The 121,896-nt window shown below is 41.4% G+C and overlaps 2 protein-coding genes and 1 pseudogene across 8 annotated transcripts in view; all 3 read right to left on the bottom strand.

Moving 5' to 3' along the window:
* Positions 1 to 3,799: 3,799 nt before the first annotated feature.
* RMDN2 (regulator of microtubule dynamics 2) lies at positions 3,800 to 83,105 on the bottom strand. 7 transcript variants are annotated; one of them, XM_086700386.1, is made up of 11 exons: positions 83,001 to 83,105; positions 73,593 to 74,060; positions 49,071 to 49,245; positions 47,835 to 47,937; positions 44,085 to 44,145; positions 38,292 to 38,367; positions 36,780 to 36,857; positions 24,794 to 24,892; positions 16,137 to 16,190; positions 15,968 to 16,048; positions 3,800 to 4,172 (listed from the first exon to the last, which is right to left on the bottom strand). In XM_086700386.1, exons 2-11 carry the CDS (start codon positions 74,042 to 74,044, stop codon positions 4,119 to 4,121), a joined length of 1,233 nt encoding a protein of 410 aa, XP_086556512.1. In that variant the 5' UTR covers positions 74,045 to 74,060; positions 83,001 to 83,105; the 3' UTR covers positions 3,800 to 4,118. The 7 variants fall into 7 exon arrangements, 6 of the variants coding, with proteins under 6 accessions (XP_086556512.1, XP_086556514.1, XP_086556513.1 ...); XM_086700388.1 differs by lacking the exon at positions 83,001 to 83,105 and adding an exon at positions 80,930 to 81,191; XM_086700387.1 differs by lacking the exon at positions 83,001 to 83,105 and adding an exon at positions 80,093 to 80,805.
* On the bottom strand, positions 33,752 to 36,770 carry LOC112864365 (PR domain zinc finger protein 14 pseudogene; annotated as a pseudogene).
* A 37,800-nt stretch (positions 83,106 to 120,905) lies between the features above and the next one.
* LOC147582337 (uncharacterized) overlaps positions 120,906 to 121,896 on the bottom strand; it is an 8,920-nt gene continuing 7,929 nt past the window's right edge. Inside the window, exon 3 of the mRNA XM_086700381.1 lies at positions 120,906 to 121,896. This exon is cut by the window's right edge and continues 3,883 nt beyond it. The gene's annotated coding sequence lies outside the window, so the exon portion shown is untranslated.

Below are 121,896 nucleotides of genomic sequence, written 5' to 3'. Positions count from 1 at the left end.
GAGAGGGGCTGCAGAAAGGTGGGAAGAAACTTTTGGGGTGATGGAAATGTCTGCTATCTTGCGATGGTTTCAGGGATACATATGTCAAAAGACATCAAACTATACACTTTAAATATGCAATTCTGGTATGTCAGTTGTACCTCAATAAAGCTATTTTTAAAACTTATGATTTGGCTTCAGGCACCTAGAGCAAGATACTGGTTTGAGAGCTGCAAAAGTCATGGAACAATCAAGATATTAACTATGCTTGGTTCTAAAACGTGACATTGTCTTTAACTGTGAAATAACACATTCTTGTTAAACACCCCAAAATAGGTCATAAAGTCTATACTGAGGCTCTCAGGACACACACCGATCACTTGATCGGTAACAAGTCATTTCAAATGGGTTTCACCACCTCCTTTGTTTCTCTTTCCTTAACTTGGGAAAGGAGAAGGTGGGGATATGAAAACAGATTTAATATAAGGCAAGATATACAACAGGTTGTTGGAAAGTTATTAGAAACCAGAAAATGGGCATCAGTATCCAAAAAATAAATACAAGGAAAGATTTTTCTTCACCTTTACCATTTTTTTTTTTGTATACCCTTTCTTCCTTTCCTGTCCTTTTTCCCTTTCTTTCCTTCCACCTCCTGCCTCTTACCCCCACATCCCACCCCACCTTTGCTGGCAGGGTTGCCCAGAAGTTCAGACTATAGCACGAACTGGAACAGACTGTCCAAGTTCAAACCTCATGCTGTACTCCTGTACTCAGTATGGTATTTAAGATCTCATGCTTTAGCCCCTCCCCCCCCCCCCCCCCCCCCCCGTCTGTAAATAGGGTAATACCAAAAGTTCCTTCTCTCTGGACTGCTGAGGATTAAATGATTTGATATAGGTAAAGCACTTAAAACAGGCAGAACTTGGGGCGCCTGGGTGGGGCAGTCGGTTGAGCGTCCGACTTCAGCCAGGTCACGATCTCGCGGTCCGTGAGTTCGAGCCCCGCGTCAGGCTCTGGGCTGATGGCTCGGAGCCTGGAGCCTGTTTCCGATTCTGTGTCTCCCTCTCTCTCTGCCCCTCCCCCGTTCATGCTCTGTCTCTCTCTGTCCCAAAAAAAAAAAAAAAAAAAAAAAAACGTTGAAGAAAAAAATAAAACAGGCAGAACCACGGTTAACAGCATGCAAGTGTTACCGTTCTCATGGCCCCTAATCTACGACAGACATGTTGGACTCCAATCAGTTAAATGTAAAAAGCCCTGGGCTCGGAGAAGACGGCAGAGGGCATGAGATTCCAGGAGCTGGAACCCAGTCCTGGCTTGGCCAGTCCCCAGCTCCCTGCCCCCATCTGTGCTACTGATGCATCAGAGCTTAAACTGTTTACTGGGGAAATGAGGACGGTCTCCATGGTCCCGTCCAGGTGTTAGCACTGCTTTTTATCATTCAAAGTTACATAAATATTATCAAATGAAAAGCTTTTTGACAACTGTTAGGCACAAGGGAGATTTTCATGTTACAACGTAGGTCATTCATTATTTAGTAAGAAAGACAAGTAACCTTGCCAATTATATGGACGGAACAACTGATAAAACTTCAGCAGAACACCAAGTGACTTCTTCAATGTTTCATGAGAAATTTTAACACGCAGTTTATCGTCTTCTGAAATGGGACCCATGTGAAGTTCTGGATGGGAACTCCCGCTTCTCAAAGCTATGCATGAATCTCTTGGAAGTTTAAGAGTTTGTGTACTTTGCCTGTGGTGGACGGGGCACCACTGGCTTGGCCTTAGTGACCCCCATGCCCCCAGGAGAAATCATTTCAGAAGTGCCCTGGAGCTATTCTGTCTTCTCCCAGGGTGGCAGCAGGAGTGGTGAGTGAAGTAACCATAGAAAGGAAAGCTAGTCAGTTCACATGGCTTCCTTCACGGGAAATTCACCGGACTAAGTGTAACAATAAGTGAAACAACCTACCTATGATGCTGCCATCCAAGACAAGCTCTTGGCTTTTAAAAGGGGGCAGATTTCATGTGGAGACCGTCTTCAGTGGTGAGCCAGACAGCAGGGTTGTAATGTTACTTTGAAGGGGATACAGTATAGCCATGATGAGGAGGGAAATTTCCTCTGTTAACATCCTCCTGCAGTAGTGGTCAAGTGTGTGAGCAATTCCTCACACTTTAAAGATTCAAGTAACTCTTAGGAGTGTTATACTCCCATCGGGTCAGGTCCTTATCCAGAAACGGAATCACTCAATCTGTCCACTGAAGACATACTGACTACAGGGACCAAACAGGAATTTTATTAAAACAAATGGAGATTGATTAGCCCTTATGATGAGTCCCCAGTCCCACGGAGAGGATTTTTGATGTTCCTTCTAATTCCTTGCAGAAGTCTTTGCACTGATCTCTGCTCCCACAACGTGGTTCATTCTGTCATTTGCTGCTAGTGACATTCACCCGTCTCAACTGGCACATTGTTGTAGCTGTTTCGAGAAAGCCGGAGGTATCGGTAGCCTTATGGACACTGTGTAATCTGTTGGGGTACGTGCCAGACTCCTGTCCCTTCTAGCTAGTAGTTTCAGAGATTGGGCAAGAGCAGTTGAACTGATTCAGGTATCTCGATGGGTCATTGTAAAAGACCAGAAGCAGGAACTGGCTTAGTTTGATTAAACGGCATCTAGGTTAGGGCTTGAAATTTTGAGTGTATAAATGTATGTGTGTGCCCATATATTTGGGATAGCAAACGGGAAACTCAGATTTTGACCTGATGTCCAAGATGAGGCTGGTTAAAGCGTAGTGAGGAATCTTTATAGATCACTGCTAAGTACCATGGGAAAAAAAATCCTTTTAGTTTATTAAAACTTGGGAAATATAAGAAATAAAACACAACTCCACAGAAATATGAACTACCAGTTTAGTGTATTTCCAATAGATGCTTTTCTGTGCACATTTTCATATAGTTGAGATCAGATGTATACACTATTTTGCCTCTTACTTGCACTTAAGATGCTCTATGCATTCACTATTTTTGTAATTTTTTCAATGTCAAAATAATATCCTACTGTAGTTATATTCCAATATGGTTAACCACTTCCTTATTGTTGGCCATAGTGTTCTACTGTAATAAATAATGCTGTCATAAACATTTGTGCATAAATCATTATACCTTTTCTCCTTAGGACTATTTCCCGGAAATGACATTACAAGATTCAAGAATCAATACATTTTGAAGGCTCAGGACATTTTTAAGGGTATTTTGACACAAACATTTGGTAAAGTGTTTGTGTCAAAATACCCTTCTACCGGCTGTGTATGGGAATGTTCCAACTCGTGCCATCATTATCAGCATTGAATATTTTTAAAGTATTTTTCACGTTTTATTTATTTATTTTGAGAGAGAGAGAGAGAGAGAGACAGAGAGAGCCAGAGCACAAGCTGGGAAGGGGCAGACAGAGGGAGAGAGAGAATCCCAAGCAGGCTCTGCACTGTCAGCACAGAGCCCGATGCAGGGCTTGAACCCACAAACCGTTGAGATCATGACCTGAGGCGAAATCAAGAGTCAGATGCTTAACTGACTGAGCCACCCAGGCACCCCGGATATTTCTTGAAAGAAAAAAAATCCTTGCTAATTTAATATTAAAACATTACCTTACTGTAATTCCATTCACATTTCTGATTACTGGTTACAATATATTTACTCTTTTGTTTTTCCTCTTCTGTCAACAATGTGTTCATGACCTCTGCCTATTTTTTTCCGTTTTTCATTCGCATTAATGAAATTTTGTTTTGCCAAGTCTCCACTGAAGCATTAATCAGACACTCACTAGAGGTCATTTTATTGAATTGATTTAAATATTTTATTTAAAGAAATATTCTGAAGACTATAGTTTATTGGTAGGAAAAATAGAAATCATACGTGTTTAAAGATCATTTTGTACTGACATTATGCGAAATCGACTTCTCCAAGTAACATTATTAGTTTCGCAGTGATACTAGTGGAATGCATGCTGCAGAAACATGGTTTTACCTTCAAATCTGAGCACATTACCCTTACATCAGAAAAGAAAAAGGGATAATAAAAAACGCCACTTGGATTAGTTCAAAGTTTAGTAGACCACATCTGATTTGCTGAAGAGTGAGTTCTTTTATTTACCTCTTCAAGGAAGTGCTTATTTTTTTCACTTCTTTCTGTGCATCTTTATCCTATAAAGAAAATACAAATACACAATGAAATTTCACACATTTATCCTGCTACTCTAGCTACTTTGAAACACTCTTTGGTTGAGCGAGGGGATACTTTGTGAGGGACCATTACAAGGAAACTACAGATTTCTGAGATCCAGGCAGGATTCAGATCTCCGAGACCATGTGTAATGCAGAGAGCTATTCCCAGGCTGTTCCCCCACCGGGTCTGGAGGGGTGGGATACCGGAAGAAGAGATCCTTCGGTGTAAGCTGACATATTGGCCCTCACCACTGTGTTAATGGTAACATTGATTTTTTTTTTTTCTTCAGCTGTATGATGTGGAAGAAGTCCTAGCCTCAGCAGCAGGATTGGAAGAAACTGGAGATTCCACTGCAAGATCCAGGCTAGCTATACATTTCATCACTGATGTCATCAAGTAGTTTATATTAAAGGTGAAAAACCATATAATATGTTTTCTACATGGTCTAATATATTCCACTTGTTATTTCTTTAAAACAAGAGTGGAGGTTAGAAACAGTGGCAATAAATTTAGATGGCAGGGTACTCCTATGCACTTTTGCATTTAACATTTATTGAGTACCTATAATTAGAAAGAATTTAAGGGGTGTAACAAATTAAAACAAATAGATGAGAACAAATGAACAACATAATATTTGGAAGTGGCTGTTAGATTAAACAAACAAACAAACAAACCTGGAAGTTCTTCAATAGTTTTAATCATAACGTAGTGTCTGGTCGATCAGATGTCTACCTACTAGCAAATCAGTATTTTTTCAAGGTTGTGAGAAACTATGATTAATGAATTTAGGGGATTAATGCATTATTTAAAATAACATATAAAAAATACGTTTATCTTGGTAATTCATGTTTATCTTGGTAACCCTGGGGATAGTTCAGTGCCTGGCACCGATAAGTCCCTCAGTAGGATACCTATTAGCAGTAACATTTCCCATTCATCGATGTTTACGGATCAATTTCTTGCAGAATAATGACATAAGCGAGAGAATCGTTTCAACTAGATGCCTAAAGAATGAACGTGCACAAACCAGAAGGAAAGATTTAAAATTAAGATCACAGCTTGGCAATGTGTCCTCGCGCACCCCCACCCCCCCACCCCAATTCAACGGGCAGTGAACGCGCTCGCCGCACACCCACAGCCACACCCGCCCACACAACACCCCTCCCGTTGTTACCTTGTTCCCGGGGCTTCCATCCAAGCATTTTATTTATTTATTTGTTATGTGCAGGTTTTTTAGCTCAAAATGCCAGCTAACGCCGCGCCCCCCAAACACGCTTTCCTCTGTTATTGCCCCAAATGTCTGCCCTTCCCACCATCAACCCTCATTGGGTACTCCCCCCAATACCGCCCTCCTTGAGCCAACCTCCCACTTTTCCTCTTTTTCTCACACATGTCTACAGAGCTCCCTGGCACTCCTGTTAGGGGACTTGTTTTGAAGTCATTTTTGTATAACCAGCAATGCATTTGCTGAGAATATATTTTGGGGGTAGAGGATAATTGTCCTCTGCCATTTCTTATAGCTGTTAATCTCCTGGTCACTCTCCTTTTACATTTGTTTTTTAAGACTTTGGCACCTGGGTCACTCTCCATGCCAAGGTCTGCCATCACTGTTGGAGACATCCTAGTCCCCATGGACCGTGGATCCCACCTTCCTGGAGTTAGCCTCCTCACCTCCGATGCCCTCCCCCATCACCCCGGTGAGCGGACCCTGGGCTGTGTCATGACCTACAACTGCCCTACCTCTGAAATAGGTGTCCTGCCCTCTGAACACAACTGCCCGTCTTTTCGTGTCATTTATCCAATTACTCTCAATAACAATAATTTTTCAACTTCCACAGATTAAGAGATTTTTTTTTCCTTCTTGTTCTCCGCCAGCTTTCTCCTGCTTTGCCTTATTTTTTTGTTTGTTTGTTTTGCCTTGACTTGTTTTCTACCCACTTTAGACTCTATATCCAGCGACCTTTGAACTAAAAGACAAAAGCCCTTTCCCCCTCTGTGGCACCTGCCCTGGGTCTCTACAAACCCCCAACTCCACAAATCCGTCAACTTTTCTATTGTGTTGGCAACAAAGAAAGAGAACCCTGATGCGCTCTGGATGCCTTTCTGACCTCCTCAGGGCCTCCCTTATTCTCCCAATTATCTCCTCACTCCTTGGTCGTTCTTGAATCCTTCCTTCTTTGCGGACCTTCTCGTCATTTAAATATGCTCCCCTAGGGGTGCCTGGGTGGCGCAGTCGGTTAAGCGTCCGACTTCAGCCAGGTCACGATCTCGCGGTCCGTGAGTTCGAGCCCCGCGTCAGGCTCTGGGCTGATGGCTCAGAGCCTGGAGCCGGTTTCCGATTCTGTGTCTCCCTCTCTCTCTGCCCCTCCCCCGTTCATGCTCTGTCTCTCTCTGTCCCAAAAATAAATAAAAAACGTTGAAAAAAAAATTAAAAAAAAAAAAAATAAATATGCTCCCCTATTTCCCATCTAAAAAACCACAACAATTTCTCACCTCTGGCACCACTTCTCCTCTCCTCCCCATCAAACTGTTGGAAGTGCATCTACCAGCACCTACCAGCGTTGTCTCAGTGCTCTGCACGGTCTCTGCGGCTATCGTTCCACTGACAACAGTCTGGGTTAAGATCACCAGTGACACAGACATCATCGAACTCGGCTCATTCCAGTCCTGACTTCTCCAGGGTTTCTGACAGAGGTGACCACTTCCACCATCCTTTGGCTTCTGAGGCCCTGTCTCGTGGGGTCACTTCTGCTGGTCTCCCTTGTAGCTTCCTTTTCCTCCTCCCCTTCCATTACGCTGCTGTTTCTCAAAGCTGATCCTCTGCCTGCTGCCTTTCAAACACTACATAACTTCACTGGGTGACCTCTGCTACCTTGTGGCTTCAGACATCATTTATGTGGCAAATATAAAATCAGTTTATGGATTTGAAAATCTCACAAACTCGGGGCGCCTGGGTGGCGCAGTCGGTTAAGTGTCCGACTTCAGCCAGGTCACGATCTCGCGGTCAGTGAGTTCGAGCCCCGCGTCGGGCTCTGGGCTGATGGCTCAGAGCCTGGAGCCTGTTTCCGATTCTGTGTCTCCCTCTCTCTCTGCCCCTCCCCCGTTCATGCTCTGTCTCTCTCTGTCCCAAAAATGAATAAACGTTGGAAAAAAAAAAATTTTAATAAAAAAAGAAAATCTCACAAACTCAAAATGTCTATAACTGAGCTCTCCGTCTCTACCAAATCTGGCTCTCCAATGCTCCCCGGGTCCTTAAAGGGTACCTCCATCTACCCTGGTCCGTTTCTAAAGCCAGGAACCCCGATCTCATTCTTGAGTCCTCCAACTTCTAGATACTCAATTTCTAAGTCTTGTAGAGAACACCAGCCACGAATCCGTTAAGTCTGTGTATCTCCATTCACTGCTCACTGCCATCATCTTAGTCGGCATCACCGGCTCAGGTCTGGGCTACTTGCGGGAGTTACTCAAACGCTGCTCCTTCCTCTGGTTTTGCTTCCCTCCAAGCCACGTCAGTCCCCACGGGGTAGCCAGCGTGCCCGCCCCCAAATCTCATTTGTCACTTGTTGCTTAAGACCCTGTAATGGTTTTTCCCTGCCTTTAAGAAAAAGACACAAGGCTCTCATCTCTTCTTTCCCTCTCGTGCCCAACATTTCAGCCATATTGTTATTTGACTCGACGCTTTTAGGCCTATTTTTCCGTTCCAAGCCTTTGTCTGTTTTTAGTGTTTCATAAAATAGGGCATGTCTGCTACCTGCGTCAGTATCACCTGAGATAATGTGAATTACTTACAAGGCGTGTGTTTAATTGTCCAGGTCTCCATTCGCCCTTGCCATGTAGATAACATATTTCAACACTAATATCATCATTAGAACACATTATTTTGTGTTCTACATTTTTTTTCAGTTACATTAAAAGTTGTTTTCTGACTGAACAAAGTTTTTGGAAATATGTTGAGCGCTGCAAAAAGAATAGAAGCTGATAGCTTTCGACAGTGATGTAATAAAGGAAAAATGGCCCCAATACTCAGCATAACGTTTCATTATTTTTTTTTTTTAATTTTTTTTTTCAACGTTTATTTATTTTTGGGACAGAGAGAGACAGAGCATGAACGGGGGAGGGGCAGAGAGAGAGGGAGACACAGAATCGGAAACAGGCTCCAGGCTCTGAGCCATCAGCCCAGAGCCCGACGCGGGGCTCGAACTCACGGACCGCGAGATCGTGACCTGGCTGAAGTCGGAAGCTCAACCGACTGCGCCACCCAGGCGCCCCTCATTATTTTTTTAAAGACAAATACCAATGCGTTAGATTTTTTACCAACAACTTTTATTAATCTACTGAGGAGAGGTTATCTTATTGCCCATTACAGCTTACAAATTCTGCATTCAACATTTCCAAGAATGCATCACGGTACTTCTTTCTACTACGTTTATTTTCAGTGATATGTCATTTGCCAAAAGTCTAAATTATAGACTGAATTGTGTTCGAAAGGGTTCTTGATAGTTTCATTTTCCAGTATGAGTTTTCTTATATAAATTGTAGATAAAGGCATTTCTACTTTGACTTGAAGCCTGGGAGACTTCCCAGTGTGAGCATTTTAAGGCTGACTAAGGTATATGTGATCATGGAAGTCTTTCCTTCCATCATGATACTGAGAGTGTCCTATACAGTGACAATCCTCACATGTCCTGTAACGTTGCTCTATGAGGAAAGGGGTTCTCATGTTCATTTCATTGAATTGCTTCTCTAACATGAATCATCTAGTATTTCCCAAATGGCTTCCTCCTCCTGGTAAAGACTTGCTCCCTTCCTGCTTGGTTTGCTCAGTGTTCTGTGCATTTGAAGCCTTGAGCTTTGGCTGAAGGTGACAGAGTTTCTCCCCTGTGGGAACTCTTGTGTCTATAAAGGTTAAAGCTGAGGCTGAAGGTTCTTCTCCATTCATTACATTTATAGGGTTTCGCTCCGGCGTGTATTCTCATGATGGCTAAGGTTAGAACATCAGCTAAGGGCTTTACCACATAGACGACATTCGTGTAGTTTCTCTGCCGTGTGAATTCACTCAGGCTGTTTCAAGGATGAGTCGTTACTGGAGGCATTTCTGCTCTGATTATAGGCAAAGGGTTTTCCTCCTGTGTGAATTCTCTGCTGTGAACAGAAGTTAGCTCTCGGGCTGAAGCGTGTGCCACGTTCGTTACATTGGTAGGGTTTCTTTCCAGTTAACACATGCTGGATCAGTTGAGCTGTGGGTATTTCCCCATTCTCAAAGAGCTCCTCTCCAGTGTGAAATCTCAGCTACTAACGGGGACAGGAGAGGATGTGAAAGGCCTGCCTGCATCCACTCGTCTATTCATTTTTCTACATACGAATTCTATGCTGATCCTTCAACGATGGTCTCCAAATAAAGTCTCTGCCACATTGGTTACACTCACATGGTGTGATACTCTCCTCCGTGTAAGCGTTTTTCTTTATAGCATGTCAACTGCACAGGCATCTGATCAATTCTGGGGGCTTCACTATGTTTCAAGCACTCGATATATTGTCCACATTTGCTCAAATGTCATCTTCTAAGGACTCAGGTTATGGTTTTGAATTCAGGGTATTCCTTCCTTCTCCAGATTCACACTATCCAAACCTTTCTGCTGAAGCAGCACACTTTCTCTCCATTGAAAACACTGCAGTTTCAAATTCCGGGGATACAAGGCTGCTCACATGCATGAATCTAGGCCCTGGAGCCCAAGGGCTGACACTCTCAATACCAAGTGCAGTGTGATGAGCTTAGGGCTCCCTGGGACATAAGACGTGTCACAAGTAACTATCATGCCAGGAAGAGGTTACAAGTACCACAAGAAAGAGGCATATGAGGGAAAATATATCAATACTCTCCGCCAAAGGCTTTGGATAAGTAAGAGAGAGACTTACTTATATTAAATGGTTACACTCCTGGCATGTGCGTGATGATTATCAAACATCAACCTGACTAGACTGAGTGCTGGGTAAGAATGACTGATCCCAGACTGATGCTGTGTCACCAGTTATTTTAAGAATATTATTAAAGGAGGTCTAAGAGCGACGCCTGGGTAGCTCAGTTGGTTAAGCATCCAACTCCTGATTTGGGCTCAGGTCATGATCTCACAGTTGTGAGATTGAGCCCCATGCAGGGCTCTGCAAGAACATGGAGCTTGCGTGGGATTCTTTCTCTCTCTCTCAAAATAAATAAAATAAACATCAAAAAAAAAGAGGTCTAAGAAACTTCTTTAAGGTGTTTTTAAGATCAACCTAAGAAATATAAGCAAGGCCATTATATATCAAGAAAGCTTAACAAGTAATATATTTTGGACTGCCAATAAAAGGTTAGAACCCAAAGAGTGGAAATAGGGGGTTGTAAACAGAGTAATAGTCCCTGCCTGCAACTCATGAAAATGTCTCTTCAGAGAGTAGGAAAAGTGTGTCCCTTCTTTAGTGGCCTTATTCATTTCCTTTTTCAACGTTTATTTATTTTTGGGACAGAGAGAGACAGAGCATGAACGGGGGAGGGGCAGAGAGAGAGGGAGACACAGAATCGGAAACAGGCTCCAGGCTCTGAGCCATCAGCCCAGAGCCCGACGCGGGGCTCGAACTCACGGACCGCGAGATCGTGACCTGGCTGAAGTCGGACGCTTAACCGACTGCGCCACCCAGGCGCCCCTTCATTTCCTTTTTAAAAAATATTTATCTTTTTATGTTTTATTTTTTATATTTGAGAGAGAGACAGAGAGACAGAGAGCAAGTAGGGGAGGGGCAGAGAGACAGAGGCAGAATCTAAAGCAGGCTCCAGGCTCTGAGCTGTCAGCACAGAGCCTGACGCAGGGCTCAAACTCATGAACCGTGAGATCATTACCTGAGCCGAAGTTGGATGCTTAACCGACTGAATCACCCAAGAGCTCCCCAAAAATATTTATTTTTGAGAGAGAGAGAGAGAGCTCAAGCAGGGGAGGGACAGAGAGAGAGGGAGACAGGATCCAAAGCGGGCTCCACGCTGATAGCAGAGAGCCCGATGTGGGGCTTGAACCCATGAACTGTGAGATCATGACCTAAGCCAAAGTTGGACCCTTAACCAACTGAGCCATCCAGGCACCCCTAATTTCTTTTATTTTTTATTTAAAAAAATTTTTTTTTTAAACATTTATTTATTTTTGAGACAGGGAGAGACAGCATGAACAGGGGAGGGTCAGAGAGAGAGGGAGACACAGAATCTGAAACAGGCTCCAGGCTCTGAGCTGTCAGCACAGAGCCTGACGCGGGGCTCGAACTCACGGACCGCGAGATCATGACCTGAGCCGAAGTCGGATGCTTAACCGACTGAGCCACCCAGGCGCCCCCCTAATTTCTTTTAAAATGCACCAGGAAGCATGAATTCTCCAGGCCCAGAAAATAAGTTCAAACCAGAAATAAACAGGCAAATAAGAATTTCTAACAAATGAGACCATGGGCAATATTGCTGGGTTTCAGTAACTGACCCTACTCATACTCTGAGCTGTAGCATTCCCTTAGCTGGAAGGCAGGCTGAACATCTGTGGACTAATTATAGCTTATAAACTTATCTGAGAAACCAATCTCTTAATTAAAAAAAAAATCAAATATGAGGGACGCCTGGGTGGCTCAGTCGGTGGAGCCTCTGACTTCGGCTCAGGTCATGATCTGTGGTCCGTGGGTTCGATCCCCATGTCGGGCTCTGTGCTGACAGCTCAGAGCCTGGAGCCTGCTTCGGATTCTGTGTCTCCCTCTCCCTCTGCCCCTCTCCCGCTCATGCTCTGTCTTTGTCTCTCAACAATAAATGTTAAAAAAAAATCAAATATGAGGTCTTAATTAAGACAGAAAATTAAAAGCATGATTAGGATTTTATTACTAAGAGTGGTTACTAATGAGAGGGATGATTCTCCATTTATATAACAGGATGGAAATAACAGCCCAGGATTTTAAACAACAGGTTAACTTTAAAGCCAACTACACAACTTGTTAGCCAGGAAGACGTGTTCTTTACATTGAACACTCCCGGAGTCCTTCTCTTCCTGACACTGTTCCCGGTATAGTTTATTTCCTATCCTACAAGAGTTTGTCTTAGAAGAGCAATTAATGTCACTTCAAAATGTGACAACGATTTCAAAACAGTTTTTTTCTTTACCAAATTAGCACATCCCTCGCCGTAAAACAAAAGATTACATAATGCTTCCTGCACCGAACTTTGGCAGCCTGCTCCAGGTCAGTAACTTGGATACTTTGTCCAGGCAAACAACTCCCAGGCTGCCAGAGTGGTCATGATTTCCTTCATCAAGCATTCTCACACTGCCTTCGACACAGGAATCCTTTTTCAGTTTAAAAGTGGAACGTTTCTGGGGCTCCTGGGTGGCTCAGTCGGTTGAGCGTCTGACTCCCATTTTCGGCTCAGGTCATGATCTCACGTTTTGTGGGTTCGAGCCCCACGTGGGGCTCTAAGCTGACAGCATAGAGCCTGCTTGGGTTTCTCTCTCTCCCTCTCTCTGTCTGCCCCTCCCCCATTTGTGCTGTCTCTGCCTCTCTCAAAATAAGTAAATAAACTTAAAAAAAACTTTTAAAGTGGAACGTTTCTCAGGACCCGAGATGACCTTCCTAGAGTCAAGAAAAGGCCATGTGAATAATAAAATACTGTAGTTTCAAGTTCTGGGGATGTAAAGTTGCTCACATGCAGGAATCTGGGCCCTAGAGCCCAAGGGCTGACACTCCCAATATCAAGTGCAGTGTGGTGAGCTCAGAGCTCCCTGGAAGGGGCAGAAGACATCACAAACGACTCCAATGTCAGGAAGAGGTTACAAGTGCCACGAGAAAGAAGCAGGTATGTCAGGCAGGTTCACATGACAGAGGGAAAACTGATGGCTGGGTTGCCTTCACTGTTATTAGTGGCTCTGCTGGACATTTTGGAAATGAACAGACTTGTCAGCAAAATCACTAATGGGGTGGGTATATTTCAATCTGGAAAAACTTACAGAGATAGGGGGACTACAGATAACTCTCCTCAGTCTATTTTCTAATTGAAAAAAAATTGATATTCCTGACATTACATTTACTACTCGAAACAAAACAAAACAACAAAACAAAACAAAACCTCCTAGAAAATATAAATGGAAACATCATTGGAAAAATAAGTAACGTAGGAAATACTTATTAATGCTATTTTGCTTATTACCTAAATATTTCCACAGTGCCCAGCTTTTTATTTTTATGCTATGAGTCTTCTGATTTTTCCTATCAGTACTTATGGGTGCTTATTACATGCCAGGCATGGTAATTGGCACTGGGAATAGAGGGGTGAATGAAACACACTTAGCTGTGACTTTCCTGGAAGAATCACACAAACAATTATACAACCACAAACCGTGCTAGATGATGTGAAGGAAAAGTACGAGGTACTTTCTTGCCTGGGAGTGGCAAGGAAGTCTTTCCTAAAGAAATGACATTTATGGTGAGGCCTGAAGGGTGAGTAGGAATAAAGCAGGGGAAGGGAGTGGAGGGCTTGGGTGGGAGTGTTTCAGGAAGAGGCAAGAACAGGTCCCGAGGGTGTGAAGCAAGGAAAGGCATAGTGCAGAGGTGGGGGGAGTGGGCAACAGAGATCAGAGCCTTGAAGGACATGCTAAACATTTAGGACTTTATCCCCAAAGCAAAGGGTTTCAAGTAAGAAGTGACATATTGAGGTTTACTCAATCTGTTCCTTTGCTGCTACTGAGAGCCAAGAATGGCCTGGTGGAAGGAAGAAAGCCAAAGACCAGTGGGAGGCTCGCACGTCGTAGTTCCGGTGAACTCGGGTGGTTTCCTGCTTGGAGCGGTAGCAGTCAAGTGAGAGGGCAGTTGGCTAGCTCAAGGCATGCTTTAGAAGAGGAAGACTGAGACTTGGTGAGTGGGTGGGTGCCTGTGTCGGGAGCTGAGGGAGATGATTCCCAACTGATGGACGGATGTGCCATTTACTAGAGAGGAAGTTGGAAAAGACGAGATCCAAAGGCCCAATGATGAGTTGAGTTTGAGATGTCTGCGAAACATCTCGGTACAGATGTCAAGTAGGAAGTTGGATACTCAGATCTTAGGGCTCAGAAGGGAGGTCTAGAGATACGAATTTGAGGACTCCTGGCAGGTAGATAGCATCCAAAGCCGTGGACCATAGGTTTGTGGGGCAGGAAGGAGGAGAGAGGAGAGGAAAGGAGAGGAGGCGAGGAGACGGGAGACTTAGGGACCAAGGACCAAACCCTGGGGGGGGGGGGGTCATCGATATTTAGCCCTTGTGTGACAGCTCTGGATATCGTGCACAACTATTTGCACGTGAAACCAGGTATTATGCCTCACTATCATACTGTATGCTAATCTCAAATTCTAAAAAGAACGCACAGACCCTCAGTTTTAAATGACTGCGTATAACCTGAAACATCATTCAGGAGAGGTGGAAAAGATGGTAGGGTCCCCACCACCTCTATGGAGCAAGCAACCAGAGGGACAAAAATCTGTTTTCTGCCCAAACAATTGCACAAAGTGTCTTCCGGAGAAGTGCCGCTCCTGAGGCTAGGCTGTTGTGCGCCTCGACCAAGTGAGGGATCGGAATGAGAAGGCCAATCAACCCCGCAGGAAAGCCCAAACGTAAGCCGTCCGAGACCTTGCGCGGGTGGTTGCCAGCAAGGCCCAGTGAGGCCTGAGCAGCCCTGTTTAAAGACGGAGGCATCCCTGAACCCTGAAGTTCCCGGCAGGTCTTATTACGCTCCCCCCTTTCTTCCTTGTTTCCCAGGACTGCGCTGAACACCCCTGCCCCTCCCCCTCCAGGCAAACAAATCTCCGCTTTTCCACCTCTGTGCCTTTGTTCACCACCTGCGAGGCACTTCACTCTCACCTCCACCTTACGTACACTCTCAAAGTCCACCTCTGATGCTACCGGATCTCTTCCAGGTGGAAATAATTTCTCCCTTTCCACTATTTCCATCACCAGTTATTTGCACCTCTCTGAGCGCTTCAGGCTTTCCACCCTGGGCTACAGTTACTTGGGTATATGGCTTATATTCTCCCCCAGGCTGTGAGCTGCTAGAGAGCTGTGGGCGTGTCTATATTTGAGGTTCACAACAACCATCGGAGCTGGTTTTGCTTCCGCAGAGAAGACAAGGGATGCTCCTTTCTGAGGCATTTCTTTCCGCTGTGATTCAGAGGACGGTAATGTGCGGCGGTACGAGAAGGGAGCAGGAAAACACTGATCTATTTCCTTGTATTCCTACAATACCAATATACGGCTCACAGCAACACAGACTGGGCCATTAACTCTGAAATTCCTAAAACAGAGCACATCCAGAATCCTGAATTAGTGAATAAAAGGGCAAGAAGCAACGGGATAGTTTCTTCTTCGTTAGCGGTAGGCATTCAAAGACCAAGAAAATGTCAAAGCATCATTTTTAAGCTTCTTCACGGTAGAGGATAACCACACCCTACTGTGAGCAGGAGACTGAAGACGGCAGACCCCTGGACGGTCTTCTTGCGGTCTAATGCTTAACAAGCATCAGTATATTTTAACTGCTAGCCCATGATTTGTGTGTCCCTTAAAGAGACAGGGAGTCTGCTGGTGAAGGGTTACCCACAGCAATCCTAAAAACTTCACAGCACATGTTCAATCCCAGTGAAATCCCAAATGTTTTAGTATGGAAGAAAAATCCAGACGCATCTAAGCCAGCTGTTCCTATCTGGAGCTAGAAAAGTACTGGTGAAAATAACAGCCTTCGCTGTCCCTGTTGGGACTTACCTCTTTGGTAACACAAGGGAGCAATACTGCCAAATTACAAAACTTCACAGCGTCATCTGTTTGTTCAAGATCGATGTAACACTAGAAATGAAAAGTCGACAATGTGAAAGGGAATCCCATTTTTATGTAATGCATTCAAAGTGATCTTAAAACAAGTGGTCTTCCTTACCTTGGCCAAGAACAAGTAATTGGACTTAGAAAAACCAGGGTGTAGTTCTTCAACCTGATTTTAAGAGAGAACAGAAAAAAGAATAAATGGGGCAATATTATAACAACCAGCAAAGAATCAGATATTAACCAAGTTGTCTGAAAAATTTAGATTGGTTGTATTACATCTGACTCGTTTGATCAATTCAAGTATGGTGGAAATACAGCTTTTGAGATTATCCATTAAAATGAGATTATTATTGGGGCGCCTGGGTGACTCAGTCGGTTAAGCGTCCGACTTCGACTCGGGGCATGATCTCACAGTTCGTGGGTTTGAGCCCCACGTCGGGCTCTGTGCTGACAGCTCGGAGCCTGGAGCCTGCTTCGGATTCTGTGTCTCCCTCTTTCTCTGCCCCTCCCACACTCATGTTCTGTCTCTCTCTGTCTCAGAAATAAACATTAAAAAAATGAGATTATTATTATTATGCTCATAGAGCTTATGAAACAATGAGATCCTTTAAGATTTCAGGATTCCTTTGTATAACCTATCCTTTCTCCTTTTTTCTTTTCGAGGACAGAAACAATTGGCGATACATGCTCCCAAGACAAGTCCTATACAATTTAGTCTATTTAGGAGACAATTAGAGGATGATAGGTATCCCATGACAAACATCCTCCACCACGTTAGTATTTGATTTCTTATGATTTCAACACATCCCACGGGCTGAATAATATCTAAAGTCCATTGCGTCAAGTATTTTTGAAGAAAAGACAGACCCGGGAAACAACTAGTCCAAGTAGCAGACCTACTTACAAATTTTAATAAGTGGGTATTATGAAGGCACTTTACTAAACTCTTATGCACATCTACTAAACTTTTTTTTAATGTTTATTTGTTTTTGAGAGGGAGAGAGAGAGAGAGACAGAGAGAGACAGAGAGTGTGAGCTAGGAAGGAGCAAGAGAGAGAGGGAGACACAGAATCCAAAGCAGGCTCCAGGCTCTGAGCTGTCAGCACAAGAGACCAGTGCGGGGGTTCGAACTCACAAACCACAAGATCATGACCTGAGCTGAAGTCGGATGCTTAACTGACTGAGCCACCCAGGCACCCCACACATCTACTAAACATTTATGCATCAGTTCCCTTTCTTTATCTCTGGTGAATAAGAATTCTTGCAGGCGCCTGGCATTGTTACTAGAGAGCACTTCTTAGAACCTAAGTCAATCTTCGGTCAGCTGCTGCTGTATTAAGGGCCAATGCAAATAAGCTCTCAATCTGACCTTGGAACCCAACCCAGAGAGACGTAGAACCCAAGCGAAGAAGGTTACTTTTTTTTTTTTTATGTTTATTATTTATTTTGAGAGAGAGAGAGAGAGCAGGGGGAGGGACAGAGAGAGAGAGAGGGAGAGAGAGAATCCCAAGCAGACTCCGTGCTGTCAGTGCAAAGCCCAATGTAAGGCTTGAACCCATGAACTGTGAGCTCACAACCTGAGCCGAAACCAAGAGTTGGATGCTTAACTTCCTCCAGAAGCCCCAAGAAGGTTACTTTAAAAAATTTACAAAGATATGCACGTTTTACAAGATACAAGTGATACGAACATTTCCAAAACTAAAAAGTGAGTGCTTCTTTGTTCTGACTTTATTTTCAATTTCAATCTCATCTCCCAGGGGTAACCACTATCAACAGTTTGACATGAATCTTACCAGACCCTTTATCAAGCATACACAAGTAAAAAAAAAAAAACAAAAATTCACTTTGGAAAAAAATGAATATGGGACCATTTCTGTATATTGGTCCAAAACTTTTTTTCCCACAACATATCACAGACACATTTCTGTGTTGCATACACAGATCTACCTCGTTCCTAAGAGGTGTATTTCATATTACGCATATGCCTTAATTAAATTAAGCATTCTTTATTACATATTTAGACATTTTTTTACTGTTACCAGTAATGATCAGTGAAATACTTTCTCCTGTATACTTGTGTACAAGTGTGATTATGTCTGTAGAAGAGACACCTGGAAGTTGAATTGCTGAGTCAAAGGATACATGTATTTTTTTTAAAATTTTTTTTTAACGTTTATTTATTTTTAAGACAGAGAAAGACAGAGCAGAGCATGAATGGGGGAGGGTCAGAGAGAGGGAGACACAGAATCCGAAACAGGCTCCAGGCTCTGAGCTGTCAGCACAGAGCCCGACGCGGGGCTCGAACTCACGGACTGCGAGATCATGACCTGAGCCGAAGTCGGCCGCTTAACCGACTGAGCCACCTAGGCGCCCCAGATACATGCATTTTAAAGATGGATACTATTGGGTGGATCTAAGACTTAGGGGGCTGAGGAGTTCACATCTTTGGTAAAGGGCATATACTCTACAAAACCCAAAAGGGAAGGATCCTAGGATAAAGTGTCTTGGGCTGGAGAGTCAAACTGGGTGTTTATTCTTTAGGACCGAGTAGATGAACAGTGTGTAGATCTGGCCAAGAACTTGCTAGTGAAACAGCAAGGCTGCCAACAGATGGGAGGACACTGTCAAGTTCAATCCTAGCCACAGCCTGGAAAAGCCTAGAGAGCCACCCATGGTATTGATGAGTGCTGGTTCTGCTGGTTCTCTCTTGTCCGATCATTTCCATCTCTACTCTTCAAGTCTACTAAGTGCATTTTTTAAGTCTCTCTAAAAGGAAGACTTTGATTAAACTTTGTTCTGTTGCACCTTCTTCTACGTCCAGTAGTTGCCCAGCTCTGTCCAAAACCTGTTCATAAAACTTGCTTCAACATATGAGAATAAGCAGCTTATTTCTTTTTTTTAGTTAATTATTTTTTTAAATTTACATAAAAGTTAGGCTATAGCGCAACAATGATTTCAGGAGTAGATTCCTTAATGCCCCTTACCCATTTAGCCCATTTCCCCCTCCCACAACCCTCTGCTTGTTATCTATATTTAAGAGTCTCTTATGTTTTGTCCCCTCCCTGTTTTTATATTATTTTTGTTTCCCTTCCCTTATGGTCATCTGTTCTGTGTCTTAAAGTCCTCATATGAGTGAAGTCATATGATATTTGTCTTTCTCTGACTGACTAATTTTGCTTAGCATAATACTCTCTAGTTCCATCCACATAGTTGCAAATGGAAAGATCATTCTTTTTGATTGCTGAGTAATACTCCATTGTATATATATATATACCACATCTTCTTTATCCATTCATCCGTCAATGGACATTTGGGCTCTTTCCATACTTTGGCTATTGTTGATAGTGCTGCTACATATATAGGGGTGCATGTGCCCCTTCGAAACAGCACACCTGTATCCCTTGGATAGACACCTAGTAGTGCAATTGGTGGATCATAGAGTAATTCTATTTTTAATTTTTTGAGGAACCTCCATATTGTTTTCCCGAGTGGGTGTACCAGTTTGCATTCCTACCAGCAGTGCAAAAGAGATCCTCTTTCTCCACATCTGTTGTTGCCCGAGTTGTTCATGTTAGCCATTCTGACAGATGTGAGGTGGTATCTCATTATGGTTTTGATTTGTATTTCCAGGATGATGAGTGATGTTGAACATTTTTTTTTATGTGTCTGTCTGCCATCTGGATGTCTTCTTTGGAGAAGCGTCTATTCATGTCTTTTGCCCATTTCTTCACTGGATTTTTTTTTTGGGGGGGGCGGTGTTGAGTTTGATAAGTTCTTTATAGATTTTGTATACTAACCCTTTATCTACTATGTCATTTGCAAATACCTTCTTCCATTCCATTGGTTGCCTTTTAGTTTTGCTGATTGTTTCCTTCGCCATGCAGAAGCTTTTTATTTTGATGAGGTCCCAATAGTTCAATTTTGCTTTTGTTTCCCTTGCCTCTGGAGATGTGCTGAGTAAGAAATTGCTGCTGCCGAGGTCAAAGAGGTTTTTGCCTGCTCTCTCCTCTAGGATTTTGATGGCTTCCTCTCTTACATTTAGGTCTTTCATCTGTTTTGAGTTTATTTTTGTATATGGTGTAAGAAAGTGGTCCAGGTTCAATCTTCTGCATGTCGCTGTCCAGTTTTCCCAACAGGATTTGTTGAAGAGACTGTCCTTATTCCATTGGATAGTCTTTCCTACTTTGTCAAAGAGTAGTTGGCCATATGTTTGTGGGTCCATTTCTGGGTTTTCTATTCTGTTCCATTGATATCAGTGTCTGTTTTTGTGCCAGTACCATACTGTCTTGATGATTACAGCTTCGTAATAAAGCTTGAAGTCCGGGGGTGTGATGCCTCCAGCTTCGGTTTTCTTTTTCAAGATTGCTTTGGCTATTTGGGGTCTTTTGTGGTTCCATACAAATTTTAGGATTGTTTGTTCTAGCTCTGTGAAGAATGCTGGTGTTATTTTGATAGGGACTGCTTATTACTTTAATATTGGCATTTTAATCCTGCATATATACCTTAGCACTTATGTTTAATTAGCCATCCTGATTATAAATCAGAACATCTCTTTCTTTTTGTGCTCATGGTTAAAAAAAAAAGAAGCCGCCAAAGGTACATAGGCTACTAACAACACCAACTTCCTAAAATGGAGCAGATTCTAACTTTTTACCAAAGGGCTTGCCTAAATAACAAGGAAGGTAGTTATTTAGGTAAGTACCTAATGCTCAGTAGAATGTTCTAGTTAAGAAGCAGTTCCTAGCTAGGCTCTTAGAACACCCTATAATAATACCTGGCAGAGAATATTGTAGCTGTTTACTTGGTCTTGGCTGTACAAGTTCCCTGGAGACAGGAGATGCATTGGTCATTTCTGCATTCCCTACGTTGGCCATGCTGGTACTAGGTATGTGCTTAATACACATTACTGAATAAGCTAGCATTGTTTTAAAAACATCTCATAAACTCAAGCCATAGCCCTCCACCATATCAGGGCATAGAAGAAGGCTCTGCAGGTGGTAAAACCACTCAGGGAGATCCAGAGGTCTTATGTTGCAAAGAGTGAGTGAGATCAGGGCCGCCCGTCTATCCCCCAACACTGCCACACCTGTTATCTACTACACACACCCAGGCACTGATTTCAGGCTGTCAACCACGCCATGGGCTGCACAGGAATAGCTCTGAGAGCTTTAAAAACACTGATCAGGTTTTAAAAACACTTTGTTGTGACCCAATAATTCCATTCCTAGGTACTTACCAAAGAAAATTAAAAACATGTCTACACAAAAGCTTGCATATGAATGTTCATTGAAGCTTTATTAATAATAGCCCCAAATTGGACACAACGCAAATGTCCACCAATGGGCAAATGCATAAGCAGACTGTGGTATATCCACGAAATGGAATATTACAAGGCAGTAAAAAGGAACTATGGATACACCGATGAAATGAATGAATCTCAAAACATTATGCTGAGCAAAGGAAGCCAGATACTCAAAGTAAAAGCTCAATGATTCCATTTATATAAACTTTTAGAATAGGTCAAAAAAACAGAAAAGCAGATCAGTGGTTGCCTGGGGCAGGGGCTGAGGGAAATTGACAGCAGAGGGGCAAAGAGAACTCTTGAAAGTGATGGAAATGTTCTAAATCTTAAAATGGTGGTGGTTACCTGAGTGTATTAATTTGCCAAGCTTCAATGAACTGCACACTTAAAATGGGTGCATTTTATTGAATATAAACTATATCTTAATATATTCAAAGATTCTGAAATAATTAGTCTGGGTCATGGTCTGGGCTGGCATTTTTTTTTTCAAAGTTCACCCACTTATTATTTGAGAGAGAGAAAGAGAGAGAGCGAGCAAGTTGGGGAGGGGCAGAGAGAGAGGGAGAGAGAGAATCCCAAACAGGCTCTGTGCTGACAGTGTGGACTCCATGCAAGGCTCAGTCTCAGCTCTCCAGATGATTCTAATGTACAGCCAAGGTTGAGAACCACTGCCCGAGGGAATTATGCCAGAATTTTGGATGAGGTGGGAAGCATGCTATAGTTTGAAAGAATTCCCACAGAGGATTCACAGATGACTCCTGATCTAAAATCACCTCCCTGGATTGCTGTGATGCTGTGGGAGGATCAAATTTCACCAGTTATAAGAGCAAAATAATAGCAGTGAATGTTTATTTGTAGTTAGAGTAGTTAATGTGCGAGGTCCTGGGCCAAGAAAATTACAAGCATTATTTGATGAATTGTACCACAAATCATATAAAGTAGGTATTCATCTGCTTCACAGATGAAGAATTTAAGATTAGGAGAAATAAAGAAACACGGCCAGGTCACAGGGACAGGGAGAGGCCCAGATCTCAAACTGATTCTAAAGCTAATGCTCTACATCTCTCCAGAACTGAGATGGATGGTCTAGGGACACATTCCTGGCCCCTATGAATCCTCTTTGGAGAGACAGAGCTGGGGACAGGAGTCCTACAGTCTAGGGTCCAAAAACACGACTTCCTACCGGGACTAGGGGTTGCAGACTCTCCTAGGGCATGGGATCCAAGTTCCTTCTCCTCCCCATACCTCCCAGATTTCTCACTTCCTCCCCAGCCTTTGCCCTTAGCACTCTGGGCTCCTCAGTACCCCCAGATGTTGCAGTCAATGTAGAAGGGAGCTTTCCTGATGCCTTCTGACTCTCTGAACAAACACCACCAAATGCATTTTCAGACAGAATCTAAGTCAAGACTGAATGGGGAGGTCCCCAAGATGGTTTGTCAAGGTGTTTGCATTTTAATAACATTAACATTTTCTGAGCTGATATGGAGCACTTCCTAGGAGCTAGGAAATCGCTAAGTAATCTACTTGTATTAACTTATTTAACGTTCACAACAACACTCTGAGTCAGGTACTATTCTCTCCATGTTATTGATGAACTTGAGAGAAAGGTTAAGAAACTCGTCTAATGTTAATCAGCCGGTAAGTGGCAGAACTGAGATTTAACCAGGTGGTCTATAGAGTTCTAGAGGTTGCAATCCTTACCTCTACATCGCTGGGCCTCTGATCACTTTTGATTTTATCTGTGTAATATTTCAGGTATATTAGCACCTTAAGAATTTGGGGGCAGTGTCCTAAAGATCTGATCCCCCATTTATAACTGCTACTATGGAGAAATGAGTTTCAAGCCCCAACGACATTTTTCCTAATTAGCTTAGCACCTTCTATGAACCATTTAGCTTAAATATACCCATGATCTATATTCTTTTTTTTAAATGTTTATTTATTTATTTTGAGAGACAGAGAGAGAGAGAGAGAAAAAGAGTGAGAGAGAGAGAGAGTGTGTGTGTGTGTGTGTGTGTGTGTGTGTGTGTGAATGGGGGAGGGGCAGAGAGCAAGAAAGAGAGAGAGAATCTCCAACAGACTCCACACACAGCATGAAGTCCAACTTGGGGCTTGATCCTACAACTGTGAGATCATGACCTGAGCAGAAATCAAGAGTTGGTCACATGACCGACTAAGGCACCCAGGTGCCCCTACTATGATCTGTATTCTTATAAATTTAAAATGAAATAACAAATTACCAGTGGTGGATAAAAGGTGAAGAAATAAGGATGATACAGTTTTAAACTACATTCATGTCTTTGGTCTGCCATTGTGTGACACTAGAAAAAATTAAGTTCCTGAGGTCTTGATTTCCTTTTTTTAAGTTTTAATTTAATCTAATTTTAATTTAATTTAGAGAGAGACAGCACAGGTAAGGGAGAGGGGCAGAGAGAGACAGAATCTTAAGCAGGTTCCATGCTCAGTGCAGAGCCCGATGTGGGGCTCGATCCCATGACCCTGGGATCATGACCTGAGCCAAAATCAAGAGTTGGATGCTCAACTGACTGAGCCACCCAGGTGCCCCTTGATTTCCTTTTTATAAAACAAAAAAAGATCACATTAAATAAAAAATAAGAAACATCTGGCCCTTGTACTTTTATTCCCTGTACTTTTTCCCACTGGACTCATGCTTAAGCTCAGAACATTTATTTTTTTCCACAGAGCACAGTAGGTAGGCACTAAGCATTCATTCATAAATGGAAAGTACAATGAAATGTACCTGTGATCTTAGAATATGTGTTCCCCAAATCCCTTTCAGTTCTACAAAATTGATCCCTAAGATACAACAAAAAAATATGAGAAGGTACAAAATGTTGGACAATACAATTTAGAGTCTGATTTTGTCTCTATTGTTACAAATCTGAAATAGGTAGACGAAAAAGATGAAACATCTTAGTCTCTATAAGATTCTATAACTGGTTCCAGAGAAAGATAAAGGGATTAGCCTACCAGAAAGTTGATTATATGCACACACATATATTACTGTTTAGAGTTTTATTATACATTTTAAGACAGGAATGAAAATACTGGTTTGGTCTGATACCCTAAGAATGTTCTAGAGAACTGTCTGCAACCTGTAGAATGGCTTTTGAAATAACTCTCCCTTTTGGCATCTTTTAGTTCTTTAAGATTAAACTGGTTCTATATTAGGCTCATTACGAGAATTTGGAACCAAGTCTAATAATCAGGGCATGAATGCTTTTGCACATGCTCACACAACCTGGAGAGCTGCTCTTGGATTTGGTAGTAAGGGCTGTACCTAGGACCTAGGGAATAACTAGCTGCTCTGGGAAGCAGTTTGGACATGCTAAAACTAGGACTCCACCCCAGGCTTCCATTGGAGATCTACATGAAGAAGGGTAGGGGGGACTAACGCAGATCATATAGCCAGTTCGATACTAAAATAATGGATACACAAAATATACCTTAAGGAAATTTTGCAAAGCTTCTTCTACAGTTGAGGATGGTATTTTTCCAAACAGAGTAGCAGCCATTTTTTTCTCAATCCAGCTCAGTTTCGAGACCTGCAAATATGAAGCAATATCATTCTTAGAGAGTTTTCACTTTTTGAATGAAGAATCTCTCCTCAGTTAGATGTGTGTGTGTGCGTGTGTGTGTGTGCGTGTGTAGGTGTATATGTGTGTGTATGCGTATAATACATAAATATGAACATATTCCTAAATAACATACACGACAGAGATCAACTTAATGATACTAATATTGTACCTTCCCTTTTTTATAATTCTAACAAACTATGAGCTCTAAAAAGCACTGGTTACCAAACCAATTTAAAATACTCATGATGAGGGGCGCCTGGGTGGCTCAGTCGGTTAAGCATCCGACTTCAGCTCAGGTCACGATCTCACAGTCCGTGAGTTCGAGCCCCGCATCGGGCTCTGGGCTGATGGCTCAGAGCCTGGAGCCTGCTTCGGATTCTGTCTCCCTCTCTCTCTGCCCCTCCCCATTCATGCTCTGTCTCTCTCTGTCTCAAAAATAAATAAACGTTAAAAAATTAAAAAAATAATAAATAAAATAAAAAATAAAATACTCATGATGAGATGTGTGTTCAATCAGAGTCAGGGGTGGGGATGGGGAATAATGCTGATCCTGTTTGTTCATGTGATTCAAGAGTCTGAGATGGCCATACAGTATTTCTTTGCATGGAGTATAGGAGCTACCAGACCCCACCTTTTCTTTCTTACTGCCTACTTCCCGCTGCCAACCTGATCCAGAATACAGCATCACAGAAATGTAAATAGAACAAGGATCCTCAACCCGGGGGGAGTGTAGAGCGAGGTCTCAGTATACATATTTACAATCCAGGAGAAAAATTTTTTAACCAATAACCACCAAAATTCAATTTCCTGTTATCATTTATTTTTTGCTTCCTTCCGCCATCATTTTATTTTAATTCCAGTTGAGTTAACATACAGTGTTATGTTAGCTTCAGGTGTACAATATAGTGATTCAACACTTTCATATATCACTCAGTACTCTACGAGATAAATGTACTCTTTTTTTTTTAATTTTTTTTTTTTTTTTACCATTTATTTATTTTTTTTTTTTTAAATTTTTTTTTTTTCAACATTTTTTTTATTTATTTTTGGGACAGAGAGAGACAGAGCATGAACGGGGGAGGGGCAGAGAAAGAGGGAGACACAGAATCGGAAACAGGCTCCAGGCTCCGAGCCATCAGCCCAGAGCCCGACGCGGGGCTCGAACTCACGGACCGCGAGATCGTGACCTGGCTGAAGTCGGCCGCTTAACCGACTGCGCCACCCAGGCGCCCCTACCATTTATTTATTTTTGAGACAGGGAGAGACAGCATGAATGGGGGAGGGTCAGAGAGAGAGGGAGACACAGAATTTGAAACAGGCTCCAGGCTCTGAGCTGTCAGCACAGAGCCCGATGCGGGGCTTGAACTCACGGACTGCGAGATCATGACCTGAGCCGAAGTCGGATGCTTAACCGACTAAGCCACCCAGGCACCCCAAGATAAGTGTACTCTTAATCCCCTTTACCTATTTCCCCCATCTACCCGCCACTGTCCCTCTGGTAACCATCTGTTTGTTCTCTTAGTCAAGTGTTTGTTTTTTGGTTTGTCTCTTTTCTTTTTTCCCTTGTTTGTTTCTTGAATTCCACATATGAGTGAAATCATAAAATATTGTCTTTCTCTAACTTATTTCACTTAGTGTTAAACCCACTAGATCTGTCATGTTGTTGCAAATGGCAAGATTCCATTCTTTTTATGGCTGAATAATATTCTACTGTGTATAAATACCACTTCTTCTTTATCTATTCATGTATCAATGGATACTTAGGTTCCTTCTATAATTTGGCTATTATAAATAATGTTGCAATAAACATAGGGGTGCATGTATTCCTTGGAATTAATGTTTTTGTATCCTTTGGTAAATATCCAGTAGTGTGATTACTGGATCATAGAGTAGTTCTATTTATAATTTTTCAAGGAACCTCCATACTACCTTCCACAGTGTCTGCACCAGTTTGCATTCCCACCAACAGTGCATAAGGGTTCCTATTTCTCTACATCCTCACCAACACTTGTTATTTCTTGTGTTTTTGATTTTAGTCATTCCAATAGATGTGAGGTGATATCTCATTGTGGTTTAGATTTCCATTTCCCTGATGATGAGTGATGTTGAACACTTATTCATGTGTCTGTTGTCCATCTGTATATCTTCTTTGGAGAAATGTCTGTTCATGTCTTCTCATGTTTTAATTGGATTATTTGTTTTTTGGGTATTGAGTTGTGTACGTTCTTTATATATTTTGGATACTAACCCTTTATCAGATATGTTATTGGCAAATATATTCTCCCATTCAGTAGGTTGTCTTTTAGTTTTTTTGGTTGTTTCCTTTGCTGTGTCGAAAATTTTTATTTTGAGGCAGTCCCAATAGTTTATTTTTGCTTCTGTTTCCCTTGCCTCAGGAGAATCATCTAGAAAGATGTTGTTATGGCCAATATCAGAGAAATTACTGCCTGTGCTCTCTTCTAGGATTTTTATGGTTTCAGGGCTCACATTTAGATCTTTATTCCATTTTGACTTTGTGTATGGTGAAAGAAAGTGATCCGGTTTCATGTTGCTGTCCAGTTTTCCCAACACCATTTGTTGAAGAGACTGTCTTTTTCCCATAGCATATTCTTGCCTCCTTTGTCAAAGATCAATTGACCATGTCATTGTGGATTTACTTCTGGGCTTCCTATTCTGTTCTATTGATTACATGTCTATGTTTGTGCTAGTACAAACTGTTTTGATTGCTACAGCTTTGTAATATAACTTGAAGTCTGGAATTCTGATACTGCCACTTTTGCTTTTCAAGAATGCTTTGGCTATTCAGGGTCTTCTGTGGTTCCATACAAATTTTAGGATTGCTTGTTCTAGTTCTGTGAAAAATGCTGTTGGTATTTTGATAGGGATTGCATCAAATCTATAGATTGTTTGGAGAGTACAGACATTTTGACAATATTTGTTGTTTCAATACATGAGTATGGATGTCTTCCCATTTCTTTGTGTTATCTTCAGTTCCTTTCATTAATGTTTTATAGTTTTCTGAGTACAGGTCTTTCACCTCTTTAAGTTTATTCCTAGGCATTTTATTATTTTTGTTACAATAGTAAATGGGATTCTTTTTTTAATTTTTAAACATTTTATTCATTTTTGAGAGACAGAGAGAGACAGAGTGTGAGTGGGGGCGGGGCAGAGAGAGAGGGAGACACAAAATCTGAAGCAGGCTCCAGGCTCTGAGCTGACGGAACAGAGCCCGACGTGGGGCACGAACTCACGGACTGCGAGATCATGCCCTAAACCAAAGCCAGACGTTCAGCCAATTGACTCACCCAGGTGCCCCGGGATCATTTTCTTAATTTTTCTTTCTGCTGCTGTTAGAAACTCAACAGATTTCTGTACATGGGGATTTCTTGTCCTGTGACCTGAATGAATTCATTTATTAGTTCTAGTAGTTTTTCGAGGAAGTCTTTCTTTTTTCTTTTTTTTTTTTTTTTTTTTATTTATTTTTGGGACAGAGAGAGACAGAGCATGAACGGGGGAGGGGCAGAGAGAGAGGGAGACACAGAATTGGAAGCAGGCTCCAGGCTCCGAGCCGTCAGCCCAGAGCCCGACGCGGGGCTCGAACTCACGGACCGCGAGATCGTGACCTGAGCTGAAGTCGGAGGCTTAACCGACTGCGCCACCCAGGCGCCCCATATTTTTTCTATATTTAGATTCTCCCAACTGCAAATAGTGAAAGTTTTACTTCTTCCCTACCAATTTGAATGCCTTTTATTTCTTCTTCTTCCCCTTCCCCTTCTCCTTCTTTTTGTCTGATTGCTGTGGCTAGGACTTCCAGTACTATGTTAAATAAAAGTGGTGAGAGTGGACATCACTGCACTGTTCCTGACCTTAGGGGAAAAGCTCTCAGCTGTCTTTCCACATAAGGCCTTTATGATGTTGAGGTAGGTTTCCTCTAAACCAACTTTGTTGAGCATGTTTATCATGAATGGATATTTACTCTGTCAAATGCTTTTTCTGCATCTATTGAAATGTTCATATGGTTTTTATCCTTTCTCTTAATAATGTGATGTATCACACTGACTGATTTGCAAACAATGAACCACTCTTGCATGCCAGAAATAAATCCCACTTGATCATGGTAAATGACTTTTTGAATCTATTGTTAGATTTGGTTTGCTATTATTTTGTTGAGGATTTTTGCATGTATGTTCATCAGAGATATTGGCTTGTAGTTATTTTTTGTAGTGTGTCTTTATCTGGTTTTGGAATCAGGGTAATGCTGGCCTATTAGAATGCATTTGGAAGTTTTCCTTCCTCTTCTATTTTTAAGAAAAGTTTGACAAGAATAAGTATTAACTCTTCTTTAAATATATGGTAGAATTCACCTGTGAAACCATCTGGACTTTTATTTGTTGGGAGTTTTTAAATTACTATTTAATTTCACTGCTGGTAATCAATCTGCTCAAATCTTGCATTTCTTCCTGTTTCAGTTTTGGTAGGTTATATAGTTTCTAGGAATTTATCTATCTCTTCTAGGTTGTCCAGTTTGTTGGGATAAATTTGCATAATATTCTCTTATAATCCTTTGTATTTCTGTGGGGTCAGTTATTTCTCCTCTTTTGTTTCTATTTGAGTCCTCTTTTTGTTTTTGTTTTTGTTTTGTTATTTTTTGATGAGTCTGGCTAGAGGTTTATCAATTTTGTTGCTCTGTTTAAGGAACCAGCTCCTAGTTTCACTGATCTGTCCGTCTTCCTTCCTTCCTTCCTTCCTTCCTTCCTTCCTTCCTTCCTTCCTTCCTTTCTTCCTTCCTTCCTTCTTTCCTGCCTTCCCTTCCTTCCTTCCCTTCTTTTTCTGTATCATTTATTTCTGCTCTAATCTTTATTATTTCCTTCCTTCTGCTGGATTTGGGTTTTGTTTGTTCTTCTTTTTCTAGCTCTTTTAGTTGTCATGTTAGGTTATTTGAGATTTTTCTTGCTTCTTGAGGTAGACCTGTATTGCTATAAACTTCTCTCTTAGAACCACTTTTGCTGGACCCCAAAGATTTTGTATTATTGTGTTTTCATTTTCATTTGCCTCCATGTATTTTTTTATTTCCTCTTTAATTTTTTGGTTGACTCATCCATTGATTAGTAGCATATTATTTAACCTCCATGTATTTGTGTTCTTTCCAGATTTTTTTCTTGCAGTTGATTTCTAGTTTTACAGCATTGTGGTCAGAAAAGACGCATGGTATGACTTTTTGAATTTGTTGAGACTTGTTTCATGGCCTAACATGTGATCTCTTCTGGAGAATGTTCCATGGGCATTTGAAAAGATATACTTATTTTTATTGCTTTTGTGCTTTCTACCTTTCTTACTCTTATTGATGGTTTTTCCTTTCCACTCACAGAGTCCCCTTTAACATTTCTTATAGGGCTGGTTTAGTAGTCCTGAATTCTTTTAATTTTTGTTTGTCTGGGAAACTCTTTATCTTTCCTTCTATTCCGAATGGTAGCCTTGCTGGATAGGGTATTCTTGGCTATAGATTTTTTCTTTTCAGCACTTTGAATATATCATGCCACTCCCTTCTGGCCTGCAAAGTTTGTGTTGAAGAACCTGTCTCTAGCCTTATGGGGTTTCCCTCATATGTAACTGTTTTATTTTCTCTTGCTGCTTTTAAAATTCTTTACCACTGCTTTTTGCCATTTTAATTACTGTATGTCTTGGTGTGGACCTCCTTGGGTTGATTTTGTTGGGGGATCTCTGTACCTCCTGGATCTAAATTTCTGTTTCCTTCTCCCAAATCAAGAAGTTTTCAGTAATTGTTTCTTCAAATATTCTGCCCTCTTTTTCCTCTTATTCTTCTTCTGGGATCCCTATAATGCAATTGTTAATTACATTTGATGGAGTCACTGAGTTCCCTAAGTCTATTCTCATCTTGCATAATTTCTTTTCTCTCACTTGCTCAGCTTGATTCCTTTCTATTACTCTGTCCTCCAGATCACTGATTCGTCCTTCTGTTTCTTCTAGCCTGCTATTTATTCCATCCAGTGCACTTTTAATTTCAATTATTGAGTTCTTCAACTCTGATTGGTTCTTTGCTATTTCTGCGTTAAGGGTCTTGCTGATGTCCTCCACTCTCTTCTCAAGTCCAGTGAGTAGCTTTGTGATCATTACTCTAAATTCTCTATCAGGCATATTACTTATCTATGTTTCCCTTAGGTCTCTTGCTGTCATTTTGTCCTATTGTTTCATCTGGGATATATTCCTCTGTCTCCTCATTTTGCCTAACTCTCTGTGCCTGTTTCTCTGTGTTAGGAAAGTCAGATATATCACCTGCCCTTGAACATAGTGGGCAGGGTGTGTACCCTTAACAAGGTGGTGCTGGTCCTTTTCCACAGGAGATGTGCAGCTGCTGCCAAGACAGGGGCCAGCTGGGCCACTCTGCAAAGCACATGTGGGCAGGGGCACAGTGCTTGCAAGTTGTGTGCATCAGTCCTCTTCTACAGGGGATGCACAGTATTTTTTGCTTCCTTTTAAAAACTTTTCTTTTTTACCAAATATGAATATTAGAGGTTTACCATAAAAGATTAAAAGGATTCAGAAATGAATACTTAAGAGGGTACTGATACTCTCTCAACCCCATCAAGTGCCTTCCTTCCCAGTATCATCTTCTAGGTTTCTAGTAGCCATTAACCTCTATTAAACAAAATTATTCCCTTGCTTTCCTACATAGTGTTACTTATTGCTCTGTTTATTTTTGCTTTTTTTTTTACTTTAAAAAAAATGATCCCATGTTGTTTATTTCTTTCTATGACTTATTTTTTTCACTTATTATAGTTTTAAGATTTTATCCAGGTTGCTGAGTGTGACTGAAGTTCTGTCATTTAAATAGCTGTGAAACATTCCATCATTTAAACATATGTCAGTGATTTTTCATCCACTCTTTTGCAAATGGACATTTGGATCTTTTTCATTTTCTTGCTCTTAGGAACAAGGTTGCTGCAGGCATTCTTGTACATGCCTTCCAGAGTACATTTGCAAGACTTTCTCTAGCGTAGGCACCACTGTGGGTCATATGGTAGGCAAGTAATCAGATTTAAAAGATAGTATCCGATTATTTCCAAAGCAGCATGCTCCTACAACAATGCAAAAGTTCCTATTGCTCCATATCTTTGCAACATCTTACACTGATATTTATAAATTTTATCAAATGAGTAAGAATAAATGGCATCTCCTTGTTGTTTTTTAATTATAATTTCTTATTTCAAGACTTACGTTTCTTAAGTTGTTTTATTTCAAAATTTGAATTTAATTGCATTATGATCAGGAAACCTGTTTGATATCAATCCTTTGAAATTTATTAAGACTTGCTTCATGACCTCATATTGATCAATGTTGTCAACACTCTACATATGCTGGAAAAATGTGTACCCTCCAATGGTACATTATTTTTATATGTGTATTAGATCAAGGTTATTAAATGGGAAGCTCCAACGTTTTACATGCTTAATATGGTTTTTTTTGCCTTCTTGTTTTATTAATTACCAAGAGCACATGAAAATTTAGCACTGTGCAATATCCTTTCTTCCCTTCTATGTCTTTTTATCTTTCCTTCATATTTTCTATCTCTTTGTTCCTCTGTGCTGCACTCCAGGCAACTTTTTCAGGTTTACCTTAAAGTTCACTAATTTTCTCTTTAGTGGTGCCTATCAACTGCTAAATCTTTCCACTGAGTTTTCTTTTAATGTGAAATAATAGACTTTTATACCAAAATTTATCTTATCTTTTTTCTAATCTACCTGGTCAGTTTTGTAGTCTCATGCTCCTCATCCATTCCCCTCTCCTCGATTCCTTTTAATTTTTTTTCAACATTTTTTATTTATTTTTGGGACAGAGAGAGACAGAGCATGAACGGGGGAGGGGCAGAGAGAGAGGGAGACACAGAATCCGAAACAGGCTCCAGGCTCCGAGCCATCAGCCCAGAGCCCGACGCGGGGCTCGAACTCCCGGACTGCGAGATCGTGACCTGGCTGAAGTCGGACGCTTAACCGACTGCGCCACCCAGGCGCCCCGCCCGATTCCTTTTATTTGAAAAAAAACAAAAAAACAAAAAAACAAAAAAAAAAACCACACTGTATAAGTAGCTATTTAACATTGTATATTCCACGGTTCCAAAATCTGAAGTCCTTTTAGATCTATTCCTGATTTTGGTTTCTGTTGACTGTCATACTTGATGCCTTATTTATTTGTATATTCTATTATTTTTGACTGTGACCTCATCATCCTTGGGCTACTCTGCAGTTTTATAAGACCTATGTGCATGTATATTCTTAGATCAACATTAGCTTCTGCCGTTTGTTTATGCCATGAAGATCAGGATCCACTTTAAATCAGAATTTCCTTCTTGGGTTTTTGTTTGCTTGTTTGTTTTTATTTTTCTTTTTATTTTTTGGAACTTTTAAAGAATTTATTCTATGAAAAAGAGACCAGGTGATGGCCACAGGCATAACAATTGGGGTCCAAAACAGAGAAAAGGTCTTTTTCATCACAAAAATCAAACTCTACTCCTAGTGTCCTTCTCTCAGGGTTTGTGTTGAGTTTCCAGACCCTTAAGCTCTATTAAGAGCCAGCTTTCACTACTTTTAGGTAAATTCACCAAAATTCCGTTCTTGTTAAAAATTGTGAGTAATAATGGGGCGCCTGGGTGGCTCAGTCGGTTGAGCATCTGACTTTGGCTCAGGTCATGATCTCGCGGTCTGTGAGTTTGAGCCCCACATCGGGCTCTGTGCTGACAGCTCGGAGCCTAGAGCCTGCTTTGGATTCTGTGTCTCCCTCTCTCTGCCCCTCTCCTGCTACATGCTCTGTCTCTCTCTGTCAAAAATAAACAAACATTAATTTTTTTTTAATTGTGAATAATATTTCTGTGAAAGCTGGTGAAATCAGTTAAACTCAGCTTTTTGGCCGGTTCCATTTTTCTGTTTCTCATCTTAGTATAACTATCATCTGTCCGTACGACACACCCATAAGCAAGGAAAACAAAGACAGAATCCTAGCTTTTAGTTTTTACATTGTCCCCATACTCTCTGAGGGCTAGTAGCCTTCATGAAGCTTCGTGTGGCAGTAGAAGGCTTCTTGATCCGGGAAGGATTTTCCACAGATGCTGCCCAAGCAGCCATCATCCTCCTTGCGTGAGTGACGGACGTGGCTGTCATGGGCAGCGTGGGATGCGAAAGATTTACCAGAATGCTTGCATTTGAAGGGCTTTTCCCGAGTGTTGCCTGATATATGTGCAGAGGATGTTAGAGGCAGTGAACCTCTTTGTGCAATACACACACTGGGATGGTCTGTCTCCAGAGTGGATTCTCGTGTGTTTGTTTAGGCTGGAAGACTGAGAGAAGCATTTGCCACACGTTGAACACTTGTGAGGCTGGTGCTTCTCGTGAACGTGCAGGACAGGGATCTGGAGCTGGTCCCACTTCTCAAAGGATCGTTTGCAGACAGAGCAGGGAAATTTCCTATCACCCTTGTCCACACAAGGGGTGTGCTTGAGGTGCTTATCTCTGTAATATTTGTAGGTAAATACTTTTCCACATCTTTCACACCTGTAGCCTTCTGCAGACTCTTCAGAGGGCCCAGGCACCTGCTTCCTCTGTTCTGTGAGCGAAAGGCTCAGGGGAATGTCTAAAAACTTTCCATAGCAGTCTCCATACCACACAAGGAGCTCTTGGTTCTGGCAGATATCCTTGCAGCTCTCGTAAGGTATCTGCCTTCGACATTGCAACCAGGCTCTGCTCCTTGGGGAAACAGGCACAGTTGACAGAGGACATCCAGTTCCCTGCACCTCCTTTTCCATCTATAAAGTGGCTCAAATGACCATCTTTGACAATCTCGCACATCAGAGAAATTGTCTCCATAGGTCTTGACTTCACTGGCATTGACCACTTTACCTTGGAAAGGTCCAAACCTGACTCCTTTGGCAACAAGCCTACTGCAGAATGCACCAAAAATGCCACACTTCACCAAACATCGTCTGCTTGAGGCAGAGACCTTCTGGTAGTTGAAGGAGTCTTTACCCAGAGTTCGACAAAGAGAAGCAGATCCAGAGCTGTCTGTGGGGACCAGGAACCCGGAGAGACGACTTCCCTTGCTGGTTCAGGAGTTTGGAGCCCTCCTCAGACTGCTTGCTGGGGGAGCAAGATAATAACTGGGAGGCCTCCACCCCCTCAGGTCACCGGGAAGCGTTCGCAGCCAGCGGGGCATGAAAATTTCAGGTCCACGGCATTGGCCACTGTCACGTCGGCCACCAGTATGGCCCCAGCCTTCACTGGTGGCGCCTGTATGCTCGTGGCTGCTGTTGAGGAAGTGGGGCACCTCTCTGGGGAGCTGGGGAACTGGGTACCGCGCTGGTGGCTGGCTGTACCAGAGCGGATCGTAGAGCTGCTCCCACCACAGGGCCAGGTTGGAGCTCAGCAAGGGAGGCGTGGACCGCACCGGAAGGCAAAGGTGGGGGCATAGCGTGGGATGCAGGCACGGTGGCCTCCAGCTGTGGAAAAGTTGGACATCTTCCCCCACAGCGGTTAGCGTGTTCCCATAGCGGCCACAGGCCGGGAAAGGTGTGCAGGAGGCGTCCAGGTGTTGGGGGCATCCTGGGCTGCCCTAGGCGGGTAGCACATGTTGCCCTTGGATCCGGCCTCACCTGGCGGCCGCAGAGCCATCCTGGGGCACAGCGCGGGTCGGGTCTTCCAGAGGGCCACCACGCAACCAGCACCTCCAGGGCCCTGAGGGTGGCGGGGGCTCCGCACTGGTAGGCTGCAGGCTGGTGTTTGTTTTTAACAGCCATTTATTTTTGAGAGACAGGGAGAGACAGAGTGTGAGCAGAGGAGGGGCAGAGAAAGAAGGAGACACAGAATCCAAAGCAGGCTCCAGGCTCTGAGCCGTCACCCGTTCGATGCGGGGCTCAAACCCACAGACCGTGAGATCATGACCTGAGCCACCCGGGCGCCCCTCCTTCTTGGGTTTTTTAAGCCTAAACAAATAATGTACATTCAAGCCCCAGACTCGTGTGAGGTCGGGTTGGTGGGTTTTAAGCCTTTGGAATCTTGTACCTTCATGAAGACTCAGATTCTTAATACCAAAAACTGGTGTAATAAAAACTGCTTACAGGGCTGTTTTAAGGATTAAAGGAGATAAGAAATATAAAGTATAAACTGCACATTTGATACATAGCAGGTGTTCAACAAAAAAGCCTCCTTTTCCATTCCTAATCTTCAAACCTCAACTAACAAGCTTCCTCTTTTGCTTATGCTAATCTTCTCATTCAGAAATAGCATTTCTTTTAAGCATAATTTTTTCATGCATCCCTGAAGACATATTTTCACATTATGTTAATTTTCTATAAACTAATGTCACTTAACACACCGGGGCTTAGACTCGCCAGCTGCCTTTATTTATTCCTATATATTTCATGTCCTTTTCTAAATTCAGGTCTTTCAAGGCAAGAACTGTAGGCACATAAATGCTCAAGACACTCTGTTAAGTGACAAAGTCCTCTCATGAAACAAAGAGTAGGACACCAACACAGGGCACACGCAGGTAGGTGGCTGATCGCCAAGTGAGAGAGCACAAAGGAGACGGTGTGATTGCTGTGAGGGGAAATGGAGAGGTGCTAAGTGGAAAAGCACAGACATCTATGTATACATATAAAACCATACGCCATATGTAACATGGTATATAAACCAATCAATCATAAACTCATAAAACACGTACTGATTTTATCATTTTCCCTACAGCAGGCACCTGGTGAGACAACTAAACAAAGAATAAGTCACTAAAAATATATCACGTAATCAAAGTATACTGAGATAAGAATTATGGATAAAAACATTCGGCTTACAGTATAACAGTATCTTCCTTTGAGGTAATACAAAAAAGGTTCTTCGGGTAAAAACTGGATTGCTTTATCCAGATGCTCCTAAAAGAAAAGTCCAAAACAAATACCATCTCTCAGGATTCAGGTGGTGTTGAATGCAGCTGTGTCGAAATTCAAAGGGGCTTTACGGTGTTGTTTAGTCCCCCTCCTTAATCCCTACCATTAACATAAGAAGTCATACCAATAATTCAATTATCAGAAATGATTGCTCACAACTAGAACCTGACTGTGATGATGATTTCATTAAGCTATGCATAATTTAAAGCCAACGTCACTATAAAAAGTAGAAAACCTCCAAGTGACGCTTTCGTCTGCCCATGACTTGCCTAGCTAATACTGATTCAGCAGCATGCTTGCAAGTTTCAAATGATTAGGATATAATGGAAGACAGAATAGCAGAACTGGGTTGTGGAGGAAGCTATTCCCCTGACATTATTAAAATGGGTATAGGGAGCTGGAAAACAAAGAAACTTCTTAGCTCATTTATTGAGCTATCAAAGCTACAGGCACATTACAAATGATTTACACGTATATTACTTATTTTATTCATTTATCACGGTATGTTGAAGTCCTAGATTGGATTCTATTCCCCCCACCAAATCAATATGCAAGTATTTTATTCATTTATCATGGTAAGTTTAAGTCCCAGATTGGATTCTATTCCTTCCACCAAGTCAATATGCAAGTAATGTTAACTAATTAGTCCAGATCATGTTTCTGATGTTGGTGAACTCATCACCAAAAGACTAATCCTGTCTTTGAAAAAATAATACTCATCTACTATGTAAGTTCTTTCAAGATCTAGAATAATAATCTTCAATCACTCAAATAGGTTTCATTTTTTTGGCACAGTACTGTTTAAAGATTGTCACTTCATTTAGATAAAAAAGATAGGGACACCTGAGTGGCTCACGCAGTTAAGCATCTGACTCTTGATTTTGACTCAGGTCATGATCTCACAGTTCGTGTGTTGGAGCCCCACCTTGGACTCTTTGCTGACAGTGTGGAGCCTGCTTGGGATTCTCTCTCTCCCTCTCGCTTTGCCCCTCTCCCCTTCTCGCACATGTTCTCTCTCTCTCTCAAAATAAATATATAAACACTGAAAAAATAAAATAAAAATTAAAAAGATAAACTTCTTGAGATTGAGATTAGTTTGGGTTTTATAACTTTTTTTTTGAGAGACAGTGAGAGAGAGAGGGGGAGAGAGAGAGAGAGAGAGAGAGAGAGAGAGAGCATGAGCAGGGGAGGGGTAGAGGGAGAGAAAGAATCTGAAGCAGGCCCCACACCCAGCATGGAGCCTGTCATGGGCTCAATTCCATGACCAATAGATTATGACCTGAGCCAAAATCAAGAGTTGGATGCTTAAGTGACTGAGCCACCCACACACCGTGAGAGATCCATTTATTAAATAATTTGATTTATGCCTTTTAATGGAACACACAGCTACATTAAAATATCTTTAATATCAAGAAATACCTTGAAGCGATGTCCATAGTTGATTTTATTTTGTAAGCCCTCAAACTCGGACACATAGCCACACAAGACTGCATACCTGAAAAGGATAAAAACAGTGGACAGTGCGTCAACTTTGTAATCAAATATACCAAATAAACATTTTAAGAATATCTCTAAAGCGTTCATTAATATTTGATGAAAGGATTCAGACAGATACAAGGGCCCTAAAAATAATAAATACTTGACATTAACATGAGGCTGGTTTCCTCAGCTATTACTGAGGATACTCACACCGTCTACCTCATATGTGTGCCACAAGGGCAAGGTACCTAAAACGTGTAATTGCTTAGAATACTACGTGGCACACAGTGAGTTTCAAGAAATATTAGCTGCTTCTATCACCATCATCAGCATCAAAGTCACAAAGAGGCTCTCAGAAAAAGTCTAGTCATAACAGTGATAAATTGAAAAAATATATTGTGTCATCATATCCCTGTTCTTCCTTAATAGAATTAAAAATAAAAATGTCACGGCCTCCCTTGATATCATTTGAAAACAAAAATAAGTATCATGACTAAAACAAACAAAGTCAAAGGTAATTTCAAAATACACTTTTTTTTTTAAAGTTTATTTATGTATTTTTGAGGGGGGGGTGTAGGGGCAGAGAGACAGGGAGAAAGAGAATCCCAAGCAGGCTCTGCACTATCAGCACAGAGGCTGACGTGGGGCTCAATGACAAAAACCGTGAGATCGTGACCTGAGCCAAAATCAAGAGTTGGACGCTCAACCATCTGAGCCACCTAGACGCCCCATGAATACGCTTTTCCAAAAAATTCCCCATGACCTTCGATCCTTCCTTGGAAACACTGCATACGAGAATATGGCATCCCATGAATTACTTTTTTTTCCCACTGGGAATACAAAAGTTACATCAATAATTATTTGAAATAAGTTGGGTGCCATATTTGTTTAGCAATTTGCTCACTCCAAAACCTGGGGATATATTACTTTTCATATTCAGAGGGTTTCTGTCTGTGCAAAATATTCATTTACCTAAATCTTTCAAGAGTAGGTATTAATTGTTACTTGCATTATCATAACTGAAATGAAAGATGTAACTTTGGGTATTTATCTTGATCATTTCTGTGGATAAGCATAACTTTCAAGTACAAAAATGAAGTGAACAATTTTCTTAATTTGGAACAGTGAGACCATTCCTGAGCACAAAAATCCCACAATTCGCACAACTTACGACAAACAATAAAATGGTCACTTTTCAGTTATGACTTTTTTGACCTCTTAATTTTCAGTTTCTATACAGTCAACCAAATCTGCAACAGTAGAAACAAGAATGATGACTAAATCAACCTATCAAAAGTGACCTGAGAACTTAACCAGATTAGGAGATGTTACTATTCACAAATTCTACCATCACATTGCCTGACACATACCTCTCACCACCCACCAGAGATTGAGTTTGTAGGAATAGATTACTGGACTCGTGAGTTCCCCTGGAAAACCGTTACTGTCACCTCTGGTCTGACCATGTTCTTCTGAAACTCTCTCTGTCGTTCTGCTTTATCATTCCTCCAAGGGAGTTCCAGAAAGTGGAGCAAATTTCCACACAGCTACATCCCCAAATTCCCCCATTTCTGTTGTGGGCATTATTTGTATTTAAAACCTTAGGTCACTTTATTTAAAAAAATAAGCTTTTATTTAAAAAAATTTTTTTTAATGTTTCTTTAATTTTGAGAGAGAGAGAGAGAGAGAGAGCAAGGGGTAGAGAGAGAGGGAGACATGGAATCCAAAGCAGGCTCCAGGTTCTGAGCTGTCAGCACAGAGCCTGATGTGGGACTCGAACTCACAAACTGTGAGATTACACCCTAAACCAAAAGTCTGACACTTAATCGACTGAACCACCCACGTGCCCCAATAAGCTTTTATTTTAAAATAGCTTGAAATGTATAGAAAAGTTGCAAAGATGGTAGAGAGAGTTCCCATCTACCGATACTCAGTTTTCTCTACTGTATACATCTTACGTTACTATAGTACATTTATCACAACTGTACTAATACTGTCAGACAAGATTGATATGTAATTTTTGCAATGTACCAAAATTAATATGTTATTGTTAACTAAACTCCCCACGTTATCCAAATTTTCATGTTTTCCCCTAAATTAAATTTTGACACTTTTCTTTCCATCCCTCCTTCCACGTTTATCTCCATTCATTCACATATATGAAAATCTTTTGTTTTTAATGTGAAAGTTGTTTGAATTACTCTTGTCACCCATCATACACTCTGTTCCTCATAATTTTGTGTTACTTGCAACTTTTATTACATACTTATTCGATCTTCATCCACTGACAAAATTATGGAACACACTAGTGTCTAAGATACAGACGTGGAATCCTGGAATCGTCTCCAGATTGATAGTGATGTTGCCAACAGTTACTCTGTTGAACAACTGGCTTAAACCCTTCTCTCAATATGGGTAACCCAGAGGCCTGCCCACATTTCTATATCTTGTCCACAAGAATGTGGTAAGTAAACTGACCTCACTGCCTTGCTTAAATTCACATATACTAGTTCAATTTCCCTACTCTCTACACTGGCAGAAAAATTAAAAAAACAAATCATGTCACATTTGTAGAAAAATCTGTTGGATCTATATGAACTTTCTCAACCAGAGATTTATAGAACGAAACATTTGTACTGGAAGCAAAAGAAAAGAATCTGTGTTCACTGATCTAGGATCAATCATCTATTTTCTGAACATCAGCATCAGGTTGATGTAATGCACACCTCGAGACATTAATAGTGCTGTCTCAGCACATTCTCTCCAACTGACTCTGCGCGAGGAGAAAAAGGAAAAACAAAAACTATGACTTATGAATACCATTGCATGAAACACGCACATTTCCCTTATAATAATCTGTCCTACAGTCTTACGCATTTCCCAATCTGTTTTGAAGTTTTTTTCTTTACAGTCTAAAATATTATTTATCTTTCTGGATATCATAAATTCAAAGTTCACCTGACCACTTTTTTCCCAAAGGATCATCATTTCTTTTCTGGCAATCAGTTCCACCTGTGTGTGTGTGTGTGTGTGTGCGCGCGCGTGTATGTTGTTGTTGTTGTTCTTGTATATTGTTCATCTTTAAAAATGTAATTTAAAATCTTATCTCACAAACCATCTCATGTTGATGGGAACGCTGAAGAATGTTAATTCGCAATATGGTCTTTTACCTCCATCTAGAGGTCATTCTCACCATACATGCTTTGACAAAAATTCTGTATTTTCTTGGCATTGATACGGAATATATCTTTAATAAGTGACAAACATTCCTGTGTCAACAACTACTAAAATAACTCCATTACTCTCCCTGCGGTACTTCTGATTCAGCACAAATGCTATTTATGCCGTGAGAAAGCAGAGGAAGAATAATGTAATAGAATACCGAGTATATATGAATAAAAGATCTGGTGTTTGCTTTTCTACTTACTGTGTGACCCTTGCTCACTAACAACCTATCCCCCCCACACACCTCCCCCATACACTACCTTGCTCACCCTAACCCCTAAAACGGAAACAGGTTGTTCTGTAAATCACGTGCTGTAAGCCATGTGGATACAATTTGTGAACAGTAGAGCACAACAAATATGTAAGATATTATTTGTAATTACGGTCAAGCCTATGGGGCTGACAAACTACAAAGCCACAGCGACTTTACTCTCTTGATCCTAGAAGTATTTTGGGCTGGTTCAACAAAAATAACATTTTTGTGGACAGCTTTATGAAGACTTAAAGTTTTGAAGCTTTCTGGAAGAAATGAAGATGGAAAACAAGTCTTAAGATGCTATTTGTTTTTCAACCATCCCCTCAATGTGAATCCTTTCTGATAATTATTCCTGAAGACTGCATCTTGTATTTCAAACTGAAGCTTATAAGCCATCACATAGTCCTTTCAGTCATGGATGTGCAAAGTTGTGCTGCAGGGCCAGGTAGCAAACATTTTAGGCTTCGGGTCAGAGAGTCAAGGTTGCAACTACTGAACTTCACAGCTGTGCACAAATGCACGGACGGGGCTGTGAGCCAGTAAAACTATTTATAAAAATAGGCGGTTGGCCTGGCCAAAGTTTGTCATTTATGATAAACTTATGGGGGGAGAAGCAGATCAGAGTTAAGAGGAGGGCTTGGGTCCTTTTTCTGCCTCTAAATCTGGCCAATTAGCTTCCAAACCCTCCCAATATCAGAGGACATGAAGAGAGCGTGGCTTGATCAGTACAAATTCATTATAGTTACCACTAAAAGTGGAAGAAAGGAAGTACTTTAAGGCATACATATGTTAATTTATTAATATTAATGTGCAAATTAGATGAGAAGGTAAATTTGGTTATAGAAATAATACCCTCATACATTGGGAAAATGACCCTAAAGATATGTACCAAGACGCTAACTGCAAAAGTACCTTTCTCCTGGCGGGAGGTGGAGGAGTGAGGGCTCCTGTGGATAGAACTGTTCTGGGGACTGTGGCTTCCACAGTCCTGTGGCTTTCCCCTCGTGGAGGGGGCCGGGGCAAGCTTGCACCTCGTCTTAGGCCAAGTGAGAGCAGGTCAAAAGATCTATTTTTATTTTGGCCTGTGTCCCTCCAGGGACATAGAAAATGTCCTTGACTCCTAACCAGAGAGGCTTGAAGAGGACAGTGTGAGTGGAGCTCCCCCTGCTGGTGGCAGAGTAAATAAACAGGTTTGCACTTGAGAGTTGGTGGAGTGAAACCAATGCCCTGTGGGGCAAATGCAGACCTGCAGAAAGGGTCTGCCTCAAAGTGTTCCAGGAGAATAAAATAATTCTGAAGAGGGGTGGATTTCTGGAAACCGAGGTCTGAGAGAAGGGTCATAAATTTATTTATTACTGTTATCTTTCTAGCACCTGAACTACCTGTATTGCCGCAAGGAACTAAAATATGTTGTAAAAATGCAACTACAAAGTGTTAATTAAAAACAATATATGTCTTCTTATTTGTGTTTTATAATTCTAAACAAACAAAGGATCCAAAATAAAACATATTCAAGAATATATTTGTTTCCCCAAGGGTAGTCAGCTACACCCATCCAACGAATTAAATTCCCTTTGTTTGAGCTTTCTGATATTATACACGACTTCTCTTTGACCTGTAGTATTAGTATACACAAGCTCATTAAGGTATAAAAAATGAGCGATATGCTTTTATCCTGTGAGGCATTCTTTCCACATTTCATTTAGAAGCATGATATCACTTTAATATTTGTTTTCAAATAAAATGTTAAATCACACTTAATTAGAATTTATCATGTTCGAAGGGGCTGCACTTGGTAGATTCACTTATGAAATCTTCGATGAAAGTTTGCCTTGAATATATTTAAAATATACATATTGGGGCGCCTGGGAGGCACAGTCGGTTAAGCGTCGACTTCAGCCAGGTCACGATCTTGCGGTCCGTGGGTTCGAGCCCCGCGTCGGGCTCTGGGCTGATGGCTCAGAGCCTGGAGCCTGTTTCCGATTCTGTGTCTCCCTCTCTCTCTGCCCCTCCCCCATTCATGCTCTGTCTCTCTCTGTCCCAAAAATAAATAAAAAACGTTGAAAAAAATTTTAAATATACATATTGTAAAATACATGAGACTAAGAATAATTACTCTGCTATCTATTAAATATATTTTTCAGTGAATGTGACTGACAGGTTAAAGGGTCAATAATATCTTAAAAATTGATCGTAACTTATATAGAGGCATATGAGAATTCTAAAAGACTGCGTAAGTTCTATGTACTTACCACAGATGACAATGCCCATTCATGGGCGCTCTAGTAATAGCTTTTTCCCCCAATGTCTTCCCTGAAAGAAAAATGTACTTGCATTTAGTACCTTCACATGAGTCGGTGGGGGGGGGGGGGGGGGGCTGTAGATTACTGAATTAAGTCAGTGGTTCCTAAAATATGCTCCTAAGACCAGAAGCATCACTTACAGAAAAGCAGATTTTTGGCTAAAAGAGAGACTTACCCTATAACAAAGTCTGGGGCTCAGCAATCTGTTTTAACTAGCCTGTAGAGATTCTGATGAATGCTCAGGTTTTAAGCTCACTGGACTAAGGCGATGTAACCAAGTGCAAGAAAAGTCATCCAATCATTATTTAAAAGCATTAATAAAAATCGTTCTATAATTGACCGACATTTACTGTATGCCTTCTGAGTGTCGTATCATAATCTCTGGGAATAAAAAGTCAAATTAAGACACAGTTTTTGACTTCCAAGGGTTCACATTTCAGTAGAAAGCAGGTATATAAGCAAACAAATTGCGTGTAAAAACCAAAAGTGAGATGAAAAACAGAGAGAGCATGTTAGAGAACAGAGTGTTGAGATGTAGAGAGAACTCCATCCAAAGGGAAGGCTTCCCAGAGAAGTGCTTACCTAATCGTGCACAAAAACGAACAGGCTCGACACATAAATCACCCTGCCAAATCATTCCACTTAGTTTTAGAAGTAACTTTTCGTAATGTCATAATTACTTTGGATAGAGGTTTGTCTAGTGGCCTGAAAAACCAAAATGCTTGCAATGAAACTGGACAACATTCTGAAAATCCTTCTCTAAAAGGGGCTGCTTTGTTTTATACCATCTCCCTTTACCCTGCTCCATTTTGTTGTTGCTCTTGCCTTGAAGAGAATATCCAGGGATCTGCAAAATGCTCTTCTAAGTTAAGTGGATGATGTAATCTTTATAATAAGGATCCTTAATTCTAAAACCATTCTGTTAATTTGTTAAGGTGGGACACTTCTATATTTTATAGCTCTATTCATTAAGGGAAATATCTCATGTATAAATCTACCTAAAGTGGAAAAAATTAAAAAGTGAAGTGTTTTAATACTGACATTACATTGTAGACCTATATTCAAAGAGTGATTTTTAAATAAACAATTGAAAAACACAGCTTTAAATGTACAAACGTTAAAAATGAAATCAGCATGTAGCTACTTTGCCAAATGAACAAAAATAGCTTTTGATGTACAACCACCAGCCTAAAATAGAGGAGAGTCCACAACCCTGAGAATACAAAAGGAAGCTGGGTCGGTCATACGCAGGCTGGTTTTGCAGCCTCGTTTATGTAGCTGAAGTCTGAAAGGAAAGCTGTTTCACTTACAAAATGGTACTTTGTGATCTATTTGAGGCACATGGGTCGATCACTTAATTCTGGAAATTATAATAATGTTCCTTTAGATATAAGATTCATAGTTTACTTGGAATACACATTATGATCAGAGTACTTATATGACACACTGTGTAATGCTATACCCCATCCTGAGTTTTATGAAGGAATTCTGTGCTCTCCAGTGATCAAATCATGCCTTGGGGTAACAATTTTAAATATGCTATTATGGGGAAAACGGGTCACCACTTCCTCCTCCCGCACACTGAGTTCCAGTGTCCCCCAACGCTGGTCTCAGCTCTAGCACACTGTCATCACCTTTCCTAAGCACTCACTACCCGAACACTGAAGTATATTGGGCTGTCTCCATGTTGATCTATCTAGCAAGTTCCTTAGCATGGCACCAACTTAATCACATTTACCTCCCTCCTCTCTTCCTTCTCTCCCCCCCTCTACCCCTCATTTTAACATCACTCCCGGACACAGTAATTTCAAATAAATATTTCCTAAATGGATAGAAAAAAAAAGAATTATTTTTAATATATTTCAATACGTGAATGAGTAGAATACATCGTAGGCTTTTACTCATTTGTCTTGACACTATAAAGGTTTCTCATTTTTTAAGATACATCCTATTCCAATCTCCATTTTTGTCCCCAGATTTCTTCCCGCCTATTTCTTTTTCCATTTTTACCACCTCTGCCATGAACTCAATTAAACTTCTACGCCGTTTAAAAATAGAGATTCCAAGTGATTTCACCTAAGTGAAACTCTTACTTTCACAGTAAAGACTTCCCTGCATCAACCCCCAGCCGCTGCCATCATATCCTTTCTGTGATCACTCTTTTAACACCTTGCATTCTCCTCTACTCACAATGTATTTCTGTTTGTTTCTTTATAATATATGGTTATTTCAATGATACTGCTCCCCCCCCCCAAAGCCATAAGCTTGTCTACAGTCTGAGAAAATGTGATTTTGCTCTCATTTCTACCTCCTATCACACACAGGACGACCCCCGATACCCAGGGTAGGGCAGGAGCTTACAGGCAATAAAAAGTCTTTCCTACTTTAGCAGTTTACATAGCGAGACTGTGATTTTCTCAGGAGATATGAAAATAAATCAGTTTTTTCTCTTTGGTTAAATTTTTATTTACCCTAGAGTTAACAAACCTCTTCTCTAGAATTCGATTTTGTGTATGGCCTGCAAGATGGATCACTACAGAAAAACTGCCCCACAAAGCTGATGATGCATAATGTGGCAAGGAAATCTACAAGTGGAAAGAATATAATTACAAGGAGTTTGGAAATATTTCCTTCTTGGAAATAAAAAAGACAGGGAACTACCGTGGAATGAGATGTGTAGTATCATTATTTTTGTGCTGTTTCTTCCTCATGCTAACTTAAAGAAAGAAAGCTTAGAGAAGAGAAAAGTTTAGAATGAAAGAAGAAATTAAAGAAGTCTGATGTCAGATTATTGCCCCGAAGCTCAGAGAACTGGCAGCTAACGGGCTTTTTGCAAGAAAGAGTTTTGATATTAAGTGACAGAAATAGATATGTATAAAAGCTTTGACATTCTGGCTATTACTATGTTGTTACACGCTGTTGTTATTAGGGAAAATTTCAAAAAATATGCATAAAATGGTAGAGGACAGTATCATGAACCATCATGTACTGGATCGGTCAGCTTAAACAATGATCAACTCAAGACTAATCTTGTTTTATTGAGATAAATTTTGAAAAAAAAAAAAACAAAACACGGGGCTCCTGAGTGGCTCAGTCGGTTGAGCGACCAACCTCAGCTCAGGTCATGATCTCGCGGTTGTGAGTTTGAGCCCCGCACAGGGCTCTGTGCTGACAGCTCGGAGCCTGGAGCCTGCTTTAGATTCTGTGTCTCCCTCTCTCTCTGCCCCTCCCCTGCTCACGCTCTGTCTCTCTCTGTCTCAAAAATAAATAAAACATTTAAAAAAAAAAAAGAAAAAAAGGCATTGAAGTTTAAGTAGTTATTTCTTTGTGGTACCTGAAGTTCTCCCTTATAGGAGTCAAGGAAGGTTTTTTTAATTGTGCTGGAGATATCTATCCTCTGCCTCTTACTGTTCCTCAAATATTACCTAATTGTCTTTCTGTCATAAACTTAGTATCTGAAATTTGAGTTTTTCAGCTGTCTATTTTAGTATACTCAAATATTTTTAAAGAATATATACCTTAGTCCTGAAAAAAATTTCTGGCCTTAGACTACATGTATTTTCCAGTACTAGGATATATAAAATAGATTAAATATATTGGTTTTAGCTAAGATAATTTGGCTTTAATTAAAATTCATTGATGGGTTATTATAGATAACAATTGTCACTTGAGAATAATCAGTCTTTATAAAATACTTACCAATATTAGCATAATGTTTCTTTTCTTGTGCATTCGTAGATAGCTCATACATGTCTCCATAAGCGCGAGCAAACCTCCAAATAAACTCTATTTCATCTCTAAACTGAAAAGAAAAAATAGCACTATACATTAGATTAACTCAGTCACTTGATGAAACTATAAATGTTTTCCACTGTAACTTTTAAAAAATTAGGCAGATGAACTGGTATTTATAGATGACTGAATCTAGTCACGTGCATACAATGAATTTGTGCATACAATTTGAATTTTAAATTCAAATATTCAGGCTACAAAAAGAGATTTAATAGGGTTACATTTGGATCTCAAAAATAATGAATGTTATCCAGACTCTACCTCTACACCAACATGGAAGAGAGAATTGATAGGTACCAGAATTTGTAAGTTTTCCCTGGTGGTAGTATCTTCTTCTCATTTCTAAGTTACCTACCTTCAATATGATGTCTCAGTGAGCATTAGAGATCACATACACTCGAAAAAGCAGTCACATTTTTAACCTATATTACCTAAAAATAGAATCATAATGCTGGAGATTTAAAAACTTTTAAACAATCTGTTTAGAGTTGCTGAAGCCTCAGACAAAGGATTTAAATTGCTCATGGGAAAGAAAGATTCATTGCTCACTGGGCTATTGAGAACCTCTTCTTACATCTGTCCTTTCTTCCTTCCTTCCTTCCTTCCTTCCTTCCTTCCTTCCTTCCTTCCTTTCTTCCTCTCTTTCTCTTTCTCCTTCTTTCTTTTTCTCTTTTTCTTTTTCTTTTTTTTGGTGGTTGTAGTGGGAAGGATAGGCTTTCCCAATTCAGCCCAATGTTAAACATTGAAAAACGACCATTAGTAGAAATGGACTGAAATACTGTACTGATAGCCATTACATTAATAACTACAAGACAGAAAACTTAAAATGTAGTTTTTCCTGCCCCAAGAGGAGTATGTCTTATTCTTTATCTTACAGAGTATGTATTAAATACAACAAACTAATAAATATCAAATAAAAATAAAACTGTATAATCATATCTCTGGTTCTCATATTCATGATCTTAGAGCATAATAAACTCTTAGATTTACTTTTTTAAAGTTTAGTTTAGATTATAGAAAAATTTTGCATCAACCAATTTGGCTTGGGTAAACTAACCCAATTGTTACGGTCATAACATAAATGGGATAGCAGATTAAATAAAAATTAAAATCATACAGATGCTATTATCTCACATCTCTTACCTTTTCTTTGTGGTCACAAAGTAGTTCAAAACTCTCCATCTTGCTAGATTCATTCATACGTAAATTATCAACCTTCTGAAGAAGGACATCTAAATTTAATTCCTCTATGTGTGTGTTAAATGCCTTAGGGACAGGAAAACTCTGTTCTTCTGTGTCAGTATTAGCTGTAATATACCTAAAATTGCAGAAATAATAAATAATGATCAACTCTCTTGAAAGTTATAATAGCCAGAGTGATCCTTTTAAAATGCAAGACAATATGCTATTAGTACAGGAACAGATGAGTGACTGATGGAATAAAACAAAGGCCAGAAGTGGATCCATACATATATGGAAATGTGGTACATGACAGAGTTGGCAGGTGAGATCAGTGGGAAATTAAGGGATTGACCGGGGGGGGGGGGGGGGGGGGGGGGAAATGGCTACTCCTATAAAAAAACAATGAAATTGAATTTCTATCATATAATATAAAAACAAGTCTGGATGATATAAGGAATTAAATGTTAAAAATAATTTTTTAAACTCTAAGTAGAGAGTATAGGTGAATACCCTTTAGTCTTTGGAGCAAAAAATTTGCTTCACCAGAATATGAAAGCATTAATTAGAAATGATTATTAATTACACATGATTAATCAGTTTGACTCTATTAAAATGAAAAACTGTTGCTAATCAAAAGACACTTTATTTTTTTTTAAATTTTTTTTTTTTTCAACTTTTTTTAATTTATTTTTGGGACAGAGAGAGACAGAGCATGAACGGGGGAGGGGCAGAGAGAGAGGGAGACACAGAATGGGAAACAGGCTCCAGGCTCTGAGCCATCAGCCCAGAGCCTGACGCGGGGCTCGAACTCACGGACCGCGAGATCGTGACCTGGCTGAAGTCGGATGCTTAACCGACTGCGCCACCCAGGCGCCCCAAAAGACACTTTAAAAAATATAAAAATGCAAAATAAAAACCAGGAATGGATAGTTTTGCAACACAACTGGAGAACACGGATATCAAGAACACATAAATACTTTCCTAAAATTCAATAATAAAAACTCAGTGAACTCAACAGAAATATGCTTGAGAGATATAAATAGGCTTTCCCAAATGAGAAAATACATATAGTCAATAAACATAAGAAAAGATGTTCAATGTTCAGCCAATTAGAGAAATACTAGCAAAGACCACAAAGAGATATTGCTTTAAGCTCATTTTGTTGATAAAAGGTAAAAAAATCTGACAATACCAAATGCTGGGGAGGAAGTCAATCCACAGGATCTGATGAAGTGTAAATTGGTGAAACCCTCAGGAAAACACTTTGGAATTCTCTTTTAATACTGAACTTTCACATACGCTAGGACCCAGTAACCCAGGTCTCTTGCCTATGTGCAGAAAGAGATGTATAATAAAAAGAGCAGTACTTTCAAATAGCAAACACCAGGAAACAAACTAAATGCCCATCCAAGAGTGGATGAATATTACACAACAGTCAAAATGAAAGAAACACAGTGATGTGCAAAATTATGAAGGAATCTTTTTTTTTTAATGTTTATTTATTTATTTGGAAAGAGAGAGAGAAAGAGTGTGTGCATGCACACGCAGTGAGGAGCAGAGAGAGAAGGAGACAAAGAATCCCAAGCAGGCTTGGATCTGTGCTATCAACCCAGAGCCCAACGCAGGGCTTGATCTCGCAAACCGTGAGATCATGACCTGAGCCAAAATCAAGAGTCAGACACTTAACTATCTGAGCCATCAGGTGCCCCAATATGAAGGAATCTTAACAAATTTATATTAAGTGGGGAAAAAAGCTCTTAAAATTATATACAACACAATCCCCATTCCATAAAAACAATCGAAATTAAATGTGTTTTAAGGAATATACACATGGATGCAATAAAATGATGTATTAAAAAGAAGGAATGAACGATATACATTATAGATTCACGATAATAGTTATCTTCAGGTGAGGGGAGGCAGGGGAGCCAAATGTTTGATGAGGACTACTGTCTACATCCTATCTTTTGTTTTAGGACATGGTTTCATGGATGCTTTCACATTATTTATAATAACTAACTAAATGAATAAAAGTGGCACATGCATGGACCAGTCATGAGAGCTTGTAAGAGCTAAAAGTAGTTTTAGTCCAATTCTATGCACCTGAGGTATAAGAAGAAAATAATAACCAAAAGGTGTAATTAGTTGAATATCGGGCAGGATACTCTTTAGAGCAAAAAGCTTTAAATCTAAAGAGGGACACAAAACACTAAAAATGGTTCAATTTATGATAAAGAAAGAGCAGTTTTAGACTTCTATGCATCTACAAACACGAGTCTCAGATATATAGAAAACACAAATTAACACATACAAGGAGAAACTGAATCCACTATCAGAATGGGAGATTTGTAACATAAGATTCTAATTGATAAAGTGTGAGAGAAAGTAAGGATACAATTTAAACACCGTATGAACTAGCTTAAATGCAATCAAGATACTAGAACTAGACACAGAACCCCTGGAAAACAATGTCTCTTCCAGTATATATGGAATATTTATGAAAACAGCCACGTACAGAGGGCCATGAAGCAAGCGACAAATGATAATAATCTATTGTGTAGACCACATTCCATGTTCACAATGCAACTAAGTTAGAAAATCACCAGTAAAAGGTAGGAGAGAAAACCCCAATATTTAAAAATAATTGATGGGGCCCCTGGGTGGCTCAGTCAGTTAAGCATCAGACTGAGCTTGTGGGTTCGAGCCCACGTCAGGCTCTGTGCTGACAACTCGGAGCTTGGAGCCTGCTTCAGATTCTGTGTCTCCCCCTCGTTGCCCCTCCCCCACTCATTCTCTCTCTCTCTCTCTCTCTCTCTCAAAAATAAACATTGAAAAAAAATTTTTTTAATTAAAACAGTTCACAGCTCCAATCATCATCTCATTCATATAAAATCCTAATGAATCCACAAAAAGTTATTAGAACTAATAAACGAGTTCAGTAAGGTTACAAGATAGAAGATCAACTTATAAAAGTCAATTGTATTTCTGTAAATCTAGCAATGAACAATCCAAAAATGAAAACAATTTCACTTACAATAGTATTAAAAAGAATAAAATTCTTAGGATTGCATTTAACAAAAAATGTGCAAGACTTGTACACTATATAAAACATTGTTGAAATTAAAGAATACGATCTAAATGCATGAAAAGAAATCTCATGCTCATGAATCAGAAGATTTAGTATTATTATGATGGCAGCACTCCCCAAATTTACCTACAGATTCAAAGCAGTTTCTACTAAATCTCAGCTGGTAACATTTTCCCCCAGAAATGAGTAAGCTGATCCTAAATTTCATATGGAAATGCAAGGGGCCTAATAAGGCCAAAAGAATTTTGTAAAACAAGAGCAAAGTCAGAGAATTCACACTTGCAATTTTCAAAATTTACTATCAAGTCATAGCAATCAAGATAGTACTGTCAGAAGGCTGATAGACATGGAATAGAGATTAAGGGCCTATTAAGAATTAAGGGTCCAGAAATAAACCCTTATGTTTATTATGAGCAATTTGTTTTGGCAAGAGTACCAAGACAACTCAGTGGAGGAAACAATTTTATTTTCAACAAATAGTACTGGGACAAATAGATATCCATATGCAGAAGAATGAAGTTGAACCTATACCTCGCACCATATATAAACATTAACTGAAAATGGATCAAAAGTCTAAATGTAAGAGCTAAAACTATAAAACACTTAGAAGAGAACACAGGAGCAAATAGTTGTGACCATAGACTAGGCAATGATTTCATAGATATGACATTATAAGCACAGGTGACAAAAGAACAAATAAACAAAATAGATTTTATCAAAACTTACAAATTTGTGCTTCAAAGCAAATTTTTTTCATCAAGAAAATGAAAATATAATTCACAAAATGGAAGAAAATACTTACAAATCATATATCTGATAAGGGACCTATATAGAGAATATATAAAGAAACCTTACAACTCAATAATAAAAAGAGCTGTATAAAAAAAAAAATAACTGAACTTAAAAATGGAAAAAGGATTTAATAGATATTTCATCAAAAGATGATAACAAATGGGAGCGCCTGGGTGGCGCAGTCAGTTAAGCGTCCGACTTCAGCCAGGTCACGATCTCGCGGTCCGTGAGTTCGAGCCCCGCGTCAGGCTCTGGGCTGGTGGCTCAGAGCCTGGAGCCTGTTTCCGATTCTGTGTCTCCCTCTCTCTCTGCCCCTCCCCCGTTCATGCTCTGTCTCTCTCTGTCCCAAAAATAAATAAACGTTGAAAAAAAAAATTAAAAAAAAAAAATGATAACAAATGGCCAATGAACACACAGAGATGCTCAATATCTTTAGTCACTAGGTAAACGAAAATCGAAACCACAGTGAAATATCACTTCATAGCTTCTAGGATGGCTAAAATAAAAAAGACAATCACAACTGTTGATAAGAATATGGAAAAACTGGAACTCTCCTACACTGCCAATGGGGATGTAAAATGCACACGCATCAAGTTTGGAAAAACAATTCAGTAGTTCCTCAAAATGTTTAACATGAAGTTATCATACGACTCAGCAATTACACTCCTAAGTACATATCCAAGAGAGCTGAAAACATATGTCCACACAAAAACCTGTATAGGAATGTACATAGAAACTTCATTCATAATGGCCAAAAAATGAAAACAACCCAAATACCCATCATCAGATGAAAGGGTAAACAAAATGAATAAACGATGAAATATTATTTGGTAATACAAAGGAATGAAGTACTATTGTATGATATGACATAACAGCCCTTGAACACATTACTTAGTGAAAGGCCACGTATTATTATGATTCCATTTTATGAAATGTACAAGATAAGCAAAACCATGGAAACAGAAGGTAGAATAATGGTTGACAAGGCCTGAGGATGAGGAGAGAATGAATGGATACACAGTGCAGGGTTTTCTTTTGAATAATGAAACTGTTTGGAAATTAGAGAGTGGTGATGGCTATATAACTCTGTGAATAAACTAACTCCCACCAAATTTTACACTTTAAAAGGGTGAATTTTATAGTATATGAGTAATATACTCAATAAGGACTTTATTTTTATAAGAAAAAACAAAAACATGAATAGTCCTATAGCCATTAAATAAATTAAACCAAAATCTATTTCAACACACACACACCACAGATTGAGAGAGAAAGAGAGATAGGGAGGGAGAGAATCAATTTCCCTTAAGGGGAATTCTATCAAATATCCAAAGAATTAGATTTATTCAAATTCTTGCAAGGAATTCAAAAAGAGGGAAAACCTCTTAGCTCCTTTTTTGAAGCTGATAAAACTGACACCAAAATCAAACAAAGATAGTGTAAGAAATGAAAATTATAGACCAATTCCACACATAAATACAGATGTAAAAATATCAACCAAAGGTATCAGAGACATCACAAATATCAACCAAAAACTGCAACAAACGTGAAAGAATGCATCATAACCAAACTGGATTTCTCCCAGGAATTACAAGTGTAGCTTAATATTAGAACATTTCTCTAGCACAACAAGTAGAATTAGAAAAACTGCGTGATCATTTCAGTGGTTACCGAAACTTTTTTTTCAATAAATGCAATAATACCATGTTAGGACAAAGGAATACCAAACCCATAAATAAGGAATAGAAGGGGTCTTCTGAACACAGTAAAGGTTATATGCCGATAACTATAATACATTTCACACTTAATGATGAAACATTAGAAGCATTCTCCTTAAAATAAGAAATAGAAAAGGACGTTCAATATTGTTGCTTCTAATCATCAATGTACTGCAGGTCCTGTTAGCACATTAAAAGAAAACAAATAAAAATTATAAGAATTGGGAAAGAAGAAACAGAAGTTTGGAGTTTATTCAATAGAAAAAACTCTAGAAGAAAAATTACACAAAGCTAATCAACATTTATGATCAATTTTTGAAAATCAATCATGTTCTTATATCAATAAAACAAGTTAGAGAATGTAACTTCATAAATTATAATATTTACAATAGCAGGAAAAATACATGGTACCTAGGGTAAAATTCCACATTGGTTTTTGTTTTTACTTTTCAATAGAAAATTATAAAAATACTATTTGGTGACCTTAAGAATATCTAAATAATTAGAAAAAGATACCATGGATAGGAAAACTTAACATTGAACCAATTTCACATAGCCCCAAATTTAACTACACTTTAATGCAATTCCAGTCAAAACCACAATGTTTTTTTTTTCCCTATGGAACTTACCTGACTCTAAAATCAATATGGAAGGGCAAGTACAGGAAGAGCAAAGACACTTTTAAATAACAGCCATCAGTGCTGTAGTATAAAGGATAAAACTATAAGAAGTCAATGTGGTAATGGCATAGCAATAGACAAACTGGCCAATAAAACAAAAGAGAACATCTAGGCTAGTCTCTTCCCCACATTTAGAAACACTCAAGTGGGGGAAACTGTTTTCCTACTTTGGACAGTAATCTTCTACTTCTAACTGGGCATTTATCAAAAATTATCAGAAAGTTTTAAAAGCAAATTTTTAAAACGGGGCATATCTAAACAGGTCTGGGAAAATTCGAACATGTGTTAATTTTGGGTTAGAGCTCAGATCTGGACTAGGCTGGGGAAAGGCAGTTCATAGATTATCGGATGTCAGAATTTTCTTTTAGCAGGTCTGGGGAGTCCCACCTTAAACTGTCAAATTTACTTACAAACATTTGTCATTTCATGTACTTTTCTGGCCCTATTTATTGCTCCCAATTTGAATAAGAACTATGCCTTTTCCCCTACACCTTCATTTCTTCTGCACAATCAATTACTTGCTTTGATAGCAACAATAGCATCTCTAAAGGTATCGCTGCACTATTTAAAGAGAAAATGACATTATTTTCTAGGAAAAGAAAGTAGTGTGTTTACAAAAGTATATCAGTAGTGAGCGGCACCAGAATAGGCAAAAACATGCCTGGCGATAGCACTGCGTCATCCCCCACATCAGGCACCCCGATCAGTTCCTTTTGTTCAGCCTCACCTAACACCTCATTCCCTCCAACCTTTTTTTTCCAAAAGATACACACCAAGAGAGACTGATGTCAGCAAGATGGTGGATAGGAAGCTCTAGGCTCTCATTCTGACATGGAAACACTAGATGAACAACAGGCAGAATGAAACGGCTTTGTGGGAGATTTAGAAGCTAGTCAAAGATTTGGAACAACAGAGTGAATGTCAAATCAAGAAAAAGCCATACTCGCAGTGGTAGGAAACTTCCTGGCATTTTTGTTCACCCTTGCCTCACCGTTCCCTGGCATCATACAGCATAGATGGGAAGAAGTTGTCCAATTCCCAGCTCCTCCCTTGGGACAGGAGGAAAAGAGTGGATCTTGTTTGCAATGTCCTGGCATGTCTGATGGCTTCCTGAGAGACTGGTTTCTGTTTTGCTTGCCTTAGAGCTTAGACAGAAACGAAGGCATCATTGGATATCAGACTGGAGATTGCTAAAAGCAGTGGCAGGCACCGTGGCATGTGAGAACTATAGGAGTCTGCAAACTCATGGGTGCGTTTGTGAGAGATTATGGGGAGAGGAACACAATGAGATCTAAAAACAGGGGTAAGGCTCACTGAAATTAAGATATCTAGGGATGCCTGGGTGACTCGGTCGGTTAAGTGTCCAACTCTTGATTTCAGCTCAGGTCATGATCTCATGGTTGTGAGATTAAGCCACATGTTGGGCTCCACACTGGGTATGGAGTCTGCTTGGGATTCTCTCTCTCTCTCTTTCTGCCCCCACTCAAAAAAATAAAATTAAACAAAATTAAATAAAATTAAAATTAATTAAATTAAATAGATATGTAAAAAGTCATGTATATAGGATAATTAGGAGGAAAATACACACAAACAGGCCCAGGGAAAACTAATGACTAGAAAAGACCTGACAGTCCTTAAGCCCTTGCACTGGGCTAATTAGCGAGGGTCTTCCCCTGCATGGAGTCAATCTACAAAGGCCAGGCTATGTGGCTGTTTTTCAAATTTGTAATTTTCAACAGAAGATCATGAACCATAGAAAGAAATAGGGAAAGATGGACAAAATAAATGAACAAAACAATGAACAAAATAAATTTCCAGAACCTGACTCTAAAGAAATACAGGCTTTAGACTTACAAGACAACAATTTTAAAAACAATGGTGATAAGTATGCTCTAAGAGCCAAAGGAAAACATGGAGAGAGAACACAAGAAAATCAGGAAAACAATATATGAACAAAATGAGAATATCAACAAAGAGCTAGAAATTATTTTTTTTTAATCAAACAAATTTTGGAGCTGAAAAAATAAAATAAGTAACTTAAAAAATTCACTAGAGAGGGTCAACAACATACTCAAACAAGCAGAATAAAGTATCAGCAAACTTGAAGACAGATTATTTTAAATTGATGAATCTGGAAAGTCAAAAAAGAAAAGTGAACAGAGCCTAAGAAACTCTGCAGAATAACATAAACCAGACCAATATACATATTATTAGAATACCAGAAGAAGAGAGAAAGGGACACAGAGCTTATTTTGTGGAATAATGGCCAAAAACTCCCCAAATTTAAAGAAAGATATAGATACACAAATATAAGAAGCTCAGTGAATTCCAAGTAGGATAAATCCAAAGAAATCCACACCAAGACAAACCCTCAAACTGTGGAAAATTAAAGACAAATTTAAAAAATCTTGAAAGCAGCAAAAGAAAATACTTATCACATATAAAGGATCTCCAATAAGATTATGAATGGATTTCTCAGCAGAAACCTTCTGGCCTGAAGGCAGTGGGATAATATATTTAAAGTGCTGAAAGGAAAAACAAACTGTCACCCAAAACTTCTATATCCAGCAGAACTGACCTTCAAAAAATAAGAGAGAAATTAAGACATTCCCAGATAAACAAAAGCTGAGTGAGTTCTTTACCTCTAGAACTGTACTACAAGAAATGCTAAAGTGAGTCCTTCGAGTTGAAATGAAAGGACATTAGCAGCAACTTGAAGCCATATGAAAACATGAAGTTTTTGATGAAGGTAAATACATGGATAAATTTATTATAATTTTGGTTTTTGGTTTTTTATTATAATTTTGGTTTTATTATAATTTTGGTTCATAACTCCTTTTTTATTCTTTTACATTATTTAAAAGAAAAAAGCATAAAATAATGATAAATCTGTATGGCTACATTATATATAAAGATATAATCTGTGATATCAATAACTAAATGAGGGGTGGAGCTATCAAAGGAGAAGAGGTTTTTTTTTAATGTTTTTATTTATTTTTGAGAGAGAGACAGAGTGCGAGTGGGAGTGGTGGGAGAGAGAGAGAGAGGGAGACACAGAATCTGAAACAGGCTCCAGGGTCCGGGCTGTCAGCACAGAGCCCAATGCAGGGCTCAAACTCAGGAGCCATGAGATGACCTGAGCCGAAGTTAGAGGCTTAACCGACTGAGCCATCCAGGCACCCCAAGGAGAAGAGCTTTTGAATGCAATTGAAGTTCCGTTGGTATCAGTTTAAAATAGATTGTTATAACTTTAGGATATTATATGCAGTGCCCATGGTAAACACAAAGAAAATATCTACAGAATACACATGAAAGGAAATGGGAAGGGAATCAAAATGTGTCATTGCAAAAACTCAAGTAAATGCAAAGTAAGGCAGTAGTAACAGAGGAAATGAAGGATTAAAAAAGCTATAAGACATATAGAAAACAAATAATAAAATGGCAATAGTAAGTTAATCTCTATTAATCAATTTAAATTAGTAATTATTTGGTCATTAATTTAAATTACCAATTAATTAGTAATTAACTTAAATGTAAATGGATTAAATTCTCCAATCAAAAAACACAGGTTGGTAGAAAAGATTTTTTCTTTTTTTTTTTTAAGTTTTGTTTTTTTTTTTTTTTTGAGAGAGAAAGAGCACCAGCTGGGGAGGGGCAGAGAGAGAGAGAGAGGGAGACATAGAATCCAAAGCAGACTCCAGGCTCTGAGCTGTCAGGACAGAGCCTGACATGGGGCTTGAACTCATGAACTGTGAAATCACGACCTGAGCTGAAGTCAGATGCTCAATCGACTGAGCCACCCAGGTGCCCTGGTAGAAAAGATTTTAAAAACCAGGATCAAGTATATGCTGTCTATAAAAGACTCACTTTAGAACTAAAGGCACATATGGGTTGAAAGTAAAAAGATGAAATAGATGCTTCATGTAAATAATAACCAAAAGAGAACAGGGTTGGCTGTATCAAACAAAAATGACTTTAAGTCAAAACTTTACAAGAGACAAAGAAGGACATTATATCTCAATAAAAGACTCAATTCATGAGGAATATGTAATATTCTTTACATATTTACATTAGAGGTCCTAAATATATGAAGCAAACATTGGCAGAATTGAAAGGAGAAATATACAGCAACATAACAACAGTAGAAGACTTTTATATGTCACTTTCAATAACGGATAGAACAACCAGATAGAAGATCAATAAGGAAACAGAGGATTTGAATATCATTATAGAACAATTTGACCTAACAGACAAATACAGAATAGTCCACTCAACAACAGAAGAATACATTGTTCTCAAGTGAACATGGAACATTCCCCAGCATACATCATATGTTACACAAAACAAGTCTTAATGAATTTTAAAAGATTTAAAATCATACAAAGCATATTTATTGATTGCAATAAAATGAAAGTGTAAGTCAACAGAAGGAAAACTAGAAAATCCACAAATAAGTGGAAATTAAACAACACACTCTTAAACAACAAATGAGTCAAAGAAGAAATCACAAGGGAAATTAGAGAATATCTGGAGTCAAAAGAAAGCAAAAACACAACATACCAAAATGTGCAGGATGCAGTGAAAGCAGTGGTAAGGGGGGAATCTATAGTTATAAATGCTTTCATTAAAAAGAAAGATAAAAAATCAACAATCTAGGGGCGCCTGGGTGGCGCAGTCGGTTAAGCGTCCGACTTCAGCCAGGTCACGATCTTGCGGTCAGTGAGTTCGAGCCCCGCGTCGGGCTCTGGGCTGATGGCTCAGAGCCTGGAGCCTGTTTCCGATTCTGTGTCTCCCTCTCTCTCTGCCCCTCCCCCGTTCATGCTCTGTCTCTCTCTGTCCCAAAAATAAATAAACGTTGAAAATCAACAATCTAAATTTACAGCTCAAGAAACTAGAAAAAGAAGAGTAAACTAAACGCCAAGTTAGCAAAAGAAAGGAAATAAAAAGATTAGAGCAGAAATTAACGTAATAGAGAATTTCTTTTAAAGAGAAAAATCAATGGAACCAAGAATTGGTTCTTCAGAAAGATGAACAAAATTGACAAACCTTTAGCTGAACTAAGAAAAAAAGGATAGAAAATCACATCACTGAAATCAGAAATGAAAGAGGAATATCACTATCAATTTTACAGAAATAAAAAGGGTTATAAGAGAGTACCATCAAGGATAGCATGCCAACAAACTGGATAACCTAGATGAAACTGACAAATCCCTAGAAACATACCACCTACTAATCCTTTATACTAAGGAAGAAACAGAAAATCCAAACAGATCTATAACTAATAAGGAGACTGAATTGGTAATCAAAAACTTCCTAACAAATGAAAGCCCAGGATCACATGGCTTCACTGGTGAATTCCACCAAACATTAACTAGTTCCTAAAACTCCCCAAAACATTAACTAGTTCCTAAAGAATTAACTAGTTCCTCAAACTCCCCAAAAAGTTGAAGAGAAAGGAATATTTCCTAGCTCATTCTATGAGGAGGTCATTATTATCACGATCCCAAAGCCATACAAATATGCTATAAGAAAATCAGACCAACAGCTTTGATGAATACTGATGCAAAAATCCTCAAAGAAATAACGGCAAACAGAATTTGAAAGCACATTAAAATGGTTATACACCATGACCAAGTAGGAATGCAAGGACAGTTCACCATATGAAAACCAATGTGATATACCACATTAACAGAATTAAGGGGCGGGGGGGGGGGGGGGGGGACATGTGAGCATTTCAATTGGTGCAGAAAAAAGCACCAGACAATATTCAACACCCAGTCATGATAAAAATGTGTAGCAAACCAGCAACAGAAGGAAACTACCTCAAAATATTATAGGCCATTTATGAAACGCCCATAGCTAACATCATACTCAATGGTGAAAGACTGAAAGCTTTTCCTCTAACCACAGAAACAAGACAAGAGTGACTGCTTTTGCCACTTCTATTCAGTACAGTACTAGGAGTCCTAGCCAGATCAATTAGGCAAGAAAAAGAAATAAGATACCTACATCAGAAAGGAAGAAACAAAATCATCTCTTAGCAGATGACATGATCTTATATGTAGAAAATCCTAAAGATTTCACACATGCGCGCGCGCGCACACACACACACACACACACAGAGTAAGAATTAATAAACAAACTCAGCCAAGTTTCAGAATGTAAATCAATTTGCAAACACCAGTTGTTTCTATACATTAACAAGAAGCAATATGAAAAGGAAATAAAGAAAATGACTCTGTAATAACATCAAAAAGAATAAAATACCTAGGAGTGAACTTAACAAAGGAGATGAGAGATTTGTACACTTAAAACTATAAAACATTGCTGAAAAAAGTTAAAGAAGACTCAATTGGAAATCTCATGCCATGGATTTGGAGACTTAATATTGTTAAGATGTCAATACTACCCAAACAATTTATAGATTCAGTGCAATCCCTCCCAAAATTCCAACAATGTTTTTTGTAAAGGTTGAAAAATCCATCCTACAAGTCATATGGAATCTCAAGGGACTGCGAATAGCCAAAACAACCTTGAAAAAGAATAAAGGTGGAGATATCATACTTACTGATTTTAAAACTTATTACAAAGCTACAGTAATCAAAATAATGTGGACTGACATAAAGTTAGATATATACATCAATAGAACAGAAAACCCAGAAATAAACTCTTACAAATATGGTCAAATGATTTTTGACAGGGGTGCCAAGACTATTCAATGGAGAAAGGGAAGTCTCTTCAGCAAATGGTGCTGGGAAAGCTGGATATTCACATGCAAAAGAATGACATTAGACCCTCTATATGCAAAAATTAAAAATTAACTCAAAATGGATCATTTAGTAAATGTAAAATCCAAACTATGAAACTCTTAGAAGAAAACATAGGGGAAAAACTTCACGACATTGTATTTGGTAATGATTTCTTGCATATGGCAACAGAAGCACAGGCAACAGAAGCAACATAGATAAACTGGACATCTAAATTAAAATAAATTAGACATCAAAATTAAAATTAAATTCTGTCCATCAAAGGACATAATCAACAGAGTGAAAGGCAACCCACGTAGTGGGAGAAAGCATTTGTAAATCATATATCTGATAAAGGATTAATATCCAGGATATATAAAGAACTCCTACAACTCAACAACAAAAAGCAAACAACCCAATTAAAAAATGGGCAAAGGGTTTGAAGGAATATTTTTCCAAAGAAGATATACAAAAGGCCGTGAAAGGCACATGAAAGAATGCTCAATGTCAGTATGCATTAGGGAAATGCAAACCACAACAGGATGCCACCTTGTTAGGATGGTTACTGTCAAAAACTAGTAAAGAACAAGTGTTGGTGTGGATGTGAGAAACTGAAATCCTTGTGAGTTCTTGGAGGACCATAAAATGGTGCCTCTGTGCTATGGAAAAAATACGGTAGTACGTCATAAAATTAAAAACAGAATTGCCATACATTCCCAGTAATTCCATTTCTGGATATATAATCAAAAGAACTGAAAGCAGAGCCTTGAAGAGATCTTTGTACACCCACACTCATAGCGGCATTATTCATCACAGCCAAAAGGTAGAAGCAACAACAAAAGTGTCCATTAACAGATCAAGAGATAAGTAAAATGTGGTATATACACTCAAAGTAATACTACTCAACCTTAAAAAATAAGGAAACTGTCACATGTTGCAACATGGAGGAACGCTGAGGACATTATGCTAAGTGAAATAGCCAGTTACAAAGAGACAAATACCATATAATTCCACTTCTAGAGGAAACAAATTCACAGAGACAGAAAGTAGAAGGGTGGTTGCCGGATGGGAGAGTGGGAAATGATTGTTTATTGGGTCCAGAATTTCAGTTAGGAAGATGAAAAAAATTCTGGAGATAAATGGTGATAATGGTTGCATAACCATATGAATGTATTTAATGCCACTAAACTTAAAAATGGTTAAGACAGTAAATTTTATGTGATGTGTATTTCACCACAAATAAAAAACCGAAGTAGAAAAAAAACTTTTTTAAGATACACGCTAAGGGGCGCCTGGGTGGCTCAGTCGGTTAAGCGTCCGACTTCGGCCCGGGTCACGATCTTGCGGTCCGTGAGTTCAAGCCCCGCGTCGGGCTCTGGGCTGATGGCTCAGAGCCTGGAGCCTGCTTCCGATTCTGTGTCTCCCTCTCTCTCTGCCCCTCCCCTGTTCATGCTCTGTCTCTCTCTGTCTCAAAAATAAATAAACGTTAAAAAAAAAATTAAAAAAAAAAAAGATACACACTAAAAGGAGGAGAAAAACGCAAAAGTAAAAGTAACATCTTAGCCCAATGATATAGGTTTAGGGGGCATTTTATCATGGCATACGATTGAAAATAATGCCAATTCCTTTCCTCTACAAAGACTAGCTATATTCTAACTTAAGTATTTTTAATGGCCTATATGCGTTTTCCATTCATTACTTATTCTGATAAACATTTATAAACTTTAATATAGTGTGAAAAAACTGAAAAATATTTACTCAAAAATAAAATTTCGGGAGACATTTTTTAAAATAAAAATTTTATTTAAAAAATTGTTTTAATAAAAATTTTGGAAGAAGTCTGAAAAATATTCACTTTTAAAAATAACGACTAATCTATGAATCTATTACCTCTGATATCGAGTTCTCTGAAGTCCCAGACATGCACACACAAATGTATATGAAAATGATTTAGTCAAAATAACTGGTTTCAATATTGAAATATTCTACATATTTCCATTATAATATGTGTGTATTTATAATTTGATCCTTATATTAGTAAAAATATCATCTGTCAGGGGGATGTCTGGCATGAGAAATGCAGCTAACAAGGCTAATATAAATGAAAATTTGCGAATTACTGAATATAGCTCTAGAGATGACATAGGTAGGAATACTGTCCCTCATGATTAGAGTAGGATAAAAGAAAATGTTAAAACTCTCAAAGAATGTCATATATTTAGAAGACCTATATATCAATGTTTGATGTTATTTTCAGATCACAGAAATATTACAATCATCACCCAGAAATTTGAGACTAGTCAATTTGTAAGCAATTTGTTAAAAGCCAGAAACAGATTAATAACCTTTGACTTCCAAACTCCAATAATGTCAATAAACTATCTTTCAAAAAAATTACAGCAGTTACAGTTAAATTTAGGATGCAACATGAAGGTCTTTTTTTTCCCCAAAATGCAGTGAAACTTAGGAAGACAGAAGATTTCTGTGAGAACTTGAGCAACAAATACCATGGACTATGGAGCGTGCCTGGTGGGAAAATTTCTGCTTTGAGCTACCCTTCGAAGAAAAGGCAAACTCTGAGGCGACCTTATTTTAGGAACTGTAATAGATAAAGATGTGTCTTCATCTTGAGATGAAATAGCAATGTTTTCATCTTCCAAGGAATCTGAGGCAATGTGATTCTGAGGTGGGATAAAGCTGGTAGCATTTTTACAAAGTGAAGAAAATCCAACATTACAGAGAAACAGGGGAAGCTACTCTTTGAGAGGGATGCTATTGAATCCTAGGTGAAAAATGAAAGATACAGTGACTTTGAGAACCAGGATGAAAGGAAACTTTCCTTGATTGGCCTCTTCCTTCGGTATCAGTCGCAATCTTGCTTTGTTGACAGGAATAGGAAATTATAGTGGGAAGAGAAAGTAAGATGGCCGTGCTGTGTTGGTAGATGCTTCCATCAACAGTGTTCTGATGGGTTGAAGAGTTAGCTTTTGCTTCAAAATTCATAGAACATCTAATGTTATATTTGGGACAACAAGGGCTTATATATTTTTCAGCACTAGTCATACTTGAGCTTTTAGAAACTGTTTCAACTTCATCTGGATTAAAGATTTTATGACATCTTGATTGAAGATCAAAAAAACTAGTGCTCTCGTAACAGGAAATTATACTAAGTCTCGGGGCAGAGAAAAGTCTTTGGGATCTAAGGCCAAAATGGTTTGAGGAGAATTTTACATCACTGAAGCTGCTTTTTTCTTGAGAATCAAAATTGGCTCTACTTTGTTGACAGTCGGGGAAAATACCGCTTTTCTGAAATTTCACAAATAAAGAATGTTTTCTCCCAGAGAAAGATGAGTGAGTAGATGCACTTGATGAAGAAGATAAATTTTTACTTCCTCTGCGTGAACTGACTTTACATACTGCAGATAGACGGGTTCTTTTAGGATCAAGAGATATAGTTCGATGAGTAATGGAAGAGAATCCAAGGTGCCGGTGGTCTGAAGCAACTTGATCTGCAGGATAATTTGGTAGCAAGCTCTGGTCGTCTTTGCAGTGGCTAGAGTGAGAAAAGTGTCAAATGAGGCAAAAAAATAGTGAGCAGAGGTGGAAACCTGCCAAGGCTCCTGAAGAATAATATCCACTTTATCAATATGGAAACAATGGGGAATGAGAAAATAATGGCGTCTGAATTCATGGTCACCCAGATGTACCCCCACAGTCTAAAAGATTATCTCTACCAACACAATATCTCTACCAACACAATACATGCCCAATCTACTAAACTGGGGGAAGATAAGTTGAAAGACTCAGGGAAACAGGCAGAAAGAAAGATCAGGGGAAATATACGAGAGGGCTGGAGAACAAAAGTCTCCCCTGAAGAAAAGGGTAGGTCTTCCTGTTTCAAATAATAGTATCTGTTTGAGACTCTTGAACTACTATATTTAAAGGAGTTAAGTAGAATAAATTTATGCCCTGTTGACTACTACATTTTAAAATATTAACCACGATGGATGAAGTGGGACCTCTCTAGAGAGAATACTGTAGATAAATATCCACATATTCCAGAGATTCAGTTACTATGGGAAAGCAAAGGAAGCGATAAAGCTTGGTTTATGAATGCTTCAGTGTTCTTTAGCACATGAAACATATGTAACAGTGGGTTTTCTTTTTCTTTATAAAGGCTTACCTTAAGCATTTTCCCATGTTGAATTTAATCCAAAGTAAATCTCTCCCTTCCTTTCTAAGCCATCATCCTTAAGCCATAAAATGCCCTGTGTAGGTGGAACAGGTCAGAAGACTGAATGTTTAAGCTCCATGTGGAATTAACATGGCAATAACACAGAATGTGATGACAGCAGACTCTAGAATCTAATGACATCAGGTCAGGATAAAATTGTTCTGTGGCTCGCCTTTCTGAAAAGCTGCAATTCACGTGACTGGGGAATGTATTCTCTAATTCCATCGTGTTCGAGGAGTCAGCCAACAAATCAAGGACGAGAAAACAGTAGGATAAAGGCAGTAATGTATATAATATCTGCACAATCCTTTGCCCAGGACTGTCTCTCTCACTAGCTGCCCTACACACCCCTTGGCCTACTAATTCATTCTACTTTCACATGAACACTCCTAAAGGCTTTTACACCCTCCGGTGATATGGAAAAGTGACCATTACAGACTTTGGTCAAAAGATGTATTGAGAGGGAAAACAGAAACATAAATAGCAAACATCATTCCCCCCAAAATGCAACAAACCTTATCTACATTGGCAGCAAAGGCTGCCATCTGAAAGTGTGGGTCACATGCGCCAGATTACGGAGATCTGTATGCGACTGTTTCTGACCCCGGGAAACAGCTTATACTCATTTCAAGACAAGGTTAACAGAGTTTTCAGAAAAGAAATACTGTCCTCTCCTTTTCCAAACCAACCTGGAGCATTAGCTGTATAACAAGTGTGTGTGTGAAGTCACGGATGACATAAAAAACTGCCTCAAAAACATTTCTACTCCTCAATATCCTAAATACCCTGTTACTATCTCTTGTTTCTGTTTCAGGGTTTCTCACCACAATCCTGAGATTTGGCCTCGATAAACAGGGGTCAGGCAGACCTTACACCCTTCACAAAAATTAGCTCAAGACGGAACACAGACCTCAGTATAAAATGCAAAACTGTGAAACTCCCAGAAGATACCACAGGAGAAAAAAAAACCTAGATAAATTTGGGGTGTGGCAATGACTTTTTAGATGGAACACCAAAGGTCTGCTCCCACTTCCTGGATCAGTCTTCAGTCCTTCTTTGGCAGGCTCACCCACTTCTGCCCGTTCCGGTCGGTACTGGTTCCAAAAGGTTCTGTACTCCACCTCTTCGCTCTTCCCATGTGACACATTCTGCCCGAGCAATGTCAGCCGTTCCTAGAGCATCAGCATCGTACACATTCTGGAGGGATGCCTGGAACAGGAGCAACTTTCCCCGAAGACATGCTTCTCGCAGCTCATCGGCTGCTTCCTTTCACAGGCCTCAGGCGGGTGAATGCCCAAGCTGGCAGTGACTTCCATCTATTGCCAAGTCCTGCCCAGAGGGTCTAACAACTGGCTCTACAATGCAAGGGAAGACTTGGCCCTTGTTGCTGTTGTTGGCCTTTGGGGCTCCGGCTAAAACTGGAATACAGTGTCTCTCTTTAACATTCTCTTACAATTTTTTTTGTTAATTCTGTTTGACTTGTGAGGCTTTGTTTTATTTCCTAATGGATCTTGAGTGTGAACCCAGTGCCTAGCACAGAGTAGACGCTCTCATTGAATGAATAAAAGGAACGCCAAGTTTTACCTTCCTTTGTTGTTTCATTTTCATTTTTATTTTTTATAAAGTTTATTTATTTTGAGAGAGGGGAACAGAGAGAGAGAGAGAAAATACAAGTGGGAGAGGGGCAGAAAGAGAGGGAGAGAGAGAATCCCAAGCAGGCTCTGCACTGTCAGCACAGAGCTGAAGGCAGGGCTCAAACTCACAAACAGTGAGATCACTACCTGAACCGAAATCAAGAGTTGGACACTTAATGGACTGAGCCGCCCAGGCGCCCCTCATTTTTAAAAGAAATGCACAGGGGCGCCTGGGTGGCTGAGTCGGTTAAGCGTCCGACTTCAGCTCAGGTCATGATCTCACAGGTTGTGGGTTCGAGCCCCACGTTGGGCTCTGTGCTAACAGCTCAGAGCCTGGAGCCTGCTTCGGATTCTGTGTCTCCCTCTCTCTCTGCCCCTCCCCCGCTCATGCTCTGTCTCTCTCTCTCTCAAAAATAAATAAACATAAAAAAAATTTTTTAAATTAAAAAAAATGAAAGAAATTCACAGATGAGAAGACCAAAATACAAATAAACTATGAAAAGATGCTCAATCTTATTAGTGTTCAGGGAAATGCAAACTGAAATAATGATTAGTTATACAACCATCGGGTTGCCTAAAATTAAAAAGTCTAACTATTAAGAATTTGTATGGGAAAATAAGAGTTCTCACAAACTGGCACACTCTAAAGAATAGTTTAGTTATACAGAATAACAATATATTTGGTTTAAAATCCAGCATCCAATTCTAAGTATATACTTTCAAATCATTCCACATGTACCTAAGGGAATATGAAGGTGTTCAATAAAGCATTGGTTAAAAGAACAAAAAAATGGTGACCTAAATAAACATCTATCCAGGGGGAGAGAAATTAAGGCATATACCTACGATGAAATGCAACATAGCAACTGAAAAGAATGAGATAAATTTACATACATCAGCATGGAAAAAATCTCAAATAAAAACATTTGATGCAAAAGTGAGTAACAAAATGCTCTATACCATATAATGCCATTTATGTAAATCTTAAGACCCAAACACCATTTATTCATTGTTAACGCAAACATGCACACCTAGGGGAAACATTCAGACTTTCAAAGGAAGAATCTGCACTAACTATAAGACAATAGTTACCTCTGAGAGAAAGGACTGCGAAAAGGATTTCAATTACGTGTAGTTTTTTATTTTCAAAAATCCAATACAAAAACCAATTTTTGTGTGCAAATGTGTACTTCTACAACATGAAAGAATACAGAAGCACCCGGGGCGCCTGGGTGGCTCAGTCAGTTGAGCTTCCCACTTTGGCTTAGGTCATAATCTCACAGTCCATGAGTTCGAGCCCTGCATTGGGCCCTGTGCTGACAGCTCAGAGCCTGGATCCTGCTTCGGATTCTGTGTCTCCCTCTCTCTCTGCCCCTCCCCTGCTCATGCTCTGTCTCTCTCTGTCTCTCAAAAATGAATAAACGTTAACAAAAAATTAAAAAAAAAAAATACAGAAGCACCCCATCATGAATATCTGAATTTGTCTTTCTCTCAAGACCTTGAGAAATGGAAGTCCAACCTTAAAACAGACTTAGCAAAAGTAAAAAGTAGTAAGAATAAAAAATATAAATGAACTAAAAGCAAACATTGTATTTTGACTCATGAAATGAAAATGCAAGGAGTTTTCAATAAAATCTCAAAAGTCTGTTTCTGGCGTGCATCACCATCCCCTGTATTTGCAGAAGTACTAGGTATTACGGCTTGTATTATGGCCTGGTGTTCTTTTGGGGGTAGATTTGTGGAGTTTTTCTTTTCAAATAATCAGAATTGTGTCTGTTGAAGCTATCACATGATGGAAAATGCCTAAGACAAGAAAAAAAGAAAGAAGGCCCATAGGGTCACTATACAACCCTGATTTACCTAACAGAATTGTCTCATTTTGAAACACATGTATTCTTTGTAAAGCCCAGGTGAAATGAAGAATTATGAGTTTATTATGGGATATTACTTTAATCCAAACTGTTAAAAGATGGAACTGTTGTAAGAGAGGTTTCTAAAGCTTTACATAACACTGTGGTTTAAATAACCTTTTAGGAGCGCCCAGGTGTCCTGTTTCGGCTCAGGTCATGATCTCGCGGTCCGTGAGTTCAAGCTCCACGTCGGGCTCTGTGCTGACAGCTCGGAGCCTGGAGCCTGCTTCGGGTTCTGTGTCTCCCTCTCTCTCTGCCCTTCCCCTGCTAGTGCTCTGCCTCACAAAAATAAATAACCATTACAAATAAATCAAGAGCTTTTTAAACTCATGGTTCAACAGAGCAATGTAGATAATGGTTGACAGAGAAAAGAATAGTGAGCAGCCTGAAAAAGAAGATGAGCTAAAAAGTTTTCAGAAATAAGGCAGGACTTCAGTTTACGCTGAAAAACACCAACATGAACTTGTGACCTGAAAAATATTGACAATGACTTTTCTTCACCCTGACCCTAAATGGGCCCAAACAAGCTCCGGTATCATCCTGCCTACAAACAGTGCGTGTCTTTACACCCAGATGCTGCTTTCTAGTGCTACTTGTCACTGAAAGGAACCGATGCTGCCAAGGCAGTGACTGACTCCAAGTCTTGGAGCAGGGAGAGAAACAAAATCAGCGAGACATAATATTACCGAGAAGCACAGATGCTTTCCAAGATGTTCGTGCTGATGTTAAGAAGGAAAAAGAAGAACCCTGATGGGCCCTCCGATGGCCCTGTTATGAGAATTTGAGCCTCAGGCATGATTGGATCTATAACAAAGTAGATGAAATCAGCTAAATCCAAAAAAGGCATAAATCCCTAAGTCCGTGATGATGCTGTGAACTAAGACATCATGCAGAAAACGCTAATAATACTTGCAGAAAACACGTTCTACTGACCTACCCACTCAAGTTGTTGACGCCCCCGAAGGATACAATTAGGTTTTTTTTCCTTTCCTTGTGTAAAACAGTGTCAGCAAATTGTGACTGGCATCTCTTTCACTAAAAGAAGTCAAAATCTCTGGGAACCTTTAGCAAAAGATAAACTTTACATATGGACATGCAATTGTCATTTGATGTTTTAATTTTGCTATCAAGGACATACCCCAACTTAAATGTGGTGATGGGACTAGGACAGAATCTGACCATGACCAGTCATTTCTGTCCCATGCGAGGTTTATAAGGACAGGCAATCTAAACTTTACACAAGTATACTTTATAAGGACTTTGTTTTTATTTTATCTTATTTTAAAAAATGTTTAATGTTTGTTTATTTTTGAGAGACAGACAGACAACATGAGTTGGGAAAGGGCACAGAGAGAGGTAGACACAGAACATGAAGCAAGCTCCAGGCTCTGAGCTGTCAGCACAGAGCCCGATGCGGGGCTCGAACTCACAAACTGTGAGATCATGACCTGAGCCGAAGTCGGACGCTCAACCGACTGAGTCACCCAGGCGTTTTTAAAAAGTATTTTATTCACTTAAAACGTTTGACTCTAGGTTTTCATTTAGAAAGATGTGTTAAAAATCTTTATCTTATTCCTCTCTCTCAAAAAAATATCCAAATTAAGTATTTGTTTGGTTGTTTTCTTTATTTTATTGAAGCACTGCTAAATAGGAATAAGTTTTCCTCTACTCTATCAAGAGCCATTCACTGTAATCTAGTCCTGGTCCTTATCTCTATTCTAGTGTTCTGTTGCTAACAAAGGCACCCAAGCTCAATCTTGACATCAGTCTTAAAGTTTTTCTTATCAGCTGTCTGTGACTGTTATTCAGAAATTTCACAAATCCTTTTGAACTCACATAAACAATTTATGCCTACGCTGCTACTTGAAGTTACTTAAGTCCCACAATGACCTTCTTTTCATTTGTTCCAAACTTATCTCAAACTTTATCAAAAGTTGCCTCTCTTTCTAGAATTTTAGAATTTCTTGAACAAGACTGCGCTCAACCACGGTCTTTTTAGATTAAGGGCCACTCGGCCTCTTGATCTCCACTCCTTCACCAGGACTGCTACCCCCCCTCCCAGTCTAGCGGATCTTCTCTGGCTGGCCCTTAGTTCCATTACATCCTTTCTGAGATGTGATTGCCAAAGGGACTCCTCAGGAGGAAATGCTACAGAGTATGTAGATAAAGGTTGGATAACCGCTGCTGCTCTTCAAAAACTCTCATCGATGTCTAACGTTGTACTGGGATTTCTGTCTTCATGAGACTACTGAGCTGCTATTCTCTATACCCTTAACGATCTTTTGGAAGTTACAGTTCTGGATGACTTAGAACTATTTTCGGTTCCTTTTTTAACACTCCATTGCCAATTTTCAAAATCAGTCCACGATTTGTTGTTGCTCAGGAACACAAATGTCTAAGGCCTTCTTGTTATCTGGATCTATCATGTATCTTCCAGTATCTGAAAGATATTTTCATGTAGTTATGTGTCCGGTTTATGTATAAAAATGCTAAGTAATTCCAGTCCTAGCATGATGTCAAGGACCTGATCAACCATTTACATTTCTTTATCTGTGAAATCACACTTTTATCCCTCCTGGTTGTCCCTTCTCGCCAGATCCCTTCTCTCAATTCCATGGTGATTTAGCAGAATACTCACTCGTTCAAGAAATATTTATTGGCATCTACTCTGCTATGTACAAGAATAAGGTGTTAAGAACATGGCAAAGGAAACAGAGTGTCCCTGCCCTAAAGAATTTCTAGCGATTATTTATTTATCTGCCTATTTTACTCCCTCACAAACACTAGTTAGGCACGATTTCTTTACTCATAAATCATTTGTTTTTCTTCTAAAAGAATATTATTTATGTTCTTGGCTTTAGAACTCAAAAGATGACCACTGAGGACAGCGAAGACGACAATGAATCATGCTAACACTTTCAAATCTTTCTAGGTCTGCACCGCCCAATTCGGTAAGCCACTAGTCCTGTGGCTATTTACATTTAAATTAATTACAATGAAACAGGATTAAAAATTCAGTTTCTCAGTTGCACGAGCTACATATCAGGTGCTTAACAGATATATGTGGCTAGTGGCTACCATATCGGCAGCATCGATTTAGACAATTTCCATCATCACAGAAAGTTCTTATATAAGGGGTCATACCATGGCCACATACAAAAACAGGTTACACATTTTACAAATAATTACTGGCTTTTTCATTGCTCACATGATGTCACCTCGTACTAGTAAGTTACTTACATTCCTCTCGTCAAAGGAGTCTAAACTATCTTAAACACAGAACACGATTGAGTGTAGTTTTAAGTATGATGTAACCCAAAATAATCATTCCTTTTTATATCTTATTAATAGCAGGATATATAACTGGACGTGCATAATGAAAGTACCTAACGGGGCGCCTGGGTGGCGCAGTCGGTTAAGCGTCCGACTTCAGCCAGGTCACGATCTCACGGTCCGGGAGTTCGAGCCCCGCGTCGGGCTCTGGGCTGATGGCTCGGAGCCTGGAGCCTGTTTCCGATTCTGTGTCTCCCTCTCTCTCTGCCCCTCCCCCGTTCATGATCTGTCTCTCTCTGTCCCAAAAATAAATAAACGTTGGAAAAAAAAAAAAAAAAAGAAAGTACCTAAATAATAGCAATAATGAAATCATCAATTCAACATGGGAAACATCGTCAAGAAACTTACCCTCCTTCACTTTCTGCTTCCTCTGAACTATTACCTGTTGTGGGACTTTGAACGGTGGCAAGCCTTCTTTTTCTAGCTCTGTGTTGAGGACTTATCCTATGAACAGTTATTTTCCCTCCAAGTTCACCTTGTATATATTCCTCCAGCTTTGGAACGATTTCTTTAAGGACTCTGATTTCCTCTTTGAGTTCTTCCATATTTGTCAGTAATTCATTTAACTTCTCCAGTATCTGAAGCTGCCTTCCTTGAAAGATTGCTACTGTTCCACGGCCATTATACATTTCATCTTGAAAAGTCATCGCATCAAACTTACTACCCAGAGACAGAAATTTAGGTAAATTCAGTGCTGTCCTTGATTTACGAGCCTTGTGGTACCATAAGAGAAGCAAGCTGATTCCAGTAGTTCCCACCATGATGCCAAATATCAGTTCTTTATTTGTGGAATGAGGCATTTCTTGGGTTTTGTTTCTAAAATTGAAAGCATAAATGTAAATGAATGTCGTTTCTGTCTTTGCCCAAGACAAAAATATGAAGGCTTTCTCAATCAACAAAAGCCAAGTCTACAGGATAAACAACACACACGCATACACACACACAATAAATCATAAATGGGAATATGTTTACCTCTGAAAATGTAGTGGCCTGATAGAAATATTTGCTTTAAGGATATCACTGAAGTGCGGTGAAAAGTAGCAACTCCAATTCGGAATCTGTATTCTACATGACTGATTTGAAACGTACTGTATCATGTATTTTTAAAGAGTATGATAATGGTAAAAGAAAAGCATCATCATACATTTCTGAAAAAAAAAAAAACGACTTAAGAATTCAAACTGTGCTTAACTGTGTTTGAACCCCTTATAAAATGAGTGTGCTGATTTCTGGGTCTTATCTTTAAGGAAGTCCAAGGAGCTTTTTCTTAGCACCCAGTTCACATGTATACTTAGAACAATAAACGACATTTTAAAAGCCCAAGGATTGAGAATATAAAACATAGAAAGCTCTGGCAAGTTTGTAACGCACCTCATGTCTGTTTTATTCAACGTGGAGAGCAAAACTGCTAACACGTACAGGCGTTATCTCTGGTCTTCTTTTTACCCGGAATTCCTCTGCTCCTTACATGTCTATTTCTGTCTGAAGTCCTAATGTTGTTATTTTCTTTAAATTTTCCTATTTTTTAAAGTAACAAGAATGTCATTTCTTAGAGTCTTTTCTCCATCTGAACTTTCAGTGTTTGCATGTAAGGCTCAAGCCTTAGCCTGCCTAATTCCACATAAACTCAGCTACTTTGACTAAATGCATCATAATCTTTCTTTGGTGTACCCCGTCTTCACTAGTTTTATTGCTCATCTCTGGTTTTAAAATCAGAAGACCATTAAAGGCAAAAAAAATATAAAGCTCCCTTTTCTTCCCAGACTTTAAAATGGCAGTAAATATATTAGCATTGTGATAAACTTCTGTGATTAGAACAAAATACACTGAGGCTTTTTATAGACTTTGAAGCTCTCACAATTATTTTCCCATCAATTTCCACTATTGTGTAAACAGGTAAACATCTATATTAAACGTTGTTAGCAACTTGGGGAAAATGTTACAAATAATGGTAAACTGTCCATTACAGGTATTTAAATTCACAAAATTTTTGGTTTGTTTTTCTTGACACTTTCTCCAGGAGATTAATCACTTTGATTCCCAAGAAAGAGGAAACAAACGAAGTTAAGTCCTATGATCTCCCAGGTTATTACTAATTGGAGGCAACTTCTGGACTATGGCACAGAAGGGGAAATCCAAACAAAGCCTGGTAGTTTACTGAGTTGAACAGAGATCAGAGTTCAGAGAAACCGAAGCACCTAGAATTTGTGTCACACAGTCCTGAAGATGAAGGGGAGTATGTAGACAAAGAGCTCTAGAAATATGCATAGGGGTCTCTTAAGTCTTTAAATGAATACCAGTCTGCATATGCACGGAGTGAAACCCCATCAGACTAGTCAAAAGAACAATTTCCAGAAGGGAAGCATATATATATATATATATATATATATATATATATATATATATATATGTATATATGCCTAAGATAAGAAACAAACAAAAACAAAAACAAGCAGAGCCTATGGGCAATATCAAGTAGTCTAACACATATATAAAGTTACAGGGAGGAAAAAGGGGCATAAAAAATATTCGAAGGAAAAATAGCCAAAAATTTTCTAAATTAAACAAAATCTATAAACCCAGAGATCCACAAAGGTCAACATAATCCAAGCAGAATTAAGTAAGCAAAAGTAAACCGAGGCACAATGTTATTAAAACACTGAGACCAGTGATAAAGAAGAAATCTTAGAAGTAGTCAGTGGGAGGGGTGCCTGGGTGGCTCAGTCGGTTAAGCGCCTGACTTCTGCTTAGGTCATGATCTCACAACTCAAGAGTTCAAGCCCCGCATGGGGCTCTGTGCTGACAGCTCAGAGCCTGGAGTCTGCTTCAGATTTTGGGCCTCCCTCTCTCTCTGTCCCTCCCTCACTTGCACTCTGTTTCTCTCTCTCTCAAAAATAAATAAACATTTAAAAAATTTTTTCCAAGAGTACTCAGTGGGGAAAAAAATGACATATTGTGTACAGGGAAAAAGGGATAAGATCACAGCAGACCTTGTCTCAGAGACATAGCCTTAGAAACTATTCAAGCAAAAAAACCAATGAAGTGACATCTTTAAAGTACTGAAAGAAATGGTCAACTTACATTTTCATATCCAGTGAAATATTTTCCAAAAATGAGGGTAAAACAAAGACTGTTTGGGGCAAAAGTTGAGAGAATCCATGCCATGAGACAAGCACTGCAAGAAATCCTAACAAAGGTTCTTCAGGCAGGAGGAAAATGATAACAGACAGAAACTTGATCTACACAAGAGATGTAATTCACCAGCAGTGAATTACACCAGCAGTGGCAAATACGTGGGTAAATACAAAAGTCATTTTTCTCACTTTAGGATTTCTTTATAAGGGTGCCTGGGTGGCTCAGTCGGTTAAGCATTCGTGGGTTCAAGTGACGCATCAGGTTCTCTGTTGTCAGTGCACAGTCCGCCTGAATCCTCTGCTTCCCCCTCTCTCTGCCCCTCCCCCGTGTGTGCACATGCTCTCTCTCTCTCTCTCTCTCTCTCTCTCAAAAATAAATAAAAACACTAGAAAGTAAAAAAAAAAAATTTCTTTATAAAATATTGGCTTATTACAGCAAAAATAATAGTAAACTATTACATAGAAGTAAAAAATTAGGACAACTGTAGCCCAAAGTATGGGAAGGGACAAGTAGGATATACTGTTGCAAGGGTGTTGGATTATAATGCAGTGTCATAATAATAAGTTAAAAGATGTACATTTGTAAATCCAAGGGCAAACACTAAACAAACAAACAATAATAACAGTAAAAAAAAAAAAAAACACCTCTACAAAGGTATGTATAGTAAGTCAAGAGTGGAGATAAAAATGCGATACTAAAGATATTCAATCAGTCCAAAAGAAGCCAGGGAAGGGGGAAAAAAACAAATGGGCAAACAGAAAGCCAGGAAAGAGAGAAGAAATCATGTCATGACTCTACAGGAAAAATGGTGCCAAAAAAAGATGGAGAAATAACAGTATTTCTGTTTGGGAATGGACGAAATCCAATTTTTTTCTAAAAGGAAGATAAAATGATGAAGTAGAAGAAAGATCAGAGAATCACAGCAGCAGTGAACTTGAGAAGGCAGAGGGTTGGAGGGACTGCAGTGCCCAAGTACAAACATTGACCTTTGATGGAAACACAAACCATTCATTCATAGTAATGAAAGAAAAGGCAGATTATGTGAACAGATTGAAGGTGGGTGGATGTGACAGTGGGAGCTTATGAAAGTCCTTTGTGGTTGCTTCATTGTTCTAAGTGAAATAGGAAACAAAATAAACAGCCGAGAGTGAAAAGGGGAAGGCACATTGGAAACATATGAATTCCTATGGTCTATATCCCATGATCTCACATACTTAAGCAACGTTATTGTTTGGGGGGTTTTTTAATTTCTTTTTTTATTTTTTTAACGTTTATTTATCTTTGAGAGAGAGAGAGAGAGAGAGACAGAGCATGAGAGGGGTAGGGGCAGAGAGAGAGGGAGACACAATCTGAAGCAGGCTCCAGGCTCCGAGCTGTCAGCACAGAGCCCGAGAGGCTCAAACTCACAAGCTGTGAGATGGTGACCTGAGCCGAAGTCGGACGCTCCACGGACTGAGCCACCGGGGCAGCCCAAGGCATTGTTTCTTACACTCTATTTTTTTTTTTTAATTTTTTTTTTTCAACGTTTATTTATTTTTGGGACAGAGAGAGACAGAGCATGAACGGGGGAGGGGCAGAGAGAGAGGGAGACACAGAATCGGAAACAGGCTCCAGGCTCTGAGCCATCAGCCCAGAGCCTGACGCGGGGCTCGAACTCACGGACCGCGAGATCGTGACCTGGCTGAAGTCGGACGCTTAACCGACTGCGCCACCCAGGCGCCCCTGTTTGTTACACTCTAAATGACCAACTAAATGTGGTGTTTCAAATGATGCCCTATGGGAGAGAGAATAAGAATATTTCCAAGAAGTCTGCCTAAAAGAATGTCTCTTTAGATTCCTAAATAATACATTAGATGATACACATGGAACACACGGAGTATCCTATCTGGATGTTCTATTTCATTACAGGTCTAAGTGTAAAAGAAAAGGAGTAATGATTTTAAAATAATTTTCTATGGGGCACCTGGAAGGCTCAGTTGGTTGAGCATCCGACTTCGGCTCAGGTCACGATCTTGCTTTTGTAGGTTCAAGCCCCACATCGGGTTCTGTGCTCACGGCTCAGAGCCTGGAGCCTGCTTTGGATTCTGTGTCTCCCTCTCTCTCTGCCCCTCCCCTGCTCACACTCCGTCCCTCTGTGTCTCTTAAAAAAATAAAACGTTAAAAAAATTTTAAATAATAATTTTCCAGAAATTACCTCAGATGTTGGTGAATATTATACCCAAGGGAATTAAGAATCCCTTCTCTTAAAGCCAAGGATTCCAGTAGAAAGCCCGTATGCTTAATCTGGCCTGCCTGACCTCAGCGTAGTTTGCCTAGAATTGATTTTTTTAAGCAAAAAGCATTTTTACCTAGTTGGTAGAAACTGAACTGTAAGTCTAACCATTTGCCCACACCCACCCCATCCAGGAGACATGCCAGCAATAGATTGGGATCAATTGTAACTTCAGCTGAAGTTGTAGGTAATTATTATTAGCCGTACTCTTTTATTTCCACAAAATAATGTATCACCAAACTAAATTATTTTGAAAGACTATTGCAAAAAGGCAACAGATACAAGAAAAGGCCCTACATGCTCATGGCTTCCATTTGCATCGTTATCTAATGACCATGCGTAGAGCTTGGACATCTTGGCTTTTTGTCAATAAAAAGATTAATGCAGAATGTTCATATGCTGATCTTGAAGTCTATTAAAAGAAATCTTCCTATTCCGATTGTTTCTTGGCTCATTCCTGCCCGGCCTTCCTTGACTTTTACGTGAAAAAACGTAGCCTACTTTGAAAATTTTTTTCATTTAATAAGTAAATAAATGGAAGTCAAAATCTACCCAGGAAGGCGATCTTTTCCCTGAGATTGTACCAGTTTAAGGAGATGGCAAAGAGTATCAATTTTGTTTGAGCTTTTCTTTAGGGATTACACCAATTCCAAATTACCTCTTTGAGGCAGGTCCTATTATTACCTCTATTTTGCAGATAAGCAAACTGAGGCATACAGCTGTCAAGTCATTTACCCAGGGCCCATCCAACTAGGACAGGAAAACTGTCACCCGGGTAATTCCTGGATGTACTGGGGCATGAGGAAGATTCCGAAAGCATCAGTAAGGACATGAAGGAGAATGCTGGCTGGGCAGAGATGTCCAGAGCTGAAATATGACTTCAGAACTATTAAAATCAACTGGGGGGGGGAGGGGAGACTAGAATCAATGGAGCAGGTATTGCTTTTAAATAACCACAATTAGAGCCTAACAGTGCACGATATGTTTGAGTTTTTTATCAGCATAAAATAAATGTGCTTCTAAGCCACGAATTTGAAAAATGCCACACGTTAAAAACAGTAACTAGCAAAGTAATAAATCAGAATACTTGCTTGCCTGCAGTATAATTTCAAAGGTTATGTTATTTACGCAACTTTTATGTTTAATTATCAAATTAGCACACACACTTTAGTATAAAAACACATTAAAAAAAAATCTATTGACTAATCAAATGCTTATCATTATTCCTGTTACGAATTTCGATTTGTAAGGTGCTAGTAATAATGGTGGAAAATGATGGGCATTATTTTAGTAAAAATTATTGGCATCTAAAATTAATGGGCAATACATAATTATCTGCAGATGAGAACCAAGAGTCTTCTGAAGTAATAAATCATCAAAATGTTAACACTAAAAAAATTTTAGATATGTAAAATTTTTAGATATGTAAATCATGCTTTACCCAGTTACTTAGAATGTTTTCAGCAATATCCAGCACATATCTTCGTTTAACTCATCAGCGAAATCTCAGGGGGAAATACATAAAATATGTAATTCTGGTACATGAGATGTATGAAAAATTTTGCAAGGATACAGGAACATCATGGGTTACACGCAGGCCTGAGGTTTATTTCCCAAGGGATTGTCTCCGAGACCTTGACTTGGCAATCAGATTCCCCACAGCGACCTGGATAACCTGATACTTTCTAAATGAATTCTAATACTCCTATTTTATCTAGGTTTTCACTGTTTTTCCTGTAATTTCTTTTAAATTTAGGGGTCGCTGACGTTTGGCTTATTTGCAAATGTTTGTGGCACTGAAAATCTGGCCTTCTTTTCGTGTAAAACAAAGAATCGGAGTCTCAGCAAAACACAACACAAATGTTTGCCAGAGGCTGAAAGGTCAGACCCAGGGGCGAAGGCTAAAGGCGACCCAGAGTCTCCTGCTGAAACTCCCCGGGTCTGCAGGGACCCGCCGGGGCCGCGGCGGCACACCGCCAGCTTTCCGCGCACCCACGACGGGCGGCCTGCGTGGAAACACCGGCGAGTCCCAGGGCTGAAGCTTCCAAACGCCGACTCGGCGGGGCCGCGCCGGGGAGGAAGCCGCCCCAAGCCTAATCTGACGCACCACGGCGCCGGCCAGCTGGAGGACGCCTCGCAGGGAACCGGTGGCGCGGAGCACTCGCGCAGTATCCGGAAGTTCCGCGGCCGACGCCGGAAGTGCCGCCTCAGCCCTCCGCACCCCGGCCGCGTCCGGCCCCCGCCCGCCGAGCCGCCCGCTGCCCACCTCGGCACGCACCTGAGTTCGCGGGACGGGCCTCTCCGCCGTCGGAGAACCGGGGCCGGGACCTGCGGCCGAGCGGACGGGAGCGGAGAGGAGCGGCGGGCGAACAGCAGCCCAGAGCCCGCGGGTCCCCTAGTCCGGCCCCGCGGCCGCCGCGTCCTGACCCAGATAGCGGAGGCGCCGGGGGAGGAGCCCGCGGCCGCTAGCCACGGCTCCCGCCTCTTCCCGCGGGGGGTTTGACTTAGCCGGGCGGGCGCCCAGCGCACCTTTCCCAGAAGGAGAGTGCGCTCCCCGGGCGCCTTGGCCCGCACCTCACATTATTGCCGAGATGTCGCCTCCCCTCCAGGCCCGTCTCCCCCGGGGCCACCTGCCCTGGCTCCGGGCCACCCGCGCCTGGCTCAGCGCGTTCCATCCCATCTCTGCAGCTCCCCGAACCCGCTGGCCCCCTTCCGGCGCCGCCCCCTTCCCCATACCCTTCTTAGTTCCCCCTTCGGGGCACAACCTTGAACTTTGATCTGCAATGCAGGGTAGCTCAGACGTCTTACACTACTTAGTAATCGTGTCCGCAACCACGTTTTCCTGACTTTAGCTCACGTTCCATTTTAATGGAGAAAATCCCCATCTTCTTCGTACCCCCACCATCCTGAGTTGCCTTTATGTGAAAACCACTGTCTTCTCAGATTTTACCCAGTTTCGAGATTTTACCCAGTTTCACGTTCTGTGGTTTGTATAATGAAAACAAACTGCCAAATAAAAACTACACGTTCAAAGAGCCGCGGTGGAGGATAACTGAAGCTCCAAGTTTCCCAAGTCAGACCTGGAAACGGGGGAGAGCCAACAGCCACAGCAAAAATACGTGTTACACTTACTTCCTGCTTCCTTCATCATACGAATTATCTTATTCCATCTTCCCAGCAATGCAGTGAGATAAACAACATTGCAGGTGAGGTAACCAAGGCTTGGGAGAGGTGAAGACACTTGGCCCCGGCCACACAGTCACTTTTAGAGGCAATAATCAGGGGCCCTTGGGTGGCTCAGTCCGTTAAGTGCCTGACTTCAGCTCGGGTCGTGGTCTCATGGTTCCTGAGTTGGAGCCCTGCATCAGGCTCTGTGCTGTCAGCATGGAGCCTGCTTGGATTCTGTCTCTTTCCCTCTCTCTGCCCCTTGCCTACTCTCTCTGTCTCTCTCTCTCTCTCTCTCTCTCTCTCTAAATAAATAAATAAACTTTAGCAGCAATAATCAAACCAGCTTTGTCTGAGAGCCTTTCTTCTTGACCACACCCTGTGAGCCCAGCCTGGACTGCAGGCCTCCATGCCTGATGGACCACTTGACCAAGGAGGCTCAACAAAACAGCTTTCCTAAGCACATTACAGCAGTTCTTACGTGATACTGTCCTGTCAGAATCTCCCACCCCAGTTATTTGGGATTCAACCCCGACTGAATCTCCAGATCAGAGGACTTTATCCTATGGGGACCTTCTATCTAGGGGTTTACCATTATCTCTAAGCCACAGGATGCATACAGAATTATGGTGGCTCTATCGTGTTCAGGTTAGGCTAGGAATAGACTTGGGGAAAAGAGGAAAAATAATGCTGTGTCTAATGCAAGCAGGGTGTTTGGGGGCATTTTTCCTTTTGGGGGACCCCTGACACAAGAAACACAAGAAAGTTATTCCCCCCAAGTGATGAGATTCCTATGACTAAATTGGACCTTCCAAGGGAAAAATGCTTTTTTTTGAAAAAGGCATAAGAATAATTTTATTAACTGTTTCCACAAGCCTAAGTAATTAGTGTAATAAACTACGTATTCATCACTTAAATACAATAAAATAGTTGACCCAATATTCCTGTGCTGAATAAATCTTAACAGGTAGTTTAGAAAAGTATGTATGAAAGAAAAATTAGCAACAATATTTATGTAATACTAGTTAGCAATTCAATGTTGAAACAATTTATTAAATATGGTTACCTCATTGAAATATGGAGTTCATTTTAAAAACTTTCTGTCTGGCTAGAAAAATTAAGTTTTTGTTCAGAGAAGAAAGTCATCTGCAGAAAGGCATATACTTTGCCTGATTGATACTAACCTTGTTCGACGATGATCAGTTTTTCCGGCACACTTGAAGAGAGGAATGAAATTTCTTCAGAAATTGCAGAAGGCTTTTTAAGTCACATTCTTACACTGAATTTTTTTTTTTTTTTTTTTTTTTTGTCGGCCTGTTCAAAGTTCAAAGCACGGCCTTGGATCCACTTGAAAATGGAACTCAACATATTCAGAGTATAGAGTAATTTTGCCCCTCCCCTCTGCCTTTTTTCTTCATCTTGAGAGAAAATGTTCAGGGACATTCTTGCTGATTTATATGTCAACTTCACAGGGCAAGGTCAGTTTCTTTCTGGCAGATTCAAAACAAAATCAAATGTTCATCAGTTAGGCAAAACACTGTTGCAATACGTGTATGTACAAAGTAGTTAAGATAACTGGATAGTTTTAATTATACATAAGGAGAACAAAAGATTTCATTTTGAACCTGGGTGATAGGCAAATTTTGTAGGAGGTTCTGCTGGGGAAAATTTAGGTTAGCAGTTTCCCAGACCCACTCTCCTCAGACTATACAAACAGAAGTCATTTTCTCCTTAGACGCAGATCTCTTTCAAAAAATTATTCAGTAGACACAGCCTCTTGGTATGCAAATAAATCTGTAGGAAGAATTCATTCTATGCCACAAGAGAGACACATTAATTAACCAACCATTGTTAAAACTTTTTCCATTTTATAAAGATTGTAGTCCCATCATTATAATTAAGACATGTAGACTCTCATTCAGAAAAGTGAATCTAAAAACAGATGAAGATTGGAATTCATTCCTGTAATGATTTTAGAAGAAAACTTGCTTCATAAAGCAGGTGACTAACCCATAGGCATTATGATCCAAAATAATTGTGGTTTGTTCGGAACTTAGAACATATCTTACAAAAATCATGCCATAATTGTGCTTTGTTTTCTAACTAACCCCATAAAATCCTTTGTAATCTACACAATAACATACTATATGGTTTCAGTTGAATTCTCACTCAGAACTGCTGATGTCAGGTTATCACCAATCTGTAGCTATGGCCTTCGCTGTTTCCACTTAGGAAAAAAAAAGAAAAAAGGGACTTGTCCCGGCCAGCTGCAGCAGCTAATAACTGTCCGATGAAAAGAGAGACCTCATATTGTAACTATTGCATCTGCTTACCTGCTAGTTAAAAAAAAAAAAAAAAAAAAAAAAAATTCTTCCTACCTCCAACCACAGGATCTGCTGAGTTTTCTAGCAAGAAAAGAACTATCCATTCAGCCACAGGGTAGTCACTCATGGTACAGGAAGTATAACTCAAGGGGTGTCTGTATTTAATAAATGAAAGACTCTTAAACTAATTTTAATCGTTGAGATATTCACATAGAAAAATGCAATGCAACTTTCTAGAGTGACAGTAGTTTAAAAAAGTATATTTAATTGTGAGAACCCAACTTTCTACATAAAAGCACTTCTATCATTATGGTTTGCTAAATACTTGTTATTGTATTAAGTAGTAGTATTTTCTCCTCCTTTTAAGGGGTAAAAGCTGTAAAGATCTTTCAACAAGATGATATAATTGCCAGGGTGCCTGGGTGGCTCAGTGGGTTGAGCGTCCGACTTCAGTTCAGGTCATGATCTCACAGCTCGTGAGTTCGAGCCTGGCGTCATGCTCTGTGCTGACAGCTCAGAGCCTGGGGCCTGCTTCGCATTCTGTGCCTCCCTCTCTCTCTGCCCCAACCCACTCGCATTCTGTGTCTGTCTCTCTCAAAAATAAGTAAACATTAAAAAAAAAAAAAAAAGACGATGTAATTGCCACTCTGGCTCAGGTTAGAGCTTCAACAGCATCAAATATCTAAAGGAAAAATGAAAATTTTAGTTGATCCAAATATTTTTAAATACTTAGCTACCACCAATTATCCTTCTGCAAAAAGCTTCTTAACCCTGCTTTGCCTTTGGTGTTTATACCTTATCTCACATGGGGAACTACCAAAAGCTGTGAGAGAAAACTTTCCATTCACAGACTTCGCTTCTTGATCCCCCAACCATTTATCAGCCCAGTGCAGGAAACCACTAACACTACTCTCACTAAGGCGACAGAGTCTCCTGATTTCCCAAATTAGTGGCTTTTGATCTCTTTGGAACAGGGTTTTTCAACCGCAGTCCTACCGACTTTGGGGACTAGAGAATTGTTCGTTGTAGGGAGAATTCCCTGTTGTGGGATGTTTAACAGCATCCGTGGCCTCCACCCTCTAGTTAACAGGTAGACCTATAAATTGACATGTAACTTCATGGAATCTCAGCCCTTACTTAACAGTGAATAGCCCAAACACTCGTGCATTCTTCTAAAGAATTAAATACCCCCTGGGCAAGCTTGTTAAGCAATGCTGCAACATTGAAAGAATGTGATGTGAGTTCTGAATTTCTAAGGTTAGATCATTTTTCTTAAAGCATGGGCCCAGGTCTGATTCATTTTTCTACCCTCAATACTTGGCATTCACTAATATACATCTTGAATGAATAAATAGACTGATGGATAAATTCAAATACCTCAGCATCTATATTCTTTAACCTGAATTCTCAACCTGAAGTTTGGCAAGTTTGCACATACGTAGCCAGCCTACGTGATTGCTTTAAAAAATGTTTTTTCATAAATGGCTAATGCCAGGTAAGGTACGTTATGGAGGAGAAAGGACCATTGGTCATGGAATATGGAATTTGTGGGGAAACGGAGAAAGGACAACTCAAATATCCAAAATTAAATGGAATTTTTGACTTCACCTCAAAGACCTAAATTTTGCCTGAAGCTAGCTCTGGTTATCAAACCACTTTTTCTCATCAGGATTATACTATCCTGTGTTTGGAATTCTTTCTAAATATGTATACTTCAGAAAGGTTTAGTGTCACTGGTTTCTGCTTTGCAAGGCCCATTAAATCTTGTAGGTAGCATTTGTAACTAAAATAGCAAAGTGAATGATTAGGACATTTATGTGCATATTCATCAACTAGACTGCTTGCTTATTTTGTAGACTCTGACCACCAAGACTTCAGATTCTTAGCTTTTTGTTTGTTTGTTTTGTTTTAAAATACTTTTTTTTTTAATTTTTTTAACTTTTTTTTTTTTTTTTTTAATTTTTTTTTTTCAACGTTTATTTATTTTTGGGACAGAGAGAGACAGAGCATGAACGGGGGAGGGGCAGAGAGAGAGGGAGACACAGAATCGGAAACAGGCTCCAGGCTCTGAGCCATCAGCCCAGAGCCCGACGCGGGGCTCGAACTCACGGACCGCGAGATCGTGACCTGGCTGAAGTCGGACGCTTAACCGACTGCGCCACCCAGGCGCCCCTTAACTTTTTTTTATATTTATTTTTGAGACAGAGAGAGACAGAGCATGAACGGGGGAGGGGCAGACACAGAATCGGAAGCAGGCTCCAGGCTCTGAGCCATCAGCCCAGAGCCCGACGCGGGGCTCGAACTCGAACTCACGGACCGCGAGATCGTGGCCTGAGCTGAAGTTGGACGCTTAACCGACTGAGCCACCCAGGCGCCCCTCAGATTCTTAACTTTGAGATGGGGCCCAGGAACTTGCATTTCAAAATATTATTCTGGGGCCCCTGAGTGGCTCAGTCGGTTGAGCGTCCAACTTCGGCTCAGGTCATGGTCTCGCACTCTATGAGTTCAAGCCCCGTGTCGGGCTCTGTGCTGATGGCTCAGAGCCTGGAGCCTGCTTCGGATTCTGTGTCCCTCTCTTGCTCTGCCACTCATCTGCTCCTGCTCTCTGTCTCTCTTAAGAATAAATAAGACATTAAAAAACAATTAAGCAAAATATTATTCTGACTTGATGTCGCATGGGCTACCCTTTGAAGAAACTTTGCACTGTAACAGTATTTCTAAAGTAAAAATGAGATAAGGCAGTGTTATACTGGAGGAACCACTGTTAAATCTGTTCTTTATTCATTTTTGGTGTTTTGTGCAAAAACAGAGGTTCAAAGACCATGTTGAAAAAAGAAACCAAATGAAATTCAGGTTTGGGAATCTGCGTACCTCTTCAGGGGTCCTTCTTGCAATTTTTCCTGTGCACAGGGATGAACACGTGAACAAGTGCAAAGATAAGAAAGGGTAAGAAAGGCCCACGAGGATCCATTCTCAAGATTCCAACTCTTGGTACTTTTCATTTATCTTGTACACTACGGCTTAGGCACTTATTAGACTCACTTCCTGAGATCATCAATTAGATCGTTGAAGGGAATACATAGGGGATTTCTTTAAGAGTTGTGGTGGGAAGAAGAAAACTGTAAAGAATGAAAATCTAGATGCACACAGTCACGAAAAATAGTACAGAAGCTCTCCACTCTGTGCTCATGTATGTTTGCAATATCTGAATACCCAGGATGATAAGGAAATCATCTATTTGGTCTGTCATGGTACTATGCAAGAGCCATTGAAAAGCACCATGGAGTGCCAGAGAAACCCCTATGGGGAACAGATCTAGACTAGGAGGAAAAGCTCTGAGAGGGGTGGTCCTGAGAGGACAGAGGGGCTGGGAGTAGGGTGGACCTCCAGAGAGAATGAAGCATTTAGCTCTGGAGAATAAAATGGAGGTGAAAGGGAAGGGCACTCCCTCCCTTTAAATCCAGGACAGTTAGAACACAACCTAAAATATTTTTATTCCATTTTCACAGCGTATGGAAATTAGTTCTCTTTCCTATGACTTTTAATGTATTGCTTGCCTGCAAGTAACAGAAAACCAACTTGACATGTCTTAAACACTTAAGGTTTTTATCATCTCATATCTCAAAAAGTCTGGAGATCAGACTGATTCAGCATCTCAACAGTATCATTAGGAGCCAGACACTTACCATATTTCCAAGCTGCAACCCACTGCGTGTTGACTTTTGCCTTAGGCCTGCGTCCTCATGGTTGGAAAATGGCTGCCCCAGCTCCAGGAATCAGGCCCTCTCACCATTGCTTCAAAGGGCAGGAGGGAAGAAGGAAGCCATCTCTTTTTCTGTTTTTTTTTTTTATGACTAAGGACAATTTCCCCGGGTGTTCCTTATGTCTCAGTGGTTGTAACTGATCATACCCACGCCATCACCGTAAGGGAGCTGTTTCAGAACAACAAACAACTGTCCTTTGCACCTCTGTTGCAGGAGGCAGACTTTGTCAAACAGGAAGAATAGGAAGGAGACTGGCTATTGGGCAGAGCAACTTGTGGGTGAGCAAACAAAATTGTTTCATGAGCAGATATAGTGTTTCTGCCTAGGTGTTTCAATACAAGGGAGTCAGATTTCTAAACCTGGCTTCATATTAGAATAGCTCAGGCCCAGATATTTCCTATCTCCTGAGAGTAATTCTAGCCCATTAACTCACTTTAGAGAACAGGGTGTTGGTTATGAGCTCGCTCTCCCACTAACACGTTTTTTTGCACTTGAAGGAGCAACGTCTGTGTGAAAAAGGAGACTGTGTTCCAACATGTTATGGTTGCCAGAAACACAGTGAACAGAGGTCCAAAAATATGGGAGGTCAAGAAAGAGTTTTGTTTTGTAGAGATCACATTTGTAGTCATGCAAAAACAGCTTTCACTGCTTTTCCTTTTGTACACATACAAACAAATTTCCAATTGGCCATGAAAGATTTGTGGAGGCACCCCGTGTCTAATGACACTTAAAAAAAAAAAAAGGATTCTGGCTTTTACCTTCACAGTCAGGGAGTTAGTGGATCCTTACAGAGATCTACCACAGTATCTTCAGTAAAACAAAATATCGCTAGTAGAGTAGATAAGCCTTTCAGTCAGAAGATTCAAATATGCAGAAATGTCACTTTCTTTATTAATCTGTACCTGAACTCCACGCTGGATCTTTTAATCCTGGCTAGCCACGCAACAGCAGAGATTAATATCACCGATTCAGGGGAACTCGGTTGCTTCTAGATTTTAAATCTGGGAATCTTCCACTCCAATTCACCTTCTCTCCTTCTCCCTGAGGGTGAGCTAAGGCCTTAGGGAGGCTCATGTATCAACCTGGCACCTCACTAGTGTGGCCATGCTCTGTTCCCATTCACTTCTCATGCCAGGGAACTTGTTTCTGCCCCCACCCCCCCAGCCCTCCCTCCACTCTGTCCTTGGGCTCATGCCCTGGCTTCAGGAGCTGGGGTCCATGGCGGCCTTTGGTTTCAAGGTCTAGCGTTTTGTTTTCCTTTGCATCACAACTGCAAGGTTTTTCTGCTCTCTGGCCCTCCCAGCACTCTGCACGCCCCCTGCCCCCTCCATCCTTAGGGGTCTTAGAAACTCTTGCCCCGCTTTCTTACCTGGGTGGGGTAACAGAACTTTCTGAGACAAACTGGCCCATTCATTTAAAAAAGAAAAAATGGTGACACAATTAAGCACAGCTATCTAATGAAAGACTCCCGACCTCGAGATTTTCCAAATCCTCACTTTCCTTTTATACAGTTGTGTGCGCGTGGAGATTTATCACAGAGGAAAATTAGAAATCAGCCTTGCTTCCGACACCACAAGCACGGGTCTGGGAAAAGCAGGAAGAATTTGATCCTCTCTTCTTAGATAAGGGAACAAAGTCAGAGATAAGATAATGTTGCCTTGGGAAAAAAATGTTTCCTTTCAGTGGTTTTCCTCCTGGGAGCCCGATTAGTCTGTGGGGATTCAATACTCAGAGCTGAGTCAGTGTGGGTTTCTGTGCCGGTGAGCTGTGCACCTAAAGCATTCAGTTTCGGGGCGCCTGGGTGGCTCAGTTGGTTAACCGTCAGAGCCTTGGTTTGGCTCAGGTCATGATCTCACTGTTCGTGGGTTCAAGCCCCACGTTGGGCTTTGCAATGACCATGTGGAGTCTGCTTGGGATTCTGTCTCTTTCCCTTACTCTCTGCCCCTCCCCCCCTTGCGCGCTCTCTCTCTCTCTCTCTCAAAATAAATTTAAATTTTTTTGTTAACGTTTATTTATTTTTGAGACAGGGAGAGACAAAGCATGAACTGGGGAGGGTCAGAGAGAGGGAGACACAGAATCTGAAACAGGCTCCAGGCTCTAAGCTATCAGCACAGAACCCGACGCGGGGCTTGAACTCACGGACCACGAGATCATGACCTGAGCCGAAGCCGGCCGCTTAACCGACTGAGCCACCCAGGCGCCCCCAAAATAAATTTAAAAAAAGCACTCAGCATTCTGAAATGAAAAGCTGCCGAATACTAAGTACCCCCACATTGAATCAGCACCACCAGGCTCTGGGTGCCCTGGGACCTGTGTACTGGAACTAAAGTTCTTGTGTTTTAAACAATAAAACACAGAGGGGGCTCCTGTGTGACTCTGTCGGTTGGGCTTCTGACTCTTGATTTCAGCTCAGGTCATGATCTCACAGTTCATGGGATGTGATTCTCTCTCTCCCTCTCTCTCTGCTCCTACCCCGCTTGTGCTCGCGCTCTCTCTCTCTCTCTCAAAATAAATGGATAGAATTAAGGAAAAAAATTAAAAACAAAACATGGAAAGAAAAAGCTGATGGATATAGTTTCATAATTTCTAAATATTCTTTCATACGAGTTACAGGAAGAGTTTTGAATGATGACGGTCTGTGTGTTTAAGTACATACATGTTAAAGGTTAACATTTAAGTTAGGAAGAAGTTTTGCATGGATGTAAATCTATCAAGAATCGTTCTGGGGGCGGTGGTCACCAGGGTTGTTTGTCTTAGGCTGTTTTGGCGGAATAAACCTGGGAGGGAGAGCTGGGATGCTGTGTTGACCTCTGAAGTCCATTTGCCTTGTGACTTCAGGGAAGCCACCTGAAAGGATCTTTGTCACGGATGAGTCAAGGACCTAGCCTGGAAGTTGTACTGAGGACCAAAGCAGACAGACCTGTCCGTCTGAATGACTGGAGCTTCTCGGAGGGGCAGTGCCGCCGAATGAAGAGGTGTGACTTTCTCGTGCCCTGGTGAACCTGATGGGGACCCATCAGAGCTGGAAGAGGCTTCTGAGGCCACCCAGCCCAGCCCCCTCATCTGACAGATGAGGAAGCCAGAGAGGGGAAAATAACTTAGCAGGGTCACGTAGCCAACGAGCGTGGGACTCGATCCATAACTCGGGTTTCACGGTTGCCGTCGGGGTTCCAGTGTCTTCCATGTCTAGTCAGGAATAAAGAGTTTATTTTACGGTTCGAAGCAGGGCGAGTGTGCTCACGGTGCTCTCAAGGACACGCCAGGCTCCGTGTCCTAGAGAATATGCCTTCAGGAAACACCCCCATTGAGCCAGGCAGTGCTTCGGGCATGCGTTCTGGTCCATGCTGGCCTCCCTAGCAATGGGCCATCTCTCAGGCTTCGCCTTCAAGGAGAAGCAGCCCAAGGAGTTCTTTGTGTTCCTCACACCAGAGATTTGACTAGGGAAGGCAGGAGGAAGAAAGCACTGAGTAAGCAAGGCAGGCTGCAGGGTAGGAGCAGAGGTAGGCTGCCCCGGGGCACAGAACACCTCACAGCTGAGGTTATCCAGGCATCGCGCGTGTGTGTTGCTTTTTTGTTTGTGTTTGTGTTTGTTTTGTTTTCCTGGGGGTGCTCTGAAGAGTTGCTTTGAGGGATTCAACTGTTAGATCTGACGCGTGTAGTAACGATGTGATACCTGATTAGGAAGCCGTGTTCTCTGGAACTGGGAGCTTCGGTGCCCAGACTCCGAGTGACAGCCGAGAGATATAGGGAAAACAGTATCTGGTGAAAATGTTGGCCAGGGGGAAGGGGAGGGGAGGGGAAGGGAAGGGAGGGAAAAAAGGGGAGAAGCAAGCCAAGGAGAGAGCAGACAGAAAGGGTCCTCCCTCTTCTGATGGAGCAGGGCTGTCGCCTACCTGACAGACGGGAAGGGTAGGTGATCCCTGGGCTGGAGGGTGCAATGCCAGCTTCTGGGCCAGCGCCCTGATAGGGTTTGGACGAAACAGGCAGGATGGAGTCACACTGGAGCATTTTCTAGAGTCTCTGAGTAGCTGGCTGTTCCAAATGGAGCCTTTGGGCAATGGATGCTTCCATCGGGCTCCAAACGACTCCGCCTCTAAGATACAGCCCTTGGAACCCTAAAAGGTCTGGACTTGATAATAAATAATAAGCAATATGTATTAAATCATGAGGGAGCATAAGGCAAGCTGATAGGCCACAAACACTCCCTCCCCCGCCACCCCCCTCCCCCCCCCCCAAACCAGGTGGGATATGTGTGATATTCCTCGGACACTCCTGGCTGCCCAAGAACAAAGGAAAGGGGAAAAACAAATGGTTAACTGACAGAGTAACCAGAAAAGATTCTTGGTAGATTTACATCCATGCAAAACTTCTTCCTAACTTAAATGGCGTGATAGAGATCATAGTCTCCATCACCCCTCCATAGTGATATGGGAAACAAAGGCAGAAGGAAATGGCAGAGAGAACTAACTTTCCTTACAACCTGCAGCCCATTGACGAATACTTGAGGCTGGCAGAGTAAAACGTTTGTCCAGGAACTCTTTACTGTCTGAATGCTAATGCTTTGCTAGAGGGAAACACCTCCTTAGCTTGGCAATAGCTGGCCCTCCACTCTCTAAAGAAGACTTCAGCATATGAAAATCTCACTGGAAACTTCCCCTGGACTTCATCTCCCCCAACCCCATAGTACGCAACCAGTCTCTCCTCGCAGTCCCGGGCGAGGGACTTCCTGCCCACGGGTCCTCTGTCCCTGTGCTTCACTAAAATCACCTTTTTGCACCAAAGGCTTCTCCAAGAATTCTTTCTTGCTTGTCAGCTCTGGACTCTGCGAACCCCACTCTCATCTCCAAAAACCCCATCATTATGTACTTCCACGTGTATGAAATGTGATAAGCATTTCTCCATGCTCTGTCTCATTCAATAATCACAACAAACTTCGAGTTAAACATTGTTATCCTCACTTTGCAGGGGAGGAAATTGAGGTTTAGAGATGTAAAGTAACGTCCCAAGACTACTCGGCATATAAGCGGGTAGAGATTCCAATCCAGCTCTTACTTCAAATTCATTTTTTTTATTTACAAAAAAAAATTTTTTATGTTTGTCTTTATTTTTGAGACAGAGAGAGCATGAGCAGTGGAGGGACAGAGAGAGAGGGAGACACAGAATCAGAAGCAGGCTCCAGTCTCCAAGCTGTCAGCACAGAGCCCGACGCGGGGCTCAAACTCATCAACTGCGAGTTCATGACCTGAGCCAAAGTCCGAGCCAAAGTCCAGCTGAGCCACCCAGGCACCCCTCCAAATTCATTTTTAATCGTTACATCACACCACCTTCCACTGGGCAGGTTATTAGCTCCTGGGGATGAAGTAAGAGCTTATCCACTCGAGAGGGATCAATGAGCATGTACAGTAACTTCAGGGCTCTAGCAGGGTCCAATAGGGGGACAGAGATGGGGCAAAGTGAGTGAGGACTCTCCACACTTGGGTTCTGCCCCTGGGGTCTGGTCCAGACTCTTCCTTTGAGATATACCAATTCTGGTTTTTCTGACGTAAACCGCCCATTCCAAGCTCCATGTCAGGAATCAGAAACTCTGACTGATTAAGGAAGAGAAAGAGAAAAAGGAGGGGCGCCTGGGTGGCTCAGTTGGTTAAACGTCCAGCTTCGGCTCAGGTCCTGATCTCACAGCTCCTGGGCTCGAGCCCCACGTCGGGCTCTGTGCTGACAGCTCTGTGCTGACAGCTCGGAGCTCGGAGCTCGGAGCTCAGAGCCTGGAGCCTGCTTCAGAGTCTGTGTCTCCTTCTCTCTCTGCCTCTCCCCCACTCACAGTCTGTCTGTCTGTCTGTCTGTCTCTCTCTCTCTCAAAAATAAATAAACATTTAAAAAAGAGAGAGAGAGAAAGGAGGAGAGTGGTGGATTGGGGTGGAGAAGCAGTGTGTTCATGGAGCCTCAGAGCGTGCATCCGGCCTGCATTTCTCTGTGGCTTTTGATTCTTAGTCTCTTAAAAAATTTTTTTTTTAAGCTTTACTTATTTTTGAGAGAGAGAAAGAGAGAGAGAGAGAGAGAGGGGAGCAGAGAGAGGGAGACACAGAATCTGAAGCAGGTTCCTGGCTCCGGCTGTTAGCACAGAGCCCGACCCACGGGCTCAAATTCACAAACCGTGAGATCATGACCTGAGCCAAAGTCAGACGCCCGACCAACTGAGCCACCTGGGTGCCCCGATTCTTGGCCTCTTAATAGCTCTCATCTTCTGGAAGCCAAAGGACAGGATAGGCTCTTGTAGAGAGGCCAGGACCAGGGGTCTAGTCAGACAGCTGTTTGTTCAGGCAGAAAAGGAGACCAGGTAATGTAGGGCACTTGTGTGCAGATGGCCAGTCCGGGGGGTGGTGGGGGCAGAATACAGAGTCAGGGCATCTCTGTGGGAGGGAGGGCCAACCAGCAGGAGGGTCTGGAGCAGATGAGAGAAGTCTTCAGCTCCGTGAGATCATCTCTGTCAGGAGGAGCACAGATAAAGTTTCAGGCGAGTAAGCCAGGCTAGAGTGCCTAAGACTTCAAACAGAAATGCTAGACAAGCCTAGTGGGTCCTCTATACTGCGTCCTGGTAGAAGTTCTATAGTACAAGTTCTCAGAGCTGCCACCAAACCTGGACAAGACCACGGATCCCAAGACAGTCCGTCTGCACTCACTCATCTTGGCTGGCTACTGTGCTCAGTTTGGATGGGAAAATTTGGCCACGAGAGGGCGGTAGGGAGCCACTGACACCCTTAGGGGCCTACTGTGGGGGACTAGGTGCCTCCAAACCTGGGAATCAACTGACTTGATTCCTTGGCCTCACCCTGGACATTCTGACTCAGTAGCCTGGGTGGGGGCTGGCGGTCTGTAGTCTTAACTGGGCAACAGATCCACAGTATCCTAAAGTACTCTGAATCTTCTATTATCTTGAGCTCCCTTAACCCAGGACGACGAAAACGATTGTTAGGAGAGTAATGTGTTAAAATGTTTTAGTGAGAAAAGAAATCATGCAACAATGACTATCTAAAACATATGCTCATTTCAAAGTGTAGTAATAAAGGGAAGAACTGTGCCGACACCTGGTAGGTGGAAAAGTAGAATGTCATCTGCACCTTCGAAGCCCCCGTGTGTCTCTCACCTCACAACTTTTCCCTCACTCAGGAGGTGACCATAATCCTGAGGTTTGTACAAATCACCTCCTTCCTTGTCTTTAGAGCTTACCACCTCTGGTTTTCGTTCTGTTTTGTTTTGTTTTGTTTGTTTGTTTATCCCTAAATAATAGATTATTTAACTTGGGCTGATTTTGAATTTTTAACAAAAGGAATTATTTTTTTCGTTTTTTTTTTTTTTTCAACGTTTATTTATTTTTGGGACAGAGAGAGACAGAGCATGAACAGGGGAGGGGCAGAGAGAGAGGGAGACACAGAATCGGAAACAGGCTCCAGGCTCTGAGCCATCAGCCCAGAGCCCGATGCGGGGCTCGAACTCCCGGACCGCGAGATCGTGACCTGGCTGAAGTCGGACGCCCAACCGACTGCGCCACCCAGGCGCCCCAGGAATTATTTTTTTTCAATGAACAGTAAGCTTTTGAGAAAAATCCATATGGACACATGTGTTTGTAGTTCACTACCATGTACATGCCTACATGGATTTATCTCCTCTCTCTCTCCCCCTCTCTCTCTCTCTTTTAAAGTAAATTTTACCGATAATGTGGGGCTTGAACTTATCACCCCAAGATCAAGGGTCATATACTCTACTGACTGAGTCAGCCAGGCACCCCTCATCTCCTTTCTCAATGGACATTTACAGAGCTTCTGGGTTTCTCCCTCCACATTTCTGTGAATATTCCTGTGCCTGGAGAATTTCTCAAGAGTTTTTCTGGGGCATACATCTAGAAGAAGAATTGCTGAGTTTTAGTGTATGCATAATAAGCACTATCCATAAAAGAGACTGATACATTTGATCACATCAATATTTAAAGGTAGTGAAAGGCAAGCCATATCCTGGGATAAGATGTTTGCAATAGAATATTGATAAAGGACTAATATTCAGAGTATACAAACAATCATGAATCCATAAGGAAAAGGGAGACAACCTAGAAGAAAAATGGGCAAAAGTCACACATGCTTCAGAAATAAGGAGATGTAGAAGGCCATTAAAAATATTATGTCCAGGGGCCCCTAGGTGGCTCAGTCAGTTGAGCATCTGACTTCGGCTCAGGTCATGATCTCGCAGCTCGTGAGTTCAAGCCCCGCGTCGGGCTCTGTGCTGACAGCTCGGAGCCTGGAGCCTGCTTTGGATTCTGTGTCTCCCCCTCTCTCTGCCTCTAACCCACTCGCATTCTGTCTCTGTCTCTCTCAAAAATAAATAAACATTAAAAAAAATTAAAAAAAAATATTATGTCCAATGTCATTAGTTATCAGAGAACTGTGAAGTGAAGCCACAAAGAGATATCAGCACATAGCTTGTGGATTGGTCAAGATGAATCAGCCAATATTAAGTGTTGTCGAGGTTACGGGACAATAGAAAAATCCACTCACTGCAGAGTAAATGGTATAATTACTTTGAGAAACACCAACATTAACTAGTCCTCTCAAAGCTCTGGTCTTACAGGATAAGTTGGAGAATGCGATGGAATCTGAAAAGCCACGTGTCTAGCTCTGATGTGGGGCTATGAAGGGGAACTCATAAGAGGGTCTATAGGAAGCTCTCGCCTTGGTGTAGCTGTGGCCTCTGTGGGTTCACGGCCAAGCATCTGATGGGAGGCCCAGGGCTGCCATGGCTCAGCAGGGCCTATAGTCTGGAAGAGCTAGACATGTAGCCAAGGAGAATGAGGCCAACCTGGATGGCCTCTGCAGGGCACCGAATCACGAAGACTGTCCGAGAGAAACAGCTCCTGCTTCACTCATTCTCACTTCCCAAATCTTGTTCAAGTTTGTCTTTTGGCCAACTCTAACCGGGACATACAGGAAAGGGGATTCTGGGAGACATGGTTTTCAGGGTATTTGTTTCCTATTACCGCTATAACAAATCACCAGAACCTCAGTGGCTAACACGATGCAAACTTAGCTTGCAATTCCTGAGGTCAGAAGTCCAAAACATGTTCCACTTACTTAAAATCAAGGCATTGGTGGTGCCCCACTCCCTCTGGAGACTCTGTGGGGGAGTCCACTTCCTTGCCTTCTCCAGCCTCCAGAAGCTACCTGCACTCTTGGCTTGTGGCCCCTTCCTCCATCTTCAAAACGTGTCACTCCAGCCTCTGCTTCTGTTGCCACATCTCCTTTCTGATTGTGATCCCCCTGACTTCCTCCTATAAGGACCCTTGTGATTATATTGTGCCCACCTGGATAGTCTAGGATAAGCTCCCCATCTCAATATCCTTAACTTAATTACATTGGCTAAATCCCTCTTTTTTTTTTATCAAAAATTTTTTTGTCAATGTTTATTTATTTTTGAGAGAGAGACAGAGCATAAATGGGGGAGGGGCAGACAGAGAGGGAGACACAGAATCTGAAGCAGGCTCCAGGCTCTGAGCTCAGCACAGTCCAACATGGGGCTTGAACTCATGAGCCCTGAGATCATGACCTGAGCTGACATCGGACGCTTAACTGACCGAGCCACCCAGGTGCCCCAATCCCTCTTGCCATGTAAGGAGACACATTCACAGGTTCCAGGGATTAGAACGTGACCATGTTTGGGGGTTTGTGATTCGGACCACCACAGTGACACAGCCCAGCCATCTTCCCACCAACTGGAGCCTTTTTTATTAGATGATTTTCAACTTGCTCACCTAGGTTCTCACACAGAGTATGGCTCATTTTTTTCAGGGGTGAGTTTGGCTGATAATCTATGGATCCTCCGGCTTGTTGAGATCTTTTTAGACTTTCTTCTCTCTCTCAGGCTTTGCTTCTGTCTCACGTTTTGGCACACCCTCCCATACTCTGAAGCTATGAGAATTCTTTTTCACCTAGTTATGTAGAAGGTGTCCTTAGTGTTTTCCTTTTAATCACCCTTGTAGCTATGTCTGTCTTTTAGGATTTGGGGAGTTTAAATAAAGCTCTTTTGCCACAAGTTCTTGCTATCTGAATGGTCTGCACTCTTGCCATGGTTTTGAAGTCATGGACAGGTATTATTTTTTTAAGTGAAGTTAGAAAATAGGTATTATGATAAAGATTAATGAAGGTTTTCAAAGGACCGTTTCTGAGAATGGATTTCCTAGCCAATCTCTTCCCAAACCATCCCCTAAAATATGACTCAGCACTAAACTTCAAAGCTGGGTAGCTACTTATACTACTAGAAACAAAATTAGATAGAGAGTTATGTGGCTAAGATATCCTCCCATTATGGTCAGAAATGGAATTGCGAAGGTTTGGGGTCAGGATATTTTCTCAGTTGAAGTATCAGTTTCAAATACCTATTTTCAAGATTCTCAAACAAAGCGGTTTGATTTCCTAGTGTCCTGTAAGTGCTTGGCTTCACTTCATCCCAAGTGAGATTTTAGACTATGAACCACATTGAAAGAATCCCTTGGACCACCTACCTCAAAGCTTCTGCTTGCAACCATGGAACACACAGAGAGAGACACACACACACACACACCCCACCACAACCACACCATTTGAAGTGTCTGCCTAGCGTGTGACCATCTTTGTGGTTACAATTGTCAAATATCTATTTTTGTACCCTTTTTATGGAGAATTCAAATCTCTAGCAAAAAACACTCTTCGAACAAAACCAACTCATTGCATTTGGGCAACCGCAGACCACCTGGAGGGCCTTCAAAGACCAGATTTCCAGAAACTACAATTTAGAACAAAAAAAGAATCATGGTGCCTTGAGTTGAGGAGGACCAAAAAGGTACCTGGTACACGCTCACCCCAAATTTGAAAACTGGCAAAGCATGCAACTTGCCCTGGTTTCCATATTGTACAAAATGTCTTAAAGGGATTAAGTATGGAACCTAGAATTCATCTAAGACCACCTTGCCCACTGGGGATTTAGGAAACTTTCTAATGGGACTTGGGCTGAGCTCCTACATTCACTAATGTTTTTCTGTTTTGTCTCTCCCTCAACCTGGAAACTCAGAGCCTTGGAAACTTATGTACCTGGTCATTCTACTCAATCGTCTCTAGAAGTTGATGGTGTAAGAGAGGAGTCAGAGGGGTCATCTGATGCCACAGCCCACATTCTGACATCTCCCATGTCTTCCCTTCTTCTCTTCTTCCTCTTCCTCTTCCTAACACCGCCTCCCTCCCTCCATAGAAAGCAGGCAATTCCATCTCCTTGCACTGTCTGCCCTTCCCACGTGGCCTTGTCACCAGTCCCCACCCTCCTCCCACTCCCCAGATGAATCTCCTCTGAGTGGGCCTACTGAGTATTTCCCCAATAGGAATGGGACTCCTGTGAAGAGGAGTTCAGCTACCAGCTGCTGGAAGGACAAGAATGTCTTCATCTCCTCACATATATGGCAGGCAAAACAACCATAAAACCACGAAACGACATGAGGAGGAGTTATTCAGTCTCTTCCTCCACAGAAGAAAATCCACACAAAAAACTCAGACAGGCAAGGACAAGTGACAGAATGTCTACAGGCTTCTCTCTAGAACTCCTTCCGTTAGCAGGTTCAGAAGACATGCATTGCCTGAAGTTTTCCCCCGCTCGCAATGCTACAATCAGAGCAGGCTGTTCTTCTTTCTTCTGCGTTCTTTCCAAATCCTGGGGAAATCTTCCCCATTCACTGAATCTGTCATTCTATTCTACCTCCTTGGTTATGGGGACGCATCCAAGAAGTCAACTTTCTACTGCTAAGTTTTCTGTTTATTTCACTTGCTGAAAAGGCAACGTGGCAATGAACTGGACTGATCGGTAGAGAAATCAGTTAAGTTCTTACGACCGAAACAGAGTGGGTTCTTATATTTTTCATGATGAGTCCCAGGGGTACGTGTATTGTTTTACTGACAGGGCAGCAAGTTCCTGGGACCCTGTCTTGTACTTCTTTTCAAACTCCACCTAATCTAGCTGCCACCTACTTGCTTCAGAAATGAACATACGTCACTAAGCTTCACTGGGCTGCTTCCTGCTAAGTCAAACAAAAGAGGGCCCTGTTTTTATTCATAGGACATTAAGAAACAACATGACGTAATGGGAAACATTGGATTTAAAGCCTGAGGGCCTGACTTCAGAAACAGCGCAGGCAGGTTATCAAACCTCCCTGAGATTCTTTGGTTTGCTTGTTTGTAAAATGGGTAATAATAATTACTGCCCAGCATGGGGTTGTTGTGAGAAGCAGATACAGTCGTGCATGTTAGAGTCTTGTGCAGCCCACAAAACGTTTTACAATATTGAGAAATCAAGCCGGAGTTCAGCCACCAACATAAGCACCAAATAGGATGTCGGAGGAAGGAATCAGTTAATTCTCGGAGTCTTCAGGTACGTTTCTGAGGACCTGAGCTTCAAATCCCTTCCCGCAGCTCAAGTGTTTGTACAAACTTTTTCTTTACCTTCAGTAGTAGCCTTGAGTGCGCGATGCATAGGCCACAGCTTGGCGACTGAAAACGTCTAAACAAGCAGCTTAAACTTAGCCCTCGCGAAGAAGCGTCCCACTGAGCCATGGACGGTCCGGCACTGATTTGCTCACCTCTCCATGGCTGGAGACGCCAAGTCCATCCCTGTGGATTGTGCGTTTCCTGCTTTCCCGGGCCTTGTCTGAGCAGGACACCAGTGCAGAGACTGAGACACAGTCTGGGCAGCCGAGCTGGGTAACTCAATCCTGGGCACATCTTCACCTCCCCGTCCAGCCAAACCCTCCGAGGAGGGCCACCCCCATATTCCATTGCACACTCGAGGAGGCTGGATTGTGAGATATGGCAGGGGCCTGACCAGGGCGGGCGTGACAGTGACTTACCAAGGCGACAGCGCTGGGTTGGGTCTGGAAGTCTGCTGTTGAGCCAAGGCTTTAGCCCTTTGTTGCCAGATCGGGGGGAGATCCAGGGGGAATGAGAAAGGACAGAAGGGTTTGCATAGTGAGGGTAGGGAGGTTGTAGGGGAGCCCTTAAGGGAAGTGTGCCAGCAGCCTCGTAGCCACCAGTAGGCAAGTGTTTCAACACATTAAGACCTGGAATGTTCTTGTAGGAACACACAGGCCAAATACCAGCCCAAGGATTGAGACGTCATCCGGTCTGTCCCTCTGGCTTCACCGATGAGGAAGTTGAGTAATTGGGCCAGGTCACTTTTCCAGCAATGGCCTCTTTGCCCCATTCTCTCCGGCCAATTGTCCTCAGTAATCTGGGCTTCAAAATAGGAGGACTGAAGGGTGCCTGGTTTCCATGGCAACCAGAAACCAGCCGCAATGCTGGCACAACCCTTTATTTAATCTATTAAACTCTTGTTACTGGCACCTTTGATTTGATTTCCTAACACTTCCTCTGGTTCCTTCATCAGTAATTTACATCACCATAACTTTATTAAGCAGCTACTTTGTAGAATGGACTAGATTTTACAGGACCTTCAGAGGACCAAAGAGCCTCTGGTGTATGTATACTTATTTATGAATTACATATACCTTGTACCAACATTTTAAATATTAAACATTAAGCAAATATTAAACACTAAATATTAAACATTAGCAAATATGTTTTAAATATTAAACATTAGCAAAATTTAATTACAAACGTTCTTTCTTCATAACAGTGGAATATTTACATGATCTTTGATGATGGAAATGGATTCTATATCCATGGTTTTCCCATGTGTGGATCTTCTTCGGTGGAAAGACTCAAGACGTTCTACCAAACACATAAAGTGTGTTAACTTTTCTCCAGTGTTCCATAATAAGATCATTATCTGCCTCACATGTAATTATTGTTGCCACCGTATGTAGAAACCGTGACTCCAAGCTCCTAACTTGTGTGTTTGCCCATTGATCTTATCTCACATTGAAGAGCACCTTCCTTGCATGGCAGCGTCATGATTGTTAAAAACACCAAAGACGTCAAACGCATACGCAAGTCTGGCTGTCTCATTCACACCTACAGAAGCTGGGACTAAAGTGGTTTCTTACCTTGCAGAAACACTTTGAGCTCATCTCACAGTTCAAACATCCCTGAGTCGCTAGAGCTTTGCCCCTCCATAGCCATCGTGCCTCATCAAGAAACTATTGTTTTTTTATGGATCAGCATCCATATTAACACATAATAATGATTTGAGTTGGACTTATCAGCCAGGATGTCATTCCACTTTTTTTCCTGTATCAGTAAGTACATTGCATAGTTCAGCCAACTTTTAAAGGATGGTTAATAAGATTTTCTTGCTGAATAAAGCAGTGAGTTGATTCACATTCACTGGTGTGAGCTTCTTGGTACCAAATCAGTATGCAGAAGCTTGTCTAACCTAAGCAGTCAGCTTCTTTCTCCTTCCTAACCGGTGCCTGGGTCTAGAGACCAACACTTTCCTCTCCCCTCTTTTAAAAAAAAATTTTTTTTAAACGTTTATTTATTTTTGAGAGAGACAGAATGTGAGTGGGTTAGGGACAGAGAGAGAGAGAGGGAGACACAGAATGGGAAGCAGGCTCCAGGCTCTGAGCTGTCAGCACAGAGCCAGCTGCAGGGCTCGAACTCACGAGCTGTGAGATCATGACCTGAGCCGAAGTCGGACGCTCAACCGACTGAGTCACCCAGGCGCCCCATCCTCTCCCCTCTTTTTTATTTCCTATATGGACTTTTATGGTCAATAGGGGTTTTCACATGTCAAAGAAGGAAATAACAGAATGTTGGAAGAACTTTCTCTCTCTCTGAATTAAGCTTGAGTTTTGCTCGTGGTGTTTTACTACAAAATCCTGTTTTGAATAACTAAAGCTATGATCCAAAATATCAAACTTTTTTTTTTTTTTATCCAGTTTGTGCTCCTGCTGTAATAATCTTAATCCTAGAGACAGGTGATATTTCAGGCTGCCAAGGGAAAAAGACGTGTACTCCAAAAAACGTAGAGAGAAAAGCATGTTGACATTTCTGGAGTTCTTTACAGAGCCCCATCAGTTGGCCACAGACATTTTGCAGTCTTCTCTACAGATCGTGGTTTGCTGGCCTTGTGTTATGACACTACCAGCCGTGTAATGCTGAAGCTTGGGGCTCTCCGAGGGCTCTATATTTGGGTTCTCTGTCACAAGTGTTTCCCCCATAAGATTCCAACTTCAGTAGCTCTGGGCTTTGTTCTTTCATCTTTTCTTGCCCATTGCCACTGGGGACGCTCTCACCCACCCTGGGAAGTCTCTGGTTCACGGATGGTCTGTTTGGCAAGTCTATAAGCCTAGCATTTGAAACCCAGAACTCATTTTTCTGTAGAGAGGATGTTTTAAGTGTTTGTTGAGTCTCCAGGTCAACCCACAAAGACTCATTCCACCCCTAGTACAGGTAATGAGTTTTCCCTTTGTTCCTTTTATATGTATCATAGAATTACAGAATGTCAGGGTTGAAATGGAACTTAGACCATTGTGTTATACATTGCCAACAGAGTTGTTTTACAGTGTGTTCTGTTACAAATGCCCCACATTCCACCTACGTTAGATGTTAAGTAGGGTCCTGTGGTCTAGCCTGGAAACCCAGTCATCCTTTACAACATGGTAAATGAAATAGTCATAAAGCAGGAATGGTCTTGCCACAGAGAACTTCACCTTGGCTCCTTTTCTTTATAACCTTTGAGGCACACTGCAAGGGCCAGGACTTTGTCAATGGTGTCTCTACACAGTCACGGTCAATACTTACACACCTTAAATCAATGTGATCGTGGGAGCCGCATCAGGAAAACCTCTGCTGAGCTGTGGGAGCAAAGGCGTGAAGGAACACCTTCTGGCATTTGCTGAGCCAGGCATATTTGCATCTTAGGAAGCCCTTATCTCTCCCGTCCTTTTATCTTTCCTGTCCTCTCCGTCTGAAATGCTTTACCCCAGATATCATCATGGCGCAGTCTCTCACTTCATCAGCTCTTTGCTCAAGTGTTGGGAAATGTGCTTGTAGGTGAAAGAATGAAGCTGGTAAGCACTGGACCAGATGCTCTGTATACGTTATTTCACTCAGTACTCAGAGCCCTTCCAGATGACAGGTTTCTTCTTTGACAGCTGGGTGGCCGAACACCCTTAGGCTATAGCAACTTTAGCAATACAATTTTGTGATTCATATAAGCATTTTATCAGTTTCCAATTGTTGGGGGGGGGGTTTGGATCTTAGTAAAATCCTTTCATATTCCCTATAGAAGGCATTCAAATTAAAAGAAATTCTCTCTAAATTTAGTTATCCAAAAGGGGGAAGGATGGCATTTTACAGTGGTTTGTGTCTAAGGACAATTTGGAGCCCAAATGTCCATCGAGTGATGAATGGACAAAGAATATGTGGTTTATATATACAATGGAATACTACTTGGCAATCAAGCCAATAAATCTTAAATGAATGATGACCACCATTGCTGGCAGGGTAGAATTTAAGGTCTTTGTCCTCAAAAACCTTATAGAGATACCATCTCTACAGTATGTAACCATTTTTCACTCATCCATTTGTAAAAAACTTTGATAACACAGTGAGATAATAGTAAAAGAGAGGTCTGTGTAAAATGCTATGAGGACACGTGGGCTTAAACGCATATCATCCTTTTCATTCTTGGTTATGGTCAAGGTTACGTGCCAAACTCTCTAAACTTCTTCCTGAAATTACTTTCTTAAATATACATATGCATAGCATGGTTAGGCAAACTTGGCTCTTCTATGCAAAGAGATATATGCACCAGACCACAAAGGATGGGGTCCGTATCAATACCAGATTGCCCCCAAAATGAACATCCACAGAAAGATATCAGAAGGGAATGCAAAGCCATGTTTTGTGAGTTGTCAGGAATGAGAACAACTTTGGAATCAGTTGAAAAATTGGGTTTCAACCTGGTTCTCACTTAGCTGTGTATAATCTTGGGTGTGGTCTCTCCTATCTCAGAAGCTCGCCATCTCACAGAATTGCTATGAAGAAAATTCCTAGCACAATCTGATACTTAACAGGTGCTCAGTAAATGTCATAGAACAAAGCTACATTGTTCTGCTAGCTTTGGGGTAAAATTTACATCTATCATTTAATCAGCAGAAGGATCTTATAATTATTCATATTTTACAGGTGAAAATCTGAGGGTAAAGGTAGCCATATATCTACTAAGTGGTTTAGCTGGGAGCCTGTATTTTCCTCTTCCAAAGTTAGTCCTCAACAAAGATAATTCTATTTTTACTTCATCTGGTTCTTTCTGCAAGTTGCTTAAGGAATTCATGATCTAAAATAAAAAATATGTGTGCACGAATTTATTAGTTAAGTCCCCGGGGATGCAAAATTTCTTTCCTGCACTACATAACCCCTAATTTCATTGACAAGTTATTACAATGCTTCGCGATTTTATTTCTTGACAGTAGATGGCGCTGATGATTGTCGAATGAGACAAGATGCGGCCAAACACCCCACCCCCTACTCCTTTCCTTGGCCATTACAACAAAATAAAAAACAAACAAACAAACAAAAAAGTGAAAAGAAAGTAAAGATTTTCATTCAAATGAAAGGTTGAAATTAAGAATTTGGAACTGCCGTGTAATAGAGCTGGATGCATATGTGATCCATGTGTGTTTAATTTAGGACTCTAGGGAAGATCTTCTGGGCTCCTTGCAAAATTTCATTAACAGGATTAAAACAAAATATAGTAAAATGTAATTATCCCGACAAACAATAAATTTGGAGTTACTTGTCAGATTTTATTTTCTGCACCATAATTTTAGGAAGAGATGAATATTAAGACAACTAAGAATGCAATTAAAAATATATATAATATACATATATACTAATATATAAAATATACAGAATATAATATATAGTATATGTTTTATTTATAAATATATATTCTAAGTTACATATATATATCTTCCAGAGTGTTGAAGACAGTACAGAAGAATACAGTGGTCAAGATGAAAAACAAAACAAAACAACTTAATTATATGACTTTCGGGTAAGTTAACATCTTGGAACATAAGTTTCCTCCTCTTTAAAGCTGAAATGTTTCTTGCCTAATTCACAGGATGGTTGCATAGATCAAAGGCAGTAATGTAGTATAAATGCCTTGAGAGCGATCATGTCCTACATCCAGATGAGCCTTCTTTTATCCTTTCCACACATTCAACCCAACCTCCTCTAACACACACTGAAATTCAGAATAAAAGCCTCGAGTGTTCAATTTGCTCATCTGTCCATGAACAATGTAATGGCCTTTGGTGTACTAGATTCATGGAAGACCCGGGACCAAGGTGTTTTCAACCATAAAAGGAACGTTTAGGTTAATATTCAGCTATCCAGAGAATTAAATAAAAGAACCCTTGACTCCAAGGGATATCAGTTTATTGAGGTAGCCTGCGCTCTCCTTCTCACTTTCAACTGTCTTTTCTTCTGTAGGAGCGTGTGTACCCGCGTGTGGAGGTGCTGTGTGTGTGTCTGTGGGGCACGCGTTTGTGGGGTGCAGGTGAAGCGGGCTACCTAAGCGTATTTCCACTGCAGCGACAGTCATAGGTCTGCAGAAGCCTACGTGGAATTTCTCCCTTGACTTTTACAAGAGGCATAGACGTCCTTTTTTTTTCTTTTTTAATAGCTTATTGAAATATTTTTGACATGTAAAAAAAATAGACATATCTCAAAAGAAGAAATTCAAATAGCTAACAGCTTCTCAGCATCTTTAATCATCAGAGACATGCAAATAAAAACCACAAGGAGATATCCTCTCACACCTGTCAAGGTAGCTATTATCAAAAAGAGAAAAGATAACAAGTGTTGTCAAGGATGTGGAGAAAAGGGAACCCTTGTGCACAGCTGGCAGGAACGTAAATTAGCGCAGCCGTTATGGAAAACAGCATGGAGGTTCCTCAAAACATTCAAAATAAAATTACCATAGTACCCTCTGTTCTTCTTTGAACAAAAGATTCACAAATATTTGTGGGTGAGGGTAGATATATTGTCATTTCTGCTTTAGGAATCCTGGGAGTCTCATGGCACTGGTTCCTGGGCCTCAAGCTGCTGTCCCCTAGAGGGGAGTACCTTCTGCACCAGGGACCTTAGGCTGCTAGTTCCAGCTTCTCAATTCCTGCCAGAAATAAGTGACCCGTCTCCATGCGCCGCTATTTAATCTGGGCTTTGGGGACATAAAGCATCCAGGCCAAGGCCAAACAGTGTCTGGCTGGATTCTAAAATCCGGGGGGTGAGGAGGGGGGTCAGATTCCTGTACCCTGCCCTTTTTCTTGCTTTAACAGATTCGGTCACTTCCTCAGGCAGGACTCCTTGCCTGGCCTCCATCGTATTCCCCACCCCGGAGGAAATATTCCCTTACAGCCTTCCCACATTTGTGATTAGAGAGCTGTTTCCATGGTTGTTTATCTCCTCCCCCTAGACTCTACGTTCCGGGGGATGTGACACAAGTCTGTCTCTTGTCCTGCTGTGTCCTCGTGCCTGGCACAGGGCCCAGCAGAAAGTAGGTGCTTGGTGAAGGACCGCTGAATGAGTGAAAGAGTGATTGACTTTAACCTACCCTGGGAAAGGCTGGCAGGCATCTAAGGGTCAAACTGACCCAACCACTAAGCGCCCAGACTGACCACCTTTATGCCACTTCTCAGGCATTTCAAGAGGACAGACTGGTGGAAGACAAGGGAGAGTTTTTGGTTGAAAAAGGCCGGATTTGTAGACATCCAGCCCCCCATGCTCTAAGCTCTCCAGAACCTTTCCTGCTAAACCACTCACCCCCCAGAGGGCCCCTTCCTCCTCTTTCCATCATTGCTCCCTGCGGGCATGGGGCTGGCATGGAACCTGATCCTAAGTAAGAGTCTGTTCTAACAGGAAGCAAATAATGTTCCTCCCCTGATGGAGGTGTTTCCTTCTTAAAGAAGTTACAAAGGGCTCTTTTCAGAGAGAAAGGGGGCGGGCATGGTGTGTGGGCCACACTGCTGTCTGCCCTGTGCAGATTGAAGCACATTCTGGAGTCAGGGCCTCTGAAACGAACCCCAACACTCAGTGGCCCAGGCTCTCTGAGCTCCCTTTACCTGTTGGTTACAAGCATCCCCCGGAATCCCCTAGGGTCCTTGTGAATCTTTTTCTTTTCTTGACTTCCAGGATAACAGCAGTCTGGGTTTTCCTCCTGTTTTCTCGAAGTCCCCTTGCCGGATCTGCTTCCGCTTTGTAATCTCTGCACTGTGGGTGCCCCAGACCTCTGTCCCGAGGCCTCTCTCCCCTAGCCACGTTCACTTTGGGATGAACACACTGAGTTTCATGGCCATAAATTCCCTCTGTGCCCTGAGGAGTCTGTCATGCTTGGTTCTAGCTCTTGCTTTGTCCCTGAGTCCAGATTTTTATAGCTAGCTGCGGACTCTCCCCCCCCTTCCCCCCCCCACTGGGGGGTCTAATGGGTGTTTCGCACTAACCAGATCTAAAGCTGAACGCTCTCTATCTCTTTTTTAGAAGACTCTTTTTAACGAGCGACAGGACATCCATGTAGAGCCAATAGTTGACCTCGTGTGCAACAATGAAAAAATAGGGGCCTTCATGTTAAAGGTCAGGAAGAATGGAAAGAGGTAGCCATCTTGATGCTATTTAAACAATGAGCAGGAGGGGCCCCTAGGTGGCTCAGTCGGTTAGGCGGCCGACTTCGGCTCAGGTCACGATCTCGAGGTCCGTGAGTTCGAGCCCCGCGTCGGGCTCTGTGCTGACGGCTCAGAGCCTGGAGCCTGTTTCAGATTCTGTGTCTCCCTCTCTCTGACCCTTCCCCGTTTATGCTCTGTCTCTCTCTGTCTCAAAAATAAATAAACGTTAAAAAAAAAAGTAAACTATGATCAGGAGCTTCTAGTCAATTAAATAAAATGAGGGGACAGGATAGAAGAAAGGAGGATGAAAATTATTATTTGCAGATGACATGATTGTCAACACTGCAAACCAAAGAGAATCTAAAAGAAAATAATATAAAAGAGAGATCAATCAGGTAACAGGAAATAAATGTGCATATATTAATACCTTTTATACTAGCTCTAACAAATTCAATATATAATGAAAAAGGTGCTGTATATGGCAGAAGTTTTTAAAAAATATATAAAATATCTCAGAACCAACTTCTCAAAGAGGCATAACGTGTCCATTTTGGAAAATTTAATGTAAACTACATGTAATTTTTTTCATGTTTTTTTTTAAATTTTTTAATGCTTATTTATTTTTGAGAGAGACAGAGACAGAGTGTGAACTGGGAGGGTCAGAGAAAGAGGGAGACACAGAATCCAAAGCAGGCTCCAGGCTCTGAGCTGTCAGCACAGAGCCCAAAGTGGGGCTCGAACTCATGAACCACGAGATCATGACGTGAGCCGAAGTTGGATGCTTAACCGACTGAGCCACCCAGGCGCCCCTAATGTTTATTTAGTTTTGAGAAAGAGAGAGAGAGAGAAAGCTTGAGGGGGGGAGGGAAGAGAGAGAAGACACAGAATCCGAAGCAGGCTCCAGTCTCTGAACCGTCAGCACAGAGCCCGAAGTGGGGCTTGAACCCGCAAACGGCAAGATCATGCATGACCTGAGCCAAAGTCAGACGCTTAATTGACTAAGCCACCCAGGTGCCCCAAACATAAACTACATTTAAAAGCAAGTGACAAATCAGGAAAACAACTTCCCAGTAAATGACAAATCAAAATTTTCCTATCTCTAATATATAAATAGTTCTTATAAATAAAGAACAAAAAGATAGAATCCCAATTAAAAATTGCAAAGGGAAAGTGATTCACAAAAAGAGGAAATAGTCAGTAAGTCTTTTAAAAGTGTTTGGCCTCATTAGCAGCCAAAGAAGTACAAATTAAAACCGTAAAATGGTATTCAAGCCTTGTCAGATTATAACCTTTTTCTACAATATTGTTAGCTTTGATAAGATGTGAAGAAACTGGCATACATCTATGTTGCTGGTGGCATATAACTGGCTGTGATTTTCCTGAGGGCAACACGATAATATGTATCAAAAGCATTAAGGCATGCTTTGACCAGAAATTTCACTTCTAGGAATATAATCATACTCATCATAAAAACCTTTGCTACAACAGAATTTTGATAAGGGGAAAATTCTGGCAACAACCCAAATGATGAACAATAGGGGACTGGTGAAATAAACTGGGTCCCTCAAAATTAAAGAGACCATAAAGCTGAACTCTTGCTCCCACCCTTCCGGTGCTCCCGCTGGCCTTGGTCTTAACCTTCCCCACCTCAGTAAGTGGCTCAGTCCCAAAACCTTGCAGTCATCCTTGACTTCTCTCTTTCCTTCCCAGTCTGCATCTAATCCATGGGCCTGGAGGCTCTACCTTCAAAATGCATCCCTTGTTTGACCTCTTCCCACCACCCTGAGACACGCTAGGCTTGATGGAGAACAAGCCACAGTACCTACCCCCCTGGACCACCTCTGCAGTCTCTGTCTCTCTGCTCCCCACTCTTGCCCTGCTATAGGCAATTCTCTATACGGCAGGCAGACTGATTTTTTTTTAAGTGCCTGCTCGAAACTATCAGGGCTTTTCTCACACACGGAATAAAATTCAAACTCCGTGCAAATGTCTAGCCCGCTTCGCTGGCTCTGGTCCCCGCGTATCCTCTGACTTCAGCCTGTATCTCTGCTCCAGCCACGCGGAACTTCTTGGCATTCCCCAGACTCACAAGCTTGTTCCTGCCTCACATTTGCACCGGTGTTCTCTCTCTGGAGTTCTCTGTCCCCGGTTCTTTGCATGGCTGTGTTCTCAGAAGTGCAGAGATGGCCTCATTGGGCCACTTAAGTAAAATAGCTTCCCGTCACTCTCCATTCCCTCATCTGTCTTTTTGTCATTGTACTTCTGACTACCTGTGCTAGGAGTAACCTATCCTTAGGCGAAAGCATGAGAAACCCTGGCTAGTTTAAGTAGAAGAGGGATTTGAGAAGAGACAGAAGCTGGAGGAATGGTTGGGGAGGCTCAGCGGTTCCTAGCCAAGAGCAATGCATAAATCATGCCAGTGGGTAAGAATTCTGCTGCCCTTCTGCCAGAGGGTGCGTCACCGGTGCTACTGTCCCAGATGCTGGCTCTGCTGTACCCACTGCAATCTTCATCCCCCCTGCACATGCCACCACCACCAGGGAGGATCTTCTGCAGGTCCTGTGTCCTTGAATCACCGGTTCCTGTCCCAAAGTATGTGCTCGTATGTCTGATCGGCCAAGACTTGACCACAGGTCTTGGCCCGTTCTGCAAGAGAGGCTGATCAAACTGTCTGGTGGTTTCTATTTCTATGTAGTGGGCCATGGGCTCTACATCCCCATAGGTACAGACTCCCCAGGTATGAGATGGAGTTTCAGATTCTAGGCACCAACAAAAGGGTGATAAATGTCTACTGCATTAGCTGGCTTGCTACCGTATGTTTATTTGTCTATTGCCTATCTCCTCTACTAGAATAGAAGCTTCACTAGGTCGGGGACTTTGCCCGTTCCCCCCGTACCCCAGGAGTCCAGCACAGTGACTCCGCAGAGGTGGCCTTCCATTAATATGTGTTGGTTGAGTATCATGTACTATATTGAAAGTGTTGGCAATCGTAAAGATTAAATAGTCCAGTTGTTACCACTCTTTCTTTTGGTGATGGATGCTCCTGGCCCCTCTTCTGGCCCGCTCCCCCTCCCCTCACTCCTAAAGCAAAAGCGTGCCAGGCTAGCCTGACGTGGTTAGAAATACATTTCTAGGTAGAGACTGTCAGAATCGAGTTGCATTGTAGGACATCCAGCTGATGTCACAAATTGCTTGGTGTGGGGAGAAACCTTCACACGCTCGGTGACCAGAAATGAAGTGCTCTCATGTGTTTAAGTCAAGGAGACACAAAGGAAGGAAACACTAGAAGGGAAGAACTGGGTTTTTCCCTACACGGAAGGAGAAAACGGGTTTTTTTTCCCTTACAAGGACACAGACATACAGAATGTCCGTGATGGTGGGGGGGGGGGGGGGAGAGTGAGATGCAGAATTTTCCTCTTTTAATGAGAAAGAGAGAAAATGATAGTGAAAGTAGTGTCGGGGATGGATTGCCTGCAGGACAAGGATGGGCGGAGGAAGGAGAGAGAAAGGGAGTGGGGAGAGGGAGAAAAAGAAAAAAGGAAGGGGGCTCTATGAGGGAGAATCAGGCTGCCCATAATATCGAAAGAACGCTTCGTATATTCTATTTATAGATTCTAGAGACCTTGTAAGAAGAGACAGCGTGAGTCGGTTTAGCTGTGTTAAAAGATTACTAATTACAGTCATTTATGAGAATCGCTGCTTAGCATTTCTAGCTAATCACTGTGCAGGCAAGCATTATCTATATGGTGAATATCTGCCAGAGTGTCTTTTGTTGTAAATTTTATTTGATTGCAACACCTGCTCATGAAGATTCCCTCTGTTCTGGGGCAGCATAGCTGTTCAGGGCTGAAACAAAGCAACCCAGAAGGAATGCTTTCCAAGAATAAAGGAAGACAAAAAATGCCTATAAATATGCCACATAATTTTTGTTATTTGGGGTGGCGGTTGCTAGAAGAAGGTCAACAAAGCACTAAGATTTTTTTTTATTTTTGCAGCTTCTTATGTCCCCCATTCTCTATTCTCACCATATCATGCACACGCACACACACACACCACTCTTTGCACACTAAGTCGACGACAGATTCAGAAACTGAAGCATGTAATCTGCAGACCTATCCATTATGGTGTTTTGCAGATGGACAGAAGTTGCTTTTCCCATTAAAAAAAAAAAATGCCGGCTACTAATGGTGCCTGGGTCACTCAGGAAACCTGTGACATATGGAGCAATGTAGGGTTTGGATTCGGACAAAAGAAGGTTAAGTTGAATGCAAGCAAAAGCATCTTGACTTTTAGCTTAGAAACGTGTGCAGTTCCTTCCGTTAGATTCAGTTTTGCAAAGTAACTTTCCAAAACACATTTTGTGGGCGTGTGTACCTGTGTAGCCCTTAGAGCAGTTTGGAAAGAAGCAAGTCAACACGGCCCCCACTCTCAGCTCAGTGCCTGCCACCTGATCTCTGCACCCAGCAGATAAACTGGGGCAGCCGACCAGGACTTCTCTACCAAGGTTGGAATGCAGACGGGGAATTGCATACATAGAAAAAGAAAACAGATTGGAATCACTTAGTTCCTCTGTACATTCATCAACTTCTATCCAGTCAACATTTGGCATCAGCGCCTGGGGATCGACCTTTCCAGGCCTGTTGTTCAGATGAAGACATTACAGAACGCAAAAGGCACGTCAAGTCCTCCAACATGGCAGTGGGCCTGAGATAAAAACCAGACTTTGGAGTCAGAGTGGGAACAAGCTATACTGTTTTAAAATGTTACTTACTGCTAAAAAAAAAAAAAAAAAAAAGTAATCAGGAGTCAGAAAATTAAATATAAGGGCAAGATTTAAAAACTTAAGCATTTCCTTCTTACAAATACTACTTCTATGTAAAATTGCTACTTGACCCTTAGTTTACCCCCCAATAACTGGGTTATTGGGGATGAACCAAATGACGAAAAGTTAAAAGTCACCGAGAGCAATTCTCACCTGATATTTGGATCCCTCTTTGTGCCCCCAGCATCTTGCCATCTTGCTTCTGGCTCAAAACTTTCAGTGGCAGCAAGCCTGTTGCCTCCTGGGGCAACTATCTGTCTCTGGAACTTGCTGGTTGAGAGGCAGAACTCTCTGCTACCCTATCTCCCCATAGTGCTGGAGATGACTTTTGGAGACGCGCAAGTCCAATCTCTCTTCCTTGTGCAAGCCCTTCCTTTGCCATTAGGAAACTTCAGTTATATGCCTTTCAAGACTATCTATCTATCTATCTATAATATTTTATTTATAATTTATAATAAATATTTATTATGTATTATATTATTATTTAATATTATATTATAATAAAATATTTTAGTTATTTATATAATATATATTATTTATATTTCTTTATATAATAAATATATAACATTTATTTATTTTTGAGAGGCAGAGAGATACCGAGTGAGTGGGGGAGGGACAGAGAGAGAGAGAGAGAGAGGGAGGGACACAGAATCTGAAGCGGGCTCCAGGCTCTGAGCTGTCAGCACAGAGCCCGATGCAGGGCTCGAAACCACAAACTGAACTGTGAGATCATGACCTGAGCTGAAGTCAGACGCTTAACTGACCGAACCACCCAGACACCGCTCAAGATGATCCTTATGGCCCCAAGTCTACAAATACTCCTGAGCCATGGTGCCAGGCTCCAATGCTGACTGTCTTGGTTCCAGTTTGCAAACGCTCCTGTTCAGTGTGACGCTGACCACCAAATCCATCCCACAGCCTGAGGTCTGACCGGGTTCGGTAGATACCTGCCATATTTTTGACCACCCAGCAACTTTTAAATACCCCCTCTTAGGAGCCTGGTTATCCCTAAGAAAGAAGTCAGGACTTGCTTTTTTTTTTTTTAGTTTTAAATTTTTTTAAATGTTTATTCATTATTTTGAGAGAGAGAGAGAGAGAGAGAGAGAGTGAGCACCAGCAGGGCAGGGGCAGAGAGAGAGGGAAACACAGAATCCAATGCAGGCTCCAGGCTCTGAGCTGTCAACACACAGCCCAATGCCGGGCTCGAACTCACAAACCTTAAGATCATAACCTGAGCCGAAGTCACTTAACCAACTGAGCCACTCGGGTGCCCCAGAACTTGTTTTCCAAGCCTCCCCTGCAGCTAAGGTTTGGCTGTGTGATCCAGACACCTCTGATCACATACGACCACAGAGATGGTGATTTGGGAGCTATGGCTATGAAGAAGGATTGCACTGAAGCCATTCTGGTAAGGGTAGACATGGTGACATCCAGAATTTCACAGACAGGGCTTGCGAGATCCTTCAGTAGAGGCTTTAGCCCCGAATTTAGAAGATGAGCTACTGTGCCAGGCAGAATAATGGCCTTCCAAGGATGCCCGTGGCCGAATCTTTAGAACCTGAACGTGCATCTGGGACTCACGTGGCTGATGTGACCAAGCTCAGGATCTCGAGATGGGGAGCTATCCTGGATTATCTGGGTGGACCTGATGTACTGTGTAGAATCCTCATAAGAGGGAGGCAGGAGGGTCAGAGTCCGAGAAGGTGATGTAATGAGGAAAGCTGAGGGAGCGAAGGGAACTTATCCCCTTGCCTGAACCCATGTGCACGGTCACTAAGAGCAAAAGCTCTGGTGTTAGTGACACCTGACTTGGGTAAGTCCTTCACTATGTGGGGCCTCCTCTGTAAAGTAACAACCACAACACCTTCTTCCTGGGTAAAATGGTGATTTAAGAACTCCTAGCTCATAGCATTGCCATGTAATGAATGAAATGAGACAATGTATAAAGATGCACTTGCCTCAGTGCTTGGCATAGTGGGCATGTGATTATACATGTGTCACTCCCCACCTGTTCTGCCAATACTCCCCTATCACCCCTGCATTTTCATGCTGACATTTCTTGTAACTTCAAAGTCCTTCCGGCCTTTTCTTTTGCCTGGCAAAACTATTCCAAGATCGAGCTCAAATATTATCTCCTTGTGGAACCTTCTCTTTGACTCCTTCAAGCAAGTCCCCACCCTGAATGCCTCATCTGATTCTGTTGCCATGGCTTGCTTACAAAGGCACTTCTGCCATTGAGAGTCTTTTTCATTTTGAGGTAGATAAAGCCCAGCGTGACCTCTCCAGCAAACAGGAGCCTCTCAAGAAATGTCAGGTGAACATTCCCAGAATGATGCAATGATGGAGAGGGGAAGGTTGGAACTGCCACCTGCCCTTTCCGGAAAGTAAGGTTTGGCTGGAAGCGTGAAAAGTTCAAACCTGAAACTTCACATGATTGCATAGCAAACCTATGGAGGTGTTCTAGGTGGGTTTAAAGGAAAACAACTTTGAGAAAGTTGAGGATTATAGGTGGCTCGGTTGGTTAAGTGTCCAGCTTGATTTCAGCTCAGGTCATGATCTCACGGTCGTGAGTTTGAGCCCCACATCGGTCTCTGTGCTGACAGCATGGAGCCTGCTTAGGATTCTCTCTCTCTCCCTCTCTCTCCCTGCCCCTCCCCTGCTTATGCTTGCATTCTCTCTCAAAATAAATAAACATTTTTTAACAAAAGAAAGTGTAAATTACATAATGGGTGCGTATGAGCAATTATTTTACAGAGGATTTTTAGGTGCACAAAAGAATTGTTTTCTCTAGAGAGGAAGTCATCCCATTGCTATAAGCAATTATCTGCTTAACAATTCCAAATGCAGGCAGGGCAAAAAGCCCCAGTGGTACAGGCCACTGACAAGTGAGGTTCTATCTGAAATTAAGACAAAGCACCTCAGAGCTGAGTGCCAGTGAGAAAAAGACATTGCTGGGCGTGCAACTATTTACACGTTTGTGCAAAGTCAAGTGCATCTGAGTGATATTTGACTGTTTTTTTTTCCCAGAAGTCAGCAAGAAGTTTCAAACCCTCCAATGTATCTTTATTTTCAATGTCAAATCACAAACTGCAACTAAGATCACTGGGCAAAGGGTTATTTTGTAAGTTACTCGGACTTTTAAACAAAATACACAAAAATGGAGATCACAAAAAAAAAAAAAAATGGAGATCACTCCTTCAGGGCCCTATGAATTGGTGAAACAAATGTAGTTTACAACTCAATTGGGCTGTGACCCACGAGAGGCCCCGTCTGCCTCCACAGAAACCTCTTCTGTCAAGTGGGAATTACACTTAGAACCACTGGTCCACTCTTACCCTCAGCCTGCTGACATTAGGAACAGAGTTGCATTCAGAAATTCAGAGACAAGAGAAACATGGTTGGGGTCACTCGGGCCATGGAACCTTTGTAAGAACAAAAAAAACAAAAGGTCATGACCTTGGTTGCCTCTAAAGTAAAGACTTCTCTGTTTTAGATTATAAACTGGTTTGGATGAAAACCAGCTGATGTGTGGACAATCTGATGGGTTCAATAGGCTTTTTTCAACCTTTGTAATTATCTCTTTGCTAAAGTAAATGTTAGCATAACCATTGACATTTGGTAAGTTATTCTGTGCTACTCAGGATAGGAGACAGATAAACTTTTATCATTTTTTTTTTGAGTAGTTAATATACACTTCCTATCACAGAACCCTATTCTGTTTCGTCGCTATGCTGTGTAGAAATATATTTCTATACAGTTAAGTTCAAATAGTTGCACCTGGGTGCAAATTTTTCTGTTTTCCAGTGTATGCCTAATTCTGAAGACACGGCACTCCTTTGAGAACAAGCAGTGAATTTCCTCTGCAAGCCTGGAGATCGGGCAGAAGTAACGGAGAGGCCCGGCTGAGGACCTACTGGGGAAACAAACCCAATCAAAGACGAAGAGGCCCAATCACGGGCCTCTTGGGGCGTATTTTTGCTAAGACTGATCACATGTTGCTCTACTCCGGCAACATAGAACGTACCCCTTCTCAGATCCATGAGAACACTTTTTCTAAAAGATAGGAAACATGCCATTTCTCAATAAGTAGACAACCTGTCAAAATTACGCAGAAGTAAAATCGTAACTAGAGGGCCTCGGTCCTTTACAGCCATTAATCTCTTCTATCCTCTTTGAAAATCCCGAGGGGAAGAGGCAAGTGACAGACAGCAGCTCTCACACAGAGACACGGGCGCATGAGGGACTCCTGCCAACTCGACAGGATCTAAAATAGTCCTTTGGCAACTGAGCAAAGGATGGGTTCCAGGCAGAGGGGCAACTGTGCACATCAGAGGAATGGGTTCCCTCCCTTCGGCTGGGGCAGGCGCTAATCCTGCGGTCTCCCCAGGACGGCAGCTGTGCTCTAAGGGTGGCCATCGGATGCTTGACAAGAGCCAGCTCAGGGAGTAGCCCAGCCCAAGCCCATACCCGCACGCTGCTACTGAAAATGTTTTAAAGATTCATAACGTCTTACGTACTCCACTTAGCAAGAGCAGCTGTCCGTGTTCTCCTCCCTCCTTGCAGAGTAGGGCAGTATCAACCTCCCTTTGGAGTTCAACCAAGTAATAGGAGTCTCCACCCTGCGCGTTATCAGCTTGTGTGTGAGTTGCCGGAGACTGGTTTATTTCACGTTCAGCAAGCGTTTCCTGAGCTCTCACTACGTGTAGGGCTCTGCGCCATGGCTTGGGGGAAAGTTCAGAGAGGAGTAATAATACTCATTAAAAAAAAAGAACTGGGGCGCCTGGGTGGCGCAGTCGGTTAAGCGTCCGACTTCAGCCAGGTCACGATCTCGCGGTCCGGGAGTTCGAGCCCCGCGTCAGGCTCTGGGCTGATGGCTCAGAGCCTGGAGCCTGTTTCCGATTCTGTGTCTCCCTCTCTCTCTGCCCCTCCCCCATTCATGCTCTGTCTCTCTCTGTCCCAAAAATAAATAAACGTTGAAAAAAAAAATTTTTTTTAAAAAAAGAACTGCTCAGTGCGGTGTAATAGAAATAAAAAGATCAGAGGGTCGCCTGGATGGCTCAGTTGGTGAAGCTTCTGGCTCTTGGTTTTGACTCGGGTCATGATCTTGTGGCTTCATGCGTTTGAATCTCGCATCAGACTCTGCGCTGGCAGTGCGGAGCCTGCTTGGGATTCTCTCTTTCCCTCTATCTCTCTGCCCCTCCCCCACTCATGCTGGCTCTGTCTTTCTCAAAATAAATAAATAAATAAACGTTAAAAAATAAAAAATAAATAAATAGTAAAAAGATTAGCTCCAGGGTATCACACACCTACTGTGTGTCAGTCCCCATCTTTGCCCTTAATTGTCTCGTGCAATCTTTGGAACAGCCTTGCAAGCTTAGGATCTTCATTCCCGTTTCACAGATTAAGAAACTGAGGCTCAGAGAAATTACATGACTTGGCAAAGCTCAAAATATCAAGGTTGGGAAGGGAATTGATTCAGTGGCGAATGGGGGAGTCCTTGAAGGTGGTTGGGCAGGGACATGACCTGATCAGAGACTAAAGAAAAGAAGTGTGTAGAATGGCAGTAGGATAAATCAAGAGGTGGGAAATTAGCCAGGGGTCAGTCAGCATTTGGTGGAAAATGTGCTAAAGATTGACATACAAATCTAAACAACACACACATATGCTTTAAAAACACGATCATCTGCAATAAAAACTACAAAGAAAAGCCAGGAAATTGCAAATGCAAAAATTCAGGCTAATAGTTACTTCTGGGAAGGGGGAACAGAAAAAGGAGGGAGGATATAACGAGGGTCGAAGTTTCAGTGGGCTTAAACTGCATTTATTTTTGTTTTATTTATTTTATTTTATTTTTCAACTTTATTGAGGTATAATTAATAAGTAAAGCTGTAATCTTTTAAAATATACAATCTGCAGGGCACCTGGGTGGCTCAGTCGGTTAAGCATCCAACTCTTGATTTCTGCTCTGGTCATGATCTTGCTGTGTGTGAGTTTGAGCCTTGGGTAGAACTCTGCATTGACAGCATGGAGCCTGCTTGGGTTTCTCTGTCTCCCTCTCTCTCTACCCCCTCCACCCCCCCCCCCATCACACATGCACCTGCACTCACTCTCTCTCTCTCTCTCAAAAATAAACTTAAAAAAATACATAATCTGATATTTGATATACATACACATCGTAAAAGGTTTCCCACCATCAGGTTAATTAACAGACCAGTCACCTCATGTATTTCCTTTATCTTTGTTTTTAATTTTTTTAAATGTTTTATTTATTTTTGAGACAGAGACAGAGCACGAGCAGGGGAGTGGCAGAGAGAGAGAGTGAGACACAGAATCCGAAGCAGGCTCCAGGCTCTGAGCTGTCAGCATAGAGCCCGACGCGGGGCTTGAACTCACAAACCGCGAGATCGTGACCTGGGCCGAAGTCGGACGCTTAACCGACTGAGCCACCCAGGCGCCTCTCCCTTTTTTTTTTTTTTTTTTTTCTTTTTTGGTGAACACGCTTAAGTTCAACACTCTCAGCAAATTATACTTATACAGTATAGTATCCCCGAATAGCAGCCACAGAAACTGGGGCACCAGGCGTGTGTACAAGCTCTTCCCAGGGAGATGGTGATGATCTGGTTGTTATAGCTGGGATGAACAGAGGGAGAAGGTGGTGGAAATGCCCACTGGCATCCCTGGGTTCCACTGAGGATCGTAGCTAGCCCCTAGATGCCCGCAGATTAGAAACCGGAACCTCAGATAGAGGTTGTAAAGTCTCCTGTGTCGCCATCTTGATTCCTCTCCTTGCCTCATTCAAACAATGGTTACATTCTCCCTGCCTTGTGCTGTTTTGCAGGCACATGGGTGGTCAAAACGTTCTCCTTTGAAACCCTGTGTGCTAGAGTTTTAGAAGTTCTCCCAGCTCAGAGTGCTCTGAGTGTCTCAGTGAAGTTTTCAGTGTCCTGAGACAAAACCAAATACCTAATAGTTTTGTTTTTCAGTGGTTGGGTCCACATAACTTCAAAGTAGTAGGTTATGTGGTGTCTCTTGGACGTTTAAAATACCCAGTGTTGGGGCGCCTGGGTGGCTCAGTCGGTTGAGCGTCCGACTTCGGCTCAGGTCACGATCTCGCAGTCCGTGAGTTCGAGCCCCGCGTGGGGCTCTGGGCTGATGGCTCGGAGCCTGGAGCCTGTTTCCGATTCTGTGTATCCCTCTCTCTCTACCCCTCCCCCGTTCATGCTCTGTCTCTCTCTGTCTCAAAAATAATAAATAAATGTTAAAAAATAAAATAAAATACTGGGGCGCCTGGGTGGCGCAGTCAGTTAAGCGTCCGACTTCAGCCAGGTCACGATCTCGCGGTCCGTGAGTTCGAGCCCCGCATCGGGCTCTGGGCTGATGGCTCGGAGCCTGGAGCCTGTTTCTGATTCTGTGTCTCCCTCTCTCTCTGCCCCTCCCCCGTTCATGCTCTGTCTCTCTCTGTCCCAAAAATAAATAAACGTTAAAAAAAAAAAAAAAGTTAAAAAATAAAATAAAATAAAATAAAATAAAATAAAATAATAAAATAAAATACCCAGTGGTACTCCTATGATTTTGCTGTGGTCTTCTGGATGGCTCAGCACACAATCTATCTTCAGATATGCTCATGGGTGTGAAATGTCTCTAGATATAGATATAGATTAATTATATAGATTGATATATAATATTAATATTTAATATATAAGGGCTTGTTCAAAGCTGAGGTGGATGGAGACATGAAAGGAGCATGGGACTCCCTTGGCTTGGTGATGGATTGGATGTGGGGAGGGGAAAGTCAAGGCCTCATTAGGGGGTTGAGGCAGGATGTTGAGAAAAGCATAAAGTCGGTGGTAGGAGCTGATTGAGGGATTATAGGAAGAAACAAATGTAGTTTGGGACGAAGTGAGTTTATGGCAGCAGAAGATATTCAGATTGCCAGAGACAGTTGAATAATTGGTACAAGCTTACATTCCAGAGATCTGGACCCAAGAGACCGATTTGGAGACCACCCACAGACTAACCCTAACCCTAGCCCTGGCCGCTGGAGGAGTGTGATGGGAACTGAGGGCAGAGACCAGGGAAGCACCCACACATTTGTACAGGAGGAGTGAGAGAAACTTGTGAGAGGACCGCAAAGGGGGAGCAGCTTCAGAGAAATCAGGGGGAAGGGATTGTGGAAAGGGGTGGGACTACGGGGGATTGTCGGTGGAGTCCAGTGCTGCTGGGACAGTCAGAGGAGAAAGTTACAAGCCACGGGGACGGACAGTCAGCAAGTCATGAAAAACAGATCATGGGTTAACCTCGCTCTTTCGATAAATTTGAAGGTAAAGAGAAAGTTGGAAAACTGGCCTAAAGGGATAAAAGGGGTAAAAGGACTTTTCATGGCTGTTAACTATGCTCACTTACAGGCAGAGAGAAGGAAGCCAAGGGAGAGGGAAGCTGTAAAGCAGAAAAATAGAAGGGACAAGGACTTCGGTCAAGTGACAGAGGAGACAGGAGGAAACAGGGTCAAGAGCACGGGCCAAGAAAGACCAGGGCTCCTTT

This window comes from Puma concolor, chromosome A3 (genome assembly GCF_028749965.1).
Source record: "Puma concolor isolate L17-30 chromosome A3, mPumCon1.1.hap2, whole genome shotgun sequence".
NCBI classification, from domain to species: Eukaryota; Metazoa; Chordata; class Mammalia; order Carnivora; family Felidae; genus Puma; species Puma concolor.
Note: the sequence above shows the minus strand (reverse complement) of the source record. Positions and strands in the feature narration are given on the sequence as shown.

Bases quoted from the DNA above. Each gene is read 5' to 3' on its own strand.
- RMDN2 (XM_086700384.1), bottom strand. The intron at 49,237-64,963 runs CTTTCATCCTGG...TAGGTATATTAC, and splicing joins GGCCAATCAAGGAAAGTTTC to AGCTAATACTGACACAGAAG. The intron at 24,893-36,779 runs GTAAGCCGAATG...TCATATTTGCAG, and splicing joins AAGGAAGATACTGTTATACT to GTCTCGAAACTGAGCTGGAT.